General features: G+C 42.5%; 3 protein-coding genes and 3 long non-coding RNA genes across 10 annotated transcripts; 2 read left to right on the forward strand and 4 right to left on the reverse strand.

Annotated features, from left to right (window-relative positions):
• Positions 1-24,143: 24,143 nt before the first annotated feature.
• spata2 (spermatogenesis associated 2) lies at positions 24,144-29,668 on the reverse strand. Of its 3 annotated transcripts, none has more exons than XM_061811741.1 (3): positions 29,561-29,668; positions 28,001-28,788; positions 24,144-26,798 (listed from the first exon to the last, which is right to left on the reverse strand). In XM_061811741.1, exons 2-3 carry the CDS (start codon positions 28,349-28,351, stop codon positions 25,440-25,442), a joined length of 1,710 nt encoding a protein of 569 aa, XP_061667725.1. In that variant the 5' UTR covers positions 28,352-28,788; positions 29,561-29,668; the 3' UTR covers positions 24,144-25,439. The 3 variants fall into 3 exon arrangements, with proteins under 3 accessions (XP_061667725.1, XP_061667733.1, XP_061667742.1); XM_061811749.1 differs by lacking the exon at positions 29,561-29,668 and adding an exon at positions 29,449-29,551; XM_061811758.1 differs by lacking the exon at positions 29,561-29,668 and adding an exon at positions 29,211-29,339.
• Positions 29,669-30,620: 952 nt separating this feature from the next.
• rnf114 (ring finger protein 114) lies at positions 30,621-38,489 on the forward strand. The gene is made up of 6 exons (XM_061811785.1): positions 30,621-30,871; positions 32,872-33,022; positions 35,883-35,989; positions 36,719-36,833; positions 36,911-37,018; positions 37,161-38,489. Exons 1-6 carry the CDS (start codon positions 30,735-30,737, stop codon positions 37,224-37,226), a joined length of 684 nt encoding a protein of 227 aa, XP_061667769.1. The 5' UTR covers positions 30,621-30,734; the 3' UTR covers positions 37,227-38,489.
• Positions 38,490-39,431: 942 nt separating this feature from the next.
• Positions 39,432-60,155, reverse strand: LOC133494409 (uncharacterized). Of its 3 annotated transcripts, none has more exons than XR_009793297.1 (3): positions 59,792-60,155; positions 59,226-59,337; positions 39,432-39,864 (listed from the first exon to the last, which is right to left on the reverse strand). It is a non-coding gene; the product is annotated as an uncharacterized LOC133494409 (long non-coding RNA). The 3 variants fall into 3 exon arrangements; XR_009793298.1 differs by lacking the exon at positions 39,432-39,864 and adding an exon at positions 43,200-43,793; XR_009793299.1 differs by lacking the exon at positions 39,432-39,864 and adding an exon at positions 57,299-57,789.
• A 19,466-nt stretch (positions 60,156-79,621) lies between these two features.
• Positions 79,622-83,945, reverse strand: LOC133494372 (uncharacterized). Its single transcript, XR_009793273.1, has 3 exons — positions 81,773-83,945; positions 80,721-80,972; positions 79,622-80,105 (listed from the first exon to the last, which is right to left on the reverse strand). It is a non-coding gene; the product is annotated as an uncharacterized LOC133494372 (long non-coding RNA).
• A 138-nt stretch (positions 83,946-84,083) lies between these two features.
• On the reverse strand, positions 84,084-85,477 carry LOC133496064 (uncharacterized). Its single transcript, XR_009793713.1, has 3 exons — positions 85,058-85,477; positions 84,649-84,715; positions 84,084-84,558 (listed from the first exon to the last, which is right to left on the reverse strand). It is a non-coding gene; the product is annotated as an uncharacterized LOC133496064 (long non-coding RNA).
• Positions 85,478-87,353: 1,876 nt separating this feature from the next.
• mafba (MAF bZIP transcription factor Ba) lies at positions 87,354-91,097 on the forward strand. Its single transcript, XM_061811798.1, has one exon. It carries the CDS (start codon positions 87,808-87,810, stop codon positions 89,113-89,115), a length of 1,308 nt encoding a protein of 435 aa, XP_061667782.1. The 5' UTR covers positions 87,354-87,807; the 3' UTR covers positions 89,116-91,097.
• Positions 91,098-142,032: the final 50,935 nt, after the last annotated feature.

The raw sequence follows: 142,032 nt of genomic DNA on the forward strand, positions 1-142,032 counted from the left end.
TATAATTAATTTGATTGGACAATTCTAATAACGTGACACACAACAATAACCTTTACGGTAAAAACAATGAAATGCTGTTAAAGCTCACTATACGATCCACTTTCTTTATTTTCGGATACAATAAATTTCATGAAATTGAAGGCATAGAGAGAGCACTGTGAAAAATTGCTGCAGTGCTGTGAAATGCCAGAAGGAAAAATCTTCTCACATGACTCAGAATATTTTACTTTTTTCAAAACACTGCATGCTCATCCTTGCTTTGACAGTAAAGCCAAAACTAAGAACTCGAATTATCACAAAAATAATCAAATATTTGCTTCTTTTACTTTCATGAACACATGCAGACATTTTTCTCCCCCGTTGCATTTAGATCATCATATTAAAGGACAAAGCAAACGCACACTTTTAATGGCACATATTTGAGTTTTTTTGGGGGGGTTTTGCCCACTTTCATCTGCTAGCCGGTCATTTCAACCAGGACAGGCAACAATCTTAATCACTTAACCCAGCTGCCGCCCAAAACCTAATTTGGTTTCAGATTTTCTGCAACCTGACATACGATGACCTTGAAGTAATCCTACATGGGTGCAATTACTCGACAGCAGGGAAATATTTTGCATTTCTATGACTCAGAGGTGATGCATTATTTGTAACATAATAAGACTGATGTTGACGCCAGAAGTGGTTTGGATTTGTGCATGTACACAAAAATTCAGGGAAATAAAATGAAAATAATGTTTTCCAGTGTATTACTGCACTTCTGCACATGTTTAGTTTTGGTACTTTTCTGCCTTCTGTTTTTGTTACTTGCTGCTGTTGAGTTGAAATGAGGTGCCTGAGGTGATCATTCATGAAAGTCTTATGTTACTGTCAAAATAGGTTTGGGCCACTTTGCATCTAAATCTTGAGAGTCTATTCTCTATATTTTTCCAACTGTGTTGATGACATTTCTGTTAGGATATTATTACATAAATACCGTAATCATTCTTGTAGCTGAGCCACTCTGCTATTTCTGTTCATTTCTAGCCACTTACACTTGAGGACTCTGCACCATTTGCACAATTGTCATTATCTGACAATTATCGCACTCCTGGTCACTTTAAATTGCTTGACGACTCACGTTTGTCATTGTATCATTACATGATCGATAGACTTTCATTGCTCGACAACATGACCATGGGGGTGAATCAGTATGGAAGTAAATTAGTGCCACCAGGATTTGAATTTGAAATGCCACAGAAAACAGGATTCGGATTTAAAATGTAAAGTGATCACATTTTCAATAGTTGCTAGAATTCATTGTCTGAAATTCAACCGGCTACGATCCGCTGTCTGAAATTCAACTGGCTACAATTTGCTGTCTAAAATGCATCGTCTGTGCCACCACGCAGGGTTACTTCAGGTCAGAACTAAACAGCCAGCCAATCCAATTACGCCTTCTTAGTATCCAGTTACGCTTTCTTAGTATGTGACGTCACGTGACTAAGAAAGCATAACTGCGATTGGCTGGGAGTTCGGTTCTGACCTGAAGTAACCCTGCCTGGTGGCACAGATGTTGAATTTTAGACAGCGAATTGTAGCAACTATTGAAAATGTGATCACTTTGCATTTCAAATTCGAATGCTGTTTTCTGTGGCATTTCAAATTCAAATCCTGGTGGCACTAATTTACTTCCATAAATCAGGTTTTGACTTGGATCGTTGTCTGATCACTGGGCAACAACAACAACACACTATTGTTGGCTACCGAAGCTGATACAGCTAAGGAGGCCTACAAGTGGGAAGCTCCACAACCTAAAATTTTAATTGAAGAAGGCTTCTGGACTGAAGGTGAAACATCTTCAACAGATGAAAACATTCCAGTTGCCATGATTCAACCTTTGCAGATTCTAAAGCTTCAATGTGCCTCATAGTACAATATGCATGTTTACTGTTGCTTTAGCCAACCGCTTAAACTTTTAGACCACTTACTTTTACAAGTGTCATGGGTGCATGGGAATCTATCCCAGCTGACTTTGCATGTTTGTGGAATACTGTATTGGCCAGTGTTTAGATACAACTTTGATCTTTTTAAGAAGTGTTGCTTCTTTGTTTTTCATCTACCATTTACCATTTAATGAAGAACAAATATGAGCTTTAACAACCCAAAGTTAAAGTAATTTTCCGAAAAGACATTAGTAAACTAGTATGGTCATAAATAAGAATGATATGCTACATAGCAAAAGATTGTGTTCTAGGCATAAAGGAATCATTCAGTGCCGAGAGATAATCATCAGTGCTTAAGGCAGTGTAGTAAAAAAAAAAAAAAAAGCTAGTAAAAATGCAAATTGATCTCCATTCATTCTTGGAAAATTTTTTTGCTCATTTTTATCAGTCTGTCTGACTCAAATGTTTCACATTTCCTGACCTTCATGATCTTTTTGAGTGAAACTTTGTTTGTTTATCTATAGTTGAGAGTTTTCTTGGCTTAGTTTTGTGCTCATGTTCATGTTTTCTATTTCCTGACTGAAGTCTTCTGTGGAGCAATCCTCAAGTCTCCAATGACTCCAGCGTGCCCTCTGAAATCATCGGTGACGCCACAATGCCAAAGTTTCACCTGTTGATGAATGAGGAAAATGATAGAGAAGGAACCCTGACCCACAGCTGTTCAAATACACTCTTATATTTATAAAGTAAGAAGCAATTGTTTATTTTTTTATAGTGAGGATTTGTCATCCTGTCAGTGTTCCTTTCATTTTTTTTTTCAAAATTTTAGCGACCAACAATCATCTGAGCTTTTCATGTGATGTTCTTGTGACTATTGTGTGATCACTAGCTGGTGAAATTAGGTGATAATATTTTCAATAATGAGAAGTCTCTTCACAGCTCACGCCACTGTATGTTTGCTTTTTTAAATTGTCTACAGATATACACAGTTACCAAAAAAAAAAAAAACTATCATTGGTAGAAACAAATGGACGTATGGACAACAGCAATCAAAATTACAAATAGAAAGCTTGCCTGTGTATTTTCTCATTATACTTCAGTTGCTCATCATTTCTCAGTGTTTACAGCTCGATTAAATCAATTCTATACTGTAGCTTCAAACATTGTTCAAGGAATATGTTAAGGTGGCATGATTTGAGAAGTCCTTTTATACAAATAGTCCATTTGCTGTCTTCGTAATACAGGACTTATCGACCACACCCAAAGATTAAAAATGTTTTTGAACAATTCTTTTGCACCAGGTAAGTTTAAAGACTGAAATAAAATGTTTCACTGAAAAATAGGACATTTGCACTGAGAGACATTTTTCAATGTGGCTGCTTTATGACAGTTAACTATCCAAAGAGATTTGAAAATGGAAGCCTTTATTTTGGAAGACAAAGGATTGGAAGTGTCGGAATGTAAAACTCATTGGGAGTGATGAGGCAGACTTGCATCTCAGTAGTAACTCACAAAGAGCAGCTTTTGTGATATCATATACAACACTGAGCAGTTATAAAGTTTCAAGAGGAAAACTTGAACTTTTTGACCATTGTATTTGCATTTTAAAGAAAATGATAAAATGAGACACAACAGTTACAGCATTAGAAGTTGTCTAGGTCAAGGGAACTTGGCAATAATAGTGGTTCAGTACTTTGCCTTAAATACTTGGCTGCTCTGGCCCCCAAAAGCCTCCAAAAAATGTGGATCGTATTCTGGCTGGTCATTGAGATGCTGTTGTGCTTCCAAGCAGTACTGAGAGATCCTTAAGCAAGACATCTATCTTCCTGTGTACAGCACCCTCACTATGAATTATATTTTTGCTTTTTTTTCCACATTTGCCTTTATGAGCACTCAACATCACCTTCCAAAGCAGATAAATAAGGAATCAAATACAAGAGAAGCATGCAAAGGATGAATAAAGATTAAAATAGAATGGAAAAATTGTAAAAATAGTGGGGAATATAACTACATGATTAGTGGATTAGATAATAAGACCATTGAAACTGATTTTTTGGTGATTTGAAGGTGGAGTGATAGTCCATCATGCGAATACCAGGGGGAGATGGCATTCCAGACGCCAGTGTCAGAGTCGGAATAGTCACAAAACCCCAAGGTCGTCAGGTGGGCAGGTAGCAGCCTGAATTGGATGGATAAGTGGTAAGGTATTAACGGCCCTAAAAGTCAGAAACAGAATTTTGTCGTCAATGTTGTATTTGACAAGGAGCCAATGAAGCTGCTGGAGGACAAGAATGATATATTGAAAGTCCTGGTTACCTGCAACGAACTGGTGACCAGTTCAGGGTGTAGTCCACCTTTCGCACGAAGTTAGCCAGAACTCCCATGAACCTTGAGCTGATAACTGGCTTGGAAAATGCATGTATGTATAGATGCCGTGAGCAGCTGAATTTTTGACCAGTTTGAGTTTATGGATGGATTTAAGTGGGAGACGAAAAAGAAGGGAGTTGCAGTAGTTCATGTGCACAGGTTGTGAGGTGTGAGGATGGGCGTAGGCGATTAATATTCTGAAGATGGCAGTCGGCAGACCGGGTGACGTTATTGATGTGGCCTTGAAAAGATAGTATGGTGTCGAGGATGATGCCCAGAGGGAGTGAAAAACTGTGGCATTGTCAATTGTGATGATAAAGCTGTTAGGTTTTTTTAGGGTGGCTTTGATGCTAATGAGATGAAATTGTGTTTTATTATCGTTTCGTTTGAGAAAATTGGACTGGGAGCCAGGATTTAATTTCCTTCAGGCAATCAAAAAGGGAGGTGAGCAGAAGAACTGTTGATGGTTTCAGGAGAAATAATGGTATGTGTCACCTGTGTAAAAATGGAAACTGATGTTATATTGACAGATGATACTGCTTTTAAAAGGGTGCTAAGAGAGTACTCAGTGGCACACCAGACATGACTGGAGATGAGCAGTATTTGAAAGAGTTGAACTGGATGAACTTGTGTGGTTAGAAAGCTGTGACATGAAAAAGTCACGTTTTTTTTCCTAATAAATACAATTGAGGGTAGTTTGTCAAGGAGGATACTTTACAAGATCATGACAAAAGCTGAACTTTAATCAAAGAGAACCAGAATTGTTCCGAGTCAGCTTCCATGAGGAGGTCTTGGGTATTTTTTTTTTTTTTTTTTTTTTTTTTAACCAGGGCTGTCTCTCAGCTATGGATCAGGCAAAAACTAGATTGAAATTGTTCGTAAAGGTTACTGTGAAACTAGTGAGCATGAACCTGAGATAAAAGTGTTTTTGAAGAATTTTTAAAAGGAATAGCTGATTGGAAATAGGAAGAAATTAGTGACGTCTGCATGAGGTTTCTTTAGTATAGGCAGGGTGAATTCGCCTTCTTTTGTTATTTTATAAAGGTTGTATTCATCATTTAATACTTTCTAACAATTTCATTTGTTTCAGAATAAGTGATATTGTTCGGCAATTATCTGAATTTGTACATTGATATTTTGTTATTTTTAATGTATTTGACATTCATACTTGGATATAGGTTACTAAACAGTTACCCAGTACTTCAGTAATTTTTTTTTCAATTCGTGGTTCATTACTCTTACTCAGGTAATAATTTGTAGGATTACTTGTTTGTTTTACTTTAATCATATTATTCAAAAGTAATAGTATTCTTGCTTGTGGAGAGGGGAATTTGGCCGTCCTTCATCAGCAGAAAGGGGTCCAACATAGAACATATTTTGATTTTTTATAATGTTCTGTCCTACCTTTTTAAATAAAAATGTAAGTTTTTAAAAAGTCTCTACCATGAGTCTTTGATGGTTGCCTGCTGCTTTAAATTTTGCTCATGCACAGGATTATGGGTAATATGCTTTCATAAAGGATGGTCAGGAATCAACTCTGCTAATGAGGGATTAAAGGTCGCATTAAGGTACCTTTATCAAGTAATTTATGAATCAAACAACCTTTCCTCCAAGGACTTCCACGTCATGAAAAGGAAAGTTCTGCAGCTAAAGCAAGAATCCGAAGAGACAAAATGAATCAATGATGAAGTTGACCAGCTGCAAATGTATAAACTACACTCTAATTGCTACCATGAGGTCATCTTGGCCATTTCTAAAGGAGTTTATATTTGGACTCCATAGGATTTGTGACCTCAATGCAACAGAGTCTGCTTCCCAGATTCTCTCATGTCCAAAATTCTGATAGCACTTCATCCTTCCAGATGATCCAAAAGAGATGAAAATCATTATGTTTCGTAGCAGTCCCCCTACTTCCACAAGGTCCCCAGGACAGCCAGATGCATTGTCGGCAAACAGTCCTTTTTATTCTCCGTTCTACTACAGATAGGCAAACCCCCAAAAACATAATCACATCTATCTATCTCTCTCTCGCGGCTCTTGCCAAATTAAGCCCCTCTCCTCGTGTACTGTATGAAACTGATTGGTTTATGACAATTTCACCACCGTTGAGCAAAACTTATCCAAGAGCGCGAGATGCATTTGCACAGTGTCGGAAAGATAAACTGAATGACAGAAGACGAGCGCAAGATGTTTCAGTCCCCTACTGTTTGGAAAAAAGCCTTGAAAGGAGTCAACATCCCTCACAAAGAAATAAAAAATAATGGGCCGACTGTAACATCGGAATAGTACAATAGTCATACCAGAGCTCTGGCAAATAAAATTGCATTACTGAGCATTACTGAGTTTGATATGAAAGATAGTAGAGAGATTCTGTATATTTTGTGGAAATACCAAATGCTGCTGTGAATTTACTATGTATTACACAAAGAGATCACAGCAGGTACATTACTGGGGGCTGCAAACGTTTTACGATCACATCTGAATGTCAGACATCTAATTAATCGTGGCAAATTCTAGAGGTTTTGAAGTTTATTCTCAGTTAAAGATATTTTTAAGGGTAATATGTTAAAAACCACATTTTGACCTTTGATAAACCCTCAAGGTATAAAGTACTTAATGCACCAAATGGTGTGCGAGAAGACAGCCTTCTCCATCACCGTGTTAATAAATACTCCAAGACTTTTAAGTGTAAATGTTCTGCTCATTAAATGAGGAGCCATTTAAATTTAGCTTGCAGGACCGCCTGTGTACAGTTATACTAGGATTTGTGACATCAGCACTCCCTATCTCAGTTAGGGAGTCTGAATCCTACAGGCTTATGCCACTTGGTTTACTTGACAGAGAAAAACATAATTTGAACTCAAAGAACAGTTTAATTAAAACTCCATATCCAAAAAATGCTTAGTTAAGTCAGTGTCAGGCCCTCTGCTACCTCAGTCGGATTTGGCGGTGCACACTTGTTAAAGCTGCATTTGAACCTCTGGATCTGGTTCCGCTTAAGATTCTGTCAGTCAAACAGCTTTGGAAGAAATGAGTGAGTGCAGGGAATATTTGTTCACTGCTTCGTTCTGTTGTGTCTCAGGAGTTAACATGTAAAAAGCTCAGCTATTCAGTATGTTGCTTTACTTGCCATTGGACTTGCCCTTGACTGAGGACCATGATGTCCTATTGAGCCATACAAAAGCTCTGCTATGATTGTGATTATTCTTATGTAGACGAGATGAGGCATGGAGGTACAAACATTTTCAACATCCTGATAAATTGCTCCTTTTTAAAACATGAAAATGGCAACCATGTCTTTGGCAATGTTCATCCCAGCTGATTCCATCACGCCACTTTCTTCAAAATAAAAATAAAAAATCGGAGGGAATCTGATTTTGCTCATGTTAAAATATATAATGACCAAATTGCTAAATTGGCAACATTGAATGTGCTTTTGTAAACAAGCGCCTTTCAGTTCAAAACCAAGTTTTCAGCACAAGTGCACATCAGGTAACCGCAACGGATTAAGTTTACATTTAATTAAATACATTTTGGCATATCCATTCGATTAAACTAATCATGAATATTTAGATTTAAATATTAAAAATATAAACTATTGCTATGACACTTTAGTGGTGAACAGTCTGACATTAACTCATATAAAACTCACTAACTTTGCATTCAGATGATACCATATATATCCCCTGTACTCTGTTAAAGTGTGGTACTGGTACCAATAGTGTAACGTGGGCTTCCCCAAGCAGAGCATAAAAGAATTACCACCTAAGTACTATTTGGTTGTATTTAACTTTCTTCTACAACTACATTTGAATTTGATCTTTAAGAAGTGTTGTTTTTCAGAGGTGTTGGTTTTCAAACCTACTTGTAAGAAGTTTCTGAACTACCGCTCAAATATGTGAAATGCTCACGGTCCAAATGCAAAGGTGATACATTAGTTGCTGGCCTCTCTGTTGCAGAGTGATTAGACTTAAGATGTTCTCATCCAGCCCTGTTTTTAAATCAATTCAGAACATCGCTCATTATATTTATTGCTTGACACATACACGTTATACTGTACATACTCATGTACATTGTCTTGAAGAAATACACATCCAGTGGTTGCTTTGCTTTTTGGGTTGTTGCAGCAAGTTTATTTTATTTTTTTTTTTTTTTGTCACGCTGGCTTTGAAAGACTGACACTCCAGTTGTGTTTCGATGTTTTCTTATATTTTTTCAAAACTTTACTTTCACTTGCTATTACTTGTAAAAAGCATGCCTCCGATTCTTCTATAATTCACACAGGGCTTGTAAAAATAATATGTACACTGAACTCAGTTTTAATTTTTTTAACGGTTCAAAGCACAAATTTGATTTGCTTTGCTGTATACACAGTGATTGGGACATATATTATGAAAATGTGTTTATTGTTGAGTACATTGTGTTTACAGCGTTCTTTTATTGAGAGTTTATCTTGCACCACGCCACTGTGTAAGGTGATGTGTTTATAGTTGGGACATAAACCACTTCTTGCTTGCAAGCCAAAAACCTTTAAGAGGAAGAGTAACACTGACATTTTGATTGAAAGAACAGCACTGGATTCTCAACAAGATCAAGAAAAATGAGTTTTACTGTTCTTGCCATCACAGAGATTGTATGAGTGATGCAAACTTCCATAATCTTCTGTGAAGAATAGCCATTTAAGAGCTATAACTCTCCTCTTTATGCTCCTCTCTTAGGACAATATTTTGGCTGATGTCTGATGTTTATTTGTTAGCATCAGTCTCTCAGACTCAATTCAGCCAAAGTACGCATTTGTTTTCAATCATGAGCTCACATTGTACTCATTATACAAATTTGGAAGCATCCAGACTTTGTGATCTGCGAGCGTTATAACAGCATCTGGCAGCTGCTCAGTGGGGGATTCATTCCTTTGGTGTGGTCTTAAATAAATTTCATCATCTTGCAGATTGTTGTTTTAAGAATTGAAATTAGACTAGACGAGAGTTTTCTCAGGTCTCTTGGTAGATTGACGCCAAGGCGTGATTGTCATATGGAAGTCAAGCGCGTAAACCCTTTCGAGCAGTGATTCCCAATTGTTGTGCCACAGCACTTTAGTGCACAGAGAGAGAAAAACTCTTGTACTGTAAGAAAGCATTCCAATTTCACTTAATTGCTGCGAATGTCTTTATTTTTTAATTTAAAATTATTTAGTTTACTTCATTTATCCATTCAAATGACATTTAGTGACAGAAAGAACAACACGCCGATGTACCATCTGTTGCAATCCGTACAACAGAATAATAGCTTTGCATTCAACTAAATAGGTCACTGATTCACACTGTAAGCGAATTGTGACAAGATTATTTTTGTCAGCATATATATATATATATATATATATATATATATATATATATATATATACATACACATACGTTTTATATCGTGTTTGTTTGGTGGTAGATTTTTCAAGTATGTGCCTTGGCTCGAGAATGTTGAGTACCGTACCATTAGTGACCACACGACTCAAAGCAAACACTGTTAATATTTCTTTCACAAGGGAGTAAATGTCAAATGAGGACCCAAAATAAGTAAGTAAGTAAATAAATAAATGGACGGCTGAATAGCCGATAGTCAATAGCTCTTTAGCCCAAGGAAGATAATAATGACTCTTCCCTATTCCGTGCAGGATTTGAGGGGGGCTACATGGGAAGGTCAGACAAACAGATTCAGATCTAACTGGAATAATGCTGCCAGTAAAATTCTTTCTTCCTCCTGGTTACTTTGTGCAGAGTGACAGAAAAGCAGGCAAGGGCATCTTTCAAGCTGTCATATCATCATGCCTGAAGTCGGGAGGCAATTCTGACTAGGATGCACAGGAGGCGTCAAAAGACTGCTGTTTTACATTTATGGCACACAGAAACACAAGTAATTGGTCAGAAGAGACAAAATACAACATACAGTGATTAAGTATTTTGTGACTTTGATCAAAAGGGTCAAATCTGGCTCAAAATGGGTCCAGTTTTTGGTATGTGTGTTCTAGGCTTGCCTAGCAGATTCAGGTGATGATCTCAAAGTAGCGGGTGGTCGGGTTTCAGGTTACCTAAAATATTTTCTTAATTTGGAACTTTCTGTCGAATTCTAAATGTGAGCTCTAGTGTAATTCAATCAATTTTATCATCAAGTGAGGATAACATAAACGCTAATCACAATGGATGGATGAATTGTGTAAGCACTGAGATCAGGTGAGGATAGTATGACATGGCTGATCTGTCATTATTATGATGTGGAAGTATTTCAGCTGTCAGGCTGCGTAGGCATTACATACAATGTGTGCACGAGGAACGTGACGTAATGTGGCAACACTGCAAGCTCATTAAAAGTGGCATTTGCAAAATGCAACATGATGTTAAAAAAAAATAAAAAACAACAAGAATTGCTTTTTGTGCTGCAGGACCTCGTGGTAACATCTCATTAAACACTGAAAAAGTGGAATGACAGGAAAAGCACAAACTTTGGACAAGTAATAAAACACCTTTCTATCATGCTGGCATCAGTTGTCAAGTTAAACCAAAATTAAGGTTTTTAATCTCTGATTTAAAGAGCAGTCTAGAACTATAAACAAAGATAAATACATTTCTCAGATTTATTAAAACTTTCCATATGGCTTATTATTACATTCCAAAATTTGGCGTCCGTACATTGCTGAATATATGTTCATCGTGTGAGGCCAAATGCTGAACCTGCGTCTTTCTTCACATCCGCATATTTCAACACCTCCGCTCCCCGTCTGTTACAATTATGATACCATATGTCATTTACTCACAACATCCACCTTCCTCCATGATGCCGGACCCCTGCCAACACACACACACACACATGCACACGCCAAAGCTGATGAAGCTGTGCATCTCAAAAATGTAGATTTTAGTCTATTTATTATGATGCCACCATGCTTACTAATATTTGACAGGAAGTATGATGTACAGTATATTCCACTGTAAATCTTATGAGAAATGAAAATGTGTTCACATAAGACATCATGTGAACAGGAAAATCAAATTTGAAGAAGGAGTGTTTTGGTACACACACACACACACACAAATATATATATAATTTTTAAACATTTTTATTTTTTTAAAAATATTTTATAGACCCCACGATTTGTCACTTTAAACTGCTCCCTTTGCACAATTGACACAGTTATCTATGTAGACTTTACATCTTGCACGTCTTATAAGGAATAGTTCCTGTAAACAGAAATGTCTCCTGTTCTTGTTGCTACTGTATGTTGTTCCTAGTTCTTTACTCTGCATGTCGTACGAGGCCAGCACCGACTGCAGGAGAAAAATTCCTTGTGTTTTTGCACACTTGGCCATTAAAGCTGATTTTGATTCTGAGCTCGTGCTGCAAAAAAAAAAGTCAATTTCAAACATATTTGGCTTGTTAATTTTTCATTCTTAACCTTGCTCCATTCGTGTAAGATTATGTTACGTTGTAAGTCAAACAGAAGTGATCTCCTAATGATTATGTGATAGTCATCTAATGCAATGTCCAGCTGTCATCAGATCAGATCCCTCCCATGTAGAGATTTCATTTCCAAAAGTGCGTTTCTGTCACTTTCACAGAGAAAATGTTCCTGGTCCTGATCACTCTACTCAAGTTTCACCATGACATTTATCTGTTTTTCACCGGGAACGGCCATCCCCATAATCCTTTCTTTCCGAGGCCACGCAGGACACTAAATATAAGAAGATTTGACGAAAAAATGCTCACAATAAAAAAAAGAGAAACTTTTAATAATGAGCACACTTATTTGAGAATTACTTATGCCAAATTAAAATCCTCACATCTTACTAAAGATGCACGTGTCCAACAATTTTATGTACAGCTCCATTGAAGGGTTTTTGTTTTCGCCTTTTTTGTTGGTGAACATATTCTTTGAAACTGGAAAATGTAATCCAGTCCAACAGTGTTTATTTAAACTTTATATAACTTCCTTTTATGATATTTGTACAGTATGTTTCCAGATGACACTAATGCACTCTGTTCAGACGAGGACGTCAAGGAAATACCGACACCCTTGGAAAGGAAAGCCGTAATATTCAAGGAATGGTTTGATAGAAATAAGTTGCAACTAAATGAAAACAAAACTTAATTGATGGTGTTTCGTTGGAGAACTGGTGAGTGTGATATTTAATTAAAGTTAAATGGATCTGAACTCAAAAGAGTACATATGACAAGATTATTCAGCTATTATAATAATGAAGCGGGTTACCTTGACATGACTAACCCAATGTTCAGAGTTTTATACAAAAATATGTTTGAGGTGTAGATGAAAACATTTCACATTATTTTTCTGCACATTTTCATCTGTACACTCAAATGTTTTCAGTTCTGGGTGGTCTTCTTCCTTACCCTCCCATTGTGTCCTCTACCTCCAAAATTAGGTTCGAGAGCACATTTAATTATTTTTTTACGTCGCGGTAACACATAATGTCGTGGGTGACATTAACAGAGGTGAAGCAAATTCCCAGGCAACATTTTTATTTGTCTGTTTTCACACTTTGTGACTCAGCTGTAAGGTTGACCGGAGAGGCCGCCTCAAGTTCCAGCTCTCCTCAGCCTTGCCTTTCTCTCTTCGTTCCTCTTTTCTCCCCTCTGCCCCCGATTCTCTTAGTCACTCTGCCTCCGCCTCTGTCACAGCTCATCCTGCCCACTGTCATCAAATGTGTCTGATTCCTAGTGCATTTATGTTAATCAATCAGCCGTTTAAGGGTTTGTGTTGCCCAGTTTCAATGATCTTCATCATCTCCATGTTCCTCCTCACTGCACCTGGCATCATTTCTCCTCACCTCATTTCATTATCAAGTCAGCCAAAACCCAACACTGGCTCAAATAGATTAATTGTGCCGCTCATGTTCACACGCGTTGATCCTCTAATGTTACCGACGTCTTCAGTTCTTTGTCCCGAGAGGAGAACGCTAACATGTAACATGTGCACTCCCCTGTAGCCCTTACATCATTCTGCCATTATATAAACAACAATGAAACATTAACCTGTTGTCTTTGTATCATTTATCATAATCAGCCTAGAATTCATCGAACTAACCAGCTGCTCAGCCTTGTGTCGTGATGTGGAATTAACATGTTCATCTTATGTCACTGTAATTTTCCAAGGTCGTGTTCCCGCTGAGACTTCATGCAACAGCAGCCTGAACACAGCCCACAGTGATTTCATTGTGCCTGATGTGTTCAATGGAAAGAAACTAAGCTTACTAAGTTGTGACATAAATCGTCTTTCTACTCAAACTGTAGTCACACATAAGGTGGCATTCATCCATCCATTTTCTGAGCCGCTTATCCTCACAAGAGTCGTGGGAGTGTTGGAGCCTATTCGAGTTGTCATTGGGCAGGAGGCGGGGTACACCCTGAACTGTTTGCCAGCCAATCACAGGGTTTGAGAGACAAACAACCATTCACACTCACAACCACACCTACAAGCAAACTCGGGTCTCCAATTAATGAATGTTTTTGGGGTGTGAGAGGAAACTTGAGTCCTTGAAGAAAATCCATGCAGGCACAGGGAGAACATGCAAACTCCACACAGGCAAGGCTGGGATTTCAACTCCGGTCCTGAGAACTATGTAACCAATCGTGTCACCATGCCGCCCATAAGGTGGAATGTCTATCCATTCATCCATCTATTTTCTTTGTCGCTTATCTTCACAAGGGTGGCGAGGAGTGCTGGAGGCGATCTCAGCTGTCAATGGGCAGGAGGCGGGGTACACCATGTACTGGTTTCCAGCCAATCACACGACACATCGAGACAAACAGCCGCACTCTCAATCACACCTAGGGGCAATTTCTTCTTCTTGTTTTCCTTTCAGCTTGTCCTGTGGATATTAGTGTCTCAGGTTCCTCCACAAAGGGCCAACATTGCTACACAGTACATTTTGGCTTTTTGGGAAGAGTATATGCAGATGGATGAATCTGACAAATGCAATGTGATTAATATCATGAAAAGAAATCAAACAATCAGCAAATATTCCTCATATCCTAGTCTAAGTCAGATACTTAAACCATGACTGAATGTCACTGGAAGGCTGCATATTGGCTAACGTCAACTAAAAAATTCTGGCACGATGCAAAAAAATGTACAAATAGAAGCATGTTTGCACCGGCTGCAAACAATTTTCTTCATTTGGAACTCGCAGACTCGTGTACATGTTTACCGCATTGACCTTTGTTGCAAACACTGTTGGATTTGTAAGATATTGCCAAAAACAACAGAGAAGTGTCTGTAAGTGTTTTTTATTTGTGTAATATACATATAATAAAATGTGTGAGTGAGCTAAACCGTATTTGGCCTTTTTTTTTTAAATCTAAAATCTTAATCGTTAGCGCCCTAATGCTAATCGTTTAACAAAGTCTATTTTTACTGTTAAATTCTGTACAGAGTTTATCCCACACACTCAGTGCAAACATATGCCATTTCAAGATAGAAGTCCAGTCCTTATAAATGAGAATAAAATGTGTTTTACTATTAAAAAGTCTTCTTCTTTTCCTTTGTGCTTGTCCCGTTAGCAGTCACCAAAGCGTGTCCTAGCTTTCCATGTCAGCTCGTCTGCTGCAGCCTCCTCTCTGACACAAACCAAGTGCCCTCGTGGCTTCCCTCGCGACATCCATCAAACGAAGCGTCGAACGTCATTGGTCATGTGACGCTAGTGTTTTGATACAAGCTCTGATGCAGGGTTTCGAAAAATATTTTCCACACATGAACTATCCAGCCTGTTAGCAATATCTGTTTGCAAAATACCCTGAAAATAAGTCTTTTAAATTTCCTTAATGAGAACATGTGCATCGGTTGCACATGATGAAAATGTGTTAAAATGACAATTTACCTCTCTTCTAAAAATCAGTCATTTTAAAACATTTTCATCATGTGACACTGACGTACAGTAGATGTTCAAATTAAGTAAATTCAATGGACTTTTTTCAGCGTCAAGTGCTCAGTTTTAATTTTGATGTTTGGGATTTGATTAATCTACTTGAATAGCCTTGTGTTGTTTTTTCTTTGTTGTTGTTTTTGTTATTATGGGCATATTTTTGATGATGGGCCATCAAAATCTGCAACTGCGTCCACTAAATCAAAACATTGAAATTATAAATACTGATGCAATAATTTATTAACAATTATGACTGTCGCACAGATATTTTCTTGACAATTTTTTTTTTAAATATGGAAATCCAAACTGGAAGTGAATTTTTATCGGTTGACAGCTTTGCTTTCTCGCTTTTTTTTTTAATCCTACGCTACCACCTTGCCTCACTTGCTTCCTTGCATAAAAATTAAGTTCTTTCAAGCCTTTTTTAATTATTACCAAACACCTCCAAAAAATAACCTGGAAAAACTTTTATTCTTGAATTTGATTTCAAAACTAGTTAGCCTTCAATCAGTTGTTTATATGTAATAATGTGACAAGGCAATGAAACTGGGTTTCAAAGTCACAATGGCCCTTTGAGGAAAATCATACTGTAACCACAATGTGGCCAACAAAAATGAGTTTGACACCCCTGGTCTCTGTTTTTGTTTTTTTTATCCATGACAGTTGAGTTTTGATGAAAATATTACACTTCCCTTGCACTCTGAACTATCCATCCATCCATTGTCTGAGCCGCTTATCCTCACAAAGGTTGCAGGATTGAGTTCTGGAGCCAGTCACAGATGCCAACCGGCAGGAGTTGGGATACACCCTGAAGTGGTTGCCAGCCGATCGCAGGGCACATGGAGACAGACAACAGTTGCATTCACAATCACACCTAAGGGCAATTTAGAGTCTCCAATTAATGCACAATTTTGGGATGTGGGAGGAAACCGGATTGCCCAGGGAAAACCGCTCAGAACTGTTGAAGTGGAAAATTCTTTACACAAACCTCTTAACAAATGCATTGAATTTAGTCTGCTGACTGGAAATGCAAGGCCACATTCTGAACGGTGTTTGATTAAAGACCTAATAAGGATGACTATTACTAAGCTATTAAATGCTTCGCATTCATAATGGTGCCTCTTGAGGACATAACTAATCACATTAAAAAAAAAGACAGAACGAAAGCACCAAACTCAAGTATGACCTGCAGTGCTAGCCACTGCAGGTCATCTATTACAGCAGGACCCATTATTTTAGAAAAAGCTTCTAGATGGTTCTTGATATTAAAAAAAAACAAATAAACAGAAAGGAATGGAAGGAACTGTAAAAATCCCTCTAAAAAAACAGCAAATGTTCTTACAGCAGATTCAAAAGGTTTGTTTTTTAACACAGTTCATACACATCACCACTTGATACAATGATTAATTTACATTTAAGTTTTTGAACTATTCAAATGTACCCTTTGAAAGGAGACCAGCAAAATTATAATAACACTGTGGACGTAAAATCCAGCAGCTTTGAATTCACTCCCAGTGGCCACCAACCGCCAACATTAAATAAGAAATACACAAGGGTGACAGAAGCAAACTAGAGGAAATGGCAATGTTAAATTATAGAGCATGCGTTCAAAAGGTCGAAAGTGAGGGCAACAGGTTCATAAAGATGCAGGAGACTAAATGAATAAAGAATTGAAGATGTCACTGATTCATCTCAAGGTCACAAGGAGCACTCGGCAGTATTGTGTGAGACATGACTTGTGTTGTCGTGATATTTCTTTAGATAGTGCAATGTGTATGGGGAAATGCATTGCCGTGTGTCAACACTGAGCACCACGTTTAATAGCTGGATAGGTTTGTCTTTCTTTCATTGCATTCGTGTGTATACATGATATAGTTTGAAGCAGTCTTAACCTGAAAATGGTAGGTAAGTAATTCAACGCTGTGTTTGCAGTTTTGATATAAAATTAACCCACCCAAGCAAGCAACCGACTCAGTTAAACTATAGAAAGGACCAGAAAACAGACTAAGGTTATGATTCAGGTAAAGTATGGTGGAACGTGCCAAGGATTACAGCCCATAACTGACCTCAGATCTTTTGTGCGTGTGTGTGTGTGCATGTTCATGCATGTGTGCATGTCATATCAGCGGGGACTCTTGTCTCCTCAGAAACTTTAAAAACATACATGAGAAATTCATTAAGGGATCTAAAACTGTTTTAAATTCTTGGCAGTGTTTCCATAGTTCTTTTTAATAAATAAATATTTAAAAGGACAATTTCATTGAAAAAAAACAAGTTGCTGTGCAAAATTTAGTGTGCAGATACGCTGCGCTATCGACTTCATCAAAGTTTCAGAGGTTGGGCAGGGATTACGCAAGGGGGGCTTTTCAAATACGCTCAAATCCATACTTTGAATATGTACAAGGTTTGACTCCTCGCCTCGTCTACAGAGCAACGAATGGTTGGAAGGGGCTCCACTGAGATCTCGCACGTAACATGCCAAAAGTCTTTTTACTAAAAAAATTATTCTAACGTTCAACAAAATGCCTGGAGATATTACTCTCTTCCTAATGACTCCAGAGTTGCCAAAACTTTCAAGGAAACTCTACTTTGTTCCCGTTAGTCACACTGTGCCTTAAAGAGCTGATCAATTTGCTGGAGTGTACTTATTTTGAAGTATCTATCTATCTATCTATCTATCTATCTATCTATCTATCCCTCAGACTTCTTTTGCTTCTTTCATTATTGGGGTGAAGGGCAGGTGTCACTTACCACAGTTGTGAGCAGTCTTTAGTTAATATGGCATGGATGATTTTGGAATGTGGGAGTGAAAAAAAACTCAAATAAGCCTAAGGAGAAGATGGAAAAAAAGCCACACGAGTAGGCCAGAGCGAGGATTCCAAAATGTCCAAACTTCCAAAGTGAAAGCTAGAAATACGAAGCAAGAGTCCATTTGGCTGCCCTGGATACAATCCATGTATTCAAAACTCAATGAAGCTCTTAGGACTTGTCGATAAATGACAGAATTTGTGATTACAACAATGTGGAAGGAAAAAAAATACAAAGTGAAAGACGGAGAAGAGATCAACTAATTTAGTCTGGAATGCATGTAAAAATCACAATTGACTTGATTTTAAAGCCTGCTTTGGATCACCCTTCACTGAAATCCTTCACGGCAAAGCCTGGTTCTGGTGTATTTTGAGCCTGGTTCCACCATTCTGGCCCAAGCTGACAAAGACCAGATTGTGTGAAGGCTCTAAAAAGTATCTTAACACAGGAGTGTCAAATTCACGCCATTCTGACCTTAAGTGGCCAAGAGTGTGTATATTTGTGACTCAAAAAGCTGTTAAGAGGAACAATTCCATTTTCCAAATACAAATAACTACAGTGCAGAAAATATTCCCCTTTATTGATTATTATTTTGTTACAAATGTTGCCAATCAAGAGCAGTCAGCAGCAAGCAGAAACTTTTACCCAAAACAATTGCAATTTCAACAATATTATGAATCACTGAATGTGCACCGTTCAGTTATCCATCCTTTATAAATGTTCACATAAAAATACATGTTGTGGCGGTGCATGAAAATAAAGGTTCCGCCTGACCAACCTCTTTTGAACTTATACAGGAGCTATTTATGTATTTCCATATAAGTGTGGAGCAAAGATGGCACTGCGTTTGTCTTCCATCAGAACCAGTAACTCATTACATGTAAAGGGATTACCAAATGTAGGTGTAATCCATTACATTACTGAGAAAAAAAATCTGTAATAAAATAAAAGTTGCTTTTGAAAGTTTAAATTAAATTAAAAAGTTTAGTTACATTTGAAAAATGCCACAAAAAGCTTTCTCGTTAGGCGATCAGTGAAGTCCACGGAAAGATTTAAGTCACCGGCGAATTTTCACTGGCTCATTCTGTATTTTACCGCTGAGGTTCAATAATCCAGGTACAACAAAATAAAACAGATGTTCCAACGTTTTAACCCCTTAGTTATAGATATTTGAACACAATTAGTACAGCAACACATTAACAGAAAATAACACAATTCTCACGGGCATATTTTTGTCATCCTCTGTGGAAAAAAAAATACTAATATTACTGCAGGTTACTGAGCAGTTGTGGCCGTTTTCTTTGTATATATATATATATATATATATATATATATATATAAATTATACTACCTTCAGGTGGCCAGGGTGTGCACACATGGATGCGCACAATAAATTTAAGCATGAATTCATGATGCACAGTTTAAATCATTTCATTCTATCTCGTGACATCACTATGTTTTTTTTGTTTTTGTTTTTTTTTTTTTAAAGCAAAACACTGTCGAGTGGCATTTTTATTTGCTACAAAAATGTTTTTGGGTGTGGAACGGAGCTGGAACAGATGAATGGTATTTCCAAATATTTCAATTAGACATAATTTCATATCAGGTTTTATGATAGGATCATGGTTGCGGAACCAATTAAAATTGTAAGTCAACGCCTTACTGTATGAGTATTGGTCTTGGTATCACAATGACACTTTGATAGAATATCCAAGCAATGTGCCATAAATTATTACTTTTCACTGCAGCCCTACAGTCGATTTGTCCCCTTTCCGTTGTACACATCAGCCTCCCTCTGGGCTGTATGTCATCACAGTTGTGCCTTGACCAGAGGAGAGGATGATGCAGGGCATTCAGACTGCAACTCACTTAGTGTTACGATCATGGCAGCAGTGCAGCTGATGTCCATCTGATTCTCTCCTTGAACTTGCAGATAGTTAAATACAGCTGCATCCTAACCACAACAAACAATCTTCACTAAGGCCAGTGTTATTTTTTTTATTATTTAATAAATACATAAATAAATAAATGAAAAAAAATAAAAACGTTACTGGTAAATTTTTCTGTCCCACTAAGCATTTGATCCATACTGTACATACCAGCCAATGACGGTATGCCAGTTAAAGGGGGACACACATTGAAAATAACATTGTGTGACATTGAGCCTAAAACAGTGTTTAAAATACTCGTGTTTTTAGTAGAGTTTTTGACACCCACTTTTCTTGCACGTTTACAAAAATATTTTTCTTAAATAGTTCAATCCAAACAAATGTTACATCTAAATATACATCTAAACCCTAATTGTAAAGTTAGGTGTACTATAAATGTTATAAGTATCGAATATGTATGTACATTTTAAAAGTAGAGTAAGCAATTCAAAAAACACTTTTTTATCCTATATATGACAAAACTGTATATGATAATAGAATATGTATTATTAAAATTGACTTTTGAAAAGTCCTCTCTCTCTGCCCCCATTTTTTTTAAATTATTATACTACAAGTCACTGATGATGTCGTGGTACAATCAACTGGCTTCAGTGCAGGCAGTGTGTGTTCTGTTGTGAATGTGAATGTCCATGCCTCTCCCTGTGACTGATTTGGCAACTAGTTCATGGTGTAGTTTGCATTTCGCCCAAAGTTAGCTCGGATGAGCTACAGAAATCCGTGACCCTAGCCAGGATAAGCGGTGCTGGAAATGGATGGAGGGATTATTTCACAACTGAGCACAGCACTTCTCTGTCTTTTTTGTAGAGGTGTGCACTCTCCTACATCAACGGATGACTGTGGCAAGACCGCTGGGGGCAATTCAGAGTTCAGTCTCTTACACTCAAAGGACAATTCGACAGTAGACAGTCAGAGCGAGATTCACACTGCCTACCCCTTGGCCGCAGCACAACTCAGCCACAACCAACCTGATCTAAATGTTTTAGATTGAAGTAAATATTGAGCTAATATTCAAACCGAAAGTATCAAAATATGTAAAAGATACTAAAACTTAAAAGTGATCATTAAATAAGGTTTCTCCAAATGTGTTTGTTATTATTGTCAGGTAGTTATCACAATGTATGTTCAAGTGTCCAGTTCCGGAGATTTTTTTATATTATTTGGCACAAATTTGAATTTGCATCTTAGCTGACCATTTTGTTCCATCAACAACATTTAGATTTAAGATTTAGATATTTAACATTTAGATATGACACTCAATATTTGGATTCAACTAAGTTGATAAATATTTTAATTGTGCAGGAAAGTGATTCAAAACCATTTTTTTTTTAAACACTGAACCCAAATGCAACAAAATGTTGCTGTTATTTTCAGAAACAGAACCAAATAACTAAAAAGCTTCCTGGTAAATTTAGACAAATCCTGAATTCCCCCCTCAACCCTCCTTCCCAAAAATAAATGAATAAATAAATAAAAAGATGACTTGGCAGATATAATGATTCTATTGGACCAAGACAAGGGTTGGGCACTTGACCTAGTTTGTTGCAAATGTGTATTTACCTTTCACGAGAACTCCCAGCATCTAATTTGCTTAGACACAGTGATCTTAAAACAAGCACCTGCATGTTTATCCTGAGCAGCTGCCCATTTCAAAACGAACAGATGAGACCTGCCATATAAATCTCTCTCTGAAGCAGTAAGGAATCATCTATACCAAATGACTGCAATGGGGAATTTTGTCCATTTGTTTATATTTTCCCATTTGACTTTTTATACTGCATTAGCGGATGAGTTTACGTTCACATTTGTTTGAATGCATTGAGTGGCTCTCAAAAAGCCGCCACTAGCGCAGTTGTTGACATCTATAAAACACTTCTGAGCGGAATTGGTAACTACTTAGTTTTGCAGCTCAGTTTGCCTGAGCCAATGTGCGTTGGGCGACATCTGATGGTCTTAAGGAAAATTACAGCTACTCTGATTAATCACCCTAGACTAGACTCATAAAAACAAACAAGATACACTATAACTAACTCTAACAAACAAAGAGACAAGTACCACATTTTTACCCAGGGTTTTATTCCTTAAATTATCTTATAAAATATGATTTACATTTGTTTTAGTCATTTACATATACATTTTCACCGATTAACAATTTTGGCTATTTTCCCTTTCCACCTTCATGTGTGGCCACACATTTATCGAATAAGGTCCATCGCATACACCAAGAGATTGTGTAACAAGGGATAAAAAGGGTGGAGGCTTTCGAGAGCACTGTTTTTTTTTTTTTTTTTTTGGGGGGGGGGAGCTGGAGGGGTCAGGGCCCTTTGGAGAGCACCCCAGGAGTGGGTCAGGAGAATTGCAAATGGGTAATACAGCCAGACTTCAACACCATAGCTTTTGTCTGTCCAAAATCACGAGTTCATCTCCTGCGATGAATGAAAAATAGATTCATTTCCATCTTCAAACCCAGCAGCAGGCCTGAAAACTGTTTAGCCCTTAGTGACCTAAATGATCAGTCTACTGTTCAGATTCGCACCCGATGGTATGCCAGGGCCCTTACTGACACAGAATGACTGGCTATGAAAAGGTTCAACAATTAGAGACAGTTTTATACTTGAGAAAAAATATATTTACTAGATAATCAATGATAAGACAACCAGGGCAGACCACAGGATTTTATCCTTTCATCATTTGTTCTTCATTTGGCATTATCATCACGTTTGCAATACTTCTAAAAGTTACCTCTGCTGCTGGTATGACTCACACTAAGAGTTTAACGACTAAATATATACATGCGCGTGTGGAAATGTATATGATCAATATTTGAAGCACTTTAAAAGGCTTGGTTAGATGGGGGGGAAAAAAAATGATTGCACACCTTAAGGTCACTGGAGACGTCAGAGATAAGTTGCATCTGCTGATGATAATTACAGATTTGTTTGCAAATGAATCTCAAAAGATAGAGGAACATCTCATTTTAGGTTTACAACAAAAACCAAAACATTTGAAAGGCAAAAAAAATAAAAACGAAAATGTGTAAGATCCAACATGTCCTAAAACCAGACTATGGTAAACAAGGACTTGATAAATCCTAACAAACTTAGTTCCAACATCAACAAAGAGCCCTCTCAAGAAACACTTGCAGGCCTTCCCATTGAAATACACAACAGGAAACTACACACAAATGTCAGCTATGAACATAAGGCATTGAGTTAACGGACTTTACAGAATATAATTGCCAAGGCAGGCTGTTAAAATAATTTCAGCTGAATGACGTCAATGACTGAACCACTGAAAAAACACATTTAAAGGTGACAACTAAAATGTATGATGATACAAATGTTCGTTTTTTGGGCTGGGGTGTCAATTGGTTCGACTTGCCTCTGTGTGGTGCACAACTTGGAACAGGGAATGCAAGCGGTCCACAAGCTGTGTATTAGCTCAAACCACTAAACTTACACTTAACTTGCAACGACAAGCGGAAGTACATAACTGTTGTACGACATTTGTGACACTATAACGTGCTGAGATTCCTGCTCACGTTAACAGCATATACATTTTTTTTTAAATCATTTATTCATTTAACCGAAAGTGGACACGGGACATCACACGGGCCAGGGGAACAAATTCAGGCAGGTATACAACATTAGAGGAACTATACTTCACATTAGTGTGGGTGAATGTTGCCATCTCTCAGCAGCTCAGCTAACTACAACCTCCGGACTCCGAAGTTACCACGTGGAGTTTCCTACATAACTACACTAACTCAAATCTCCCTCAAGTAATTTTATTTTCTAGTGTAGATCAGCAGCAATTAAGTGACAGTTAATATGTAGTTAGTGGCCGGTATGTCAGTTATGCATATTTATTTCCAGACTTAAAAAAAAAAAAAATGTCACACTACTAATTTTATAATTAATGTCCCTACATGTGCTGATTCCCTCTGAAGAGTTGTATACAAGAACCATAGTGATCCTAACCTCAAGTCATCACGAACAACAAAGCATGCATTAAACACTCTTAAGTCACATCGGACTAAACATGGTGTCAGTGGTAGTTTGTTCTGGTGAAAAATGTTCTGAGCTGTAACAAACACGGTCATCCATCGAACCCTGGGCTAAAAACGATCATCATACTACTGTTCATCATTCAACAAACCACATGTGCCATTTCGAGCGTCATAGAGCCTCTGCTACAACAATGTTTTACTGGATAACATTTACAGGTTTGCTTGCATGCATAGTTTGGACTGTAACCAGTATTTATGCAAGAAGAATGTTAGGTCAACATGGGGAAACTTGCAGTGTTTTAAATTATTCCTATTGAACCATTTGCTCGGGATATGTGGTCAATACAACAAGTCTAACATTTCAGGGAGTTAAAAGTCTGGAAAGTCACACTGGCTTGAGGTTTGAGGTAGACAGAAAGCATGACAGAACACTTTCACATTATATAATTTGTAAAACAACAAAGTTCATATGCTTGGAGAGAATCTGCATGCATTTGATTTGTGGCCCAGACACTTGTTGTGACTCCACCTGAGACTTGCCAGGGAACCTCTGATCTGGTGAGGGGGGAACTGCAGCATCTTGGGCCACAGAGGTTCTGAGATTTCAAATAGGGGTAGAATGGGTTTGAAACACATGAACAAGCTATGATCTAGGAAGAAGTCAATATCTAACAATGTCAACCTCTCAAGTCAACAGCAGCATTAAAACATCAGCCAGCTGGAAACCTTGGGAGGGATGGGAGGAAGTCATTTACAAGGCATGACTTTATAAATAGAATATGGCATCTGATCATTATCTCAACAAATCCCATTGAGATACAGTACTTCCCAACTATAGCCTGAATGTCTTTTTTTTTTTTTAAATCTACTTAAAGGTCTCACATTGTTTTACAGAAGATTTAAAAAATATATACTATGTTACCATTTTCCAGTGTATCTTTTCTCACTATTTTTCAAGTTTTTTGTAGTATTTCTGTACATACTTGTACGCCTGCAGGCACACGCACATAAACAATATATATATATATATATATATATATATATATATATATATATATAATCTATAATATTAGATTTGTTTTTAATCTTATAAGTAGATATTCTGGACAGGATTTTCAATGAGAAGTAATTCAACTTTGTATGTCCAAGTTCCCTATTAGAGGACAAACGCTGGAGGAACTGGGAAAGCACTACAATATCACGACAAGTCAAGAGCTGGTAGCAAGGCAAAATGTAGCAGTCGTACATTATATCTAAAAGGGAATAACTTAAAGCAGACGATGTGGCCCTACCAACAGTGAGAAAATGTACTACATGGAGTTAAAAATAAAAACACTGTCAGTTTGAGAGCAACTTGTGAAAAGGGGTAGCAGGGATAAAGCAACAGTGCAGTGCGACGCCGTCATTTAAAGGAGGGGGACTGAAAGCCGAGAAGCAAACCCTCAGTCTACCTGGATCATCGGTACACCATGTGCATAATGGTGCCAGATTTGAAGTTGAGCTGATGGTTGGGCACAAACATGTGCTGGGGATTCTTCCGCGTGCACATATCCTTGCCATACAAGCTCATGCACGAGTCGCACGACACCTTGGAGCAGTTCACGCAGGTGTGCGACGCGCCTGGCTTGTTGCAGAATCCGCATCGCGATCCGCCCGTACTCATGCGCTCGCCGCTGCCCCCCTTTGGTGTAGTCAAGGCAACAGACTTGCTTGGAAACAGCTTGGTGGACAACAACTGTTTGTCTGCCATGTGTGGGTGAGGGTGGGAGTGGGTGTGCGAATGGGTCAGGGTGAGGGGGTGCGGGTGCAGATGCGAGTGAGAGTGAGTGTTTGAGTAGACAGAAAGCTTATCCTTGACGGGAACATACCCGTCAATCGGCCGTGTGGATTTCGGGTGGTAGTCCTGGACGCTACAGCACAGGGAGGGCTCGACATCCTGACATGAGGAGCACAGGACCACGTCGCACCTCTGGCAGGATGCCATCGTGGAGCAGCCCAGCCCACAGCCCTGACACTTCACGTTCCCGTGGGATTTGAGCAGCCACCCGTCTCTGGCATCTCGGGGTTCTCTGGACAGTGGGCGTGAGGGCATTTGCCTTCCAATGGTGCCGCCACCCCCGCCCCTCTCCGTGTACAAGTCAATCTCGTCCAAAGAGGAAAGGTGGTAGGAAGTGTAAGCGTCAGCTGGAGGCGGAGACTGCGTAGGGAAGAAATCAGCAACGGGGCTATACAAAGGGGGTGCCGCCACAGAGAAAAGAGATGCTGAGGTGCTGGGCCTGATTATCTCATCCTTCATGTCCTCCTCGGCATCCACAAATAGAGGTTCCTTCCTCAGACTCAATGAGGCTTTCAGGATGGGTTTGCTCACCGCCGCGTGCCAGTGACCCGCCCCATCCGTCACATCCACAGACTTGGATGGTCGGCTACCTCGCCTCAGGTGGTGAGCATGGGGCCTCTCGATATCCATCGGCTGCACAGACAGACGAGCCATATCTGCCCCGAGGCTGTCGCGTCTGCGAAGAGCTTCGGCGCAACCGGCCGCGTCATCTCTGCAGCCCCTGCGCAGTTCTAGAGCCTCCAACTCGGAAGCCGAACCCCGGGCGAGAGCCACTACCTCTCCCAGAAGACGACACTCGGCCTGGGCCAGGAAGAGCTCAAAAGCCAACTGGCGGAGATGACCCGAGCCTCCTGGATGCTCCTGGAAATAAAAGTGCGAGTCGTGGTCGCACGTGTAGCCAATTGTGCGCATTAGAGCTCGAAGCTCGGCCTCAGAAATGGCCGACTTAAGATGGTACACATACGGGCCAGTGAAAGTCTGAAAGAGGTAAACAAAAATGAACATTAATGTTATTATTTGAATTAATTTTAATATTAGTGGATTCACTCTATATTCCACCAGTCCCTGCAATGTGATTACACACAGGTAATCGAAATGACGATGCTCAAACAAAACATGGCTTCCGTGTAGTGTGCCATGTAACGATGTACCTCGTAGCTACGCTATTAAAGGTCTATCGAATGGGATAATCTAGTGTTTGATAGTTGATAGTGTTTATATCTGTTCGAGGTACTTTGCCACTACTAAGGGAATCCTTTAATTTCATGTCCTACGCTTCACAGTACTTTTGCTTGATAAATGGTTGACATACTTGAATATTACTTGAAGGGCCGAGTTATTTGGCATGCAAGTTTTAGTCATCTTTTATTCATTTGTGTTCTACAGCCTATAAAAATGATAATTAAGTGGAGAAAAAGGTTAGGGACTTGCTTCATGTAGTTTATTGGGAAAATATATCACTGTCAGAATCAGCTTTATTGGCCAAGTGTGTAAAAACACAAGGAATTTTTTACCGGCAGTCGGTGCTGCCCTGGTACGCCATTCATATATATATTATACTATGTAAATACTATGTATATACAAAATTTTGTCAACATGACACAGCTTTGGTGGTCAGTTAAGTGGGGGCGGTTCTCATAAAAATGAGCCAGGGCAAAATAGGGTGTCCCCATTCAGAGAACAATTTCAAATTACTATAAGGACCAAGGGGAGAGAAATCTTGAATCAGAATCTTACAAATTACACTTTCCAATAACATCTGTAGATGTGGTGCCCAGCACGGGACACTTTGCCAAACAGACAGACAGACACACACAGACACACACAGACACACACACACACACACAGACACACACACACACACACACCATCGACAACTTTGCGGAACAACTGACCACGGGCTGGGTGTGAGATTCTAACACGGACAAGGTTGTTGGCTAATCCTCATCTGTGAAAAGAAAATTAGTAGAGTATCTCCGCTTTGTGGAATAATTTTAGATTAGGCTCGAGCTGACAGTCGTAGTTAAAGATTTTTGTGGTTTTGAAACCTTGTCTTTTTAAAACCACTGTCCACCGTCAAACTGGTTACTGGTCCATCCCTTTCCTGAAACTAGAAATAGCAATAGTAGTTTTTAAAGAGGCTTAAATCTGACTAGCCAGAGAACCTGAACCAAACTTACCTTGATACATCTAAACTCTTTCTTCCAGGGGAAGAGTAAGAGATTGGTGCATATGGTTTCCAGTGTATGGAACGCTCTCTCCAGGCTCCTGAGGTTGCCTCCTCTTTGGCAGCGGAGCGAACCCTCAACCACTTCATAAAAGCGCACCATGCGGAAACGCTGTCCTGGATCTGGCTGATATGCTCCAAGTAGCGCTGTGGCTGTAGACAATAGGGCCTCGCTGTCCTTGTGCCTCCCATTGTCCCCATCATGAGAGTTTGCCATCCCATATTTTTCCCCTCCATCTTGAAGGCGCCGCTCCAGTGCCCCCACATATCTCCGGAACAGGTCTTCTTTTAACTTTGCATCCATAATATGCAGCAGACTAACAGTCAGCTGTTTTCCTTTTTTGAGAGAGCATCACCCCTGTTGCATAATCTGGACAAGGACGTAACATTGAAGCATCATTTTGGCGCTCCAAAATTCTCCTCTGTGGAGCAGCACACAGTGTTGATAATAGGGGGAGACAAGACTCAGCAGTACATCCTCTACACAAGGGATGGGGCTTTCAATAGTTGTTCCTCAGCTGCACACTCTACGGACATCGCTCTCAGAATTGTGGCTCAAAAGCTGACTTCACATACCCGCCAATGTTGTTTTCGATGAGGTCAGGATGGGATTTTGTTTCACAGTCTGTTTATATAACATTATTGCTCACCCGTCGGAAGCAGCATGTGCAGTGATCCAATGTCACTGGAACTCATCAAGTCAGAGTCCAATGGTGTGATTGTCCTGAGCAAAGTCCAAAGCTGTAATGACAAGGGAACATTTTCGATGACACACAAACACACCCAAGTCTGCAGGAAATGTTGCATTCAGTAATAATATAAAGGAAAATAAAATATATATTCATGAGTACGCTATGCACATGCATCACCCCCCCCCCCCCCCCCAGATGTCTTAGTGGAATGCTAAACTGAACAGACTTGGTCATATAATGGTTGTTGTAGCAAATCCAATTTTCCGGCTTTTTATGTATATATATATATATATATATATATATATATACACACACACACACACATATACACACACGCGCGCGCGCGCGCGCGCACGCACGCACGCACGCAGGCAGGCAGGGGGATATTGGCTAGTTTCATCTGGTCATTGCAGTCCATAAACCCACCGACCATGAACTATCGTCAAATATTGAGGCAAAGCAAAACCGTACGTTAACATTACAACCCTCTGTCATTCCGCATCGCTGCTCCATATCTATTCTGACACCCTGAAAATTGACATTTAACCGGCGTGCATTTAATCATTTCTCCCAAACCCTAAATGACCACGTAGTGTGTGCTAAGGGCCCCCAAATGAGCAAAATGAGTGAACGCCCATTTCACCCTAGCCGCTTAGCTTTAGCTTCCAGTGTAATCGTTACATCTAACCACATTTTTGTTTAAACTCACACAACACTCGAACATCAGTACATGGCAGCACATGTATGACCATGTTCAATTCCGGCTCAGTTAACAATCGCAACGTTCCATCACTAGAAATACCAAAAGAAGCCCATCTTACCTTTGACAAGTGCTAGCCGTAGCTAGCGAAGCCAGTGCTCAGCTGTAGGAAATTCCCATCATCTCAACGCGCATGCGCAACACTCAAGCGTCACATGCTCAGCATTCACGTGGCTATCCGACGTGTCTTCGTGGTGGCCTTGTTGGGAAGGGCAAAATCCCAGAAAAGGGAACGTGTGTACATTGAATTAGAATTTGCTCATTTCACACCATATTATCATGAGATTGTTCTTTTTTGATCAAAGGGAAAACATGTGCTATTAATTTAAAACATTTCTAAAAATAACTTTTACCTTGGAAACACTATTCCCTGTCTCTTTGTTGTATTGCACCATACTCTGTGGCTATGTATGCAACAGTTTACAGCACAATGTGCAGACATATCATATCAGACGATACATATTTTACTTTATTTAAGAGTTTATAATTTCTGGGCTGAGCTGTAGAATGGTGACCCCACAGTTCTGAGGACCCTGGTTCAAATCCCGGTCCTTCGGTGTGGTGTTTGCATGCTCTCCCTCTGCCTAGAGTCCAATGCATTAATTGGAGACTCTAAATTACCCCTCGTGTGATTGTGAGTGCGGCTGTTTGTATGTGCCCTGCAATTGATTGGCAACCAATTCCGGGTGTACCCCACCTCCTGCCCAAGGACAGCTGGGACAGCCACCATAACCCATGTGAGGATAAGCAGGTCAGAAAATAGTTGGATGAATGGATTTTGCTCTGGGTTCAAATCCTGGGCCAACCTGTGTGGAGTTCACGTGTTCACCCTGTGCCTCCGTGGGTTTTCTCCCAGCACTCCAGTTTCCTCCCACATCCCTAAAACATGCATGGTAGGTTAATTGGAGACTCTAAATTGCCCTTACGTGTGATTGTGAGTGTACATGATTCTTTGTGTCAGTGTATAGGAAAAGCCGAAAGGAAAAGAAAAAGAAGTGTGCCCTAGGATTGGGTAGCAACCAGTTCAGGGTGTACCCCGCCTCCAGCCCGAAGATACCAGGGATGGGCTCGAGGGCTCCCGTGACGCTTTTTTTTTAAATCTCGCATGACCCTTTGTGAGGATAAGCGGTTCAGAACATGGTGGATGGATTATTTTGCTCCGCCCCCTCACAAGCGCCCATATGAGGTGATCACGTGGTCAGCGGGAACCCAAGCAACACAGCGAAGAGAAAGAAATGGCGATGCTCGGAGGCTTCAGCTCGGCACAGCACAAGAAAAACGCCTCCGAAACCAACAGCGACGTGTCCGAGTTCCTCTGTCCCGTTTGTCTCGAAATATTCGATAGTCCCGTCACAACACAATGCGGCCACACGTAAGTACTTTGTCCCCATTTGGGAGCGAGGCTCTTTAACGTCGTCTGCCATTAAATAAGCGACGCGTCATTTAATGAAACGATCTGAAAAGAAAAATGTGGTTTAGTCAAGTTATCAGCTTGTTTTGGCCTTGCTTTTGTTTCTGTCTGAAGGCCTTGTTGCACAGTGCTGACGTGTGTAACTGTTTAACATTTTTCTTCTGTCCTCTTTTTCTTTTCCTTTTTTTTTAAACCCCACGCCAATATGTGTCACGGAGTAAACGATGAGGGAAAGAACTAGTGCTGCCATTTCTTCTTTTCATGGGACCAGCGTTAGACGTATATGTCCATTCTTTGTTTGCCGTTTTGGTTATGTAGCAAAATCCCTGCTAGTTTGCCCCACCAGTATCTGTATCAGTTTTGTTTACATCAAACAGGCCTCGCATGGGAGTTGTAGTCTTTTTCTTCACTGTGTAGATTACGTAAACAGCTCAAAAGACTACAAGCGTGTGCCATCTACAGCCGCTACCATTGTTAGTACTGTCGATGACAGTACTGCAGTTGTACTTTGACTCACTTGCCATGAAACAAAAAAGGAAACTATATATATATATATATATATAACGTTTTTTTTTTTTTTATTATTATTTTAAAAGTCGAAACGGACTCATTATGCTCAACGGGTTATACGGGCAGTGCTTTCTTTGGTGTCATTAGAATCAGTCAATCACTATGAAGATTTAGAGGAATAATGACACTCCAGTGCAGTGCTTCTCCATTGTTTTCTGTTATGACCCCCCAGGAAGAGGAAAAAAAAAGTGTGCCCCCCCATCTCCACACCTGCAGCCCCCACAAGTACAACTCTGTATAACATTATTTATAAAGGATAACCTAATCGAATTCTTACAAACATTGAAGAAAGTACAAAAGAGCTGTAGATCAATATTCAATAAATAATAAATTATTAAAATGGTTCTTCAGGGTCCCCCCCCAAGCGCTATAGGGTGTTAGAAGTTGCCAAGCATTTGGGGTGGGGGGCACATCATGTAATTGATTAAAAAAAATTGATTAAATAATACATTTTTAAGAAACTGTACATGATTTTATGGTCTACAACAATTTTCTTTGATTTTAAAAACAAGGAGTTTGGATTATATGTTCTTATTTTCACGATCATATTGTTTTGCTTGTGTCCCTGAAATTGCTGTCTCCCTTGGCATTATGGCGTAAGTGCAAACCCTTTGTTTTTGTGCCTTTTTTTGTCATGATGAAAAATACAAAAAAACCATGACATATTTGTTCAACAGAACAAAGTCACCTTGCATACTGAAACATATTGCTCAGTGAATGTCCACCATGTGCTCATTTAATGCTAGGAAATGTTAAGTTTTTTTCTTTTCATTTATTTATTTTTTTACCTTCGCTCAAATAATGTTTAAAGCAGTCTTTTATCACACTTGAGTGACAATAGTCACATTTTGTAACAACAAAGGTTGGAAAGTCCCCACACTTTGTGGGGAAGAAGATGACCAGATCACCTGACAAGAAAGGAGATACTGCTTGACTCGCTGAATGATCTCCAGTGTGCTGTAAATAATTTGGTTGTATGTTGTTGCTATTTGTTTAATACATAATTGAACTCTCCCCTTGGTCTGATCATTGATTGCCTCCACATGCTTATCAACAAAAGAACCAGAAAAGTTGCAAAATGATTGGCCTCTCACTTTTTGTGTCCAAAATGCATTTTTAACAGCATAATGTTTTGCTCCGTGGAAAATGTGAAATGGACGAGCTAATAATTTATTTTGCTATTTGGTATGGATCCTGAATTGCAAACAGGCACATTTTACAGATATACCATAAATGTTAATTCTGAGAGGGAAGTAGAGAGTCATTCACTACTAAAGTGTGCAGATTTGTGACTTGAGCATTGAGAGATTCCCTCCCTAAAAGATACAATATGTGGAACTGCCAGTTTGTGTTGTCTCTTGAGTCATTTTTTTTTCTTTCCTTCCCCTCAGGTTCTGCCAGAGTTGTTTGCAGAAATGTTTGCGTCCACAGAAGCCCGCATGTGCCGTGTGCCGGGCGGCGCTCGGCCATTGCACGAAAGCTGTGGAGCTCGAGGCCCTGATCCAATCATCTGTGGCTGCGTGTAAAGGGTGTGGAGCTCAGGTACGCGTTGGTTCAATTCTGTTTTTTAAGTTTTAAAATATGCCCTTAATTCTATGCGGTGTAACAATGAAAAAACAACCAAGAAAAAACAAAGTTAGCCCCACAAGTGATCCTTTGAAAGTTTTGAGCGGTCATGAATGACAAGTTTGATTTGGTTCTTTAGTGTTGTTAACCTGGGATCCACATTTTTTTATTGTCGTCTAATTTTGACCCACTTTTATATGAATTAAGATTGGGTTGTCACTATGAAATCTTTTTAGAATTGATTATCCTATAGAATATTACATGGGATAATTTCCCCCCAAAGTATATTTGTTTGCTCATTTATTTTTGCTACTAACCTGCATTTTATTCTGTATTTCATTTTATTCACAAGGAACAGATTTATACCCTACATCTGCGTACATTTGAACTGACTGTATGGTCTAAATGTGGCATGCAGACAGTTAATTAAATGTGAACTGAAGTGAATGAATGGATCATATTGGACTTATTTGGTTTGAGTGCAGCTGAATTGTATTATGTCATATTGTTGAGAGTAAAAAAAAATTTGCATGAATAATTGCATGAAATTTGATTTTGTCTTGCAAAAGTATTTATTTGGTACTGTTCAGTACTTAAGCTATATTTTACCTACTAAAATTATGGTTCAAAGTAAACATTTTTGTATATATTTGTGTATTTGCGCTATTACCCATTACTGTAGGCTAAGGCTATATAGGTAATATCAGGATATGAACAATGGAGACGCTTGGTCATAATGCTTTCATTTCTTTAAAAAAAAATAAAAATAAATTTAAAAAAAAAATTTTTTACACCCTTTCGCACACGCATTACGCCACTTTGCATGTCCACTCCAGCTCTGCTTACTTACATTATGTGATATGTTGAAAACGGACATGTCTTTGTCACAGAGAGCAAGCTATGGTAAACCAGGCTCTCTAGAGAAGCTTCAAGGGGGCACTGAAACAAGTTTAAAGTGTTATGAATAATTTACTCTAGTAACGTAGTGACAGGATGTACTGTATTGAGGCTTCAGTATGCGCTGTAATACAGGACCACTTTTCAAGCACCACTTGCAGAATGCAGACAGGCCACAGTCAACCCTCATTGTGGTATTTGAAAGAGACTCATATCAATTTACACTGAAGATTGTCCATTTAACCACTACACTCGTTGTAGTGATGTTTAAGTTTTACCGCTACCATGAGCTCCGCTTTGAAAGCCGGAACATTTCCAGCTGCGAGTGGGTCAACGCCCAGCACCCACACACAGACACACACAGTTAGGTGTGTCTTGTTTTGATGATGGATCATAGTAGAAGTGCTACTGTGGTGTGGTAGCTCCACTTTGCGGTAATTGCATAGGACTTTTGCCTGTTTCGAAGTGATGATACCACAATGAGTAATCTCTGGCTGAGCATGTTATTCCAATACTGCGTGCCACTGAAGGAAATGTGTATGTTTATAGAACTACCAATACTCACATTAAATATTTAGGAGAACAAAGAGAAATAATATTTATAGGCCAGAAATAAAACCGTGTATAATTAGCTAATAGAAATAACTTTGGTAATTCTAATTGAGCTAAAACGGGAAAACTTCAGTCAGATTTGAAGTCAAGTCCGCTCTTTGTGCACTTTGCCCTCTTAGGGATGAATACATGGAGCTACACATGCAGTAAACAAAGAAAAGAAGAACGTTTGAATTCAACTAGTTTTTCACAGATTAATAAGATAATATGCATCCACATATTATTACCTGTCTGTATATGTTACTGTGGAGTTTGTTTATTAATATTAGCCATTTGAAGGTAAATTCCATCCGTGATCTAATGGTAATTCTAGCTAGCTCGGCACTTGAGTTATCCATTGACTGTTAGCATTAAGATGGTAATTTCCTAAATGATCATGTGTCTTGTCTTTAAATATACAATGTGCGTAATTCTTTTTGTTGGGTGTTTCAATTAACAATAAACTACGCATGTGTGTTACCCAAGCTCACACAAAAACAGTCTGGATGTCATTATCAACCACTTGTATTACAATGATGCTAAAAATACCCTGAAAAGTGATATTCATATAAAGCAAAGATGCTACTGTTCCATTTGGCAAGCTCTTTGTACCTTTAGATTATTTTTCATCACTTTGTAACATTTAAAATGTACGATAATTGGGTGGTTAGAGCGTTAACTTCACAGTTCTGAGGACCGAGGTTGAAATCCTTGCCCCACATGTGTAGCGTTTGTATGTACCTGCGTGGGTTTTCTCCTGGCACTCCCTTTTCCTCCCCTTCCCCCCCCCCCCCCAAAAAAAAAAATGCATTCATTGGTGGCCCCTAGGTGTGATTGTGAGTGTGAATGCTTGTTTGTTTCTATGTGCCCTGCAATTGGTTGGCAGCCAGTTGAGGGTGTGCCCTGCCTCCTGCACTAAAAAAGATGGTATTGGCCCCAACACTCCCACGACCCTTGTGAGGATAGAAAATGGATGGATGGATGCACGTATGAATGCTAACTTTTTTTTTTTTTTTCCCCCAAGCCTAAAATCAAATAATCAACCCAGATTTTTGATCACGTGATCGGATCGGGACATTCCTACCCGTGACAGTTGTAAACTGGAGACCCCCTATAATTATTTTTCCCTGTTGTCCACGACCTAGTATTTGTGATCACTGCTATAGAGGCATTGCCTGAATGTTTTCCAAATTGTACGACTTCAATGCATACATAATACAAATAGATACGTACATACAATGATACATAATGTCCTCACTATTTAATGAGACAAATTTGTGTCGAGTTGGGTATTTTCCTTATGAAGCAATGTCTGGGTTGGTTCTTAATGTGTTTTCTTACTCATCAGGTTGGCCTTTCTCAGATGAGAATCCACACAGGCGCTTGCCCAAAATACCAGGAGTACATTGAGGAAGGCGTTAGGACCACTGCCCAGAGCCAGCCTGCTATCATCAGGTCACAAAATAACAGAACTGTGTCAAATAACAAAATTTTTATTAAGTTGATATATCACTGTTTAATCACAAGCAGGATTAACAAAAGTACGCCGTGACCAAATTAAACTCCATTAGCCAAATTTAAGATTTGACAGAAGGGTGGCAAAAACAAATCCCATTTGGAAATGTTGGCAGTTTGACACAAAGACTTTTTATAGAAACAAAAAAACAGAAGTACAAAAGAATCAAGTAGTTGTATCATATTGCTTCATTTTACTAAGTCTCACTGATGTGTTCTATCTTCCTTGTACCGAAAGATAAAGTAATACAATTTACAGTGTTGCCTCGAGATAAAACTCTTTCCATAACCATGCACAGAACTCACCCATCCATTTTCAATACAGTTTTATCCTCACTAGGGTAGGTATTAGTTCTGCTCCTTTTAGTGCACACGCATTGGCAACCTGTGACCAGGAAAGACATGCAGTAACCATACTGCACAGGAAGAGATCTCAGCTTCTCACTAAGCTGCAGTAATATTAGTCCTTCTTTGCAGAGGATAAAGTCTACATGTGTTGCTTATCCATTTGTGGTCAAATATCTTTTGCCAAAAGGGTCGTAAGACCACAACACTGATGCTATTCATAAGGCCATCAATGGAATTTTGCATTCTGTGTTGGCATTAAGCTAGCAGACCTTGAGACTAACAAGCAGTGTGTGACATAAATAGTGGTTTGTGTCTTTATAGTCCAGTGCCAAATCGTTATACTTTTACCTGCCCCTACTGCAACTGCCAGAACCTTGATCAAGATGGCCTGGTTGAGCACTGCATTACCCAGCATGCCCGCGACGCACGGCAAGTGGTGAGAAGTCATTTTCACACTGCTGCATGACTGCCAATGTATGGCTGAAACACGATTCATTATTCATTTGTGTCTAGGTTTGCCCCATTTGTGCCTCCATGCCATGGGGGGACCCCAACTACAGGAGTACTGACTTCTTCCAGCACCTGAAGATTAGACACACCTTTTCTTATGATACCTTTGTTGTAAGTCCACACTTTCACTGTTAACTCATTTACTGCCACCTCTACTAGTTAACATGGATATTTGGCTTCTATAGTCATCAATGGCAGATCAAGATCACGTCATCTCCAGTGAAATTAAGAGGCTTGATTTTGTTTTGTACAGGATTATTCTACAGATGAGCACACAATGATCCAGGAGGCTCTACAGCGCTCCCTTCTGGACAACTGAAGTGTGAAGAACATTCTCAAGGAGGAAAAGTGAGGGTGGATGGAGATGTGACGTCTTAAGAAGGCAGAAGAGCACGCTTGTGTTGTCATTTATTAGTCATGAAAAGGTGGATGGCTAATGACTTTCACAAGAGATTGTACTCTTGAGTTTAGAAGTTTATTCTGACAAAAATAAACCATGCAACACAGTTGAAGAGCATATTGTCTGATTTAGGTGTGTTGCTGGTGTGATTGTCTCATATCTTCTTCTCCAGTGCAACTTGAATATTTACTTACCAACAGAGCAATTCAGTAGTTATTGAAAACGCGTCAAGCCCCGAACACATCCAAGTTGCAAATCACATTCCCTTTTGTCGTTACTAGGGTAAGGTACTTCCAGTAGAAGGCTAACTTGAAAGCAAACCTGACTTCAAGAGTTAATAAGTTTTGGGAGTTTCACACATATAGGGTTGTTCAGAGGGTAGGGGAAGAGTTGCGTGTGTGTGTACAGAGTTTTTCTTAACATCTTAGTGTGTACAATGTGTGTGTGGTCTGGAAAGGAATAATGTGAGGAATAACAAACACTGTTTTCATTGGCTGTCTCCCTTGTCATTATGCTCGATTGTAGATTTTTGTTGTATTTCCCCAGTTTCTAAAGTCATACTGCTAATGGTTCACTCGACAAACTAATGCAAGTGTGGTGTGCTGCGTCCGCCACATGTATTTTCATATTGAGACTGCGTGTTTTGGCCACTGGAGAGCAGTAGCGTTTCACACCTAACAGCCAATATTTAAATTCCGAGGACAGTTATACTGTGTACTGTACTTAAATGTGCTCTACTGCTGCTCTACAAATGATTTATATTGAATTAGTCTGACTATGACATACATACACGTGCAGTTATTGATAGTCTAGCAGAATAACAATCGCTTTGCTTGTACACTTCTCAAATGTATCTTACTGTTTAGCTTTGTTTTGTCATGTTCACCGTCTTAGTTGCTTGGTTCACACTTTTTCACTTCTGACTGAGGTGGAAAATTTGTAAAAAAGCAGACAAAAACCACTTGTGCTTCCAAAAAGTGGCAGCAGATTGTTCCACAACTACTTCAAATTGTTTTGTCGCCTGATGTCAATACTGTTTGTGTTGAATGGCCATTGTTTTTTTTTTTTTTTTTTGCCATGCACTGTTGTTCTCCAATTACTTGTATTATCAACTAATCTATCAAAAGGTTGTCACTCTGCACACTGCACAATAAACCCAGATGAAGTAGCCGTCCAGCCTTATACGTTTCATGACTTGATGGTCTTTGTTGGCAGTCTGCAGTTAAATCTGTATTAAGTGTGTTTTCAGTTTTTTAATGACCCTTTCAATATACCTCTCACAACACTGTATGTGTTTAACCATCTTGTTTATTTCAATCACCATTTAACTAACGCCACTGCTCTTCTTTTGAATCTATCGGGTTCAAGATACGATTTGATTGACAATACCAGAGGTAATAATTCAACAAATGTTTCTGTTAATGCTTGTTTAGTTTGGAGTGGAGTCGAATTTTACTGGTCATTAGGTTTACTGTCTCTCATTCCTTTTATTGTCATTTAGCTAAATGAGGGCTCTCAGTAGGATGCAAACTCTAAGCTCAATAATGAGCAAATTGCTAAGCATTTTGATCCAGGTCTTGTTTTGGGTGTCACTGGATTGTGCAAAGTGCACGTCATCATAATCCCGTGGCCATTTGGTTTTATCTCATTTTCTCCTAGAATGCTGGGTTTAATCTAAATTCTAATACTTTAAATCATTCAAACTAGATACAGAAATAGGATTTAGTTGACAATTGTGATGTGTGTGTGTGGGGGGGGTAGATAATATGACGATGATATTCGGGTATAGATTGCCCATTTTTGCCTTTTAACGACCAAGAGATGAATATTTTTCTGTGGCTAAATCAGTTTGCGTCTCTCTCAATCCAACAGCATTTCTCTCTATTGAAGGCCGCAAGAGAAAATTGAAGGTGGGCAAGTGAAGGCCTGCTAAGCATTTCCAGAGTTCGAAACTCAAATCATACTTTAGTTATTTCTCAAGTATTACTATGTCACTCATATTCATCTCACTTTGTTCAAATATTATTAAATCCCCAAGTCATAGTTGCAATTTCAGATGAATTGCACATTTTAAATTCTTTAATCACACCGTGATTTCATTTCAAACATATCATGGCACGGCAGAAAGGTAGAATCATACAAATCCAGCCTTCTTTACTCAACAGCGTCACACAAGCCCTAATAGAGCTCAGGGTAGTGTTGTCACACCAACAAATATGTTGCACTGTATTTATTGCATGCAGTTGTGCTAAACATGATGCAACCGAAGCCCTTTGGTGTTTATTGTCTACGGGGAGAGCTAACCCTCTCATCTCTATTCTATTCTGTGCAATTATCTCAGCTAAATGATATTACACTTTCTCACCTAGCTCTGCAGAGCCTCTCACCCGCCAAACTTCTTGATGAAGCCCCCCTTTCTAGTTTTGCTCTCGGCAGATCGAGGGGAAACGTTAACTGTGAAAGAACTAACGAGATACGCCGGCGCTCCTGGGCAGGAAGGAAGTGGAGCCGAAAAACATGGCAGTGAGAAGTCTTTCTTGTCTGTTTGGTGGCGGAGCTAAAAATGGAGAAGGGGGGTAAGGTAGGGAATAGGAAGAAAGATGGGGAAAAAAGGAAGAGAAGTGAACACATTGAATAAAAATTTCATAAAGTTCAGTGTGCACTGTCTTTGATGCAAGCCCAAGCTGCTCTGTGGAGTCTGCAGGCTGCGTAGAGGCAGCAATTAATGCTAAATGTAGCCGGAGGCCTGCCGTGAGAGATGTATTTTTTTTAGGTGTGTCGCATCGTCACGCCGCATCTAGACTCCCAGCACCAACCTTTTGTTGTCACATGCACTTCCTTTTATACTTTTCCTTCTGTGATGATCATACCTGAAATATTCAGGTCTCCTCAGTTGTTTGTTCAGTATAAGTAAACAATCTTTAAATTGTTGATTCCTCACTAGATGACCATACTTTTGCAAGATATTTTTTTCTAATAAAGTAGTGCTGATATGCTACCAAATTTTCCACAAGGTCGAGCAGCGGTCACCTTTTTCAAACTGAGAGCTATTCTTGGGTACTCATTAATGAGAAGGTTATCTTTTTGATACACACTTCTGGATGTAAACAAACATGCTCAAATTACCTTTAATTGTGTTGTTAATTGGTTTTATTACCTGCAGAAAAGCCACCTGCAACGAGACTGCAAAAGGCGAGAGCTGTAGTGAGAACTGTGAGGCGGTAGTGCTAACCACAAGTGTGCTGTACATTCTTACAAAAATAATGAATGTTATTGCTCCAGCTGAGGCAAACTTGTGCTCAAGGGCCACATTTGATTTTTAAAACTGACATAATGAATAGACCAGCATATTGAAAGCTGGAATCCATACATCAAATATGTAAAATATACATTCAATAATAAATCGTAATCTTGTACAGTATTTGTATTATTTAAAGTATCATAATTTGAACACATCAGCAAAATGAAAAATTAACATCATATGAAATTACTAATTTCACAGTTTGAAAATACATTTGAGGTGGCGCAGTGGCTCAGGCGGCACAGTACATACCCAGGAAAGCGTAGTCCTCACAGTTCTGAAGTCCCTGGTTCAATCCCGTACCCACCTGTGTGAATTTTGCATGTTCTCCCTGTGCTTTATGCGCATGCGCATATATTTTGTAAACTTCCAGCCAGTCTGGAACATCCCCATCCATGCTTCAACATGTGCCATTCGACAACTTGTCAAGTGTTCATGTTGGCTATGGACGTCTATGTGTATATCTTTTTATCAACTTTTATTTTAAGGTTAGGTTAGGGTTAGGGTTAGGAAGAAGTTAGGGTAGAAGAAAGGGAAGTATGAGACCGTAGGATTCCCCAGTAAGCGTTTGCTACGTACCCAGAGTTCCATTGTTAGTAACGCATGCGCATTAATCATAAGGAGACTTTTCAGCGCGGGGGAGCGCTCTGACCGTCACACCAGGCACTCCGGTTTCCTCCCACATCCCAAAAACATGCAACATTAATTGGACACTCTAAATTGCCCCAAGTTGTGATTGTTTGTCTCGATGGGCCCTGCGATTGGCTAGCAAACAGTACAGGGTGTACCCCGCCTCCTGCCCATTGACAGGGAGGATAGGCTCCAGTGTGCCCCGCAACCCTTGTGAGGATAAGCGGCTAAGAAAATGGATGGATGGATGGGAATATATTTGAATCTGGATGTCATGGAAGAGTCGTCTGACTTCAGTGTCATGGTGGCATTGCTTCAGTCCCTACGCAGTGACAGTATAATGGGCTTCAGCACTCCAGGACCCTGAACAGTCTTAAAAATATATAAAATCGCTAGATACTCTATATGTCATTTTAATTAACCATTTGTATGGGAAAGTGGTCACATTAGTACAACAAATATTACAGCACAAAAGATAATATAAATATTTGGTAGACCAGATTAACATAACCCTATATGTGGCCCGCAAACCTTACTTTGCCCACCCCTGGTCCATAAAACACAGAGATTTTGACAAGAGGTAGAATCTCTTCAAATGCCAGAAAGTTTTCTCGTTCCTTGTAATTTTGCTGAGCAGGTATCTGCTACGAGGTGTGGGGCCCACGAGGAGCCCTGGGAGTTCGTTCACTGCAAAATTCCTCAAAGTCAGGAGAAACAGGAAGCGCAGGAATCATGCTACTCGGGCGCTGCACACCAAGGCAAGTTGCTCCTTTCAAATGTTTGAACAGAAAGTGCCAGTGGCTTCCCCGACTTCAATACTGGATCTGCACCAACTACTCTTCCGCTTTTTTCAACTCTTAACAGCTTACCCCCTGCCTCAACCACACAAGCACATTTACTGTTTGTTAACCCACAAGCAACCATTCCTAACTTTAATTGAAACTGGCCTGCAACCAAATGTGTCCTTTATCAGTCAACGTGCAACTTGTGCGTTTTGTTTTTGTGGCCTCTCAAATGTTGACTCCTGTCTACAGCATGTCACGCATGGCAAGCACTACGCAGGCTGTTCTTGTTGTCCTGTCATTTAAAAACACCTTTCTAGATAGGGAATCGCAATTTGACTTTTGGAGACTTCTGTGGAGGTGGGGGGGGGGGGGGGTGCTTAAAGAGCTTCCGAAAATCCTAGCCACTGCAGAAATGTTCTCCTGGAAGTGAAAATGAACATCAATGATTCATACAGCTGTCAAGAGAATTGCTAATCATTATATAGCCAGTTATTTATTTATTTGAGATCAGCACTGCCGCTGTACTAATATTTGAAAGTTGAGTCCTCTAGGGTGTAAACAAAAGTGATGGTGTGTAGGGAGGGGGCAGCATCCCGTGTGGGCGTCACAGTGGAATAGCAGGCCAAGTGAGGCGAATGGATGGAAGTTTTAGTCCCCCTCCCTCTTTTAGAGTAACAAGATGTGCTCATATGTGTGTGGAAGTCAGCGAGCCCCACAGCTATTATTCTCCCATTAATTTTTCCATTTGAAATCAAACCTCAGCGGGCCTTCATGTGGGAGTCAGAGGAAGAGGAGAGGACGAGAGTGCTGATAACCTCATCAAGAGGGGGTTGAGCAAATATTGGTTGTAGCAGCCGGAATGTCCAACAGGGGAGGCCATTTCCCTTTAAAATGCAAACTCCTGTTTTTCTAGAAAGTGTCACGTCGCAGTCCAAGTGGTTGGTTTGGTAAATATTCAGGAGCATTCCATAGTATGTTTAGTTGAGCAATTTTAAAAAATATTCAGTCGGTTGAAAAATGTACTAAGAAGACATGATATGCCCAAAACATTACATGACATTGATTTATTTGTGACTACTAGTACAAAAATTATGTTCTTTCATTCAACAAAGCTCCACAAGGATTCAAAACATACCTTTGGTCTATCCAGGGTTGAAGAAATTATCTGTCGTCTGCATGGGGTTGAGCCCTCTACAATACAGTGGAGGAATTCTTCTGAATTTACATTAAATTGGCCTGTTTTATTTATGCTCTTCTCATTCATTTATTCACACTCCAATATGGTTTGCAACCCGAACCACACAATAAACAGACATACATTTTCTGCCTGAGTTGTGCAGATTTCTGCTGATCACGAAACTTCTCAAACCGGCATCACGCCTTTCATGTTTTCATTTGCTTGGAGAAGACCTGTTGACCTCCATTCCTCCACAACCAGTCGACGCACACCCTTTGCACACCACCTCATTGAGTCTCCTTCAATTCCAATCAGCACGCTCCACCCTTTTTCCCCATCTTTCTTTGTGAAAAGCGCCAGCACCTGCTAATCTGTCAATCACATGTTGTCCCGTCGCGGCGCTGACGCGGGTCCGTTACGGTGGGCCCTGCACCTCCAGCAGCTCGCAGCTCAAGAGAGGCTCGATGATTAACCAGGCAGGTAGTGAGCCAAAGTGCTGACAGTGGAAACACGCTGACAGCTGATTTGGAAGACAATGGTTCCGCTCCCTCTATTTAGCTTGTCATGGCAGTCAAAGCATCTTTCATATTAACCTGTGGGGTAATACCGAGAAAGGGGGAAGACGGAGAAGTTCATTTGTAACATTTAAATGTGCAGAATTGTAAAAAAAAAAAAAAAAAAAGAAACATCACATTAACGACAAAGTTGAGGGTACTGCAGATTGCTGTTGTGAGTAGAAGGTGGATAGGGAAATGTTACAGCTTTACGTAATTGTGAACCCAAAAAGGGAAAGCTGTTGGGGAAGGTGAAGGAACCTCAGACCTGGGGCCTTGTCTTTTAGATTAATAATCTAATAATAATAATATACTGTAAATCAAGTCAAGGTACACACTTTACATTGGAAAAATCTAGTGTCGCACCCAATGGCGGTCCTAGGGGTGGACCAGGGAGTGTGAGTACCCCCCCCCCTTCCCGTCCCACCTGCCCTCTGGTGGAGGAGCATTCAATAGTACTCCATTTTACTATGTGTCGCTGTCATAGAAACTGGCGATACAATAACAAAGCTTCTTTATTTGTAGTAGATCGATTATCATTTCTGGACCATTTAAGTTGAAATGGATACTTTCCCCACACCTGATTACCTCTCAGCGGCACATTAATATGTCTTTTTCAGAGATTGGTAATCACTACTCTAACACTTCCCAATTATTAACCGGGGATGCAGCAGGCCATTCATATTAAAAAACGTTTTACCTCCCTCCACTTCCTCTGTTTTTGTGCCTTTACAGGAAGGAATGGACAACGCTGGCACATCTGTCAGTCAAACACTGCCCACTGAATCTAGGACCACCTCAGCTCAATGAGTAACTAACCTGCAGGTACTGAATCAAACTGCTGACAAGCAAGCGGAGGGGAGTGGAGGGCTCCGGAGACGGGGACTGTGTAGGTGGATGTAGAGAAAGCAAAAAAAAGAGGGTGGGGGGGGCGGGATGACAATTGCATCATTTTATGGCCCACCTTGGTGACGTAACCTTTAACTTTGCAAAAGAAAGAGGACTCCCTTTCCTGTCCATCCGGCTTATTTATTTCCCTTCCCTCTCTAAGTGGCACCCTTTGATGGGCTGTCCCACTCCCTCATCTCGTCTCCTTAGACAGATGAGTGCTGTCAGCGCTGCCATCACTGGCCAGCTAAACATTAATGATTCTCCCGCCTGACAAGTGTCGGCCGGACAGAAGGGAGGTGAAAGGGGGATACTCGTGGACAAAACAAGGGATGGAAAGGAGAAGTGACGGCTTTATCTGCTTGACAGACTCTCTTTTGTCTCTCTGAACTTGCAAATATGTATTTGTGGCATCAGCAGATTCTTGGCTCTCTGTGACGGTTTTATTGCCATGTTTTTCCTCCCTTCTTTGGAGACGGACCCCTTTGTATTCCCATTGCCCTTTATCCTTCCTACCAGCATATCTGGCATTCCTTCAAGTATCTGTGCATGTTGCTGTGTGTTTATCAGCATTTGTGGGCTCATGTGCGCTTCCCTTGGACACTTTTTGTGAGTCTTGGAGAAAGCATCCTGGACTTTGATGCTGCTTAAGGCAGCAGTTGATGGGGAGGTGAAGGGGGTCACATGGAAGAATCATCCCAGAGGGATGTCCACTGAGGAGACGTAGCAGAGTCTTTTAATCAGGATTTACAGTATAAGGAGGATTACTGCACAGATTTGTCTGGCATTTAGCAGACCAACAAGTCCAAACAATCCCATTGAGTGTGACAATTTGTTCCCTGGCATGCTCGCAACCTAAAACTCTTATTTCAAACGGTCCATCTATCCCCACTGAAATGAAGAGGAATCTTACTAACGTGTTGCATCCTCTCCCCTAAAAATTTTTTTAAATGTCTTTACTTAGGAAATTTTTCCGCTTCTTTTCCTTTCAGCCTGTCCCATTAGGGGTCGCCACAACGTGTCTTCTTTTTCCATCTCAGCCTAAAGCCTGAAGATGACTGCAATCCAGCTTCGAAATGGGGTGACGTGCTCTAACCACTTCGTTGTGGTCAGAACCCGGGCTGAACCTATTTGTGTTCTTTTTGGAGAGTTCAATCAGAACACCATTACAATAGTCAAGTCTACTTGAGATAAAAGCATGGACGAGATTCTCATGGTCTGCTTGACACATCCAAGATTTCATTCAGGATCTTAATCTTTTTCTTGCAGCTTAGGGGTCGCCACAGCATGTCATCTTTTTCCATCAAAGCCTATCTCCTGCATCTTGCTGTCTAATACCATCTACCCTTATGTCTTCCCTCACATCATCCATCAACCTTCTCTTTGGGCTTCCTCTCACTCTTTTGCCTGGCAGCTCCATCCTCAGCACCCTTCTACCAATATACTCACTCTCTCGCCTCTGAACATGTCCAAACCATCGAAGTCTGCTCTCTCAAACCTTGCCTCCAAAACATCCAACTTTGGCTGTCCCTCTCATGAGCTCATTTCTAATCCTATTCATCCTGCTCACTCTGAGCGAGAACCTCGACATCTTCATTTCTGCCACCTCAAGTTCTGCTTCCCGTTGTCTCTTCAGTACCACCGTCTCTAATCTGTACATCATGGCCGGCCTCACCACTGTTTTATAAACTTTGCTCTTCGTCCGACCAGAGACTCTTCTGTCACATAACACACCAGACACCTACCGCCAGCTGTTCCAACCTGCTTGGACCCGTTTCTTGAGTTCCTTACTACACTCACCACTGCAATGGATTGTTGACCGTAAATATTTGAAGTCATCCACCCTCGCGATCTCTTCTCCCTGGAGATTCACTCTTCCTCCTCCACCCCTCTCATTCACGCACATATTTTCTGTTTTACTCCGGCTAATCTTCACTCTTCTCCTTTCCAGTCCATGTCTCCATCTTTCGAATTGTTCCTCCACCTGCTCCCTGCTTTTACTGGATATCACAATATCATCTGCGAACATCATGGTCCAAGAGGATTCCAGTCTAACCTCATCTGTCAGCCTATCCATTACCACTGCAAACAGGAAGGGACTCAGAGCTGATCCCTGATGCAGTCCCACCTCCATCTTAAATTCTTCTGTCACACCTAAGGCACACCTCAGCATTGTTCTGCTGCCATCATACATGTCCTGTACTATTCCAACATATTTCTCCACCACACCAGACGTATGCATGCAGTACCACAGTTCCTCTCTTGGTACTCTGTCATAAGCTTTCTCTAGATCCACAAAGACACAATGTAGCTCCTTCTGACCTTCTCTGTACTTTTCCACTAGCATCCTCAAGGCAAATATTGCATCGGTAGTACACTTTCTAGGCATGAAACCATACTGTTGCTCGCAGATACTTACTTCTGTCCTGAGTCTAGCCTCCACTACTCTTTCCCATAACTTCATTCTGTGGCTCATCAACTTTATTCCTCTATAATTCCGACAGCTCTGACATCGCCTTTGTTCTTAAAAATGGGAACTGGTACACTTTTCCTCGATTCTTCAGGCATCTTTTCACCCGTATTCTGTTGAATAGTTGGCCAAAAACTCCACAGCCATCTCTCCAAATTGCTTCCATACCTCCACTCTTATGTCATCAGGACCAACTGCCTTTCCATTTTTCATCCTTTTAGTGCCTTCCTAACTTCCCCCTTTCTACCCATTGCCACTTCCTGGTCCTTCACACTTGCCTATTCAACTCTTCCTTCTCTCTCATTTTCTTCATTTATCAACTTCTCAAAGTATTCTTTCCATCTATTTAGCACACTACTGGCACCAGTGAACATGTTTCCATCTCTATCCTTAATCACCCTTACCTGCTGCACATCCTTCCCATTTCTATCCCTCTGTCTGGCCAACCTATAGAGATCCTTTTCTCCCAACCCACTCCATTTATTCGGGCGTGGGACTGACCTACAGATTGCACTGATTTGTGCCCCCATAGGGCTGCTTTTTTTTTTTACTTTGGAAAATATTCCTCTATTATGTTTTACTCTGTGAAAATACATTCATGACATCTTTAAATAGAATTCAACGAGTTTAACTTTTTTTCCACAATTATTGCTTCAGTCCAATGGACTTTGTCCTGCTCCTTCTGTTATGTGCTCCTTGGCCATAGAGCAAAGGTACTTGGTTGTTTTAAATGCATGTGTAATTATTTTTGGTTTCTGTTTAGTTTGACAGTAAACTTCAAACTCCAGTGGCAATAGGCAGCCACATTATTATTTTTTATTGAGGGGGTGGGGGGGGGCAGTTGTATTTTAAATCTGTCAAACTGCTCCTTGCTGTGAAGCAAGTTAAGTTCAGTTCATGGCGCCATTACGGCACTTGTAGTTGGATCACTCCGATCTCAAGGCACCAGTGTAGATTAATTGTTGCAAAATTGTGATACTATGTTTTGTTATTGCTATAGTGGCCCATTTATGGGAATGATATCATACACTGAGTTCTTTGGAACTTCCACACAGATTGAATTTAAATCACAGCTGAATTTCTTGAATATGCAGAGTCACAGCCCAACACCCCAAATGAAAATAAAATTATATGGTCTGCACCTTTATCCAGATCAATCCATCCATTTTCTGAGACACTTATATCCTCATGAGTGTCAGGGGAGTGCGGGAGCCAATCCCAGCTGTCATCGGGGAGGAGGCCGGGTGCACCCTGAACTGGTTGCCACGCAATCACAGGACACATGGAGACAGACAACAGTCGCCCTCACAATCACACCTAGGGGCAATTTAGATTATTCAATGAATGCATGTTTTTCGGATGTCGGAGGAATATGGAGTGCCCGGAGAAAACTCACGCCGGCACAGGGAGAACATATAAACTCCACACAGGCGGGGCTGGGATTTGAATGTCGGCCCTCAGAACTGTGAAGCCAACACTCTACAGCTCTGCCACCGTCCGGCCCTTTATCCTGATGTGCACCCAAATTTGTCTTTTTCATCCCACACCCCATCCTGTCTAAACATGCATGGAAATGTAAAGCCATAAAACTTACTAATTGTAACCTGTCTTTTTTGTGTTCTGTGTACAAGGCTGGTAAGTATAGCAAGTTTCCAGGCTTGAGTTAAATAGGAAATGTCCCGTGAGTGGCTACACAAGAAGCAGTGTTATGGAAATTGTTTACGTACATTGTTTTGATTCATCTCAGTAACAAATGTGCAGTTCATAATTGTAGACACAGGGAGATTTAAAAAAAAAAAAAAAACATGGCTGATTAAATACACAATACTCACCAGAGATGCTTTTTAATAAATATATTCATTTGTGCAGTTCACCATAGACCTATTTTGTTAGACAAAGTCAAAATAATTTAATGAAACAAACGGGGTTTAGGGTGTAACTGTATCTCAATGTTTAGGGCGGCAGAGAAAGTCCATTTATTGGGTCCATTTATTTGAAGAACCTGGGTAATGATGAATCTTGATTCTACTTTGTTGCAACTTCTGGACCCCCCGACTTTCCCAAATGTGCGTCGGGTCCATATCGCTCAGAAGGGTGTTGTCATTCAGACCTGTAAACGTTCTCGCTTGTTCTCTTTTGAAATATTAACTCCCCCAGCTCAAGGGAGTTAATGGCAACTGCTGCATGGACACAGCACAGTTCCGGCTTTTTGGAAGTCTGTCCATTTGAGGGGATTACGTCGCTGCTCCACCATGTAAACTCCCAACTCTACGCGAAGAGCTACTTGTCAAACTTTAAATGCTTGTGTGTCCTCCAGCCAACATTCCGTTACTGTAGAGCTGCAGGCGTCCTGCGGTGAAGCTACCCACTCGCCCAGCTTACTTCTCCCCAGGCAGCCTCCATCCTCTCTGGGTTCCCGGAGCAATGATTAACCCCGGTTCTGATAAAGGTTTTTGCTGACTCTGATTCATCACCAGAGCCTCGCAGCTGCCATGTAAAGGAAGCGTCAACTCTATGTTACTCGTGACAGTGCATACTCACTCCATCAATTACTCAAGGGTGCACACGCGCACCCACACACACACAAGGGGCGGCTGAAATAACAGGAACAAGTGACATTGCCATGCGATCTAGGTTTTATATATAGATACCCAATGCAGTGTGAACAATTGTAGATTGTTCTAAACCACTTGTTGCTACATGACTGTCCACCCTTTCCTCCCTCTTGCCCAAAATTAAGCATCAATCCAATAATTTTATTACAGTAAGACCTGTTTTACAGTTTTTTTTTTTTCCCCCGAGATGGACATAGTGAGATTGAGAGAAATAGAGTGGACAAAGCGAAACGAGGAACCAAGAGAAAGATTGACATCGCTCATCACCTGCTGGTGCTTTACCTTGACAGCAGGGGAAGCCCCGATTTCCTGAAGATGACAAGAAGCACAATGGCTGGGTGTTCTGTCAGCACATCCTTCTCACATGGCCCGGTTAATGATTCTGCAGCCATAACCAAACTGGAGAGAGGGATGAACTGAGGGGGCCACTCGGAGTAAAGGAGGTGGGGCAGCTGGCATTCTTCTACATTTAAGGTGTCATTATTGCCACTTTGGGAATGACAGTGTGTTTTTGTCATTATAATTGCCCTCAATCTGATATCTTCATACTCTCCCTTCTTGTTGGTAAGGCAGAACAAAAACTGTATCATACACGTTTAGAAGTCAATCAAACTATTAATCATAAAGCTAATATGGAACTGTGGCCAAAGCGAATGAGAACTGTGTATTCTCATGTTTAAATTACTCGACTAATATAAATAATTCCCCATTGATATTTTACTTGATACCTGCAAGATTTGTCAGAAAGACACCTTTGAAATCCAAACTACAAATGTTTAAATTTTCCCAAATGAAGCAATACTTCTAGAGTTGAACGCACTTGCACAGCATTCTCTGCCACAACTTTGTGCACTCCTGGAAGGATTGTCCCCGAATTCTCGGCAGCACTGTCACCATGACCACCTTCAGTGGTGTCCATCTCTTTAAAACGGGCCCCTTTGCATGTTCTCAGCTAAGCACTCAGGACAGTGGTAAACCATCACATGGAACCAGGTCGGGTAAATAGGTGGTTGCTTCGGCACGGGGGGGCAGTGATGCAGATGTAAGTTTTCCTGATGCATTTCTCGGCACTTCTTGCACACTAATTGAAGCTAACGCTGGAGGTCCTTTTTGTAGGCATGCTGGTTGATGGTCCTCGCAGTGCACGATAGCATCAAAGAATGCAGTCAACATGATTTGGACTTTGGACTTGGACTGTCTTGCTTTATTCAACCTTGACTGGATTAAACATTTCTGCTGAAGACTCTGGTCTTTGATTTCAAAGAGTCACGATTCATCACCGGTGATGACTCTCCCTAAAGAGCCAGGTGTCACCATCATTCCCTCTTCTCACTGTTGACAACTTGACACTCATATGTAGCTAGAAAGCATGTGTAAATCAATCTGATTGCTGAGGTCACAGTGATATATCTCTGAAGTATTCCAAAGAATGGGAAAAATCAGTTTGGGTTTGTAACATATTTTACTGCTGTAACCTTTCTGACAAACTTTGTATTTGGAACATATAGTAAAACCAAATCAAAGATTCATTAATGTGTTTGTATATCACCCGCTAGAGCAGGGGTGGACAGGACAAACTATTTGACTTGCGAGCCACATTCGGTTCTAATATTTGACAGCGAGGCCCGGCCAGGACCTCAAAGCATAGTATACACACCCAAATAAATGTACAACCCGATGTACTAACAAAGAACATTGAGGACCATGTATTTCAAATATGCGAAATAGCCCTCTTCTAGGTAGTTTGTTTGTCTTGATGAATATGCAAGATGCAGCATTTACACATTATTTGGTACAAAACTGGGAGGAGAAAATGTAAGATTAAAAGAGCACACAGTAAGTTTCAATTGAGGACTTAAAGTTAAAGAAACCGACATTTATTGAAAAAAGATACTTTCAACATTCAAAACATATTACTCAATGAAATGCTCAGTGTCACTCATTTCTGCTCCGCTTGTTTTACGTTCCGCTGTTGTGTGTAAATGGGCACTAAATTAAAAGACACACTTTCAAACATTTTATTCCATAGGCATATTTTTTCATAACACAGTAGAAAAACTCACCAATTTGAATGGGCACAGTGTTGCTGCTCTCCTTTTTTTGCCAGTGCATCAAAGTCTGGCATCAGCTTTGTTGTGGCAATTTTCAGGATAGATCCGAGGTGTTTGTCATTTAACTTGAATCTGTGACGGGCTTTGTTCACACACGCAGGTCGAGCCAAACAACACCAGCATCTTCTGTGACGTTCTCCAGAGGTTTATAAAAATGGCTTTGTTGAGTGAAACGTAAAAGTCATTCAGTTTAAGAGAATTTGAATGCCAGCAAAAAACTTGCCTTGGTACTTGATTCTTGAATTGCAGTTTGTCGGCGAAAAATATTCTGCTGTGTCTGTAATTTAGCCGCCAACCTCTGTCCAGTAGCCACCCGTGCTTGCATTGAGTGTTTGCTCGGATAATTTGCATGCTTTGTTGCAAAGTGATGACTGATATTGTACTCATTGAAAACACCAACAACTTCTGGGCATATGAGACGTTGATTGGACCTCAGTGAAAAAATATTTTGTTGTCCACTCTCTATTAAATACTCGGCAATCACTGTCCACTTTTCATTCCTTTGGTCTGGTCATTTTTACAGAAGGGCTCATTTCACGCCTCTTGCTTTTTTTTTTATTGGACCATATCAACCCTAGTGAGGATAATCAGTACAGAAAATAGATAGATGTATTACTATTGTTAGTGTTGCTATATTAGGGGTTTGGAGAACTGAAAGGAGCAGAAGTGGCTAATGGTTTCGAGTTTCCTCTCTTGAGGCAGCGCACACCAGGAGTTGGTTTGAGTATTAACCCACTGCTGCTTAACAGTATTGCTGAAAGAGGAGGGATCAAAGTTATCATGTCGAGGAAAAAGGGCTTTCACTTGGCCCGTGCAGCTTTACAAGTCCATTCAGAGGAACCACTCAGAGCAGCATTCAAGATACTCCCATACCAACCCACTCACTCCTGATCCTCTCCTTTTCTTAGTCTTCTTCTTCTTCTTCTTTTCCTTTTGGCTTGTCTCATTAGGGGTCGCCACAGCGTGTCATCTTTTGCCATCTTAGCCTATCTTCTGCATCTTCCTCTCTATCCCCAACTACCCTCATGTCTTCCCTCACCACATCCATACACCTTCTCTTTGGTCTTCCTCTCGCCCTTTTCCCTGGCAGCTCCTTCCTCAGCACCCTACCACAATTATACTCACTCTCTCGCCTCTGAACATGTCAAAAGTCTAGTAAAGTCTGTTCTCTCCAATCTTGTCAGCAAAACATTCAACTTTGGCTGTCCCTCTAATGAGCTCATTTCTAATCCTATCCAACCTGGTCACTCCGAGCGAGAACCTCAACATCTTCATTTCTGCTATCTCCAGTTCTGCTTGCCGTTGTTTCTTCAGTGCCACCGTCTCTAATCCGTACATCATGGCCGGCCTCACCACTGTTTTGTAAACTTTGCCCTTCATCCAAGCAGAGACTCTTCTGTCACCTTTCGCCAGCTGTTCCAACCTGCTTGGACCCGTTTCTTCACTTCCTTACCACACTCACCATTGCTCTGGATTGTTGACCCTAAATATTTGAAGTCGTCCACCCTCGCTATCTCTTCTCCCTGTAGCCTCACTTTCCCCCTCCACCTTTCTCATTCAAGCACATATATTCTGTTTTACTTCGGCTAATCTTCATTCCTCTCCTTTCCAGTGCATGTCTCCATCTTTCGAATTGCTCCTCTGCATGATCCTTGCTTTCACTGCATATCACAATATCATCTGCGAACATCATGGTCCAAGGGGATTCCAGTCTAACCTCATCTGTCAGCCTATCCATTACCACTGCAAACAGGAAGGGGCTCAGAGCTGATCCCTGATGCAGTCCCACCTCCACCTTAAATTCCTCTGTCACACCTAAGGCACACCTCACCATTGTTCTGCTGCCATCATACATGTCCTGTACTATTTTAACATACTTCTCTGCCACACCAGACTTACGCATGCAGTACCACAGTTCATCTCTTGGTACTCTGTCATAGGCTTTCTCTAGATCCACAAAGACACAATGTAGTTCCTTCTGACCTTCTCTGTACTTTTCCACTAGCATCCTCAAGGCAAATAATGCATCTGTGGTACGCTTTCTAGCCATGATACCATACTGTTGCTCGCAGATACTTACTTCTGTCCTGATTCTAGCCTCCACTACTCTTTCCCATAACTTCATTGTGTGGCTCATCAACTTTATTCCTCTATAATTCCCACAGCTCTGAACATCCCCTTTGTTCTTAAAAATGGGAACTAGAACACTTTTCCTCCATTCTTCAGGCATCTTTTTGCCTGCTAGTATTCTGTTGAATACATTGGTCAAAAACTCCACAGCCATCTCTCCAAAATGCTTCCATACCTCTACCGGTATGTCATCAGGACCAACTGCCTTTCCATTTTTCATCCTTTGTAGTGCCTTTCTGACTTCCCCCTTAGTAATCATTGCCACTTCCTGGTCCTTCACACTTGCCTATTCAACTCTTCCTTCTCTCTCATTTTCTTCATTCATCAACTCCTCAAAGTATTCTTTCCATCTACTTAGCACACTACTGGCACCAGTCAACACATTTCCATCTCTATCCTTAATCACCCTTACCTGCTGCACATCCTTCCCATCTCTATCCCTCTGTCTGCCCAACCTGTAGAGATCCTTTTCTCCTTCTTTCGTGTCCAACCTGGTGTACATGTCTTCATATGCCTCTTGTTTAGCCTTTGCCACCTCTACCTTTGCCCTACGTCACATCTCGATGTACTCCTTTCGCCTCTCCTCTGTCCTCTCAGTATCCCACTTCTTCTTTGCTAATCTCTTTCCTTGTATGACTCCTTGTATTTTGGGGCTCCACCACCAAGTCTCCTTCTCCCCTTTCCTTCCAAAAGACACACCAAGTACTCTCCTGCCTGTCTCTCTGATTACATTGGCTGTCGTTGTCCAGTCTTCCGGGAGCTTCTGCTGTCCATCGAGAGCCTGTCCTACCTCTTTCCGAAAGCCCGCACAACATTCTTCCTTTCTAAGCTTACACCACATGGTTCTCTGCTCTACTTTTGTCTTCTTAATCTTCCTACCCACCACCAGAGTCATCCTACACACCACCATCCTATCACTACCAAAACTTTACAGTCAGTAATCTTCAGATTACATCGTCTGCACAAAATATAATCCACCTGCGTGGTTTTACCTCCGCTCTTGTAGGTCACTATGTGTTCCTCCCTCTTCTGGAAATAATGCAGCCATCTCCATCCTTTTTGCAAAGTCCACCACCATCTGTCCCTCAAAGTTCCTTTCCTGGATGCCGTACTTACCCATCACTTCTTCATCGCCCCTGTTTCCTTTACCAATATGTCCATTACAATCTGCACCAATCACAACTCTATCGCTGTCTGGGATGCTCAGAACTACTTCATCTAGTTCCTTCCAGAATTTCTCTTTCAACTCTAGGTCACATCCTACCTGTGGGGCATAGCCGCTAACCACATTATACATAACACCCTCAATTTCAAATTTTAGTCTCATCACTCGATCTAATACTCTTTTCACCTCCAAGACATTCTTAGCTAGCTCTGCCTTTAAAATAACCCCTACTTCATTTCTCTTCCCATCTACTTCTAGCCTTACTACCTTTCCACCTGCTCTTTTAGATGCACAGAATATCAACCTTTCTCCTAATCATCATGTCAACCAACTCTTGAGCTTTTCCTGTCATAGTCCCAACATTTAAAGTCCCTACACTCAGTTGTAGGCTCTGTGCATTCCTTTTTTTCTTCTGACGATGGATCCGGTTTCCTCCTCTTCTTCGTCTTCGACGCACAGTAGCTGAATTTCCACCGACGCCCTGCAGGTTAGCAGTGCCGGGGGCGGGCGTTGTTAACCCGGGCCACGACCGATCCGGTATGGGGTTCTTTAGATGAACACTCATATTTGTTTGGCACAGTTTTTACGCCGGATTCCCTTCCTGACACAACCCTCTGCATTTATCCGGGCTTGGGACCGACCTACAGATTGCACTGATTTGTGCCCCCATAGGGCTGCTTTTTTTTTTTTTTTTTTACTTGGGAAAATATTCCTCTATTATGTTTTACTCTGTGAAAATACATTCATGACATCATTAAATAGAATTCAACGAGTTTAACTTTTTTTCCACAATTATTGCTTCAGTCCAATGGACTTTGTCCTGCTCCTTCTGTTATGTGCACCTTGGCCATAAAGCAAAGGTACTTTGTCGTTTGAAATGCATGTGTAATTATTTTTGGTTTCTGTTTAGTTTGACAGTAAACTTCAAACTCCAGTGGCAATAGGCAGCCACATTATTATTTTTTATTGAGGGGGTGGGGGGGGCAGTTGTATTTTAAATCTGTCAAACTGCTCCTTGATGTGAAGCAAGTTAAGTTCAGTTCATGGCGCCATTACGGCACTTGGAGTTGGATCACTCCGATCTCAAGGCACCAGTGTAGATTGATTGTTGCAAAATTGTGAAAAATGTGAAAATTTCCTCCATTTTTCTTTCTTTCATTTTTCTTTCCTCCTTCCATTTCTCTCCTTTTCTTAGTCCCCTTTTTAATTTCACACATCCTCCTCCAACTTCTCTGCCCTCCTTCCTTCACATTCTCACTAATCATCTATTTCCACCTGGGATGAGCCCCTTTCTTCCCCTCCATGCACCCCACCTCCTCCTTTATCTGTCCATCCATCTCCCCATCTGTCACCTGGCGGAGTAATCACATCCACATTTGATAAGGCCAGTTAGGCGGGTCATAAAAAGTTTATGTTCGTGATGCCAGAGCCTCATTTATTATCCGTGCTAATGTAGCAGTATGGAGTGGGACTCCAGGAGGATAAGAGTGCCAGAGGTTAGGAACGAGAGAGAGAGCGAGGCCACCGCATTAAGCGGTCATTATCCGTCTATATGTTCTGTCTCTGGCGCTCGATGCTGCATAAGTTCTCTTTATGCTTTATGGCCTCAGTGAGGCCAGAGCTTTCTGTATTTAAACGTTGCATAGCCGCTAAGAGTTCAAGATGTTCATAGTACAGGACGTTGTTACCATTTTCTAACCACAAAACTATTGGCGTTAGCACTAATGCTTGCTTCTCCACTGTTTACATTTGCGTCCATGCATTGGCTCTCAGTAAGCATTATCTAGTATAGGATGCAATTAGAACAATTGCACCACAAACCTACAATAGTTGCTTGGCTGTTGAGTGATTTATAGCTGTTGGAAGTTGGGATGAGTTTGCTCTTCGAAAACTTTGGCGGGTTTTCATCACATAAGGAACACAAAGCACTTGAAATCCTCGCTTTGTTTTCATTAAGTGTTTTTATACCTTCTTAAAAACCATTCAGGTAACCATTTACAGATAGTTAATTCATTTTAGTGTTTGTTATACCCTTTTTTTCGACACCCATATGATGTCATCTTACTCTGGAAATTTTCCCGAATTTATTTTTCAGGTCAATATTACTCAAAAGTGCCTTTAGTGTCCTCATCAAGAAAATGTCATCAATAAAATGTAGCGCTTGACTAAATCATAGGTCTTATTATAAGTGGCCAAACATTACATCATACACACTAGAACAATCGTTCTAGGTACTGTCATAAGTCTCTTAAAATTCATTTTAATACAAATACACCTCCCCGCCTCCTACATTGGATATATGCAATTTTGCCATGTCGCATACATTGCTCTGCTAACTACAAGGTGTGTCCCAAGATGTTAAATGATGCAAAATAGAAATGTTTTTACATGATCTTATTGTCCACAACAATTATCATTTTAACAATGTATATTCTATACTTGTAGTCATATCGATTAATGCTCAAACTCTCCCCTACTCCTAAAACCCCAAATCAATATTGTCTTTGGCAAGCGAGGATTGAATCGTTTCAATCTCTCATGACTTGTTGTACTCTTCTAAAATAATAGCCCAACAAATGAAAATTTCAATGTGATTATATGAAAAGTATTGTGGGGTCACAGTGTAAGAAATCGGTCAGTGAGTCAATTTTCCCTCCTGAAAAAAAAAAAAAAAAATCAGTTACCAAAATGCTTCTTCAATCAGCTAAAAAAAGCTTTGTTTCATCATCATGATCCGTCGGCGTGGTCAAAGTCTGTTTAAGCAGGTTTTGGTGCCGAAAAATGTACATTGTCTGCTTGCATTTTGCGAAAATAGGGAGCCAAAACTAATAGTGTCAAGAGCTGATTTTTTTTTTTTGTGGTTCAGATTATTTAGTTTTATTTCAAGTTATTATATCCATCCATCCGCTTATCCTCACAAGGGTTGCGGGGAGTGCTGGAGCCTATCCCAGCTGTCAACGAGGAGGAGGTGGGGTACACCCTGAACTAGTTGCCAGCCAATTGCAGGGTACATGGAGACAAACAGTCACACTCACAATCACACATGGGGGCAATTTAGAGTGTCCAATTAATGTTGCATGTTTTGGGGATGTGAGAGGAAACCAGAGTGCCCAAAGAAAGCCTATACAGGCACGGGGGAGAACATGCAAACTCCACACAGGCAGGGCCGGGATTTGAACCCTGGTCCTCAGAACTGTGAGGCCAATGCTTTCCAGCTACGACACGTGCCACCTGTTATTGTATTTTATGCTATTGATTATTGAGCCTATCCCGGTGACATCACTGTGTATTGTGCAAGCCTCGCATGTGACGTCAATTCATACAAGCTCGTTTTTGTTGTTTTTAAGGCTTGTTTGACAACCACTGACATTTTGGTAATCGGTTTGTGGAATGTTTGAGAAAATCTTCAGCATATGACTGGTTGATGTGTTGCTTATTTGTATTGATGTCAAACAATATACTGTACAGGAGTCCATCCTGTGTGCAGTACACACACCAAACAGCTGTAAATATACAACAAATCTGCCACTGTAACACTAAAAGTCAACTGAGGAATAACATTTGCTCAAACACTACACCAATACTGAACAGCTATTAAAATGAAATCCTGAAAAGTATAGTCATTCACTAAATCTTTGCTGGAAGTGTGTGTTGACTGTAACTTGGGCCACTAACAGTGCAAACAGTGAGAACATAAGGGAACCTCAACTGTTAATTTGTACTCCTTCCATGGAATTTTAGAGGACAGTCTGGAGTAAATTATAACAAGAACCTTAAGAGTGAAAAAAAACTGCTCTTCTGTACGTTGCCCAAAGACATGCAACATGATTCCGTGAGGAAATGCTTGCCATGAAGGGAGCATGCAGATGGTGTACAGGCACAAACGAGTGTGTTAGCACAGGGGCGAGGGGGGTTATCCAGAGGCCGAGATAGTGATAGATTGGCTTGGGAGAACCGTGTTGCCGATCCACTCATCAAGATTGATGTCCTGCCAATCTGCTTTAATTGCAATTAAATCGGCCCCTGTGTTAAAAAGCCCAGCCGATAACGTGGCCGAGGATGAGATTATGCTACAATTTCCCTGACGTTTACCTCCAGCTGCACGTCTTCGCCTGCCGCACCTCCTGCAGCTCCCCTGGCCTCCATCAGAGCTTTCCTGGCATGGTCAAAACTGCCCGTGAAGCTTGGACTTTTTCCACAAAGCCTGCAAAGTAGTTTATAAATCAATGCTGTCTAAAGGTTGTAATCACTTTCTGGTTGTTGCCCATACCACAGAATTGATTAGTTGTACATTAGTGCATGTTTAATGCGTAATAATGTATGGTGATGACTGGGAGAGGCAGAGAATAAGTTAAGTCTCTTAATGAGCAATTTAATCGTAACGTTAGGTTATTTGAGAATCTTGTCTATTCAGACATAATGTAATAATCGAGACGGATGTATGAAAAGAAAAACAAATGTTTGTTTTCATTGAACAAATACTAGAGCAACAACACTGCCTGTGAATAAAAGAGAGCAACGCCTGAGTTCAAATCCTCGTTCGCCAGTTCGCACACTTTATTATGTAGCCAATTTTCCACTTAACGGAAATATTTCACAAATTGTATGTCGATCACTGTCCAATCCATCTTCCGGGACTTGCCGCGGGCGTCGCCTACCTCTGTCAGTGTCAAGTTGTTAACCTTGTGTCAACAGTGGCGCAGGGCGTATTTGAACACGCTTGATGGATGGGTCTTGGTGGACTTGTCCCACACAAACATATTATGTGCGTCAGCTGAGAGAGGTGCGGCACAAGCTCTTGTCAAAGACTCCACCCACACTTGTCGGTGCTCGTTTGGACCCCAATGGGTGGAGCTCTGACCCCACTGTCACAGAGGCTGTGAAAAAAAAAAAAAAAAAAAAAAAACAGATTCCCTTGCCGCCCCCACTCCTCCCAAATAAATGCTGAAATTGATCCATGTCCTTCACATCCGTACATTTCCGGTTGAGGGGGTGTTCACTTAAGAAACTGGGCTAATTAACTCCTAGCACATCCCGTGGGAAACATGGCCTAATCAAGCAGAGGACCTGGTTTGCGTTCCTTTGTCACCCTCTTTTCATTTGCTAATCTTTTGAATAGTAATTTTGCTCGACAGGTTGTGTGATGAGGAATTGTTGGTAATGTGATCAAAAGCAAAATGTTGAATCAGCACCTACCACTTTTGCTTCTGTGAAAAATAATGCATTTCATTGATAAAATGGGAATTGTATACACATTCAATGTGGGGGAGGCCCCGTAGCTCAGTAGTTAGAGCACTGCTTTGGTAAACCAGGGGTTGTGGGTTCGTATCCCACTGGGGCCTCCACTCCCTGAGAAGGGTTGCGTCAGGAAGGGCATCCGGCGTAAAAATTGTGCCAAACATATATATGCGTTCATCTGAGATGATACGCTGTGGCGACCCCGAAAGGGGCAAGCCGAAAGGAAAACAACAACAACATTCAATGTACTATCTGAATCCTTCTAATGCACTATTGGTCAAATTTACATATTATTCGTTAAACACGCACATTACAATTAAATTTACACATATGTCGCATGTTGAAACTATTTGTAATATTTGGCCAGTCCTTAACAAGCTGAATAAGATTTTTCTATAATAATAATGGAATTTGGCGGCACAGTGGATCACGTGGTAAGGCGTTAGTCTCAGAGTTCTGAGGTCCCGGGTTCAATCCCGGACCGGCCTGTGTAGAGTTTGGATGTTCTTCCTGTGCCTGTGTGGGTTTCCTCCGGGCACTCCGGTTTCGTCCCACGTCCCCAAAGCATGCAACATCAATTGGACACTCTAAATTGCCCCTAGGTGTGATTGTGAGTCTGGTTATTTGTCTTGATGTGCCCTGCAATTGGCTGGCAACCAGTTCAGGGTGTACCCTGCCTCCTGCCTGTTGACAGCTGGAATAGGCTCCAGCACTCCCCGCAACCCTCGTGAGGATAAGTGGCCAAGAAAAATAGATAGAATAATAGAATAGAATAATGGAATGTATTATTTTATATGGCAATGGTGGAGGACTGGTTATCAAAAGTGCCTCACAGTTCAGCTGAATTAAGACAAGTCAAATTCGGTGGTCAGGGGTTCAAATCTGAGTGAGGATTTAATTTGTGTTGAGTTTGCATGTACTCCCAATGCTTTTTTTTTTCTGTGTATACATGTTAGGTTCAACAAAGAGTTTAAATTGTCCATAGATGTGAATGTGAGTGTGAAAAGTTGCAACCGACTGGGACAAGTTCCGGTTGTACCGCTCGCTTAAAGTCAGCTAGGATCAATTCCAGCCCATCGGCGACCTGCGATAGAAGAGAGATGGATATCATCATCCTTCCATTCATTTTCTAAGCCACTTATCCTCACAAGGGTCACAAGGAGTGCTGGAGCCTATCCCAGCTGTCAACGAAAGAAAGCAAGGTACACCCTGAACTGGTTTCCAGCCAATTGCAGGGCACATCGAGACAGACAACAGTCACACTCACAATCACACCTAAGGGCAATTTGCAAAGTGTCCAATTAATGTTGCATGTTTTTTGGGGGGATGTGGGAGGAAACTGGTGTCCCTGGAGAAAACTCACACAGCCATGAGGAGAACATGCAAACTCCACACAGGTGGGGCTGGGATTTGAACCCTGGTCCCCAGAACTCTGAGGGGGGGGGGGGGGGGGTGGCGGGTGTAAGGTAAGCTAGGAAAAAGAGTGTGGCGGTGCAGTGGTCGTTGTTAGAGAAAGTTCCTTCTACAATTACAAACACGTACAGTTTAGAGGGAACATTGGCTGTCGATCGCGATTGACGCATTGAGCACCCCTGCTCTGCAGCTTCTCCACCATGCTGCCTGGCTATAATAATTTATGTGAAAAAAATACTTTTTTCCATTCAGCTACTTGAAAGGGGCAAACTATCAAAAACAGCTTAGTATATCACTGCAAAGACGAACAACATTAATAGTATTTTTTTCATTGATATCTGTCTGATAAAGTTAATCAAAATGAAGCATTATCAATATTGCAAGGCTGCTGCGGCTGGTGACTTATGTCATTTACATGCAATCATTTGCCGTCATTGTGTTGTTAGTGTTTTTGTTTTTCGTCTTCCAATCCCAATGCAAAAAAAAAAAAAAATGGCACCCTGTGGCTTATCGTTGAAGGCAGAGATGGCATCAGTACATGACTGATCACTCGTCAATAACGAGTTCATGCAGCACCATTAGTCATGAGCGTGGCATTGTGTCACTCCACACAGCTGCTCGCCATCCCTCCCTCCAACTCGGCTACTCATTTTTCTCTTTCTGACCGATTTTCTCCGGTGTTTTTGCACCATCTTGGATGCCCGCAGCTTTTCCGGGGGCTTCCTGTGGCTTGGCGTCACAGTGAACTTCGTAAAGAGGATAAGAATGCCGCGTGTCATGCGTAGGCGGAGGAGTTGTGTTCTTTTTTTTGTCTTTATGGAAGGGTGTTGTCATAATGTGTCGTCCACTCCAGCTCAGAGGGTCAGATTAACAAGGAGCCCAGCTCCCTCTTTGCCGTGGTCGCCTCACAGAGTACAATGACAGCAGCGATCCATCACGTCTGTCTCTAAACAGGGTGGGGGTCAATGGGGGTGGTGGAGGAGATGGGTCTGGCTGATGGAGGGTTGCGGAGAACAGGATGGGGCTGGTTAAATTTTAACCGGCTCTCTTCCTACACACCGAAGATAACATACTGCGATGCAGGGAGATTCTGATGTTTCGTCAACCAAGATCCGTGACCCGCCGCCCACTGGGACCCCCATTCACTCACTCACTGCCCCTCCTTCCATATTGATCACTATGGTGAAACAGCAAACTTTGGGCCGTAGCGTGGGAAGAAAGCAACTCGGAGGTCTTCCACCCATGTGCGTTTACATAAAACAAATGCATCATTCAAAAGTTGAACGTAAAAAACATAATTTTTCTCACGTTAGCTTTGCCGTTGCTCAAGCATGTGCGGCGCGTTACACACTGTGTCGACACCTTCACGAAAGCCATTGCGTTTGGATCAATAGCAATAGCCCAGCCTGTGATTGCAGAAGGGTTAGTCCGGGGCACGTCGTGGTTATGCCATGAAAAATGATGGCTGGCCTTTTGATAGTCATTTAATACACAGTTGCACACTTTGATAGAATTTGGCAAAGCCCTCTCCCCAGTGAATTAACGCGTACTGAAAAATCATATTTCGACACCGGCCCGTTCAATCTTTGGCCCCAGCTCCGGGAAAAACTGCAGTGACAAATGGGATGTGAGCGCACCCTGGGTGGCGGCGAGTCACGTCAGGTGCGGAGCAGCTTGGAGGTGTTAACCCAATGTGTTCCTGTTCACCGGTCCAATCATCTTCATTGATTGAGCCAATGATTGAGAGGGTCCTACCTTTCTTTTACAGTACCAGTGGGAGAAGGTGACGCCTGATCTAAGAAAAAATACAAGCTTGGATTAATTACTCTAAGTTCTCGCACAATATGTTAATGCACTCACTATTAGAGTTTACAAATTGGTTGAAAAGAATAATAAGAAAAAGAAGAGGTAGATGAGTTTTTTTTAAAACTTTCTTTTTCCACCAAGCCCATCAAAAGGGGTCATGTGGCAATATGATTAAATTAGATTTGATGAGATGACTTGGCTGTCCATGCACACTTAATAATGCAGTGATTTCTGCCAATTTGACACGAGGAGAGTGAACGAGTGACAGCAGGCGACGTACGCTTTGACGAGGGGAGTGAAAAAAAGTGGGAGGGAGAAGAATTAAGCACTCCTGGCTAGCAGAAGGAGGAGGTGAAAGGTTTGGCCAAAACGGAGGGGAGCTGGTGAGATGTCCACTCGTACAAAGCTAAGAATGTGTCATGTGTCGGGTCAGGTTTTCTTCGCTGAACCGTTGAGGTGCTTTTGACAGCCGCCACTTTCTCTCCTTCAAGCGTGCACCAAACGACATTAGCAAAATTGTGTTTGTGGCGTTCCCCAGCCCCAAAACTCTAGGGAAAATGGCAGGGTCACGACAAAAAATGGGAGGTGGAGAAGGGAAAACAACCAAGACATGGTTGGAAATTGTCTAAATCAAAACATAAATGTTATAGAATTATTTTGGCGTTTCGAATTAGTCTCAGCAAAGCTCACGTGGTCCAGAATTTGCAAGGATTACCCTCAACCAGAATATATCCACAGCTTTGTTTTTTTTTTTTTTGGGGCAGAGGCTTTTAAATATTTCAGCAGTAGAAATGAACCGAGGCCCCAGGGGGGCAATCCTGCACCCGATTGCCCCGGCCTTGCATTTCCAACACGGTGAATCTCAGTTTGCTTCAGGGAGGCTGCTGGCCTCCAACATTCGGGTCCACATCTCCCTAATCTTCACTAACAAGGACCCAGGGAGTACCTGGACTGGAGCTCCTCTCTAAAGTACAATTACTGTACAAGCGAAAGGGCAGATTTTGTGTTGGTACACGTGTGTGATTTCCCTCTTTTCAGATCATGATCAAACTTTAATGAGTCATTGAATATTAACTGGATTAGTCAAAGCTGAGTGTCAACTCCCATGAGTGTAAGATGGGGGTCGAATCTTTAGGAGCAACGGAGAAAATGGGCTACAGATCTGAAAAGTGTGTGTGTGTGTGTTTTACATAGCAGTTGCATGTAAAAAGTGGTTATAGTCAATTACAATTACAATCAGTCACAATGGAGACGTAACCCCCCCCGAAGGCTCAGCAGAAACTGTATTACAATGGAGCAAATCAAAACAGGATTCAGCTCCAAGATACAGAAGATCCATTGGATTTGTGAACCCAAACCTCACTTGAGACATTTGGTAATTAATCACAGCAAAACGTAAACAGAACTCCTTGTCTGGTCCTTCATGAAGGCCTAGAGCATCGCCAGGGCCCTGCAGCAGGACCGGGGTGCCTCCCCTGACTGACTGACCCCCCGCTAGGCCTCCTCTTTGTGACGGTGCTTCTCGCTACTGATTAATGGACGTCGTCTTGTGATCAGAAGGCTCGGACATGGCCGAGGTCCTGGTCTAGCGGACTGAGACAGATTAGGTCTTGGTGCTTGACCCTTATGGAGAGACCTCTGGGGTGGGGTAGCCCGGGGGCCTGGTGATAATGGTGCCCCTCTCACATGTTTTGCAAGAAAACATGTTTATGGCTACTTAGAGGAAATTGATTTGATTGTGCCAGAAACGCATACGTGAACACCCTTGCCGTTTTTATTGGCGATTTGTCTTTTAAGTCACAGTGGAAAAATTTATCCCCACGTTGGGTGTTAGGAGAGTGGGCGCATGGCGGTGTTTGTGTGTGTTCAGAAGAGTAAATATGAATAATGTGTGTGCATGCCCAGCACAGGTCATTCATGATGAGCAATGGACTGAAGGTGCACTTTAACTTGTTGTCAATCATGAACTATTAACACAGAATGACTCAAAAGGCATAATGGAGGGACTGGCAGGAATAAAGCATTCATCCTCCGAATTGCTATGAACAGAAAGGCCCTGGGCCTTTCTGAGGCCATCTGACTATGGAATGACAAATGTTTCAACATGAGCTTCAATCACCACAATTAAATGAAAGGAAATAAAAGGAAATAAAAAGAGCACATCATCGACTCGGGGGATTTTACTTTTGAATTTCAAAATACCGTGGTGTTTTTGGAAACAAGTTTAATTTGCACCAGGTTCATGTTCTTCATGTAAAAAAACACATTATCTCAAATCCTCTACTCCCATTAAATGAATAGAAATGTTGTTAATCTGATCCAGCCTCCTGGTCCACAAAGATTTATTTTTTTTTCCACTAAGGAAAAATATTGCTCTATAATATTGAACTTTATAAAAATACCGAGTAATAAAATAATTAAATTGAGGATAAATCAGGTGGCACGATGGATCAGCTGGTTGTCCACACAGTTCTGAGGACCTGGGTTGGATCCCTGCCCCGCCTGTGTGGAGTTTGCATGTTCTCCCCGTGCCTGCGTGGATTTTCTCCGGGCACTCTGGTTTCCTCCCACATCTCAAAAACATGCAGCATTAATTGGACACTCTAAATTGTCCCAAGGTGTGATTGCTAGTGTGGCTGTTTGTCTCTATGTGCCCCACTTTTGGTTGGCAACTAGTTTGGGGTGTGGGATAGGCTCAACCACTTCCCACGGCCCTCGTGAGGATAAGCGGCTCAGAAAATGGATGGATGGATAGAGTATAAATCATGGAAAAGGCTGACACTCTGTGGCAAGACAAAGAATAAGAGAATCCAAAGGATGAAACAGTTTGCGATTCATCCATGAGTGTGCTGCATCTTCTGGTGTGCCAGCCTTGACCACTATTTCATTAAAATGTGCATGGGTGGTGAGATCAGTGGCATTTTGTGTGTGTTTTTTAAATAAACAAAAAATGCTTTATTGTTCTTAATTTTGATAAAATTGAACTGGGACTTTGCAACAATAGGTGCTCTCCAACTGGCTGGGTTCACGGTGTGTACCTCGCTTTTCACCCAAAGTCAGCTCAATCGTGACCCTTGCAAGGATACGCTGTACAGAAAATGGATAAAGTTGTGCAGCAGGTTATGACTCCGTGAAGTCAAGTTAGTGTGATCTTGTCTTCAAAGCACTTGTTTATTGTGCATGTAATGTTTTGCTTTGTAAATGTCCCGACTTTTTTCCACCCTCATCATATGGAGTTATTCAATATTTGACAGCTACTTTTGTTCAATCACTGAATCCCTAACTGGTGGCAACAACTTGTTTTAGTTTCATCTTGCGTCCACTTCACTTTTATCATGTTGAAATTGGAGTAAAGATAAATGACTGTGGGAGGACAGGATGATTCCGAATGTTTGATCACATGACGCATCACAGGCAGCTGGGATCAACGGTGGCCTTACGAAGACCCGGCGGAAACAACAGTGATTGGGTTATGCAAATAGCCGAATTACGTATTGATTTGTAATTCGTTTACTTTGCTGCACACGTTCACAACTGTCGTGGTGACACTCGCAGCCGCCTCGCAGTCCCCCTGAATTAAGACAAATCAAATTCATCCACCCATCTTTTCTCCCGCTGCTCATCCATCAGCCTCATTGCATCACTGCTGACAAAACTGGTGTGTGTGTGTGTGTGTGTGTGTGTGCGCGTGTGTAGGTGCATGTGTGTGTGTGTGTGTGTGTGTGTGTGTGTGTGTACAAACTTGACCTAGCAACCTCCACCTATCTCAGAGCATGGCGCAGATTTAAGAGCAAATCAAGTCACACATGAAAATGATAGACACCGAAGGACGGAGCGATGAACACGCCCGCAAAGGTTATCGCTAGAGTCTTTTTGAGTTAACGTCTGCATCTTTATTATGAATCTATTTAGTCGCCATTTATTTCAAGGTAATATTGATTCGACTCTTCCTGCTGGTAAAAAGGTTTCATTGAAGTCTGTGCATGTCTTCATGATGGACTGTGTGCATTCATGTGTGCGTGCGTCAGTGTCCGGATGCCGGGATCTGTTTAAAGCAAGAGTGTATGTTAATGTGAGAGAGAGTGAGAGCAAGAGAGAGAGAGAGAGAGAGAGAGAGAAACAGAGAGAGAGTGAGTGAGAGAGAGAGAGAGAGAGAAACAGAGAAACACAGAGAGAGAGAGAGAGAGAGAGAGAGAGAGAGAGAGTTATTTGGTTGTCCCCAGGGGCCAAGGCTTCTGCTCCTCTCTCTCAGGTAATGGAAGCAATGTGTCCATAATCCCAGTGAATGACTAATAAAAGGAAGTAGCGCCTTGGGCCTGTTCCCTCAGCAATATTATATTAAACTGAGTGCCTGTGTAATACTGTCAACGCACAGTTTCCTCCAATGCACTTCACATGCAACGTATTTATTTATCTTTCTTGCATATCGACGGTGCTTTGTCTATGAGCACAGATTGTTCTCATCAGCGTGAAAGCTGTTTATCAAGTCTCAGATCCGTCGGATCCATACGTCGGTGAATGGCGCATTAATGGAAGCCAAACGCAAGTTGAATACTAATAAGGTATGACACCGTAACCCGCAGCCCTCCACCTGATACCTCGGTGTCTCTTTAAATGCTCTTTAATGGCCGTGTTAGTGTTATACAAGACGCTCATTAGACACTTTAATTGGTTTGGCTGCTGTTGACGGCAGTGTCGATTGGTCCGATGTTAGCGTAGCGGTTTGCGGGGTTGGGCTCGGCCCTGTCAGCGACTAATGTGGTCATAGGGGATGCTACGTCCAGACTGAATGGCTGATTTCGACAGGCGGAGAGTGGGGGTCACACCGTGGCAACATGAGGTCATACTGTCCGAGTGAGGGTCTACGAAAGGGAGGTCACCGTGCGATAAATAGAATTGGAATGGAATTCAGCGATGGTGCCAGTGTGTTAGCATGCTGTCATTTCATCATGTTTCGTGGTGGATTTGCTATTAGCGCCAAGTCCAGGTTTTAAGCGCCACCTAGAATTTCATATTACAGTGGAGTCAACATACTCCCAATCTGGCTGAAATTGCTGATTTTTTTAACTTGAACTTTTCAACCGAATGGCCTTGATATATCTCAACAGCTGGGCTGTTCTTCGCGATCACCTTTCTTTAGTTGGAATTCTTCTCTGTGAGCTAGACCATTTATGCATCCATTTTCTTTACCGCTTATCCTGTTAAGGCCTACAATGCTATCGGAAAATCATATAATTAGATAATCTCCTTATCAAATTGTTGCATAAACAAAATAGCCTTTGCATTTTATTTGTATTATGCACATATATTTTTATCATGTACATATTTCTTTAAAAGCAAATTGAGTTCTGCGATCAAAAGTGCTGGAAAACGCGGACAACCAAATATAAATGCGATTGATTCGTTTATCTTGAGAAGCAATTTGGCAACAACAAAAAAATTTTGTAATATCAATGCAACCCGAACAGATAAATCGCAATTGTTCTACAGATTTTCTGCCAGAGTGAAAAGAACAAGTCCATTTAGCAAGAAACATGAGGTAGACACAGTTGATTTCCTTGAGTGGGCTATAAAACTTTTTTTGTCCCATGGACTTGAATCATGAATAGACATTTTAGAGCATAAAAATGCTGAATATATTAACAATTGACCATTATGCTAAATGTAGTTAGTAGTAATTATTGGGAGCTCTGCACTTGTTATTCTTCAACAAGCCAGTATCATCTTGGAGTAATCATTTTTTCCTTGAAAAAAAAATGCTAAAGGGTTGTCTTTTAATGTCAGGTGCTTTCCCTGCTTGTGGCCTCATTTGCCAGTCCTCGATCTAGCTATCTATTTTCTGAGCTGCTTATCCTCATGAGCATCGCGCGAATGCTGGAGCCAATCCCAGCTGTCATCAGGCAGGAGACTGGGGACACGCTGAAGTGGTTGCCAGCCAATCACAGAGCACATGGAGACAGACAACAGTTGCACTCACAATCACACCTAAGGTTAATTTAGAGTCTCCAATAACGCATGTTTTTAGAATGTGGGAGGAAAACTGGCTTGCCCGGAGAAAACCCACACAGGCACGTGGAGAACATGCAAACTCCACACAGGCAGGGCTGGGATTTGAACCCCGGTCCTCAGAACTGTGAGGCCAATGCTCGACAGCTGCTCCAACATGTCGCTCATTTTTGAGCCCATCACAACATATTTAGCAGAGTTGGTACAACATATTCAGCTGAGTTGGTTTGTATTTCCCGCAATTTTTTTTACACCGTCCCCTTTCTACAACTCTGAACATTTTTTAATCTCTTCTCATCCTACATAGCTGGTGGAAGAATGAAACAATTTTCTTCTTCACACCAATATTACAATTGGTTTGAACTGCTTGCGCATTACAGACACACGCATATGACACTTTCACAACAACACTAAAAAAATGGTTGCCTGTTGCTGTTCGTGGCATTTTGAATATTTGCCCTATTCCCTGCCAGAATGGGTTGAATGCAGAGGAAACATTTTCTAGTTGTGAACATGTGTCAACATGCTTGATCTCCTACTGAAAGAAATCTCGACAACTTTGGAGCGGTCATGTTTATTATATGTCATAAAAGCTGTAGATGTGCTGTGTAGCCCAGTCTTCCCTCTGCCCACTCACTGCACCATCCCAGTCTGGTACTGTAATTTTGATTGATTTGGATCTTGGACATGCACACTTGGCCGGCCCGGACTGTTCTTCAACACAAGTCATGGCTAAATGCTTTAAAAGCATTGATTTGCCTGAATTACAACAGGGCATCAGACCTCTCAATATTCTCTGTAAGAGTGTGAGTTGGTAAATGCTGGGGGTAAAGACAAACCTCACCTCCACATATCATAACACTTGGCTCTCTTCCCGTTTCATACCACTGCTTGCCCAGAGCCCCACATCACACTCCCCACTTCCCCACACCCACCTCATCATCTCCATCCCATCGATTTGCCCCATAAAAGGTGTTTAATTCAATCAAGAGGAAAGAGAGTGCCTGTTTTCTGGGTCCCTGTCGATAGCAGTATAATCAGTTTGAGTGGGGCAAGACCTTCCTCCTGTCTCACTTTCTACCACACACACTCCCAATCTGCTTTTTCCACCAAGCAGTGCCATTCAAGCTCACCACAGAATGTTTGAAAATGGTAAACCCTGATGATTTAGCTAAATATTCTGATATGTAAACTTGTGACTGTGAACAAAAGACTGCGATGCAAGCCTTAAAGGGGAAATCCAGTGCTTTGCATGAACAGTGTATCCAATGGGTCATGTAACATGTACCCTATTTTGATAATGTGATTTTAAATCCTCTCTCATTTAATAGTGTTTTGAGAAGATTTTCACCGACAATTACAAATTTTCAGGGGGACTGCTGTTTTCGCGAGGCCCGGTAGCTCAGTTGTTAGAGCACTGGTTTGGTAAACCAGGGGTTGTGGGTTCGTATCCCACTGGGGCCTCCACTCCCTGAGAAGGGTTGCGTCAGGAAGGGCATCCGGTGTAAAAATTATGCCAAACATATATATGCTAAAAATTATGCCAAACATATATATGCGTTCATCTGAGATGATACGCTGTGGCCACCCCAAAAGGGACAAGCCGAAAGGAAAACAACAACAACACAGCAACACATCCGAATAGTAAACATTCAAATCTGTATGAAAGTGTTCCTCCGTCTTCCCAATCAGCCAATACTGCTATTTCTTCATCAGATGAGGATAAATCCGAGAAATCGGGGCTGGGCATAAATGCTGTCCCATGTAATCGAGCATTTGGTGCGATATCTTACACGTCACATCCACGTACATAAGTCATGTGACTCGCGAAAACGACAGTGCCCCTGAAAATTTGTAACTGTCGATGAGGCCCCGGAGCTCAGTGGATAGAGCACTGGTTTGGTAAATCAGGGGTTGTGGGTTTGTATCCCACTGGGGCCTCCACTTCCTGAAAAGGGTTGCATCAGGAAGGGCAACCGGCGTAAAAATTGTGCCAAATGTATATGTGCGTTCATCTGAGATGATACACTTTTGACCCCGAAAGGGACAAGCTGAAAGAAACTTACTTACATTATGAAGATAAATCGGCGCTGGGCATAAACGGTGTCCCATGTAAACGAGCCTTTGTTGCGACATGGTACATGTCACATCCGCGCATGTAGGTCATGTGACTCGCGAAAATGGCAGCGCCCCTGAAAATTCATAATTGTCGATAAAAAATCTTCTCAAAAAACTGTTAAATGAAAGAGGATTTAACATCACATAAATAAAAGAGGGTACATATTACATGTCCTATTGGATACGCTTTATGCAAAGCCCTGGATTTCGCTTTTAATCATAATTTTAGCATCTCCCATTCTACTCCCGTAAACATATTTCGATGCCTATTGTCTCACTCCACCATTTCAATAGCGAGTTTGCTGTTACATCCATCCATCTACTTGTACCAATCCAAGGTCGAATCAAAGGCCCACCAACTTTAGTAGAGTTCCCTTTCCCCACGCCACTTGGTCCATCTCTTGCGGCGCTTTCTCGCAACGTTGCCAGGACAGACGAGAGACATTGTCCTTCCGCTGTGTCCAGAGTCTCCTCCTTGGGGCAGGTGCCTGAAACACCTCACCAGGAAGTCGTCCAAGAGACATCCTAACCAGATGCCCAAGCCACCTGATCTGGTTCTTTCCTATACAGAAGAGAAAAAAATATGGATTTAAGTATGCTTCATAATAAATTGTGTACCATCCTAAATGGGATTGAAAAATTGTTGGAAACAAGTCTCTATTCCTCACTGAAAACTATAGTTTTATTCTTTATCCCAGCTTCCAGGCTACTCATACAAATGTTTAGGTGCAACAAATCACTAAATTCCCTGAAAGATCAATTATCCACTTCATTTAAAATACATATCTATCAGGGTGCTACTGTGTAGCATGCAGTACTTCTATTCATGCAGCTCGTCGCCGCACTCGAGAGCACAAACGCATGACACTTAACCACCAGACAATAAAGTGAACAAAACAATAAAAGCTCAGATTCATCAAAATCGCAAAAGGCTAGTGCCGCCCAGTAAATTAAACAATATTTCATAATCACTCTGACAATAAGACAAGAGACAGCAATTTGGGCTAAGAGCTCCTTTGTGCACACAAGAACCCGCACGCAGGCGCAATTATCAGAGCGGACATGCTCCAGAGACCCGAGACACTCCTCTCATACCTGCCCAATCAACTGTCCAACAACAGACACCTACCCAGCCTTCATTTATCTTGTCTGGGCGTGTGTGTGTGTGTGTGTGTGTGCCTGAAGCTAATTACAACTACAAACCATCCCACACACATCTCTAACCCAGACATTGTGGCGCTGTCCAGGGACACGGGATGGTGGGTAATTAGCTTTCCATTATTACAACACACACACGCACTAAAAGTGCAAGAGGTGTTGCAGTTCTATACATGCTCAAATAAGTTGCCACCCTGTTCATCCTCATTTAACCTCTTGGGCTGGAGCATGTCTACCAAATATAAGATTTAATTAATTCACTGTTTATTCTTAGTAACCACGTATAAGAACCCTTTCATCTGTACTTGTAATGTATTGTTGCTGATTATCCTTATGAAGTGTTTTATGTTCAAAGGCCAAATGCATACTCACCAAAGAATTTTGCACTCGTCACGTGTAACTCGCAGGGTTTGGAATCATTTTGTCCAGTCACACAATTCTTGTCAAATGATCAGTCTCTCTACAAAACGTCTCTACGCTCCTAGCAATCCAAACTTTGCAAAAGCAATTTTATCTGAGGCCTTATTGTGAGGAAAGAAGGTGCAGGTGGAGCGAAAGTAGAACATCTTCTAATAATGCCAAGTTGGTCCAAACCGTATAACATCTCACCACTGTTCCAGCTGTTGTCTGGGAGCGTATAATCAAGTCAACATCCTCGATCCCCATCCAAGCGCATTGCCCTAAAGCAGTTACAACCCCCCCAACATGGTCATGGGCATTATCATTTTCCAGCGAGCATCCATCTTCGGCCTGCGATTAATTCTCTTCATTTCCAAGCTCAGACCATAAATCCTGGCACACTTAATTAATTTCACAGCCAACGTGGGCTCCCGTAAAGCGGGGATTGTTCTTGCAAAAGCCCATATTAATTATGCTATTTTACAACCATCTCGTTGAAGGCTGTGTTTCATCTTTCATAATTACATTTCCAACAACAACAGGGGCAACAAAAGGAGTCTCATTATGGATTTGGCGGAACGTTCGCGTGCAATAAGTCATGTTAGCGCGGCGCTTACGACGCGGCGCTGAGGTATTGTGACACTGCTCGCACAAGCCCTCGGTGTTTTAGTTAGACCATGATTTGAGCTCAGAGGACAATCGCAACGCGAAGGCATTTGCTGGCCTGCTGGTGTACATTGTGTTGATGAAGTTAGAGGGGATTATTGTCATATTGCCGCTGCGCTGATCATTACTCTTCGTTGCCTGTCCCGACCTCCACTCAGCCCACAACAGATGCAACAGATCACTGGACCTCCACATCTTAATACAGCACAAATTAAAAGGAGTAACTCGACCAAACTGCTGTTTGTAACTTTCGAAATTGGGGTCACAGCTGGTATGTGCCACAGGTCAGGACCCAGTCACGATGGCTGACGATGTCTGTGTTAACCGCCACCTACGCACACTCTTGGGTTTACAACCTTCCGCCCACACACTCCACGTGTCGAAACCCCTCAACACCAATAATGCAGACCTGTCGTAATGATGATGGGATTTATTGACATTGTCACGGCCACCTGGTTTGGTGGTAAATTTGACGCACAATTTTCATATGGGCTTGGTCTGGATGTTGAGACATGAGATCATAATTTTCCTTGACTTCTCTTCAAAAATCTTCAAAATTATGAAAACTACGGACAATTATTTAATATGACGGGGTGATTATGAGGGGCCCCTATATATACATTTGATTGATAGATTTTGCATTCATGTGATTTCCTCAATATAAGCGATTAGCAATATGCATTAGCGCAAGATTAATTTGTTTTCAATTCTTCCTGTGATACAGTCGTAATAGTTAAAGATTCATTCATATGAATGTGTGTTTGCATGACTCAAACTGTGTTTTGAGGATCTGTTATTTCCGTTGTAAATCCGTGGGCCGTATTTTTTCCTGTATTTTTAGGTCAAAAGCGCCACTCAAGTGGCAAAGTCATGTGCTGGAATCTTATGGACTCACAAATCACCAAAGACTATTGGAAGTAAAGAGTGCCTTCATAAGTAGTCTTAACAAAGTTCTTAAAAGTGAATTTTTGATTATTCTGGAAATAATGGCTGCCTTACTGACCTGCCAGTACTCGTGTGTCACCTCTGTTCACTGGTGTCGCACTCCTTTCACTTCCCATTAGTATCTTCACATGGTGGAAAATGGTGAGAACCACGAGTCCTCTGACAGCGACCTTGAACATGCACTCACCCACGTGTTTATGTTGTGTGTGTACGTGTATGTTTTGTCTTTCCGCCACTTGTCTCTTGTCAAGGCCATCGGTGATCAGTGGAGGTTAAAAGTTACAAATCAGCCTTTCTCTTGTGTCATGCCCTCCAACCCAGCTCCCCTTCCTACAACATTCCGCCCCAGCCCGTCCGAACGCTTGCCCAGACGAGGGCCTCTAGGGGCCACGGGGCTCATTCATGTGGTGAACAGCGGCTCCTGTTGAAGGTCCGCTGGGGATCAGCGGCAGCGTATGGCAATTACTCCTCCGCTTTAATTGGCATTATCATTTTAGCAGGCTGACAGAGACGGATCACTTGGCAGGAACGTGTTGGTGTGGAAGCGAGAGGGTCGGGGGGGGCAGATAAAGCGTTTGCTGAGGAAAAACTGTGTTAGTCTAGAGGGCTTGAATTAAGAGAGAGTTGGAAGGGAGAACAAAATGTATCTTCAAATTGAAGATTGAAGAAGTAATGGAATTAATTCAGTACAGGAGCATTAGCTGAGCTACACAATAGACAAAATGATTAAGACAAACTTACCAAATGTTGGATTAAACCCCTCATGCCTTTATTACACTACAATATTTTAGCCCCGTTATTGACCTGATTTGCTATTGCATCTGAATTTTCCGTTTAGGCCTGACATATTTTGTAACTAAGTCTCCTTGTATGACATAAACCATGATCACTAAATATTCATTTAAAAAGTTTATCTTCAGTGGAGTAGTATAACGTATCTATGAAATGCCTGCAAAATAGCACCTTGACGTCGACCAATAGGCTTGTGTCTTGCAATGGCACCTCAACTCCCTTGACTGCCATTGTCAACATTTATTCATGTGCGATTTAGCAAAGAGAATATTTGCGTACAAACGTCAGTGCTAGTACTAGCTAGTTATCTAGCTAGCTACATGCTGTTATGTTTTCTCCAAACTACCGGTGTGAAAGTTAAAAATACCTTAACCTTAAGAATGAGACACAGCAGGATTTTGTGGCAGTACTCTGACATAGTGCTAGTGTGAGAGACCAAATTTATCTTGTAGTCTGATCCACGCATGAATTCATTCTGGATCTTATTAAGACATTTTGGACAAAAGCACCATTGGATGATCATACAGGATGCTTGGATATTTTTGGGTGGGGAAGAATGTGAGAACCCCCGCTGACAGTCTGTTACAACCTCTTTCAGACTGTATCAGTGATCTCTCAGCTGAAGATCAGGGACCTTACGAATGGCAGAAAGTACTGACATGAAGAACCCGTCTCCCATGTCTTCAAATGTCTCAGGAATTTCCCGTTAACTCGCTGCTAATTTAGCTTTGATCATGCCTGAAAGTGAGCATTAAATATGACGCGTGAAATGAAGAGTTGAAGTCATGAAGGTCATCGGTCAGTGCGATTGGTGTTAGTTAGGTCCGTAGATTGTACGAGGAAGCCTTTGCAGCAATCAGGGAAGGGAAGGAGGAGGAAATCAGCAACAGAGATGCTAAAGGTAAAATTTGGCGACTTCTGTCGCTGTTTGAATGATTGATCAATGGTGGTTATCGAAAGGTGCATCAAATCTTAATTCAAATTAAAATTAACAGGGAGCTCAAGAGAATGTAGTTGTTGTGCACCCACCTGTTTTTTTTTTTATTTACAAAGAACGATTCTCACAATTTCAATGTAATTCTTCTTTCTTTCAGCCTGTCCCATTAGGGGTCACCACAGCGTGCCATCTCAGATGAACCCTCATATTTGTTTGGCACAGTTTTTACGCCGGATGCCCTTCCTGACGCAACCCCTCTTGGGGAGTGGGGGCCCTAGTGAGAAACAAACTGTTTTACCAAGCCACTGAGCTATGGGTCCTTCAATGTAATTTTACTATTATGTGAAAATTGAGATTTTTCCATTTTTGAGGAGAGACATTTTCTTCTCGGGTTCAATAAAAATTATTGGCTTTAACCGAGATCCGGAATTGGTGAAAAAAAAAATATCAATTCACTGCGCTTGAATTTTCTTCAATTAGATGAAGGGAGAAAAATCCTCCAGACATGTTGTCACCTCTCATTATCGTCCCATTTTCATCTCTTCTTAATTAGTTACTGCATGAAGGTAATGGTCGGGTCTCGTATCAGTTTTGTCCCTATAGTTTATCGGGGTTATACAACAAAGGTGTGTTCAGAGATTTGTGTTGCGCAAAATCTCTCGGTATATTCAAAGATGTGCATAAAGTAACTATCCTGGTTTTATGCATGTGTGTGCAGGGGAAAGGGCAGAGAATATGGGAGGGTGCATATTAGTGTAACCTCGTGTGAAGCCTAACAAGCAGCACAACTGCGGCGCCATAATTCAGGTCCTGTAAAGCTGTCAGTGGAATTAAGAGGCCCCCATTATAGGTGCCCGTGAGAGTGCCTCAATGCAAAATATCGGTTTCTTCCCTGGGGTCGGCAGCGCCAGATAATTTTAGTTACTTAGTGAATCATCTTCAAGACTCATTTGAGGTTACTGACTACATATAAATTCTCAAACTGGGTTCATTTCATTTGGTGATTTTTGGAGTTCAGCCTTCAATGTTCTCGCGTCACAGCCTCAAATTGTGAAGAGGAGGGGCTAGTGTGGGGAGGAATGATGGATGGAAATATATTACAAAGCTGTCCAAACTGAATTATTGGTTTGTCTGTTGATAATCCTTATTTGTCTCCTGCTGGTATTAAGACAAAATCTGTCAGTTGGGATAAACAATCGAGGGACTGTTGATGGAATATTGGGTGGGGTTCTCAGGTCCCCACCTCCTTTAGGGAAAAGAACATCATTGAAAGGGGAAACCTCTGCTTTCTTTCACAGATGTGAAAAATGAAAACGATAAAGGAGACAGTAATAAAAATAGCAGTATGAGTGGACAGGCCCGAGCAGTCCATTACTCAAATCTGCTTTGGGCGGCGTAGTAAAAATGTGCTGCTCGCTGCAAAAGCATGCATCACCACTAGCCCAAAACAAATGGGCTGTCTCTCGTGTCTTTACCTCCAATTGTTCAAGCATTGCTGGGGAGAGCTGCGGCCTGTCCCGAAAACTCAGGACGAGAAACTGGTTTCGAGGAGACGGGATGAGAAGGACACCATCTTGGCACCGCGAAGTCTCTGAACGGGGCAGTTCAATTCTAAGGGTGTGGAAGCAACTTTAAAACAATCTGTTTTTCTTTAAGTGTTCTATAGTCACTGGGATCATCTCAAGGACACCCATGACCCTCATGAAGATAAGCAATGGAGAAAATTGACAGATGGCTTGATGAAAGGATGTAATCAAGCACAGGGTAAACTCAGCAAAAAAAATAAATATTCTAAATTGTGTATCAAACTGGTAGGCCATTATAATAATCAGTACCAAGAAGCAGCTCTCCGTTTCCAAAAAGTTGAAAGATTTGATTGAAAGTTTTCAAAAAGCCAGAAGGAGTTGAGTGAGTGTCATCTCCCCTCCTACGTCTTTCTGACTTTTAGTCCCTGGGAGGCTGCGATTGAAACATTCTGCGTTGGATATTAATTTAACGTGGCTGCATGTTTTCCGCACTTATCTTGCTTCCCGTGCCTTTTTTTTTTTTTTTTGCCTGGAAAGAGCCATTAGAGCGTGATTGCCCCCCTGTGCCGCTCGAGGCTGCGGCCTTCGCCGACGTCGCAGCAAAGCTTTACAGCTCAACACGGGCCGTATCCTGGTGCGACACAGCTGGGCTTAATGACACAGCTCCGCTCTCAAACAGCACTCCCAACGAAGACGCCTCTGCGCGGTGGCTCCGTTCATTTCCAATGCGGTCATTAGCCGGGACGGGCCCGCTAATGACGAGTAGTTTACAATATGGCGCAGCGGTATAATCGGCCTCCCGTTGTCATGTTATGACAGCGGAAGCTGACATTTTACAGCCTGTAGCTCTTTCCACGTCATCCATCTGAAAGACGGCGCATTGGCGTAGATGAGTAAACATATCTTCCCGAATGATCTATATCAAATATGGCCTGATGAGGAGTACATCAAAATCATTAGCTGGAGGCAAACATGAGGGACGGTGAAATGTGCAGCACTGCTGACAGATGCACAGGAAATAGTGACATAAAAAACATACACTACACTATGTACAACTTTTAAAAAAAGAGCAAAAAGGAAACACATATGAGAAAGTCAATAAGATGAGTGTGAAATTGAATGTGTGCATGAAACGGGAGTAAATGGGAGTGATCCATGAATTTGGAAATGTATAGATTTCATGTAAAAACATTCACTTTTGAGCAATATGGCCACCATCAATCACACATTTGGAAACAAGCGAGCTAATGCCAGCACAGTGTGACCTTGGTGCACACACACACACTAATGTAGACACACACATGCTGTACTTTAACACACGGCGATGCATACACAAACATACTGTACTTCAACACACACAGAAATGCACACACAGGAATATGCTGTACATACTAAACGACAATGAACACGCACACTGTCAATTAAAAATATAAATCTCAAAGTGGAAAAAAAAGCATTTTGGAGAAATGCCCACACAGGGAAATGTCAATTTATTAACGAATAAATTGTTTGTGTAAGTGTGTCTGTGTGTGCTTATGCGTATGTGTAAACATTGAAGAATCTGCCTTTTCTTCATTCAGAGGATGTGCAAACTAGACCGAACTGTCTTTTCTTTACTTGATTTTCCAACGTTCCAAGTTTCTCTTGCTAAATGCGGTCCAGCTTGCACATTCCTGCTAAGGTGGTGGAATCCGATCATGGTGTTCCGTATATACTTCGAATAAGTCATTGCAATGTCTTTCCAACATGTTTCATTGAATGAAACAAGTAAACAATGTATAACGTGTGTGTGTGTGTGTGTATTGTTGTGCATGTGTGTGTGTCAGGAATGTAATGGGGGCATCTTCGCTGCGACTTGCAGCCCAGATGGATGACTTGTATGGGGAGTGTATTTATTTTGCAGGAAGGCGACATCAGGAGATTTGTTATTCCCTGGCATTGGTGAGTTTTTCACACTGCTCCACATCCCTGGAACCATATTTCATCTGTGAACCCCCAATTCCCCAACAGATTTATTTACAGAACCCACCCCCACACCTCCAACACACACAAGCATTGCATACTGTTACAAATGCATAAACTCATGCATACAAAAGGCAGTGTTAAAGCTATGAAAGCAACAAACCTGGAATCAAAGACAATCACATATGACACACTAGAAAGTGTGCACGCTTATATTTATGTATCTATTTTCTGCAAACATTGTGTGAGGAAATGTACCACTATTGAAACACAGTAAGTAAGTAAGTGGATTAAGAAGGAAATGAGCAACCAACTGCGCAGCATTTGCCACGATACTCAAATAATTATTTTTGTTAACATTGTGCAAAATATTCTCTGTAGGCACACACAGATAGTTGTTTTGCAAAGTGTCCAACCTGAAAAGTGTATATAGAAAAGCAGGATAAGGTAAAGAGAGGAGAGGGGAAAGATGTGGAAATGAAATATGAGGACAAATCAAGAGAGAATAGACAAACAATAAGGCAAGTTTGAGTCTCTCTTGTAAGGGGAGGAGGTACAGTGTAGTGAAAGGCCAACCTTAGAAATGAATAACATGCATGGGCTGTGTGTGTGTGTGTGTACCTGCAGTGTGTAGTAGGGCGGCTTTCCCAGATTGCCCAGCCCGTGGTCTCTCCCTATCTGTGTGAGTAATCATGCAGACTGCCAGCGTGCCGCCGTCTTCCAATCTGTAACCGTTTCCATAAAAGCTCATACCAACAAACGCACAGGCGAGAAGATTCATGGGGGAGGAAACGCGGCAGGTGGATGGACGTGGAAGCGGGCTGGGTTCATCCATTCAGGCTTCAAACAGACAACAGCTCGCTTAAATCTTTGCTATGAAAAAAAATGCAAAAATAGAACACACAGCACAGTCATTAACTAAAGGTCCAACTACACATTTAAAAGATGTTCTGTATCAATAAAGATGTTTAGTTTTGGTGAAGAATTATCAGGGAGGCAGACTGGTTTTTGGGTGCCCGGGGCCAGGACCCACTCCAACCCCCCGAACCTCCACCTTTGCACGCCACTGCATCACGGTAATTGATGGATTCAACAATGTTTTTACTGTTGTTTGAGTTGTGCAGTGATGCAAAACGTTTGAGTGTGTCATCCTGCAAAGTGTTTGTAGTATTTTTGTCATCACATCTACTTAAACAATGGAACGTAAATACTGGGAATGCAGATCAGGCAGCGCAGTTGTACACCATTGCAGACTACAACCCCTATAATAACCCCCCCGCCACCACCACCACGTCCCAAGAAAAAATGTAAATATCTTTCTAAAACTGTCCATCAGTCAAAACTAATCTCTTTGTAAAAGGTTGATTTGTAAAATGTATTTACTTGTCTGTAATAGTAACTGTGGCTTTTCCACTGCGTTTAAGACGTATAAACAAGGGTTTCATGATAGTTTTTTTCTTTTTATGTAAACGCAACAACAATCAAAAAAAACATTGCAATTGCTCCCTTATTTGTATTGATGAATTGTATTGAAGAGTTTGTAGGCTGAAAGTAGATCCAAGTCCATTTGTGAGTGGGCTAAAAACGGCTCATGTATCTGCAGATGTTAAATTGTTGTAGACGCCGGTCTGAGGCTCCGTTTCAGGAAACAATCAGTCGGTAAATAAAACTACCTTTGCATTACATGATGTAAGTGAAGACGAGAGCCGCTCCTGCGGCTTTAGAGTAGGCCGGGTGTGGTCCGGCGGTCAGGGAAATGGCCGGATGACCCAAGCTGTGCTGAGTCATGTCCCAGGTGAGGGATAGAACTGCCTCCGCCGGGCTCCGGGACGTGCACTTAACCTGCAGTAATTACTGGAAACAACACTGAGAACATGACCAACATGGAACTGGTGAAAGGGGGCTGGAAGATTTCAAATTACTTGCAGCCTCTTGAGGATGCCTGCCAGGGTTTTAATGTGGATTGGAAAGTTGGTTATCAACATGCTTCAGATTCATTAGGCATTAGCAGCAATCAGTTGGAGGCACGATGACCAGAGCAAATGAAGATGCAAACGCTTAGCATTGATTGGGTTGGCGGGCAGTGGGAGGAGTGAGCGTAAAAACAGAAATTAGAAAATGGAGTATGAGAGATGGTTTGAAGGGGCGTGTAAAGAGGGGGAAAAGAGAGGGGCACCAGGGTAGAACTCTACGAATAAGAACCAAGTGGCTGCTAAAAATCATTAATCTTGTGTCAGCCAACGGCGGCGACACAAAAGAGCTCTCGGAGCAGCCGGGGGAGCGACTCACTGACCCGGACCCAATTGGCTGAGAAAGGCCCACCGGGCTTTAATAGACTTTTGCTGATCCGACACTTGTTTGCTGGAAGCCACAAAGAGGCGATTCCAGGGGCTGACAGGAGCCTGCGGGCCTGGGGGCTCCCCTCCTGCTCCGTGATAAATGACCCAGGGTGGGCAGGGCCAGGGCCGCAGGAGAGGGGTGAGAGAGTCCAGAGGCCTGGAGGCGACCCGTGCGGCCAGGCAGGGCCCACGTGCAGCAGGAGGGGAGCCACGAAGAAAATGGCGACGATATTCCAGAAAAGAATACTGGACCCACTGGTAAAAACGGAAGTCCTCTGCCACTTTCCGTATTTTAGCTTGGAGGAGATGAAAATGATTTATTTAATTTAGTGTCTACTCTATGTCTAACCTGGCATTTTTTTTTTCATGTAAACCATACTTGAATGGTGGAGTCACTGACGGTGTAGTGGTACACACGCCTCCCTCTGATATGGGCAGCGTGGCATCGATTCCCGCTCAGTAATGGTGTCAATATCTGCCCTATGACTGACTGGTGACCAGTTCAGGGTGTAGTCTGCCTTTCGCCCGAATCTAGCTGGGATAGGTTCCAGCTTTCCTGCAACCCTTGTGAGGATAAGCAGCTTGGATACGACATGACATATTTGAATGTTGGAACAATTCTCAGTGTTACCCAAAATCTTAGCTTTAGCTAACTCAGCTTAATTTGGTTAAATTAACAACTTAAAAACATTTAAGAATGAAACAACAAGGAACACAGTTTGTCAATTGGTGGTGTGAAAGTGTGGCTCAGAGTGTGAGGAACTAATGCAATGTCCAAACATAAAAAAGGTGAAGTGAAAATCTTGTACATATTTTCACATTGCAGGGAAGAGTGTTGCCAAATTTGATTGGTTTCAAAATACATAAAACGAGGTTTCAAAATACTGAATAATCAAGTCACTATCTCCACTCTCAAATCCCATGGGCAGGTCCACTCAATGCCCCGCTGAAAATTGGATACTATGTGATCAAATAATTTTTTCAATGTGTATACCTGTGCACATGCTTATATATTTTAACCACTAAAATAGGCCCAGTATACAGTGGATGGAATACATCGCACCAGGATGGCAGACGTTAGCGACCAGCGAGCTCGTGAGCTAACTACGACGCTGGGCAGCTCAAGTTCTGAGGCCGGGCAGCCAACTGGAGGCTGCTTTAGCCCCACTCGAAAAATCTGGAAAAGTAAAAAAACAGTGTATATTGCGACGGTTCTCAGTCTTTAAATCGGTTTCTACCGCATGATTTGCCCATGTGGGCTGGTTGCAGCAAGCGTCCACCTCCACCTCGGTCACGGAGCGCCATGCACAAACTCGTCTAGACTCAGCTTGTGTCTATATGGACAAAGTTTATGCACTTCGGTTGTGTCAGATCCAGACGGGAGCAGAGAAAAACTGACCGTCACATAGTGCAGTCAGCCATTTAAAACCCATTAAAGTCTCCTGTTGATATCATCTTAATCACCTGGTGGGGCAAACAGAGAAGGATGCATACTTTCTGGACAGATTTTTAGCTTGGCAGCACATTAGCCATTACTTTTTTGTTGGGGGGGTGGGTGGGGGGGAGGGAATATCGTAATTGAACATTTAAATCATGACTGGAATGTTCTCTCAGCATAGATGCGGCTTGTGGAGGTGCTATGACTTTTTAAGATTTGCTTTGCTTTCTGTGTTGGGCAGACCCCCTACAATATATATGATTTTGCACGATAAACTACGAGAAAGAAGTCAAACTAGCATGCAAAGTATTGTAATTTACATTAGTAGAACCACGGAAAAAGTGTTAATTTAATTTTCTTTTTTTTTTTAAATGCGCCTCACTGGTTTCAAATCATGTGTGTGACATATTATATGCACACGTTACACACGTTATAGTTAAAGAATGCCAATAAGAGACATCTACTCTCACGAAAGGACACCCCCCCCCCAGCCTTTCTGATTTGTATTGTAAATAGAACAAATTTAAGTGTTGAGAAGCCTAGATCCATGCTCAGCGCGAAAATGCGAGCAATGCAGCGACCTGCCACCAGGGGCACCCAACCATGAGGAATAAACGAAGGACGACAGATGCAAACACTAAACAGCACTGATGGTGCACAATCGTTGAGTTGGGGACAGCGACTAGAGGAAAGGAAAAATGATAAAATGATCACTGTTTAATTGCCTATCCTTCCATACTGTTGCGTTTAAGTGAATTTGCACTGATCTCACCTCTCGTTGCGTGCGCCAATTAAGTCTGATGGGGTGATGGCTTCCCTCGCTGCAGACTGGACTCTCCCTGTTTACACAGACAGCGACTTAATAATGCATGCTTTCACTGAGATAGTCGATCAGTCTGGAGTAAACAAGAATGCCTGGGTAAGTACGCGCTGTAAATGGCCAATTAAGTCGCTGATGCAAAATAATAATACACAAAAACACAGGGCGGGTGTTTAAACTCGGATTTTACGCGGTGAAACTTACATCTGTTGTTGGGGAGAATTAAAATGGGTTGGACGGAGTTAAACATGAAGTGGATCTTTCATATTTTCAACGATGTTAATTGTGCCAAATAGTGCACGTTATTTAATAATACAGGCTGGTGTCATGGTACAGTGATAAAATAATTCAAAAGTTTTACCACATGTCAATTAAATCTCACACGCGTCAAATCAGACTTGTGAGTGAGCGCCGGATCTTCGTCGTCACCGATCGGCCTTTGCAACTCTGCTTCCTCCGGGTGTGGACTCGCGGTGAACGGCCATAAAAATAAGATAAAATAAAATAATTGAGAAGAAAAAAACACTCAAAATGAGGGAAAATGTGATTGGATGAATACTGAAAAGCTCCTTGCATTTAAAACATCCCTCATTCCAGTTGAGTACACAGATCCCTTTAAAAGTTTGGAAAATAATAATAAGAATAACAATGAAAGAAAAAAATGTTGCCCGTACCCACCTGGTCTGCGGTCCATCCCGGGTGCGGCGGGCCTATCCAGTCCAGGTGTGAGGCGCGCGGTCCTAAGTTTGAGATGCGAGCCTCTCGGACGCGAGAAGTCCAATGTGAGCCGCAGCCTCCAGTGCTCGATGCAACATTTTAAGGCGGATTTCATTCGTCTTCATTCCTAAAATCGGTCTCATTAGGGGGGCGAAGAAGCAAGCATCGACACTTTTTTCCCCTCTCCCGCTGCCCACTAGCACAGACATCACTTAATAGATCATTAACCACCGATATGATGCTGACACTAACGCTTTTTCTTTTTCCTTTTTTCCCCCCTCTCTCTCTCATCCGCTTCCAGCCTTGCCTGCACGCGCCTGCAGACGCCGGCCGGGCTCTGGCACGGCGATGGACGGAGCAGGATCGCCGAGCGGGGCCGCCGCCGGCTCGGCCTGGCCCGGGAAAGACGTTCCAGGGATACTCTGCTCTGCGCGGTTCGGTTCGATGGTCTCAGGGCGTTTTGCGAATTGTGACGCAGGCTCGCAGCTGCAGGTGCCAAGAAGAAGAAAATGAGAACGATTTCAATGATCTTGAATTGTATTTTGGATGAGTAAGATGTTATTAGTGGGGTGTCTGCGTATCATTATGTGTTATCAAGCACAAGAAGAACTTAATTAATAGTGTTGGTGTGTATTTCAACATTTTTTTTAGATTTTGAACATTTCTGCAAAAAGCAAAAATTATCACAGATGAATACCTGTAATTTTTAAAGACACTGAATGTGTTTGAATGCATTTCTATCAAGTCTATGGTCGTGGTTATAATAATGAAATGACAATGCATGCATAATTTATAAAAACATTTCCATAAATGATTCTCACAATATCCGATGTCATATTGAATAAAATGCATGTGCACGATTGAATTATTTATCGTCTGGCGTCCGTGGATGCAGTTTAAACGATTTAGACGAAGAAACACGATTGCTAAACTTTCATTTGATCCACAGTAAAAAGAATAAAAACGCTTCTATCGGAATTAGCACAATATCAAAATGCGCAATGCACGTCACAGTCTACGTTTTAAAAACAAATAAATTGGGCTTTTCTTCTTGGATGGTAGCCGAAAATTTTGCTCGCCATCTTTCACTCATTATGAAGACATCAAGCCGATTAACAAATATAATTGACTTGTTTGCGCGCAGTTTTTGTTGCAGGGAGACCCCGCAAAACAGTGTTTTGTGCACACGTAATAAACATTTTCGTTATTGACGCGACGTCAAAACGCGGAAATATCTCACGCGTGAAGTGTTACAATTGCAATAAACGCGATGAGATCAATCGGAGACGGAAAGAAATCAAAGTGCGCGACTGTTGCGTGCAGCAAAGCTTGCGCGGGTGCTTGTGTTGCCCACCAAGGGGCAGCCTTGAGCCTATTTGGACTCATAAGGCGCTTGAGCCGGGACTGGACTGGCGTGACGAAGACGCCTCACGTTCAGGACCACAACACTCATTCAAGTACTATAGGTCGACTTCTCGATTAAATCCCCAATTTGAGTACAATGCAGCTGGAAAGAGAGCTCGGTGGACTGCTGAATAAATAGATGTAGCGCAAAAGCAAAGGAATTCACTGTAGTCCAAAGTTTGCGCAGACTTTTCAGTTGCTGTGGAATCCAAAATTGTTGTCTGGTTGCTGTGAACTTGAGCTCGTGTGTCTTTAATAAGAGGTGTTTTTTTTTCTTTGTCTTTGGGAGGGGGGGTCTTATCTTTGGAGCTCAGACGAGATGCGCAAAGGTGTTGCTGCGGTCCCACCTTCTGCTCGGGTCAGCTGACCGTCTCTGCTCGCGGCTCTCCTCCGCCTCCCATTCGCCTTTGTCTATTTCAAGTCGGGCTCCGGCTCCCATTGGAGGCTGGAGCGCCACCGATCCCGCCTATGGGCGCACGTCACCGCGCTCTATAAGCATAAAGCGCAGGCTGGCTCCGAGCGCAGTCTGCTGGATACCAGAGTGGGGCGAAAAAGAGGGAGGGAGAGAGGGAGAGTGGCGTCAAATCTCTGCGGTGCAGAGCTGGAAAAAGCTGCTGCTCAGTGAAAATCAGACGCCATTTATAATCGGCTCACCTGGTTTTCTTTTTTCCTGGAGAAAAAAGGAGGACTTAACCACCAACAAGTTGCAACGAGGACTGGTGCCCGTCTCTGCGAGCATACTTGGTATTTCCTTGCCCTTCTTCTCTTCGTTTTTTCAAAGTTGTTGCGAATGCGCTTCTACTGAAGGGGGACTCCTCTTGCACCAAGGCCGCTTGCTTTCCGTCTACCTCCGGCCTGGTTGTCACTGCCACAGCAAAAGTCTACATGATGCAAAGAGTGAGCAGAGAGCTCTAGTCTGAAAGTTTTTCTTTTCCCCCCCTCCTGCACTTTTTCTTTCGTTTGTTTGTTTTCGTTTGCTCCAAGTGTTTCATGCTACAGCAAGTCAGTGCGCGGCGCTGGATGAACCAAAAGAGCGATTGCATGAAACAAGAAAGGCGAGAAGAGACGCTGCTTCCCAAGTCCGTTTTGGGGACGCTTGCAAGCTCCTTCGCGTACCTGCAAAAGAGTCGCGACGGCAGCATGAGCGCAGAGCTGAGCATGGGCCCGGAGCTACCCAGCAGCCCTCTGGCTCTGGAATACGTCAACGATTTCGACCTGATGAAGTTTGACGTCAAGAAGGAGGGTTTGGCCGGCCTGGAACGAGCAGGAGTGCGTCAGTGCAACCGCCTCCAACCGCAAGGCTCCGTGTCGTCCACGCCGATCAGCACGCCCTGCAGCTCGGTGCCGTCGTCGCCCAGCTTCAGCCCCACCGAGCAAAAGAACCACCTGGAGGAATTGTACTGGCTGCCCAGCGGCGGCTACCACCAGCAGATGGACCCCCAGACCCTCAGCCTGACCCCCGAGGACGCGGTTGAGGCCCTGATCGGAGCCACGACCCACGGCCACCCTCCGCCTCCCCACGTTCAGCAGCAGCTGCAGCAGCAGCAACAACAGCAGCAGCAGCAGCAGCAGCAGCAAGGCGCCTTTGAGGGCTTCAGGGGTCCGCATCACCACCATGGCCACCACGGCCAGCAGCAGCAGCACCACCACCACCATCCGTACGCGGGCGCCATGGGCCACCACGCAGAGGAGCTGTCAGCGCACGCGGCCGCGCACAGCCACCCGCACGGCCAGCACCACCATCACGGCGGCGGCAACCAGGACCCCGAGAGCCCGTCCCCGGTGTCCCCGGAGGCCCACCCGACGCTCCACCACCACCACCGCCATCACCACCACCACCACGCGCACCCGCACGCGCACTCCCACCTGGGCCCGTCGGCGGCGCACCACGGCTCGGCGGGCGGCGGCCTCAGCGTAGAGGAGCGTTTCTCCGACGACCAGCTGGTGTCCATGTCGGTGCGGGAGCTCAACAGACACCTGCGCGGCTTCACCAAGGACGAGGTCATCCGCCTCAAGCAGAAGCGCAGGACCCTGAAGAACCGCGGTTACGCGCAGTCGTGCAGGTTCAAGCGCGTGCAGCAGAAGCACGTGCTGGAAAACGAGAAGACACAGCTGATGAACCAGGTGGAGCAGCTCAAGGCGGAGATCGGACGCCTGGCCAGGGAGAGGGACGCCTACAAACTCAAGTGCGAGAAACTTGCGGGCTCGGGCTCGGTCTCTGGCTCGGGGCCTAGCGGCGGCTTCCGCGAGGCGGGCTCCACCAGTGACAACCCCTCCTCGCCAGAGTTCTTCATGTGAGTCCTTTTTTTTTTTTTTTTTTTTTTTAAATTTCGTCTTTGCCTCCCTGACGACAACAAAAACCAAGAGACAACATCCACCTCGAACATAAATCGACTGATCCAAACCCAGAAGAAATCCTTTCGGACTCCGGGTCGCAAGATCTCCAAGCAACTACTGCTTCATATCATAATGATGTAATCACGTTTCCATCCAAGTGTCGTGGCAGCATTTTTGTCCACTCAAATTCCTCCATGAGAACAGTTTTGAAATTCCCTCCCCCAAGAAAAAAAAACGACAAAAAAAATAACAACAGCAAAAACATAAAACATCGCCGCTGATGAACTTTGGCTCTCCTTGGAGGCAAGACAACTTTTACAACCTTATCTTGCTGTTAAATGGTGGAACAGCAAAGGAGGCCTAGCCTCTGGACTCCTCTCCAAAAAGAAAACAAACACAAAATAAAGAAAAAAAAGAAGAAGCAAGACTCCACCTTATGCAAATGTGTCTGCTAACCCGTCACGGGGGAGGACATTTTATGCAACATCTTATTGATTTATTGCCTGCTTGGTTATTATATTCCAGTATAGAAACGAACAACGACAACAACAAAAAATAAACCTTGCATTAAATATTAATCCTGCATGCTGGACATGTATGGTAATAATTTCTATTTTGTACTTTCATCATCTCGTATATATTATTAAGAGCATGTTGATCTGCGCTTCTGCAATTTTTTTTTTTTTTTTTTTTTGGGCAGGGGGTTCGGGAAATGCATCGGGGACACAACAGCAGGACTGCCTGTGCAGCATCATATGCGTCATATGCTCGCGGCTGGGAGGGTGGTGGTGGGGTAGGGTGGGGTGGGTATTTGAACTTGTAAATATTATGCTACCGCAAAAGTGCACAAGATTGAGGAGGCTGGTTTTCACTTCTTTCTTTCTTTGTGTTGTGTTTCTCATTTATTTTGCTGTTCAAATATCGTTTCTCATTTGCGGGACTGATTGAGAGAGGAGTGCATTTTTGTTTCCATGTTTGTCAGTTGAATTTGGAGAAAGGAAGAGGGAAAAAAAAGGCGTTTTGGCAAGTGCACTTTTGGAAGTTGATTGATGAGTTTCTTTATCTTTTTGCGAGTTTTCATTTTGACTTTTGCACAGAACCCCCCTTCTCCAGGAAGGCAGTATGATGCTTTATTTTTAGGACGCAGATTTAAAAAATTCAAAATTTTCTCATGAACAAACACACTCAGGGTGAAAATTTAAACAGTCAAATAATATTTCAAAATGTCCACGATGTTTGTGCCCTCTCCTCCCAAAATGCGAACGTGTGATTTGGGTCATTATGAACTTTAATCAAATAAATATTCATTTCGACTGACAGCCACCTGCAGCATCATCACCGCGTCAGTAATTGAAAATGATTTTTTTAATTGCTGCATAAATCTCTCGTTAGATGTTTTGATGCAAAGTTTAAAAATTAGTGCTGTTTTCCTGATATATTTTTTTCTGCAGGTCAGTGAAAAAAAGGGGATTTCAGGTGGTGCAAACCCTCAAAATGAAAACACTTGATATGTTACTACGTGTTGATTTTACTCTGTTTTTTTATTATTATTTGATGATTCTGGTTCTGCTGGCCAGATGCATAGTTACGTAAAGTTTTTTATTTTAATGATTTAAATTAACAGATCATATCAAATAAGCATGGTGCTTGCATTTGAAAGTATTGTTGAAAAGTCATGCATTTATCAATCTTTGGTTTTGTTGATTCAACTGTGTTGAAATCGAACTGAAACTGCAGCAGCGGGTTGTTGTTTTGTTTTCAGCATTTCCGTGTACTTTGTCATGATGGGGATCAATTTTCAATCCTGTTTATATGAATAATAGTTAAAAAGTTCCCATTTGAACTGTTCCATTCAGGCTGGTTTCTGTTTTTGTCTTATTTTTGGGGTTGTTTTCGGAAGAAATTGTTTCCTATTTTGCTTATTAAAGTCATTGAAATGGCAATAGTTCCATCTCAGACTTTTTACTGTAGCACGTGCTTTTTTTGCACCTCAACATCATTGATACATTTTAATATAGCATCATAAGGCATTCATAAACTGACGTCAGCATTGGGGCTGACTCACGAGATTGTATTTCATATATTTATTTCATTATTTATTGTATTACACGTCATTATAGACGTGTGTGCGCGCGTGCCCTCTGCTGATTTTTTTTTTAGGACAAAGATCCTCTGCGCTACACGGTAAAAGGAGATCTTGATCTTTCAACGCAGGAATAAATAAAAGCAAAACTAAAAATTTACATTTGAGATATTTGGGCAATCGTGCGTGGCTTTGAATATACTTTGACGTAAAAAAAAAAAATATATATATATATATACATATATATATAAATCTGAAGAGTCCAATCCGATCGCCTGCTGAGATTGTATCAAAGCGATCAGGTGCGTATGTATGTTTTTATTGTTAACGTTGATGTCATTTATAATTGACACTTTTCACGCATTGGCGAGTTTATTTAAAAAATAATATATATATATATATATATATATATATATATATATATATATATTCTCTCATGTAAACTGCACGAAATGCGCACGCCCTCACGTGCAGGTCAGTGGAAGCAGGAAAGTAACAGACGATGGGAATAAGTTTTGATGCGAATTTCTGGTGTCCAAACATTGTCTGGGCCTCGTCTGCACATCGTCAAGGACAAAGGCTCTGAGAAGGGGAGAACGGAGGCTCTAGTTTACATTCTCCCTCTCTGCTGCTGCTGCAGTCTGAGGGCAGCAGAAGTGCAGCTGGGGTCAACCAGTACAAAGTGGTCTCCATTTACACGTATGGCTGAGAGATTAACAGTCAACAAAAAAGGGATTGCTTTGTCTTTTGGATGACTCTGAATAAATATGTTGATAAATAAAATAAATACTCATCATATCATTAAAAATAATAATTAACAGCTTGCTATGTCCTTCTAACATTACACCGGTGATGTGATGCAACTTGTCAAATATTGGATTGCATTATCGATGATTACATCACCATAGACTTTATTTGGATGACACTACCGAGCATAGAAGACAGCACAAACAAAACATTGTAACAATATCCCGAGCAGATGCAGCACCCATTTTTGCTGTTGACCACACATGAAACCGTGTTCCTGAGGCGTCGGCAGAATGTCGTGAACTGGGGAAGAAGACCAACGAGGGACGAAGAAGACAGCACGATTGGGCTCAGCTCAGCGGAAAAGCCAAGGACACGGCGAGAAGGCGGCCTGTAATGATTTTAGTCTCCAATCACACGTTCACGGCCCCCCTGCAGAGATCCTATCTGCATTCAGCCTCCTGATCCTCTTCCTCAGCAGCAGCACCGCTGACGGGGGGCTCACATTCTCCTCGGACCAGCTTTGTAAAAACGTGAGGTCATCTAGTCCTCAAGCGTTAGGCCCGCTTTGAGGGCTGTTTGCTCGTGTCACCCTCTTCGACCTTTGACTTCAAACACCACAATCTCATTTGGATCTTGTCTAATTAGTGACATGTGGCTTGTACGATACACAGTCCACATGTGGTTCGTTGAATTGTTGGTTTGAATTATTTCTGCTTACATTCGCAACCAGGTCTGTAACACGAGGGAGTGCCACTAAACATCGCAGGACTTTTTTTTTCCTGCTTGCAGAAGCAAATAATTTACTGAGAAATTAAAAGACGTTAAATAAGAGTAATATTGCTTTAGAACAATATGTAGCACTCAATGAAATAGTTTTAAGTTCTCAGTGAGAAAAAAATACTCAAGTACTGAGTAACTGGTGGGTAACTGATTTATTATTTTGAACATCAAATAAACCAATGGAAAAAAATGAATGTGGAATTTCAGATACTGTCCTGCAATGTCTCTTTCACTAAAACAATAATAAATTTAACAATATTTAATAATAACCTATTTAATAATTTAAAAAGTACTGCAAGAAATGGTCTTAAATTAAAGTTAAAATACGCAGTTTTAAAAGTGCTAGGATAAGAGACCAGGGCATCGCGTTCACAAATGTGTGGCTGTGAGCAGAAAATTTTCCATGAAATGCTACTGGTTAAACATTTCATTTTTGGGTGGAATGTACAATCAATTCAAAATATGAGAGGTGATCAATTAACCCATCAATTTGGTGAGAAAGGTGACATCCAAGCTCAGGCATGGAGCCCTCCGTGTATTTGACATTGCCGTTTTAGTGCTAATGTTTAGTTTATCTGATGAGAGCTGTCCAATTCCTTCTTAACTTTTATTGCTAACTGGAGTTAAATATTGAAGCCAAGAAAGAGTAATAAGAGTGAAATGCTTTGGCGATTTCCCCAATGTACTGTATACACACACACACACACACACACACACACACACACGCACGCACGCACGCACACACACACACACACATGCAGACACATGCACACACGTATATGTGGCGCTAATTATCTGTGGATTTTCACTTTTTGCAATCTGGCCCTGTCCTTATCACCAGAAAATAATGGGGTTCCACAGTCTCTTTTGCCAAACTTTGCCATGCATTTCCACAAGCCAAAGCAAGTTTGCGCCATCCATTTGCAATTGATTAAAGACTATTCAGTCATGACTCTGTGATTGGCTAGTTTTGTCACACCATGCCAAGTTTTAAAATGATAATCAAATTCAACTTGTGGGATCAGATGGGGGCCAGGAAGGGGTGCTTTTTTTTAAAGATAATTAAAATAATGTGCTACTTTTCAGGTACATATATTATCATGTAATATTAACATATTTGAGAAAAAGCAGTGTTCTTTTTTAAACAACCAACCCCCCCCCCTTTAATTTTCTTTGTTTACATTCGTGAAAGAGCTCCATAGGCTCAGCAGAAAGCAGCCAAAGTGTTCTCTCAGGGAGTTTTTGTAGGCTGAAATGAGAACAGTTTTAAGCAGACACAGATGACAAGCGCATGACAATAAGTGCTGTTGTCAACGTTTATAAGTGGAGTCAATATGGGGTCAGGTGCCTTCTGAGTGCTTCGTACACCGTTGGTTTCTGCCAGGCTTCACATAATTTTGTCACTTTGAAAACATTGTCGGCCATGGAGACACTGCAAGGTCATGTGACTTCCTGGCTCCATTTGGATGCCGAGGTGGAGTCAAACATTGCTAGTAGTGGCATTGGATTGGTGGGACAGAGTCATGTGACAGGATTCTCCCTCGTAAACCAAAACCAAATACATAGCGCGAGCAATAACAGTCCACCTGGAAATTGACACACACACATGGAGAGCACAAAGAAATCACCAAGACTGAGTCTGTTAATTTTTCAAAAGCATGACAAAACGAACAGGAAAAGAGAGGAATATTTGCCCAATTAGTCTTTAACGTGTATTCAAGGTCCATTTCGTAAGCGCTGTCCAATGATGCGGTGTTTTGCGTGTCTCCGCGGATTGGCCATTTGCCATTGATTTTCCTCATCCATCCTTTCTTTCCCTTTCTCTTCCCCAGTGCTTTTCTACAGCTGGGGCCTGTGCATCAGTGGCAGTTCAGATCTGCTTCACTGCAAATGCAAAATGACAAAAAGTCCTTGTTACCACATGGTTTAGATTAAGCAGGTGGACATGGATGTGAAAGGATTTCCAACACAACGCAGCCCACTGAGCTGCCAATTCGCAACTCACCATTTGCTCACTCAACCACACACAATTTGTTCAGGAAAACACTTATTCATGATTTTTGTGAAATGCTAAGATGTTGCCCAAACAGGCAGGAGGTGATCGCGTTGGTCTTCAGCTGATAGCAGGGTAATGTCTGACGGTTAGGGTTCCGCGAGGCTCATTGTGGGGTTGATACCTGAAAAAGGTCTGGAGGACGACTGGCTGTGGTGGACAATAATAGCTGTATGTATCACTGAGTCAGAAAAGTAATTGGGAAAGTCGTAGTAAAGATTGAGTTTTTCAAAGGTTGCAAAGCGACAACTTGCTGAACATGCATGGCAGTTTCCTTGCACTTCTGATGTATTTGTGCAAATTCATTCATCGGTAGCAGGGCTGGACAAAGAACTATTCGAAGAGGCCATGTGACGTTTGACATTTTTGAGATTTGTCCAAGGGTATACACTGAAAGATAAGTACTAAATGAAAACATTTTGGGATTGAACAACTATTAACCTTTCCTACCACATAAATACACACAAAAGTGCCGTAAATATTGGTACCATACGGGATCAAACGCGAAAAGTAGCCACCCATACCCTGAATGAGGATAATCAGACTAGAAAGTGGATGAACAGATGAGGATAAAGATGAATATTCAAAATCATTTGAGTCTCTTTGATGTATATGGAAGCAAAGCAGCTGCCCCAGAATCTTTTGTTTTTGTCCCTCCTTGGTCGTAAGTACGCCGTGGTAGGTGAAGATAGACACATAAGGCCACAGCGGATCAATGGAAGCGACCCGTGCGTGCACCTCTGCATCCGATCCAATTCCGAGTGGGACTGATCCTCATCTGGCTGCTGCAGGGACGAGACCATCAGGAGAAGATAAGAGCAAGATAAAGATGGTCAATGGTCAATGATACACTGAACCCATCCTCCACCTTGACCACAGAAAAGACACTTTCTAGAACTTTAATCCCAAACATGCTTCTGCTGTTAATTGCCTTGTTAAGAACGAGGAATCCACACATCCCTGACATGAATGCAGCATGTGCCGCGTCCATTGTGTGCCAACTTCTGGCCCGCCATCCATCGCTCGGATGGGAGCTAAATAATTGAATTGGATGCATCAATAAATAAAGTGCAGGGAGAAGACGGGAGGGGGAGGTAGAGGGGTCGGCGGTCTTTGCAATCACCAAGCGGCCATGGCACTCTGGCCACATTAGCTGGAGTGGACCGCCGAATTCGAACGGGATGTGCCATCTCGACCCATCAGGACACGACCACTTCCTGTTAGACAAGTGGCGCGTGGTATCAGCCTTTTTTTATACCTTCAGCCAAACAAATAGTTTTACAGTCTAGGAATGGTGAAGTCCAGTTGCCGGTTGTTAGTCATACTTGACATAGCCTGCAATTTTCATTGAAAAACTAGCCAAGGGAAGACTGAGCGGAGAAGTGAATGGGAAGTTGTGGTTTTGAAGCATGTTGAATTTTTATTAGAATCCATTATCAGACTTTGAAAAGCTAAGTAGTTGTCTCAAGAATACCCAGGCTCCTTCTGAGTTTGTAGTTCTGTAGACAACTTTTGAAGATGCAGGGGCTTTCAAGTCAAAACAGTCCATTATCATCGTCGTCATTGGCCTATATATTTGTCAGCCTTTCGGATACAAGTTCCAGAATTCAAAGTTCACCAGTTAAATAAAATTACACAGTCCTCAAATCACAGATCCAAAATGCACACATGCCTACAGCAGTTCTCGATTGATGCTCAGCTTTCTTCTTCTTCTTCTTCTTCTTCACTATTTCAAATCAGCTCCTCTTGTTTTCTCCTTCTGTGAGCCTTCTTTTATACTTTACAACCTGATCTCTATTTAGATTTTCTCGTTTGGAGTTGCCACAACTCTCCCATCTGCCAACATCTGTAAGCGGTTTGGAGGGAAGAGACACGAAGGAAAAACATCAAAAAATATTGAAAAAAATAAGAGCAGCACTGTGCTGTACAACTGGGCTGCGCTGGAATGGAGGCTGTGATCGAGATACAAACTGTTCTGGGATCATAAGGCCACTCAAGAGCCCGGCCAGAACTCCATTGAAAGAAGCTGGCAGTCATGCTTGTTATGTGCATACAGTTTAAGTATCAGTAGAAGACAAGATATCATTTACTTTTCAGACACTCCAATATTCAGCAGGGTGTAGATCGTAAATGTACAAGCCACACTAGACAATTCTTCATACTGTCAGGTGGTGGAGCGGGTGGAGGGTGGGGGTCAATGGTGTTCTTGAGACCCCACAGTTTAAGGTTTACTGGGGATTGACCTTAATCACGTGTCAGGTTTTAGCCAGATTGGACTTGAGCTGCAACACTTTTAAAGAGATTATGTTATTGTAAGAGATTAGAGGAAGTAGATACATTGAAGGGAGCTAATGAGAGGGTTGGGGGGGGTGCTCGCTCCCCTCCCCAGCTGCCGGCTTAATGCATTGCTCACTGTCCTGTTGATAATGCACACTACAATGCCATGCTTGTGTTATTAAAAGGCCTTAGAGTGTTTTGGCCGCGAGCTACACTGCTGACAGTTTACTACATGCAACGTTTCATAGTTGTCCATTTATTTGAGGGCATGTGGCTGGGATTTACTTTGTTGCTAGGCGAGTGAGATGGCGAAGGCGAGAGTCGAGGGGATGTGTGCGCACAGTAGGGTCTCATTAGATAAATAGGGTGATTACGCTGCATTAGGTAGTGGAGAACCAAGGCAACAGCCACAGTGTGGGAGGGGAGAAGAGAAACATGTGTCTGTGATTTGCGGCATAAGCACATACCATTTAATTGAGACAAGCTGTCTCTGTCTCCTGATTGGTGCAGAGCTGTCCTCTGGATGTCTGTTTGGCCCTCGCTGTCCTCAACTCAGAGGGCAGGAAGACAGATGTGGTGTGGAAAGGTGGAAAGTGAGCATGGAAAGGGACTGGGCTAACACTGCCCTTCATGACTTTTCTGGGTCAGACCTTTGCATGAACATTTACAGGGGTGTCAAACTGTTGGTGCGTGTATCTCAGATAGCCTTTATGACTGCGAAACCACACCAATGTTTCATCACCTCATTATAGTATTCCAATGCGGCCGCTCAAATGGGGGCACTCGGGCGCCGCCCCGCTGCTGCTGAATCACCTTGGAAAGGGCAGAAGGTAAATAATGAAATTGAATGTTATCATGAAAATTTTACACATTATGTGTGTATATAATCTCAGATGAGTTGAATAATGTTCTCGTTTATCTCTGGTGGACTCATTCTCGGACTCAACTTCCAGTTTATGATGCATCTACATGCAGTCAGTTTTCGTGTGATACAAAAGATGCTGTCGAGGTAGAGTGTTGGGTTCCACCGTCCTTTTAACGTTCAACAGAGTTAGTCTTAAACCCACCCAATCCTATCAAGTTACTGTAAAAAAAAAAACGGTTTGGTGACATGTGACAATTTGAAATTTTGATATAGATTTTAGCAAGAATCATGGAAGATGACGCTACAGATTTGCTGTGGCGGGCGGGATTTTACCCCCAGGCCTTGAGTTTGAGGCAGCAGAAGTAAAAGATGGAAATGTTTTGATTGGAACTCAAGAAAATAAACTGATTGTGGTGCATTGCTTCATTTTAGATTAAATGAAGCACATTTCCCAGCAAAGATGATCACTTGAGCACTAAATGTGTGACAGGATTCCCTTTGCAAAGGCATAGCCCTGTGTCCTACGTGTACGTGAGGTATTTTTACCCCGGATAAAGTGCTGACCCAGTCTCAGGTAATTGCACCCCTGTTGGGCTTTGGCACAGACATGTCAGTGCAGCGCCGAGTGCACCTTGCACCCCAGCGACAGGTAAACCACACTTATCTCACCGTTTACAAGCAAGTACAGAGCCTAGCTCCAAAATGAGAGCGGGGAAGCAGGGCCTACCTTGCAAAAGCTGACAAAACTCTCTCTTAAACACCCTGTCAACAGTCAAAAAGTGCACAAGAAGCAGAAACAAACTTCTATGATATGCAGTGAGTGAAGGAAAGAGAAAAGACATAAAAGTGCCACACAGTGAGATTATGGTCAAGCGGTGCCTGTATGTAGTGCATTTCCTGGCTATTGGATTCAATCCAGTAATCCCTAAGAGGGTTAGGCATGTTCTAATCACTTCTAACACAATAACGTTGAACGAGCATAAACAAGATACAACTTTCTTGGATTTTCAGGTATTTATACAAAAGGAAAGGGTTGACTGACTTGCCTCAATGTGTTGACAACGCTGAACCGTCTTCGAAGCCAGTATTCATTTATTTATTTTTTGGCTCCAAACAATAAAAACGACGTACAGTAATCGTAGAAATAATTCATCTGAATCAAAATTGAACAGGAAACAAAAGTACGTGAAGGTATTTGCAATCCCCAACTTGGCAAAGGGCCGACAGGTCCCAAAGATATTCAGGTTGAGCTCAGCACGGTTTTCGACCTTCCACTGTACACCTTGTATCCATACATTTTAAATCTTTTAATCCAACACACATTGATATATTGGGAATATTAAACCCCAAAATAGGAACATTACGACAGGGATCTCAAGAGTTAACTGTTCTTATTCCAATTGGTTACTTTATGAATAATTTGCTGTTCAATCAATAGTCCCTGAAGTATTCTAAACTGGATATGACAGAACCTGAAACAAAAGGGGGATTAGCTATAACTTTTCACAGGGCACTGCAATTTAAGTGCAATGTTACTTATGTGACTTTCCTGCATTGTGCCTTTAAAGCTATGGGGACAGATTTATAAATAAGGCTCGGTTTTTGCATGGTGTTCCGCGAGACCAATGAAAGAGTAGAGGCAGCGAACATGTGCTTTTCAGACATCGTGAGCAGCACAGGAAACCTTGAGTCTGTGTTGTCTTTACTTTACCCAGAATCTATGTATCGTCTCTCCCGTTAAATGCATGTTTGATGGAAACTATGCGCTGTGTGTTGCGCGGCAAAGCAGAGGCTGAGGGAAATGGTTGTGGTCAGACCATAGTCCTTGACAGAGGAGAGAGGAGAGCTAAGAAAAGACAGAGAACTAAAAAAAAAAAGGACCAACTGAAATGATGAGCCTACTGTATTGTATATACATTATTTATCCACATATGTACAGGCAGTATCCATAAAGTGTTGGGGGAAAACTAATTACATCTAACTCAATTATGCAATTTAATTTAAAAAACGTATGTCGATAGCTTGGATAGGCTCCAGCACTCCCGTGACCCATGTGAGGATAAAAAGCTCAGTTAACAGATTTCTGGGAGAAAAGTTGTGTTTAGAAATGTCCGTGATTTAAAATGGTAGTTCTACCTCAAAGTATCACCTCGTGAGGTGATCATTTGTCTGAGAAAAATGTCAACACTATATTTACGCTTTTGAACACATAAAAGAACATATAACACTTTTCAGTCTTAAAATTTTGGATTTTTTTTTAACATTCACTCATCTGGTTAATAATATGTCTTTAAATTGTGCACATTTATTATTACGTCAACATGGTATGGTATCATGTTTTCCATATGGTGTCCACATACAATGCAAATATGTATGTGCATTTCTTTATGTTTTTCTCATCTGTTTGTGTACATCAAATATGTGGTTAATTGCAAAATAAAGATATATGCATTTATTCCACATTCTGAGAGGAGACATCCAAAATGAAGAAAAGTCACCAAATGCACCTCAGCTAGAACAGAAAGGTTCCATCTGAGGTTGGCCCTGTTACATGCTGGTGGGAATGTGCCACTGCACGTTAATTCTCCCTTCACGCTTGCGTTGAGGAACACAGAGCCTCTAATTGATGCTAAACAAACTGCTGACCCACACTCAGGATGAAAGTCTGTCCCTGATGCACACACATAGAACACAAGCTAAAGTTTACAATTTGCCCTCAAACTCACTAGAAAGCTAGCAGGCTGCGAACAGATCAACTGTTTTTTTTTTTTTTCAATTGTATTTATTTTTTTCTTTTAGCATTTACGTTTTAGCTGCAGTTCAACTGTCCATACCGACATGAAAAAGGCAGGAGTTTATGGGCAGTGTGATTGGAATTTTGCCATTTAGGAGAGTATTGATGCATGGGTTAGGAGACACGGGAAGGTGAGGGTGAGGGCCTGCGGTGGGCTGGAAGGTAAAATCCTCCTCATCCCCCACGGAGACACAGCCGCTGCGTAAGGAAGTGAGAGGCACAACGATGCCTTTGTGCAGGCCACATCTTCCTCACATAGATCACGTCCGTGCAGCCTGTCGCATGGAGGGCAAGTGCACACACGCCACGGACAGCGAAACAGAGGGAGGGTGGAAAGGAGTGGGCGGGAAGTTAGAACCTGAATCATTTTCCACACGTTCCCCTCTCCACCCCACCCCACCCCCATGCATTTTCTCTCCAGTCCCTCTGTTGGGATCGGAGCCCCTTTGAAGGTGATCCAGAACTGTGTTGCTCTGCCGGCTCGCCCGGCTGTTCCCCTCTGCCACCTCCACTCCCTCCGTATCTGCCCTCGGGGATGTTGGATCGGGATCCCGCTCGAACTAAGTGAGAGCTGCCGTGCCTCAAATCCAGGCCTGGGTTAAACTCCGCTGCAGGCCTCACAGACCGCCCGCTGTGGCGTGGAAATGCGGAGAACAAAGGAAGATGGGCGCATGGTCACGTACGGCGATTAAAGGCAAAGGATCATCTATATCTTCTTCATCCATTTTCTTTTTGTAACCCATTTTTTCCCTCCTTACACCTCCTCCCTCATTCCAGTCCACTTCCCCTCTGCTTTCCCTTCCCCGCTTCCTCTCTCTGTCCCGAGGGCAAACTCATCAAACTGGTTCCTTTGGCACACCAGGAGCACACAAATACACTCAGGGATGCCAACACGACCTCTTTACTCAACGGAGGGCCTTTCCTTTCACTCAGGCCCTCAGACCTGAACACCAAAGACGGCCAATGTCAAACAAACACAGAAAGGAATAAAAAAAAACAGAAAAAGGCAAATAAAGGGAAGAGTGATCCAGGGGGATGTGCATTCCTTTGGCTCGCTCGGCTATGGAGCACAGGAGACGTGTTGCTGGCTGTTGGGTTTACTATCCCCGAGCCACATGGGCTAGCACGCCTTTGCCTGCGCGTCAGTGTGTGTGCGCGTTGCAAACTAAGGCAGAGATTGTGATTTCACTTACATTACTCCTTTTATCACCTATACAGTGTGTGTGTGTTCTAGACCATAATAACCAGAGGAACACACACTTCCAGCTTACTGCTTTCAATTAAAACGAAAGCGCTTCCAGAAGCGCCGGCTCCTCTTGCCAAAATGTACCGCACGTTTACACACAAGCAAATTTACACAAGATGGCAATTTATCTTATGTGACACTGCATAGCATAATTGCAATCACACCATGTATGGAGTCAGAGTGGTTGCATACTGAGGGGTAATGTTGCTTTACTGCCAAATGTTACATTTTGGTCAAATTGGCCAAACAATCTGACAGGAAAGCTCAAGAAACTCCTTCTGTTATATATCTGTATCTATATCTATATTTGCATCATTGTAGAAATGTACTTTAGGATCCATAATGACCCAAATCGACCACTCAGACGTTTCTTTTTTTTTTTTTTTTCAAATTACAGCTCACCCACACATATATATAGATTTATAGTACACCGTATATACAATCAATATATGTATTTTAAACTGATCAAACATCCAACAAAAGTAAAGCTTTGCTGTGTTGAAGAAACTTGTCTTGTCTAAGCAACTTACAGGTTACAACATGCAACGAAATGGATACATACTCACAACCCTCATCGTTTTCAGAGTCAGCAATTGATTAAACTATCACATGGGAGGCCGTGATGTTATATTGCAGCTCATAAGGAATTTAATTCGGTCCTTGGCATTCGGTGGGATGTCAGCGACTGGTAAAACTTGAACAAAGTAGTCCGGAAATGCAAACTGAAGCCAATCGATGTGACGGCTGCATGCTCGTTAGCAACGTCTGCATGTTGGCCTCGCTTCCACTTTTGTTTGTACATGTAGTGTGTCAAAAATACATCATATATATGTCATTTTGAGCAAAGGACCACATCTGGATGTTTGTGATTATTTTCGTGACATTTTATAACAACTTTAACAACATCTTCTAGTCCAAATTAATGGTTTAGAACATATATGTGGTCAAGTTCCAAGTCCTAGTCCTGTTGTACTGCTTATCATCTCTTATGGAATAACTCTTATCCAAAAGAAAATGCCTGGTTGAATCTAATTGTCGTATAATGTGAAACAACCAATTATAAATACTTGGTTAGTTTACTACACTATTATGCCTCACCAGGGTGGTTATTATACCTATATTATTACATAGAAATCACAAGTATCCTTAGTCTGCATTGCACATGCGAGTGTTTTATGTGCAGTCCCTTTCTTCCACTCGAAACCTTCATCTAATCACCTCCGTGTGACTTTTCTGTGTTCCAGCCTCACAACGTCACAAGGGTCAGCGGTGGAGCGTCGGCTGCGAAGACCGACGTTCAGCGTGTGTGGAGGCTATCTATAGCCTGCGTATCCCTGGGGATTTGTGTCTTAGACTCCATATTCATGACACATCACTTTGAGGATTAGAAGGGCATCATCAGATAGGGGGCTTACAGCAGCGGACGCACACGACTACACACACACACACACACACAATAAAGAGAAGCCGTGTGACGTTCTTGTCCTGGTAGACACAGAGTACACGCTTTCTAGGAAGCCGTGTTCTCTTATTTGTGCAGGAAGCGCTTTTTGTCTGTGCAAGCAATGAGATCATAGAGGAAAACCAATCCCTGCTAGTGCATTTGAGATGTTTTTCCAGAGCAGGCAGGATGATTGCTTTGTATCACTGACCCGAATAGTTGAGTGTTAACTTGAGCGGTGATTATTTGCCTACTTAGCCCTTACAGCCTCCAGTATTCATCCCTACCTGCCAGTTTAAACACTTTGTGATGGACCTGCGAGTGTCAATTGTTGAGACACGAACATATCCAAATGTGTGAGGCGGAGGTTTATTAAGGCCACAGGAATGTGATCTGCGAGGGGGATTGGCGCCGACAGCGTGGCTCTGTGCTGTGATTGTTTAGTTTGTGGCTGTGTGCGCATCCACGCATGCATACAGTATGTGTGTTCTTATCTCAACGTGTCCACGGCAGCAGGAGCATCAGAGGAAGTGCAGCCTTTCCTTCCTGTGCCTTTCACACTGTCACAACACACTCTGGCCATGGAAATCACTCTGGCTTCATCCAATTCACAGTGAGACAGTGTGAGCTTGTGAGTTGGTAATACACTGTATGTGTGATATGTGAACATGGCGTTTAATTGACACGACAGGATGCATTAGGCGGGTGCTTGGTGAAAAGAGTTAACCCTGTAGTTTTAGAAGGAAAAGTACATGTTCCGTTGGGCTTGTGACCTTTATCTGGAAGTTGGAGAAGGACACCTCTTTGCGGAATGTTTTGCACCTGCAGCTAGCCACTGGCAGACAGCCACTGCTTCCTGTTTCAGTCTGGGCTGTCCTTAATAACAGCACTGGCCCTCATTCGGTTAGGCCAGGCAAATGTCTTTTATCTATGCAGCGCATTTCAGACACAGGGCAACTCAATGTACTGGACCGTGATTAAAAGAGGTAAAAAAAAAAAAGACAGAGAGATATCAGAAAAAAACAAGGTACTAACCCATGTTCCAAAGAAGTGAGGACATTGTGTACATTACCAATAATAACAGGATACAAGAATTCAACATTTTCAATCGATATTCAATTGTCTGTGGTTTGTCACGTCCCATCGGAGCGGGGGTAGGACCCAAATGCAGGACTCGGAAGATGCAAGGTAGTTCAAGGAGACACGTTTATTATATGCAGAGGTAGGGGATCGAGCAGGCAGTCCGGTGCAGCAGCGGTAGTTGGGACGTCGGGTGAAGAGAGCAGGTGAGCGGGCAGGCAGGAGTCGGTACACAGGAGAACAATCAAAGCAGGCAGAAGTAACGAAGGAGTCAGGCTTACAAGGTTGGTCGGAGAACATGCGAAGGTCAGTACACACAGGTTCGATCAGGGATACCGGAGCACACGAACGGGACATGAAGATCAACGAACTGGCGCCGGCCAGTTGTCATCGCGGTCATATAAATCCACAGCATAATCACACTGCATGAGGCGCAGGTGTGCAGCTTCCAATCAGCGCACCTGCGCGGACACCCGCACAGCTCGTGCTGGAGTGGCAGGATCATGACAGTGGTATGAGATATTTAATGCTCAAACTGATTAATTTATTTATTATTGTATTGTTTTGTATTGTATTGCAAATGGTGGCATGATGGAACAACTGGTTTAAGTGTTGGCCTCACAGTTCTGAGGACCGGGGTTCAAATCCCGGTCCACCCCACCTGTGGGGAGTTTGGATGTTCTCCCCATACCTGCGTGGGTTTTCCTGGACAGCAACGTGAGAAGGCAGCGACGCCATCGCCCCCTCCTGGACAGCAACGTGAGAAGCCGGCGACGCCATCGCCCCCTCCTGGACAGGAACGTGAGAAGGCGGCGACGCCATCGCCCCCTCCTGGACAGGAACGTGAGAAGGCGGCGACGCCATCGCCCCCTCCTGGACAGCAACGTGAGAAGGCGGTGCCAGTACCGCCCCCTCCTGGACAGCAACGTGAGAAGGCGGCGCCAGTACCGTCCCATCCTGGACAGCAACGTGAGAAGGCGGCAACCCCATCGTCATCGCCACCTCCTGGACAACAACGTGAGAAGGCGGCGACCCCATCGCCAACTCCACCTCCTCCTGGACGGGAGCGTGAGGCGGCTGGGGAACTGTCGCCACCTCCTGGACAGGAACGTGAGAAGGCGGAGGCAGCATCACCAACTCCACCTCCACCTCCTCCTGGACGGGAGCGTGAGGCGGCTGGGGAACTGTCGCCACCTCCTGGACAGGAACGTGAGAAGGCAGCGTCAGTGTCACCGTCGCCACCTCCTGGACAGGAAGGTATGGGCGTGCCCGTCGCCGACAGAGCAGGAGGGGAGCGTCCGCGGGCCAGTCGCCACTGCCACTCCAAAGCACGGATGAGAAGCGGCTGTGGAGACGTCGCCACCTCCTGGACAGCAACGTGAGGCGGCATCGGGTCGGTCCCCACTGCCACGTGAGCTTGCAGTGCATCCGTTGAAACAGCAACGTGGGCGTGGCGCGGTGGCGAATCCGTTTCCAGGGCAACGTGAACCTGAGTAGGCGGAGAGTCAGTCGAAACTGACACGTGGGCATGTCTCGGGAGCGGGTCAGTTCCGACTGCCGCGTGAACCCTGCTCGGAACAGCCAAAACTGCGACGTGCACTTGAGGTGGCGAGTCCTTTCCCACTGCAGCGTTCACTTGAGATGGCGAGTCCGTTCCCACTGCGGCGTGCACTTGGCAAGGGGGCGGGTCGGTTTCCACGGCAACATGAACCTGAGCAGGCGGAGAGTCAGTCGAAACTGACACGTGGGCGTGTCTCGAAAGCGGGTCAGTTCCAACTGCCACGTGAGCCTGCGACGTCAGAGTAGCTCGGCTGGTTCGCCAATCCTTGCCGGATCTGGGCCGTGAGAGCCGCCAATTCCATGCTCTGCCTCTCTATCTGCGCCTGCATTTCGCGACAGAACGCCTCGTGGTTTGGCAGCTCCTCCTCCCTCTGGGCTGGAAGCTTCGCCACCAGTTGCGGGTCTGCCGGTCTCACCGTTGCCGGCGAGGAGTGGGAGGACGGTGTCTTCATTGCCGCGCAGCGAGAGACTCCAGGGAGCGCCCGGCCGGGGCGTCTCCTCTGGCCGCCACGCGGAGGTCCCAGGTAGATGGCCAATCGGGTTCCCTCGTACCGAGTGGTATACTTGGATCTACAGGGCGAAGTCGCTCGGGTGCTGGAAACGCGGGGAGGCGGAGCAAACTGACTGGGATGAAAAGCCGGGCAAAGAGATTCAAAATCAAAGTCGTCGGAGTCGTACTCCGGCAGCCGGTCATACAAATCACGGTCCTCCTCATACTCCGAAAAGTCAGAGTCCAGAAGAATATGAGGAGCCGGACGGGTCGTGTTCGGGACGTATTCATACCTCGCTGGCGGAGCGTAAGACACGGAAGCGGAGGACATCAGGGAGCCTACCCGGATTGGACAGGCTTGGTCCTCCGGCAGACGGTCTACCTTGCGTCGGTCCCGGCGACACCGGGTCTTTCCTGCTGGGTCCTGTATTGGCCAGTTCGTTCTGTCAGGTCCCATCAGAAACGAGAGTAGGACCCAAATGCAGGAACTCGGAAGACGCAAGGTAGTTCAAGAAGAGACACGTTTATTGTATGCAGAGGTAGGGGATCGAGCAGGCAGTCCGGTGCAGATGAGCGGACAGGCAAGAGTCGGTACACGGGAGAACAATCAACGCAGGCAGAAGTATCAAAGGAGTCAGGCTTACAAGGTAGGTTCAATCAGGGATACCGGAACACACGAACGGGACATGAAGATCAACGAACTGGTGCTGGCCAGTTGTCTTCGCGGTCATATAAATCCACAGCATAATCATGCTGCATGAGGCACAGGTGTGCACCTTCCAATCAGCGCACCTGCGCGGACACCCGCACAGTTTGTGCTGGAGCGGCAGGATCATGACAGTGGTATGAGATATTTAATGCTCAAACTGATTAATTTATTTATTATTGTATTGTATTGCAAATGGTGGCATGATGGAACAACTGGTTTAAGTGTTGGCCTCACAGTTCTGAGGACCGGGGTTCAAATCCCGGTCAACCCCACCTGTGGGGAGTTTGGATGTTCTCCCCGTACCTGCGTGGGTTTTCTCTGGGCACTCCAGTTTCCTCCTTCATCCTGAAAACATGTATTGATTGGAGACTCTAAATTTCCCATTGGTGTAATTGCTATTGCGAATGAGTATTTGTCTCTGTTTGGCTTGTGATTGGCTGGCAACCGGTTCCTGGTGTACTGCCCGATGATAGCTGGGATAGGCTCCAGCCATCCTGTCACCATTGTGAGGATAAACGGCTCAGAAAATGGATGGGTGGATGGATGTATTGCAATTATGCATCCATGTTTAATTTGATGCTGGCAACGTGCTCCAAAAAGCTGGGATAGTGGCAACACAAGATTGGTAAAGTTGAGGAGTGGAAGAGAGGACTACATACCATTTGCATTTATTTCATGTATTCGGGACTGAAACCATTTAGCGGGTCTGTTCTATGGCTGACTGGGAGTCAGTGTAGAGACTTCATAATTGGAGTAATGTGTTGTGATCTCTTTGTTGTGGTCATAACCCGAGCGACAGCATTCTGAATGAGCTGCAGCTGTTGAGTGCTCTCCCGCGAAAGTCAGAGTCAGTCAGAAGACCATTATAATAGTCAAGTTTACTGGAGACGAAAGCATGGGGGAGCTTGGTACAAGCAAGCCTTAAGCTAGTAGAAGGATGTTTTAATTATTGACCCAATATGGCTGCTGAGGCGTCTGCCATTGTTCAGGGTTGATAATTACCGGTACATGAGGTCAGATTTAAAAGTATTAATAGCGTGGGAGAAAAATATAGATGGATGGTAATCAATACACTGTCACGCTCTCACAACAGCAAGTCATAATGGAGTGTTATGTTTTTGTCAAAGGAGAGGGACATTTTGAGCAGTGACCCGAACAACCCATCTCTGGATAAATACACAGGTCCTTTAAAAAAACAAACAAACATGTGAACGTGACAGGGCATAGGAAAGAATAAACGTCTGTATCTTAAGCAAGTACTATCGATGTTGGATATAAAAAGTTTACACATCCTTGTTCAAATGCCAAGTTTTTGTGCATATAGAAAACAACTAATGTGACCTACTGTATAACCTCTACAATAAAATAAAAAAACAAGGATTTATACCCACTGTTTGCATCTGCACAATTCAAATGTGCAATATACAGTACAGTCTGTAAGATACACACAGACACTCTCTAGACTAGCGCTAGTTGTGCCAAATCATTTGAATTTCAAATTCAAGGCCTGAATTTGACCTTTCAAAATAAACTAGTTAAGGTGTCAGTCTCTCTCTTCATCTGTGATGCTGCTTCTCAACACATCCAGTTTTTGTTACTATGACAACTTCAAATGTATTCTAAGTTCACAAGTTTAGTTGTGATCACATTCCAATGACTGGTGACAACCTGCTAAGAGTCCAGCTACATTGCTAATTCCTTAGCCACAACGTCATTATTTTTTTCATCATTATTATTTTGTTGTTATTGCATCGTGAAATCCTCCCAACACTCTTTGAAATGGGTGTTCGGTACCATTTAGTTTGTCATGTTCGTTAGTCATGGGTCTCATCTGACGTATTCATTTCACTAATTAGGTAGATACAGTATCAAAAAGTGTTGACTCATCAGTTTTATTTATTGGATGAACAAAATTGCAATCATTTTGGTGGAATTTCATCCATGCCTTATTAGCCATGTGGGATCGACTATATTGAAATCTCAACTGTCTGTTTCCTGGTCTCTTTCAACATGACTTTCTGCCTCTAAATGTTATCTGGAATTTAACAAATGATGATAGCGGACACAAACCCATCTGTCCTTTCAAGCAAGCAGCACTTTGCCAGCTCTTAAACTGTCTTCACGCTGTGAAAAATAAAAGCCGGAGATGAAGATGAGAATGACTAAAAAGCATGCGGGGAGGACGATGAGCCAGATATGTTTATCATCGGAGGGAGGCAAATTGCATCGTTGTTTTTTTCACCATTCACATTTGGACATACAGTAAGATGACCATTGCCACCGATATTAATAGCAGCTGTTTCTCCAAACGATTTTGGCAGTTACACAACACTCATATTGGGAGGAACATTGTTGCTTCAAGCGGAAAGGAAGGGCGTGTGAGTGTAAAGTGTAAAATAACACCAAAAACTACACCAAAGGAAGAGGGGAGATGGAGAAAAGAGTGGGAAGAAAGCGGGAGTTGGAGAGGGGGTACCCGGACGGCTGTTCCAAAAACCTGTCAAGGTATTTCCTTGTGCAAACACCGAATTTGCGGGACTTTGGAGCGAGGCGTGCCAACACTCACACATGCTGAGCCTCCAACACACAACAGCTGCAACTTTGATTTAACGCATACTTTGATTGGGTAGGTCTCAGGTTGACTCCCTGATCCCTGTGCAGTCGTGACTGTGGCCGCCGTGCGCAGCTGTGTGCGCGCGCACAAACACACAAGCAGCCACAGCTAAACTTAACGAGCCATTCAGTACAGCACCAGCTCCAATGTCCCCCCCGCTGCACAAACTGGACCCACACAATCACACTTTCCCCCCGCTTGAGTTACGTCTCATCACTCCTATTGTACCGTGCATGTGCTTTCATGCTCACACGTAAATATGCGCACACACCTACGCGCCCACATTATGTACCGCCAGTCTCCCTCTACGCCAGCTGTAGTCCACCCAGAGTGTTTACATAGCCTGGTGAACCGAGATGAAGAAAGAGTCTCGGAGGCACGGACTGGGGTCGTCTGTCTGAAGGGGGCTCTCTTGGGCTCTGAGGAAACGGACCGGAAAAAAAAAAATGAGAACGATGCATGAAAATCAACAAGGTAACCAAAACCTCAGCCGTAAGTGATGAGACAAGAGAGGGAAGACGTCTGTCCCACATAAGATGAGACCAGACATGGGAATTCTCCTTATCTCATTAATTCAACCCTCCAGAAAAAAAAAAAAAAAAAATTAGGTTATGGCAACTGTAACAAAAATATTGCCACTTGACTCCAAGTAAAGCAAAGTTTGGGAGCTCTCAACTGCATTTTACACCATTTTGTGGACATCACTGCAAAACAGCTTAAAATGGCTCTACCAATTGTGTGTGTGCGTGTGTGTGTGTTGTTCTTGTTGTTGTGAAACCTTTTCTAGCTTTGTGGTCATGGAAGGTGTGTCCGTGGTCAACATTGTGCTCCTTGACCATGGACAATGTTAGAACTGTCTGGCCTTTCTGTTCAAAATGAGCAAGTATGAATCTCTAAATATTGATCTGAAACTGCTAATTACTCAAAGGTACTTGTGTGTGTGGGTGTGTGAACATTCATTCATTGATTGATTTGCTTTTGGTCATCCAGCATTTCTTTAAAAGCAGATTGCAGTGTTTTAAATGCTTGGTGTCCTTTCTTCAGTCAATAATTGACAAAAAAAAAAAAATAATAATAATAATGCCAACGTTTGTGTCCTCCATAGATGTCTTTGTTTTTTTTATGCTTTTGTCAACTTAAAAATCTAGCTGTGTCATCAGAAATTAAATTAAAGTTCTATTGTAAGCAACTATGGATTTAAAAACGTCTTGATTTAAAACCTGAACAATTTCTGGGTCATGGTTGTAAGGTAGCGATTGTCTTACAAGCAGTGCAATACATCAAAAAGCTGCCATAGATTGCCAAGCCATAATGAAACCCAATTGCAGAAGCTTGCTCGTCTGATTTAAAACCTTGTTTAATTCCTTTTCTTCACTCGTAGAGAGAACGGAGCAGCTGCCAGGTACCCTGTGTCATTTGTCTCAAGAAAAGACCCTTAGAACTACGTTTCAGCTGTGTCCTTTTCCCTTTGCTTCCTACCACCTGAATATTTGTTTGAAGACAAGAGAGGCGCATGTTTCAGTGTGACTGTTGCTTCATATTTGAAGCAGGTGTGTGTCCCACACAGCGAGCATGTGTGGGAATGTGACGTTGAGGTCTGCATTTGACTAAGAGAGGGGGACTTCTAGCCAAAGAGTCTAGCCACAAAAACCAAACCAACTAACCTCAGTGTCTGGGTGGCAGCTCTCAACCTCACCGCCTAATCAACCAAAGCGTTACACAACCTTGCTGTCCCAAGCCATAACGCGAAGTTCAAGACGGGAAAGATTTTGATTCAACACACGTGTTTACTTTTTGCGTCTTCACTTTCTCGCCCCTTCTTTCTTTTACTCACCGCTTCTGCTTTTGTGGAGAAAGGACAGGTGAGAGATGTCACGACCCTTGACCTTGCATCATCTGCTGGCCTGCTTTGGGTGGCCAACTGGACTGACCTGACCTCAACCCTAACAGTGACCCCTGGGGTCACTGCCAGTTGCTGCTGTTTAGCCAAAATACATGACAGGCCCGGGAAAACAACGTAGTACAGGAGAGCTGCAAAGGCCTTTTGTGACTCCAAAACGAGTCAAATACACAAAATATGCCCTCTAAATTCCTAATTGCATGTTTTTGCAGCACATACCTGCAATTTACACGCTGCCTACCACTTGTTTCAACCTCTGAGGCAACACTCACGCTAACCATAATGAAGCCTGGCTTTAACGAGTTACAACTGGTTAGCATTAGCACAAACTGCAACAGCTACAGCGACACTGTTATTATGACATCATCATCAAGCTAATTCCGACTGAAAACTTTGCCGCTTGCTCAAAGTCAGCTAGCGTCAGTGGCCCTCATGAGAAGAAGCGAATGAAAGGAAGCCCTTTTGAGTGCGGAACACAATTTAACTTTGTTTAGCATAGAACTTGTATGACAAAACACACAAGCATTAAAATTACGACAGGGTTACCTTTACAACGATGTGTCGTAACGCTTGTCGTACTATTGCATGTTACAAGCGTGTGGGAATATTTGACCAAAAATTTGACTGGCAACACGTTCACTTGCAAAATACACTTCTATCCTCAAATACAATAAAAAAACGAGTGAAATTGAAAATCTACGCTATGGATAGGATAGATATGACCGGCCTGTTTGTTGAAGAATAACATTCCACTAATTACAAGTAAAGGTGAGGAAAAAGAAAGAAAGAAAAAGTCATCCAATTACCGACTTCAACTCAACTTTCACGATATTATAGTCAACTACAAAAAAGTCTGCAGTTGCTCAACTTGTCAGGTACGACTGCTACATGGCAAATTGTTATTTCTATGACTTATTTTCATTTGTGCAGACTGACTACTGCACGAGCCTCTCAATGAGATAACTTTTACAAGCGAATATGTGCACAAGCCGACTCATTTGCATAAGTAGGCCATTGGTTCCTAATGGAGACATTTTGTCCTGACGCTAACAAGGTGTCTCGCTGGGGCTCTTGTTCATTGGCGGCTTCCTGTCGCCCGCCGACGCTGACGTTCGGGCAATCAGCGCCGCGTTTGGGCGCTTTTGTTGTGTGATTTACGAGCTCCCGGATTCATTTAAAAGCCATTGTTCTCTTTTGACGGATACCACGGGCCCCCACAGCATTCTCACTTGTGGACCGCACACACAGACTAGTAAAGCCGGCGCACACACACACACAATGCCCATCTATCATAGCTAGATGCAGGAGGAGATCGTTATCCACTTTACAAGATTAACTCAAAGATGACCAATGATGGTCCAGAGGTGAGTTTGAAACAAACGGATGCCAGAAACAGGAAGAGGAGAGACCTTTGCCTTGTAAGAAACAACTTCGTGGTCAATGAAAGAACAAGTCGTACATCCAGACAAAAACTGGACAACGCTTTGCTTTGTTCAATGAAAAACAACATCGAGTAAAGCAAAACGCACAAGATCACGCCACTATACGGGAAACGTACAGCAAGAGATAATTCATTCACAAATGTAGAAAAAAACCCCACATGATCACTACTTTAACATCACGTGACCCTATGTTAAACTCATTTTCTGTTCTGGCAAAAAGAGAAATGAAACCATAGCGGGTGAAGAAAAAGAAAAGCGAAAGGCTCCCGCCTCCACCGCCTGCTTTCTCCCGCCTCCTCTCTGCGCGTTTTGCTAAACGCCCGGCCCGGCGAGGCGTCAGTAAATTCATCAAACCACACCTGCGCTTGATTAAGCGTGTTTAGACTGCAAATGGAAGTCGGTGGAGGAGGTGAAAAGGAGGCGGTGGTAATTTAGAGAGCAGAGGCTTTATGAGAACAATCATCTCCAATAAGGGATGCTCGGGATTCTCAAGACCACCGCACACGCAAACAAGCACACTTGCAATTTCTCTCCACACACGTCTGTCTGCAGCTTGTGTTAATTCTGGGGCTTACATTAGGAACTAAACGGTTTTAAGTCCCATTGCTCATCAATGGACAACTTACTTTAATTTTCAGAGATGAGGAAAAGTTGGCCTCCCACAATGTGGACTGTATTGAGTTACAGCCTCTGCTCCGCCTTTCAATGGGATATTAACTTCTCTCTCTGAGTTCATATTTTCATCTGGGATTGCCTGTGGTCAGACGGAGGCTGGCGGAGAAAGAAAACATAGACCGGGAGGGTCAGGGAGGCTTGGGGAAGATATAATGTTGGGATAGTAAATCATACACACACAATCTGAAAAGCGATATTCACGTTGCATGGGCAACAAAGTTACAGAGCAGTTGCACGTTCACGCCTCCCTCGTCTGCGATGAAGCAGTGATGAGCGTTGCCACATCACTGAAGTGCTGAGGCCTTTTCTGGAGCAAAGGTCATATTCAGAAAATCTGACAAGATGTTTCCATTACTGACACATTCATACGAGGAAAAAAAAATCAGAAGAAGAGGACCTGATTTCGAAATTTAAACAATCTATGAAACAAATACTGTACAAACTTTGATGACTAAAACCTCCGTAACACCTCAACTGAAGGACAGAGTACTACTAATGACCTGTTAAGGTTACTCTAATAAGAAGAAAAAAGTGCTTTGCGTTGTTAAGATGGGTAATAATGACAACATGTGTGTAATAGAGTAATACATCATAAACTGACAGATTTAAATATTAAAAAGTTTTGCTGATAGACTACAAAAAAAATCTCTTGCCGATAACATGCTATAACCTAACAGGTTTCATTAAAAGTCGGTGGTCCAACAATAATGTCAGAACCTAATCAGCATGTCTCGGTGTAAAAAGCTATTGTTGTGTCACTAGATGAAGAAAAAGCTTAAAAAGTTAACCGATCGTTTCTTTCAACGGCAAAAGTCAAGCGCATCAACTGCTAAATTCAGTACAAGGTGGGAGATACAGTATGTTTGCCTTGGCGAAAACGGTGGCTGACGCAAATGCTGTGTGACGCTTTGCACCCGATTCACTCACCGTAAAAGCACAATTACCTTCCACCCTTCGCACAATGGAAACAAAATAGGATGGACGGGTTTTGTTGGTATGCAGCGCACAAAGGTGACGTTGAGGTAAAATTCATTGTTTGGAATGCGCATGCAGTCGGCCTGTGTGATTATGGTCAACATTTTAGTTTTTTGATGTTTTAATCAATACTGTGTAGCGCCGAAGGAAAGGAGTCAGAGGCGGAGTTTCGGACAGAGGAACAAAACTTGTTTTATTGCTCGACATCGAAAGACTACTCGCATAACGGCCGGAACTCTGATAACCTTTCACTCCGGAAGCGCAACAACAATAACAGTCCGTGCGGAACCCTGCACCCCAACTCGAGGTCCCTCAGGTGAATTATGTAAACACCACACAAGCCCCCCCAGAATTCACCCATAGTCAAAATCCTCGTGCCGTGGAGGGATGACGACACGACCCCGGCGGGGGTGCACTCTAGGGCCCAAGGGGGGCGGGGCCGCACTGTTCATTGAGTCACGGGACAAGGGCCCAGGCGGGGTCAAGGGCACCCCGGCAGGCGCAGGGGCACAGGGCAAAGGAGGACGACCCCGGCACGGGGGGAGGGCCAACCCCAAAGGCTGGGCAATGTCCAGGTGCGCGGGTTTGACCCTGTCCATGGAAACAGTCTCGGGTCTGCCGCCAATGTCCACAAGCAGGCTTTTATCCCCGTGCTCCAGGACCCTGAACGGCCCGTCCTATGGGGGGCGCAGGGGTCCACGGTGGGCGTCATGTCGAACAAACACAAAATCCGCAGAGCGCACGTGACGGGGCAGCTGGGGTGCCATGTTGCGACGTGGGAACCGGCGCGAACCCTTTTGCGGCCTCCAGCAGGTAGGACCGTTGCCTGGCTGCGGACCAGGGCGCTGTGGCGTCCGGGATGAATTCACCGGGGACCCGCAGTGGCTGGCCGTAAACGAGTTCGGCGGATGAGGACAACAGGTCCTCCTTGGGGGCGCACCGTCCCGGTTGGGGGCCTTGTCTTTAAGAGCCTCATAGAGCAGGCGCATGATGTGGGCTGCCCGGCGGATGAACCGGTGGTAGAAAGTCACCATCCCCTTTGCCGGAAGGGGGGCGGCACCGTTCTTGTCTATGAGGTGACCGAGGAACTGGATAGAGGGCACCCCGAAAACACACTTCGCCAGGTTGATGATCAGGCCATGCTGCTCGAGTCTTGTGAAGAGGTCGCGAAGGTGCATCAGATGTTCATCCTCCGAGGAGCTGGCGACGAGGATGTCATCCAAATAGACGAACACAAATGGCAAGTCCCTGAGCACAGAATCCATTAAACGCTGGAAAGATTGTGCTGTGTTTTTAAGACCAAACGGCATCCTCAGAAATTTGAACAGTCCAAACGGAGTGATTACAGCTGTCTTGGGAACGTCTGAGGGGTGCACGGGAACCTGGTGATACCCGCGCACCAGGTCGACCTTGGAGAACAGGATTTTGCCCGCCAGGTGGGCTGAGAAGTCCTGAATGTGTGGAACAGGGTAGCAGTCGGGCGTAGTGGCGTCGTTAAGGCGGCAGTAGTCACCACACAGTCGCCACCCGCCACTCGGTTTAGGGACGATGTGTAGCGGCGAGGCCCACGGGCTATCCGAGCGGCGGACGATGCCCAGGCACTCCATGTTGGCAAACTCAGACTTAGGGACTGCTAGCTTCTCGGGGTCAAGCCTTTCGGGCCCTCGTGTGAATCGGGGGGCCCTTGGTCTCAATGTGGTGCTCGACCCCATGTTTAGTCGTGGCAGAGGAGAAAGTGGGCCATGTCAAGCCAGGGAACTCACCAAGGAGGAGTTGGTACTTGGTGCCGTCCGAGAGCGAACTGGAGAGACCGCCATAAGTCGCCTCATTGCGGACGCAGGCGACCGTGGAGAAAGTCAGTGCATCCACCAGACGGTCCCTCTTAACATCCACCAGCAGCCCGTGGGCACAAAAAAAAAAGCAGCGCCGAGGAGAGGGAATGAAACATCGGCAGTGACAAAGTCCCATGTGAAGCACTGACTCCTGAAACACAAGTCCACAGTCCTCATGCCATAAGAGCGGATAGGGGAGCCATTAGCGGACATTAGGGGTGGCCCATGAGTCCCGCCAGCGGCGTCCTCCGCAGTGGCCGTCAGGACGCTCCTCTGGGCGCCGGTGTCGCAAAGGAATTTGCGCCTGGAAATGTTGTCCTTGACGAACAGCAGCCGGCTCTTCGGGCCCACGCTCACGGCCGCTGCGAAGCATGGGCTTTGGCATTTCCCGACACGTCGTAGTTGCAAGGGGCGCGGCACCTCTTCGCTTTCACACCGAAACGGGCATGGAAGTAGCACAAGCCTGTGCCAGCACAGCCGTCGGTGGCGATGGGGCCCCTGCTGGATGCCACCCCCACGCCCGGAGGCGAGTAACTGCGCGTCGCGGCCAGCGTCTCAGGGGAGAAGCGCTGGGTGGCCAGGAAGAAACGGTCGGCCTCCTCGGCCAGGGCCCGGGGGTCAGTGACAGTACTGTTAGCGAGCGCCGTCTGAACATGCGGTGGCATGTGCCTGAGAAACAGTTCCATGAAAATGAAATTGGGCTCCTCCGTGCCCAGCAGGTTTAGCATCATTTCCATGAGTTCGGAAGGTTTGCTGTCCTCCAGTCCATTAATAGCCAACAGACGTCGGGCACGCTCCGGCCGTGAAAGCTCAAAAACCTTTAGAAGGTGAGCCTTGATCCCAGCATACTTATCTCGGGCAGGGGGAGAGGTGATGAAGTTCACTGCTCTGGCCGCCCTTGAGCTCCCGAGTGCAGAGACAACGTTGTAGTAACGCGTGGAATCATCTGAGATCCCGTGGAGGGCGAACTGAGCCTCCGTCTGCGCGAAGCACGCTGCCGCGGACGTCTCCCAAAACTCCGGCAATTTGAGGATGGCGGTTGCCATGTTCGTTTCAGTCTCGAAAACGCCGGGACTGACGTCGGGGTCACCAGTGTAGCGCCGGAGAAAAGGAGTCGGAGGCGGAGTGTCAGACACAGGAACAGAACTTGCTTTATTGTTCGACATCAAAACACTACTCGCATAATGGCGGGAACTCTGTGAACCCTGACTCCGGAAGAGCAACAACAAAAACAGTCCGTGCGGAACCCTGCACCCCAACTCGAGGTCCTGCGGGTGAATTATGTAAACACCACAACTGTAATCAAAATTATTAATCATCTCGGTTTCAATCCCGGACCCGCCTGTGCAGAGTTTGCATGTTCTCCCCGTGCCTGAATGGGTTCTCTTCGGGCACTCCGGTTTCCTCCCACGTTCCAAAAACATGCAACATTAATTGGACACTCTAAATTGCCCGTAGCTGTGATTGTGAGTGCGACTGTTGTCTGTCTCCATGTGCCCTGTGATTGGCTGGCAACCAATTCAGGGTGTACCCTGCCTCCTGCCCGTTGACAGCTGGGATAGGCTCCAGCACTCCCCGTGACCCTTGTGAGGATAAGCGGTGAAGAAAATGGATGGATGGAAGATTATTAATCATTATTCCACATGTTAGGGAAAACATCTGTTTTGTATCGCACTGATTTTCACCAAATTATGTGTGCAGTTCTTAGTGTACAATGAAACTTTAAATCATAACGAATGATGAATGATAAAAGAAATGATAATTTATAGCAAAATTTCAAATTTTCCAAACTATCACCTCCAACGTGTGCTGTGTTTTCTCTTCTCGGTCTGACTTGCTTTATTGTCGGATAGTCCACCTAGTGAGGGAGCATGGTGTGCTCACTTGTTAGGCTGTTTAATGAAGTCTTAATCATGTACTCGCCCCCTGGTGGTTGGCTGACTACTGGTTGAGAAAGTGCTTCAAGTTCATATTCAACAGAGTATATGTTTTAAATTTAAAAATCAAAGAAAATAAAATGATCGAAGCTAATTTAGCTCAAGGGCATATACCTGATGCAGAGTGGCACATAGCAATGCTCATGTGATCTTAAAACTATTTCTCACATTATATCTCATCTTTTGTCTGGCAATTTTTTTTATTGTTCATTTTCCGGCCTTTGTGAGCCCACCGGGAAGTAAACCAGCAACTAACTTACTAATCACTGGCGAGATTGGACATCAGGTGGACGTCATACATTAAAAGTTGCTTCCAAAATAAAGGTCTGATCAGAAAGGATAATTGAGCTGTATAGATAAAAGCTTTGGTATTTTAACCAAGGCCTAGTCTTTCCTTTTACAGGCAAAATAAAACTCATCTCATTGGAATTGGAAATCCACATGCCTTGCTTTAATTTATCCATCCATTTACTCCCCCTATTACAGCAGATTTAAAGGTAGAAAAGCCCGGACAAAACACCAACTGCAGTTACAATGTATTGAAATGATATTAGTGGAAGACAATATAGCGACTCCGGGAGCATTAAGAACGTGTCAGCGTATCCAGAAAACGGCCGGCAAAGATCCCGTAAGCATAGTCCCGCAGGTTTTAAGGTAAGTGGGATGCTGACAGGTTTTTGGAGAGCTTGCGCACTGGCTTGACGGGCCAAGTGTTATGATCAAACCTGAGACAGCCCACCGGTTTGGTTTGTGCTCGTACGGACGGTGAGATGGGAAAGGCAGAGAATCAACTCGTGGATGAGCTGCAGGAAAGCAGCTGTGCTTGTGCGCATCGGCCAGAGACTTTCACTTGCCAGTCACATGTGTGAATACACTCTCTCATATTCATCCGTCCTCACCTTCCTCTCACGTGACAATCGGAGTCAAGTCAGTCTTGTCTGGAGGAACGCATCTTTCTTTGCATCATTTCTTGTTATTTTTTAAAATTCCATTACATACAGTGTCAACCTGGGTAGAATACATGAATGATTTTTGAACTTGAGTGCTATGTGTCTGTGACATTGATAATGTGTTCTTACAAAAAATTGAAAGGAAATAATACAAAACTGAAAGCAATGATTTACATTTTAACCCTTACATGAATTTCATTGTTTCAAACTCTATTGTATTTTACATGATTAGGCCACATTTGGACTCGACTCAGCTCCCAAAATTTTTTTATACTTATAAAAGGAACCACACCAATCAAATGCATCTCTTGGGACAAGACAAAGTAACCAATAAACAACAACGGGGGAACTTCCCAGCATGTGGTGTGGACCACAGAGACTGTGGGTACTTTGCAGGGCAAAAGGGGCGGGGGGGGGGGGGTGTTCAAAAATGTTGTAGCCTCTGACTCTTCACGACATAATTTAGTCGGAATGTATACAAAGAAGAAATTGCTGTAATTAGTGGAACTTTCTTTACGCATAAAAAAGTGTTTTCTATATTATGACATTTGTGAAAATAATATGCAATGTTTTTAACAGCTTTGATGGCAACGTAGCATTTTCATACTTTTGGTACGCTGTCCTTCTCAATTCTGAGAACATGCGCGACTAGAGTACTTGCAAAGGCTCTCCACAAGTACCCAAACTTGTTTTTTGGATGACAGGGCGGAGGATTTCACCAAGCTCAAAATTCTTTTGTGGTTTTTGGGCTGTGGATAATGGGAGAGTGAGCGTTACATTGAATCCATGCTGGATTCTAAACTTCTCTAATGGTGTATGAAGGGCTGAAATAATAAAGAAGAAAAACATGATCAAGCTTTCCTATCCTAATCTTCAACTGAGAGCAATGTCTTGGTTGCTGATTAATATGACAGGCTACCAGTTAGACACGATTTTCTGAAATAACACATTTCCCCAAATATCCTAAATTAACTTTTAGTGTTTTTTTTTTTAATTCTGTTTGTTACCCAGCTTCCATCTGAAATAGTAATGTGGATGAATACGAATCATAGTGTCATCTGTCACTTCCTTCCCTTGTGAATGTTGTCCCCATTTCTTATTTTTTATAATGCAATGAAGTTTCTCCTGCGGGGTGATGATGATGATGATGAAGAAGATGATGATGATTTGAGTCCAATCAATATCAAAGAAAAAAAACATCTTGCATTGTGTTCAAATATAAATGAACAACAAATCTGTGGTAGATTAATTATTCGAATGCATATTTACATGATATATATTTGAATATTTGAAATACTTGACTCCCTTGAATTGTTATGAGCATGGGAAGGCTCCAATGTCAGTTGCTGCTTTGCCTTCTTTTGCCAGCAGCTCTTCATCCAAACAATTTTGATGTAGCAACATGGTAGCGACATATCAACCTGCAAACATGATGGTTTTCCCGCTCAACAACAATTGAATGATGTTCCTCAGACTTTGCGTGGAGGAGAAAGTGTGGAACGGGATGAGAGGGAGAAGTAGGCCACGACTGAATGGTGGCGGTCTTATGTGTTTGACGTCCATTTGCGAACATATGGCTCTCGCCTGATTGGACGGCTCTAAACAAACTCATGGCTAGCCTGCTCCAAACTTTAAGCACGCAAAGTCCAGTCCTAGTCCATTGTCCAACCGGCTTATCCTCACAAGGGTTGCGGGAGTGCTGGAGCATATCCCAGGTAACATTGGATGAAAGGTGGACTACAACCTGAACTAGATACTGTAGTTTCCATTCCACTATTTGACAAAGTTTCTGGATTTATTTTGCTAGATTTTAGCTTGGGGGGAATCACAACAAACAAAACATGCATGTGTCTTGCTTGTAGAAGATGTTACATTGAAAAACAAACCGAGCGAGAAAAAAAACCTCTTGAGAGTTCTTGTACAAATGTGTAAAGACAAACAAACACAAAAAAACCCCACACATGCACGCACATAAGACGCAGGCCTCTACGGGCATGATGTTTACAAATGTTGCTTCCCAGCGGGACGGCGTGCCGGGCTAATAAACAGCCACCCATGGGGATATTTCACAAATACAGATACAGATACAGATACAGTATACAGTCAAATGCACAGTGTGGGAGGGGAAAAAATGAACATCAAAGATTGGAAGAAGGCGATGAGGCCCACATGAGCAAGCAAAATGGTTTGAATGTGACTCATGAAGAGTTTACACAACTCATTTGGAGTGAGAGGGACCCTCTTGGATGAATATTAATTTCCTTCACCAAGTGAATGTTACTTTTTCTGATTTCACTCAGCATTCAGTGTTGCAGGTGAGCGCGACTCAAAGTTCAAATACAACGGATGGACAGATTGATGATGATGAGAAACCAGGTGCATAATTCCCAAGCTTATCAAAACACAACCATCCATGGATTATTGTCACCCAAAACTTTATGATGCTTCTTATACAGGTTATATTGTTTTCTTTACTCCAATGTCAGCTATTGATTCAACCATTGATTAAACTGCAGTGTGAGTTTAGAGTCAGTGGAGAAGTTTACTCTGATTCACATTACAATGATAGTGATGGCGAGCATGTAAGGATGCCTCTGTGTGCAGTGTCAAAAATGGTATAATGGAAGGCACATTTACAGGTACTTAATGGAGCAGCAGGCGACTTTTAAAAGATACTACTTGCGGAGAGTGCCTATGGAGTACAGCAGAGCGCAGCACATTTTCTATGTTGGTGCTGTCGGTGCAAACGGGATTTATGGACGGGTGTGGTACAACAAGGCCCAGAACAAGCGTTCTTGTTGTTTTATTGGAAGTGCTAATACTCGCCCTCCTGTTAAGATAGATCCAGAAACGCATGTAGGTGCACACACATGCGCGCACTTACAAGACCCACAAGAAAGCGCACGCACACACTGACAGATCCCAATTAAATGAACATGTCCACATGTGCACTTTCAGAGATGTGTTAAACCGCGACATGCCTTAAATCAAGGCGGATTTTAATTCACAACTGACTTTTCTTGTGTAGCGGTAATCAAACAACAGTTGTTCTTATGAGAAGCACTAGCATTGTGTGAGTTGCAAGTACAGTATTTGCACCACAGAGGATCTTTAAAGCTTCCTGGTTAAATACTCTAATAGTGAACCTTTTTTAGCCTTTTGGGCCACTGTACCCAGGCTGAAGTGAGCCAAATGAGTAAAAATCCATCCATCCATTTTCTTAGCCGCTTATCCTCATGAGGGTCGCAGGGAGTACTGGAGCCTATCCCAGCTGTCAACGGGGAAGAGCCGGGGTACACCCTGAACTTGTTGTCGGCCAATCGCAGGGCACATCGAGAAAAACAGCTGCACTCACAATCACACCTAGGGGCAATTCAGAGTGTCCAATTAATGTTGCATGTTTTTGGGATGTGGGAGGAAACCAGAGTGCCTGGAGAAAACCCACACAGGCATGGTTAGAACATGCAAACTCCACACAGGCGAGTCTGGGGATGAACCCGGGACCTCAGAATTGTGAGGCCAATGCTTTACCACCTGAGCCACTTTGCCGCCATCGTTAGAGATATTCTGAATAAAATTGCAACTGGTAAAAAGGTCATTTAGACTAATCAGAAAGATTTTGTTGAATCCAGAGAGTCAGACTTGACTTTTAAATTTTGAATCCAATATATTGCTTTGACTTTGTGTGAGAAAGATTTGTTTGCCCCAGACCTGAAATGTGTCACTCATCAGACAACACACATACGTAACAAAAATATTACTCACCATTAAACGAGATAATATTCAACACACACATCTAAAAATTGACATATATATTTATATATTATTCTACAATTATACTAGATTTTTTCTGAAAATTTCCAACTATTCAAAAAAAAATAATAATAATAATCTCGTAAAGTCAAACTCAGCTTTCGAACGTTATATCTGCTTGCCGTTGAGCTGGCACTCCTTTTGCTGCCTCTACACTTGTTTATTTTCTTCATTTGTAATAAATACCTCTTCAAATTGTGCCATTCCTGCCCCCTCCTCCAAAGGAATGGCACTGGTTATAGAAACCAATATTTGAATAAAAACCCAGCCGGCACAAACCATTCAGTTCTTTGCTTTTAATTTGACTGAAGCGCTAAACTGAACAAGTTGTCCCTGTTGTCACTTTCAGCACACTGACACAAATACAAGCTTAGGAGGCAAAAGAGAAGACAGGCAGGCTCCAGAGTGTAATTGAACATGTAGCTGCGCCACCACAGGGAGTTGGCAGGCACGTAGGAGAAGACTTCGCTCCCAGGGAAAAGCCTGGAGGCCAAGCAGGCCATGTGCCAGCTGCTCAACGGGCACACGGCGCCCCCCTTTCCCCTTTTGAGTACCCTTCTGCCTTCAACCATTTTCTTTACTGACACTCTTCACTTCGAATGATGTTTCACATAACACTGTCTTGTTCTGGTAAGATTAAAGCAAATAAAAGCCAAGCTTGTATTGTGCATCTAAAGACATACACCCAGCATATAAACCAGCATGCACAGATCCAGCCGCATCGATGCAAAAGTAAACATGCATAAAATGCACGGACAAGCTTTTCCTGTCAAGCTGCGGCCAGTACGCAAGAAAACGGAGGCTAAATCTAATTTTGGATACGGTAAGCGCAAGTCAAACAGCGTCAGATCTACGCCAAAACACTCCAAGAATTTGAGAGCTCATGACTGCGTCTTTGAGAGCGGATGTGCAACAACAAACTACACAGATCTTTGTTTTGTCTGCCTGTATCTTAAGATGTGAAAAGAGCTACATGTATATTTGTGAGGTTTTGTGCAACCCGCGTGAATCCCATGTGTGGTGCGAGCATGTGTTATGCTAACACCCGTCTGGTATTGACACATCCCTCCCCTTGTACAGTGCGCTCTTTCACTGCCTCGCTTTGAAGAGGCTTACCTAAACAAGGCTGGATGGAAAAGACCCAACTTAACCTGACTCTGACCACACCAGAGGGAAAGAGGATGGTGACGTTTCTGCTTGTCTTCAATATAAATATTGACCAGCAGAGAGAGGAATAGAAGCACGGCACATGATGAAATGACATTGTGACACATGGACCCCTCAACCGCAAAAGAAAATATGAACTCCAACTTCTGTCACCTGAAGCGGCCCTCCTTCCTTCTCGTTGCACTTTCATTTCAGCTTCTGTCCTGTGAGGCTACATAATGAAGCTCAGACTGTAATTGGGCCAGCTGTGTTATTTTAGTGCTGGAGCACAAAGTAATCACTGAGGTTGTACCTGTCTCAGAACAGGCTGTGTACCTACAGCATGTGGGACAGAGTAACAAAAATGCATACAAAATTTTTTTGTTCATTACACCTGCACTTCTGAGAAAGACTTAAAAACTCTAACCAGGAAAACAGACCATGTAACATTGGAACCATGTGGTTATTTAACAGAACTTAAAATATATACTTAACAGGAGGGTAATGATTCATTAGGGCACTGACTCACCGTTAGAATCCAAAATTGGTATTTGTGTAGACAGAAAGAAATGACAGAATCGTTACCCCTTATTCTATTCCCAAATAAAGATGTCGTAGGTTAACAAATAAAAAATCCAATTTGATGATTTGAAAACTATCTATTGAACTATCAAGAGAGCACACTAGTGCCGTTTGGCTGTAGCTTCTCCATCCAGAAAAGTTTCCCTTATTAGTTTAAAATGGCTTACTTTAACCAGGATCCCTTGCTGTACTGTGGCCAAAGGAAAAAAACGGATTGGTTTTGTGCCCGCCTTTGCTGCTATTTGTGGATTTAAGGTGACAGTGACTTGACGCTAGATGGGACCAGTTGACTCCTTTCTAGCCAGCTGGCGAGTTAACCGGCTAGATCTCTTCATGTGCCACGCTGCATTGGTCCTTGCACAACTTTCTCCCGTTCATTCTGCCACTACCCAAGTCTGTCATGAATGTCCCTCATGAAGTTCTTCGACCTCAGCGATGATCGTCAGAGTGATGGGACTACTTCTACTAATACTTAAATCTGTGAGTCATTATTAATTGCAGGAACTAACTACTGCACAATTGCGCGCATGCGTAGAAACTGCGTAAGTCAAAAAGGTGTCAACATAGGACAAAAGATAAAAAGTAGTAAAGTATTTTGTATGTTTTGTCGTAAATGTCGCTGGCAGCAGTTGAATCTCAAGTCAGAAAAAAAAAGTACAGTCGACCTCCATATACTTGTGATTTGGCACACGGAGAGGCAACTATTCACAGATTTTTATTCTTTTCCCCTATACTATAGTTTTTTTTGTCTTTTTTTTGTGGGGAAACAACACTTATTTACAGTTAACAGTTGTCTTATTCAACATTTTTTTTGGTCAATGTTCAATTTCCCAATGATCAGTTATAAGGCCAATAATCCACAAATTTCAGCTATTCGTGGTCATGCCCGGTCCCAATACTTGCAAATGGCTTGGGTCCACTATAGTAGCCTATGATAGATTAAGATTTGGTCTGATTCAAGTCTGAAAATTCCGATTCAATGATTTCACATTTCTTATTACTGTGGAAATGAAGAAAATGTAAACTGTGCTGGGAAAGTCTAATCAAACATATCTGGAAGTGCTCGCTGTGGTCTCCCTTTGGAGTCACACTTTCACACCACACTTTTCCAGTTTGCATTTTGGGCCTCAAAAACACTGTTGTCGTGTACACAAAAGGCCCAAAAAAGCACAACCTTCTTCAATCAAATTTAAATCCTGGGTTTAAGAACAAATCTCCATAACCAGCCAATTTGCAAGTAGTGTAGTTTCAACACCAGCAAGTGGCAGGGAACAGAAGCAAGTTGAGCAGCTCTGTCTGTCTCTTGCCATCATTGTTCTGCATTTAGTTTTAGTTTTATGACAAGCCTGTGAAAACAGTTATCCGCCTGTTATGCAGCCATTTTACATTAGCGTGTGTAAACTGAGGCAGCCAAAGCAGCAGCGATTCCACTGACAAATTGCAAGTTGGCTTTGAGAGACAAAATACAAGTCTAGGCGGTTGCTGGGAGGATAATGATTAAAATGATCGAGCTTTTGCGTCATGCACGCACATGGCCCGCCCTATCCTACTCTGAGCGAGAGCAATAGGAGGAAAATGTACTGAACAGATCTGCATTCAGCATTTGCCAAGCCGCCACAGCGCAGTGTTTGTGAGACTCTATCTGAACATTTGTCTTGCACTCAGATGGGAAGTTGCCCAGCGCTCCAGCAATCTGGAGGGTTGTGAAACACTGCTCCTTTTTGACTTCTGCATCGGCTGCATCCTGTTGACGACGCAACCCAAACAACGTGACTGTGACTCGAGCTGAGTTAACCTCGAAAAAAAGAGGAAAAAAAAGGGGAAAGGCTGGAAGTGCAACTCCTAACATCAGATGGATTCAGCACATCTGAACTGTTACAGAGTTGAAAAGTTACTGTACACGTGCACTTACTCGGATCGTGACTAAGCTAAAATCTGGCTGCTGTGCTCTGGATCAGCACAATGCAACGCTTGTGTTCGGTGACCTCCTCAGAGAGAGAAACGAGAGAAACGAGAGAAACTTTTTAAAAGGTGTTTGCGCTAAGAACTTCATTTAGTAACCTACAACTGGTGCAGAAAAATAATCTGATGATGACATTATGATGCTATGAGTGCATCAAATATATACTTGCATACAATACTTCATTACACAATACAGTAATGAACAAATTCAGCAGTTGGTGTAATGTGCTCCACAAATGGTCAAAGGTGGAAAATTGGAAGTTCTTCTGATTCAGTTGGATAAAACACCTCAATTATCAAGTCTTTGTAAAGTCCAGCAAAAATATTTTTATATGCAATGATTCAGAAGTGTGTGAGTGCTACCATACAAGCCACACTTATTTACAAATGTATTTTTATTTTTCAATTAGTTTATGTATTTATTGATTGATTGATTATTTATTACTGCTTTGTTAATTTATTCAAAGCCTCTTCATGGTGAAAGTAAATGTCACGTCTAAATTTGACACATGACAGAGAAAAGTGATAGGACTTTGAAATTGCAATGGTTAAAAAAGATATTAGCAAGTATATAAAATGCAAAATATCAAGCCATTTTCTCAGCTCTCAAATGCTGTAGGCATGTACGCTGAATAACATGAAACCACGGCCTTCTGAAAAATGGACGCTACTTAGTCTACCATATTTCTCATAAATACACATTCTAAAATATTTGAGCTGCAAAATTATACTCACTCCAAGCCTCCCGTGACTAGAATATACCCCATGCGATTCTATAGAGGTGCAAGCCACCAGTTAGCTTGAATGCTAACAGGATTCTGGGGCCAGGCTCATCCATGGGGTCACCTTCTCGCTCTGGAATTTAAGTAATGACAATGAGCCATACTGCAAATTGTGGCATGCAGGGGAGATACACTTTTGTGATGTAGGCATAGCTTGCTAGCTGGCTAACCAAATGCTGTCATGATGGGAATGGCCTAAGTAATTACAACTACTACTACATGTTACCACGAAAAGTAACTCACAATTGCACCGGATAATCACTGATGCGAATGACGATGCCCAAGTGCATCACAGGGCACCATTTTAGCCCCCCCCCCAAAAAAAAAAGATGTGCACTCCACAATTCAGTACGACATACAGTAGCTCCCTTTATTTTCCTTTTATTTTTTATTTACTGAGAAACAAATCAATTATTTTACTTTACAGGGTCTTTTAACGTATCAATCTTTTTCATAAGAGTGAACAAGACTTTATTCATGGAATAAAAACATTTAATGGGACCACAGTATTTTCTGAAATATGTACTGAAAGATTTCATTAACTCTTCATTTAGGCTCTTCTTTTGCCAACAAAGATTCTACTCCAAATTATGCCCCACGAATTGTCAGGCATATTTCAAGTTGTCATAAAGAATGAGGGTATTTATAGGCAATCTATAACTACAGACGATAAGATCAAGGGGAAGAGATTCCCCGTCACGCAGATATGAAAAGATGGAACTGCTTATGAAACAGATGTGAACAGAGACACAAAGTCTGATCTGAACTGCGTACATCGTCAGCTTGTATGTTATTTTTTTTCCCCCGATTTCAGGAAATGCATTTCAGACCTTATATGATTTACAATCGTTACTTTGATGTTTGGAATTTACAGTCTGCAAAAGTGACTTTGAACCAAATGAAGAGTGGTGATTCTGTATTGTTCAATGTTTTTTTTTTTCGTTTTTTTTTTTTTGTCGGAACTGAGAGAAGGAACACGCAGTTGTCTGCCTCTCTTCATCTTCCTTTTCAAGCCTCCAACTGACCCCTTCCTCATTCCAAACCTGAGTCACTTGAACACCGTCTGTTAACGAATCTTTCACCATCGAAACTTGATGTTGGTGGTATCATAGTTTAGGTGGAAAATTTCGAGATTTCGCTCAGCACTTTTTTGTTGTAACCGGCTCTCACTGGTCAGCCACTGAGAAGACTCAGAACCGGAAAAGGGAAGAAGTGTGAACTCATAAAAATTGCAATGACAAAGCTTATAATGAGCAAAGGAGAGCATTCAAGGCCTGGCCAAATTTTGAGTTGACCCCTAAACAGTGGAAAAAAAACTCAAAAGGTGTTCTTTTATGTTAAACATTTTCTGTTTTCTGCTGGAAAACAAAATATCAATACTCCAGGTCCTACCGGACACTGATTAGCATGCGCAATCCTTTCCACTTTTCCATCGTGGCAGATTCTAGCAGGAGCGAATGTTGTGAAAATTGCAAACACGCTGTGGTTAATTGAAAATCTCCTCACCCATCATCTTAGGATATTTTTCTACATTTTTGTGCCATTCCCAGCCAGATAGCGTTAGCCAAATAAAAGTTCTGTACAACTTGAAATGTGGCTATTAACATTTTTTTTCTCAAGTTGAAAATGGCTACATAACATAGGAGGCTCTCAAAAATGATGCAAGACAGTTCTACACCACTGAAAACTACAACCACAATCATAAACATAGTATCTACATTATTAGTAGTAGTAGTAGTATTAGTAGTAACAACTTAATCATGTGTATTTGAAAAGGCAGAATTTTTCATACAGCAGTTTTTTTTTTTAAATATATCGTTGACCAGTGCAGCTGACTGTAGGCTAGCAATATTCAGCAATACAGATATTTTTTTTTGCAGAGTCAAAAATGTACCAGGTAAGTGCCAGTGTCATTGCACTTCTTTTCAATTTGCGATTTGTTTCAAAGGAAAGCACTGAAATGATTTTATACAGATACCTCTGATAATTTAAGCCTTAAAACAAACACAACAAGCAATGTAGAATATAAGGAAATGCATGGCTACACCAATCACACAAGTCCACTAGCATTCCAGGTTCCTTTGACCGCAAGAAAGCACAGATGAGGAAGGCCTTTCTTTCGGTTCCTTCATCTAAACAGCAACTTTACAATGCGTGCGTGTTTGTGGGTGTGTGTCATGATAGGGCAGTCTGCGAGGGTCTAATAAGGGTGGGGCTAGTAAATGGTGAGGAGTCCAGTTTTCAAAGGAATTTCCGATAGAGGCTGTCCGCAAGTCAAGTTTTATGTTCATGTGTGAAGGTCTCTGAAAGGCATCACGTGAGACGGTTGCGTTGTGATGTTCCGTGATTCACGGTTGCTTCTCATGGACCGAATGGCGTCGGCCGCGGTCGATGTTGCAAGCTCTCTTCGCGGCCCTGTGAAGATGACGAAGAATGGAAGTAACTCCGGATTCAGCCAGACAGAGCTGGTTGATTCCAGGCTGCGACTCCATAACTGTGTGCAGAAGTCAACTCGAGAAATGTAGACAAGTTGTTTTAGAGACCCTCTAAATGGGCCATAATGACAGGGGCTGGAAGACGAGGAGGCTCCGGGCATCAACGCCTCAGTGGCTCCACATTTTTGGGACGGGGGGCCTTCAGCCCACTTCAGCTGACTTGTGAATACACACATTACATGTGGACTGGTTAAAATGAGCAGGCCTATTAGATACTGCAGCTGAAAAATTAGTAAGAAAAAAGCTTGTAATCATGACTGCAGTCATCTCAGAACTGGCGGATTCTAAGAAATATATCGACAAGGAACAAAATCATTCTTGTTGCTCAATTGAGCTGAGCTTCTGGAATGTATGTATGTACAATGTACAGTTAATTCATCACAGGTGAATTGTGAGATAATATGCTGTAACCCTCACCACTGAAATGATGCCAAAAGGCAGCATTTTTGGGCAAAACACAGTTCTTTCAATGCAGCGTCCATTATGAGGCATGTCTTTGGAGTCTGCTGTGACCTCATCTTTTTGGCCTGCACGGTAATACATCCGTTTCTGGCAAAGAGTGCAGGTTAAATCTTAATATAGTCTTGAGTTTCCATGCTTTTTTCCACGTAATTCCCATGGGAATAGAATCACTTGGACCAGCATTTCAGACCACTTCAGAAAACTGTGAGATCAAAGACAAAGAGGACTGGACTAGTATTTGCAAAAGGTCCAACAGTGAAGTTCCTCTTCGGGCGTCGAGAAAGATCATATTCACCACTGCGATGATGCATTCAATATTGACACTTTGGAGGGATACACTTTATGCTACCTTTAAAATCATTGACTCTAATTCACATATTGATAAAACAATTGAAGTTCTGCACAGATTATGCGTGGTTGTGAGAGATACAGAAATGATTATGGAAACGATCCAATCTAGAGGTCAAGTGACAACGACACACAAACTGTTACTTATGGTCACTTTAGTCCCTAATTTTCTTTTGATGGCCATCATTGCAGATAAATCACATGAAGCATTTTCACATAGTGAATATGGAGAGTGGACTTAGTGTACGAAAACAACCTTTAGCGATAAACTCATTTTAAATGCAGCTGTCGTTTTCTCAATAGTTGTCAGTTCATCTTCTGTCTCATCATTTGGCCTTTTCGCCTTTCAGAAAAACGTCTCCTCTTGTGTTTCATGTTGCCATTTTTTTACTAAGTTGTACAGTGGTTTAATGTGCGGACAAAGATGTTCGATAAAGCAATATATTTAGGGTATTTTCTTTTTTTGTGCACAGAATAAAAAATATATAAAAGTTTTCCTCACAAAAGTGGCAGATCAATTTGAAAAATACTATCAGTATGTGGGCCATCGAGTGTCACTTCATCTTTTCTAGAATGGAGCTGAGCTTGTGCGGCGCTGCGGAAAAGCAAACACTGACACAACAAGCTTAGAGTCACACAAGTCCATGAAATGTTATCGAGGTGAGAGCATAACAAAAGGAGAGTGAAGGATGATGGCACAAGATGAGGAATGCCAAACAGTGGTCTGTTTTTCATCCAAAATCTGATGCCATAAATTAATGTTGCCTTTACGGAGTAAATATGTAAAATAAATAAACAAATAAATAAAAATTGATAAAACGGTGGCGGAATGTGACTGCGTGTTGCTTTTGTGTACCGGCGTATACAGAGAGGGAAGCCAGTCTTGCCGTCTCCACGTTAATCCGTGAGAAATCTGAAGTGGATGTTGAGTGGAGGACTTTCTTGTGTCCAGTTCCTCAATGAAAGCGTATAAAAGCACAGGAAGCAGAGATGATGCAGACAGGAAACGCACACAGACAGTCAGAAAGGGGGGGGGGGGTCGCAAAGTGTGTTTAGAGGAGCCAGACCCCCGTGTGGCAATAACAAAGTCATGGGTCAGCGCCACAACCAATGGGAGGTCAAACAGGATGTTTGTGATCAAGAGGCATTGAGCTGAAGCTCATTAACGCCCATGTTCAGCTATTGGTTTGTTCACTGTTTAGTTACAATTTCAATCTTTTTGCCTGACTAAAGACACAAATTGTCCAGGTAATGTCAGGAACACATAAATCTACAGTTGATGCAGTTCATAAAGGAAAATTGAGCTCTAGAATTTGCTGGTTTTATGACAATAGCAACTGAGGACTTCGGGCTTTTACAGGAGCAGCTTAGCGTGGAAGAACTTACTCAGAATCAAATCTCACAAAATCCAAATGCCTTCCGTAAGGAGAGGGAGCTGTTGGAAGGCAAAAGTGGAAAACAATGACTTCGTGGAAATGTCTTTGTTACATGTCCTAATGCTGTACATAGAAAGTCCTTTTTTTAAATGGATGGAGTGAATAATAAAAGTCAGCAAACCCCAGTTCAAATCGAGGTTTTTATGTCATACCAACAAATGTTGTGACCCTAACATGTGATAATTTCAGTTTCATGGTCCAGTGAAACCAACGTTGCAATTTTTGACAGAATTCCAAGAGCCATGTTTAGCCCAGCACACACAAAAAAAAAAAAAAACCAACTAGCACTGTCGTGCCTTAGTGAAGGTGGAGGGAATTCTGAATCATTTTAAATACTAGACAATGTTAGCACAAAATGTTCGGAAAGGAAACAGCTTTTATTTGGGCTGAATCAGAGGCCCTTGAAATGGTGGCAGGGGTGTCCTGACTCCCATTTAACATGAGTTCAACTGTTAAGTGGTTAATTATGAACATAGCCACATACATAAGTGGGGTCACGAGAAGACAAATTGTGACTTTGATACTAACAACACAAGTAGTGAAATGATAAAAATCTAAAATGTCAGCAAAAGAAGTGGAATTAAAAAGTAGCAAAACACGGCTCCTGTGTCGGGCAGGGCACGGCTGTCCCCGCATTGGCTGCCACTTCGCCGGTCAGCGTGAGGAGGACTGTCCGGAGGCAAAACATGACATCAGCCAGTTGGCAGAGGAGGTGTCAGAGCAGGTGCTGCATGGGAACGAGGGATGGACGCAGGCATAAGGGGAGAGGGTGGAATCGGGGAAGGACAGGGTAGGGGGCCATGGAAGCGGGGGACAGCAGAGCAGAGGGAGGTGCAAGAGGATGGGGCATGGGCCAAGATGAGACTGCTATTTTTAGATCTCCATCACAGGTCACTCTACCAAGACCTGATCACGACCAGAATCATCCCTCTATTTTCCTTCGTCTGCTCATGTGCAAAGTGAAGCCGATATACTGTGCATTTGAAGAACGATATACTATTTTTTTTTAAGAAAAAAGGTATCATTTACATTTTTTTAATGGATGACAACTGTTTGCATTAACACTCATGTGTTATTCTATTTTGTATATTTTCATAAACCTCAACCTGAAGTCCTGTAATATACATTTCTAGATGGGGTTGTCATGGAAATGTAAAAAAAAAAAATTCTTTCACCAGCCATCTGGTGGACATAAGCACTATCCAAAGAAATTCTTCGATGTAGTAAAAATATTTAGAATGAAACTATGCTGGTCCAACACTTCCCAAGTTAGGGTGATGTGCTCATATAATTATCCTACATAAATATGCACATATCGTTATAAAAACAAAATTTTAGACTTCCCTTCGACATGAGGATAAAGTAACAAAATTACGTTTACTGTTTATTGCTGGCCCACTTTGAAGCGTCTAACATGAGGTCATGCTCGGCTAATACTTGATATCTTGATGATTTATGAATGAGAAGAAAACAAATTCCCATTCTAAAGGAGACTGAAAGGAATAAAGGTGAATCTCAGTTTACGTGTGGGCATAAGAAAGTAGCTGGACGTAGTCACATCCATTTTTACAGCTTGAACTAGATCCAGTTTGGAGTGCCCGCAATCAGATCTTTAAAATATGCCATTTTACCAGACAATTATGCCATTTTTGAATCTCTCTCATGATATGTTTTTCTAAAATGTTTCTGGATATGTGTGCATCAGTAACTTGACTTAATTCAGGCCCGCTGCTGCAACAGAATGGCATTGTGTTGTAATGTTTCAGGGCCACGTGTTACAATATAATACTGGCTTTGTCTTCCACTTATCTGGCTGCAGCTCAGCATGCTGAGTACCGTTTCAACAACTTCTATCCAACTCTCGGAACCGAAGGAGAGACAATCTTGCGCTCTGTGTGAAGGCCTGTTGTCAAGCACTCTATATCCACACAATAATCATCTGAGATGGGCGAGCTATGTACAGTTGAGTAAATCTTTACACGTACACATTTAGGCGCCTACAATGAAGCTTGAGTTGCCAAAGTTAAGATCGTCATTCACCAAATGTACTAATACAGAAAAAAACTGAGTAAAAAAATAGTTAATTAAGTAAAAATCAACTGACACCTACTGATGGTCCTTTCTCAATCTTGCGTACTATGTATAAGCAGGCATTACTACATTATGTAGTTGAAAATATGTTAACTAAGAAAATATTCTTAAAACAAAAAAAAAAACAAGCAGTTGTTAAAGAAGAAATGTACAAATAAAAAAAAACACCAATGTGTTCCAAAAAATTTAATTCTGTGCAGATAACCCATTTGGGTTATGGAATTCTACTATGGTCGAATCGAGGTAACTGGACGCTTCTTGTCTGTTAATTTTCTTTTGATGTTTTCTAGAAACGTTCAAAAATTACTTCTGCAATTCTGCTTTTACGATATATAAACCTATACATAAACAATCACAGTGATCACATGACCAGACACTGCTCTATATATATGGTGAGTGCCGAGTGAGGAAATGTCCTTGGATTTTTTTTTTTTTTTTGTATTTTTTCCACCCACACAGACTCGCCCTGTGGAGACCTTCTGTTCTTCAGCCGAGGACACACTAGCACACACACAGCCACAAACTGGAATACGAGGAAAAGAGAATCAAAAAGAAAATCCTTTGTTAATTGGTTCAGAATGCACAGATGGTAAATTCCCTTAAAGTACTGCGACAGTGAAATCAAATGAAATATCACAAATGATTCCAAAAAATGAAAACTAGATGAAAGTAGTTTGTGGCATTCTGTAAGTGTTAACATCTGCAGCTTTTATGCCTTTTCTAACTTGGACTTGATGTTTAATTCGATTTACACTAAGTAAAATGAGGTGGGGGATATGTGTGGGGGGGTTGAATAAGATTAAGGTTTGATTCAATTGTGTACACTGTCACCAGTAAAAACAGTTGGGCCTGTGTGTTTTATGGAGCCGGCAGAAAGCGGAGTGCATATGGATGCCTCACATTATGGCACATAGCACAATAATGTGGTGCGGTAATGGCCGTGAAACCACATGTCACTGCGGATGCGAGAGAGACTCCAGAGATGAGGCGAGGCCCAGAGCCAGACGAGTGCGGCACTTCACCTTCAACCACACTTTATCTTTGTTTTCTCCTGTCTCTTGGCGTCATCTCACGTTGACATTCCTATGATTCATGTTCCTACCTTTTTTGCCCCCCCCCCCCTCACACACACACTCCTCCCCTTAGTGTCCTTTACTTGGAAAGTTTTTGCATCTAAAGAATGTCCCGTACAAACCAAGCCAATACTGTGGTTATTCTTTGAAAGAGTCTATTTTATGCTACTCTATATAATCAAATCATGTTTAAAACATCTTGGAGGCAGAACTTCTGTTTTTGTTCTTGATGTCATTATGCAACAAATCATCTTGACTGTAGGACTCTTGAACGCGCTTTAAACGTTGTCGTCAGTCCCCTTGCGTGAATCGGCCTGAACAGCTTGGCTCACGCTCACTCAGCATCTTTGTTTGATGCTCCTTCCTTGAAGGTATAATGGGGAACACGACCCATCGCAATGTTGAAAAAACACCAATGCATCTGCTATTTATTTCCTTGAGGTCCAAACTTTGTTCAGAATCGCTACACTTTCTGAAAGGGAAAAAAGATTCTTGAAACAGTGCATTTTACACAGTTGTCATCATAGAGCTATTTCTATATTATGATTATAGGTTAGAGCTGGATTGCCATTTAGTGCATGTTTTTTTTTTTTTTCTTACCCCGTGATGATTTAAGTAGTAAAGTACCATATTAATAAACATACACAATCTTAATGTAAGATTCGAGTCTTAATAAAAACTACAGATCTTTTGATGCCAGCTTACTTGATGAAAACAACTTTTTCATCTTTTGTGTGTCTTTCATTGGATAAATGGTAGAAACTAACTTCATGCAGCTATTTTGAGCTGCAAAAGTTAACAGTCAAAATGCTGCAGGAAGTTATTTCAATGACTCAATTACAACCACTTCTAATGCCCAAAAATTGCAAATATTTGTATTTGTATTTACATGCTGCTGCCAAGAAGCTACTGCATAAGCATTTTTTTTTTTTGTTCTGGACATTACAACTGAAGGTTCATATCTACCTTAAACTGTAATTAAAGGCCATGATGCAAAATAAAAAATATGCAGGGCCAGGACCCCGAAAAGCTTGAGAACCACTGGATTATTTCAAGCTTTTAAGGTCAATGCAGATTAGTGAACTTGACTCGTTGAGTAATTGTTTCAAGCCATATTATGTTGTATTCTGCACTGAACTGGCAGACTCCAAAGAAGCTATTGAGTGTAAACTTTGGAAAAATTAATATAGGGAGTTCTCGGGTTAAGACGGTCTTGACCTAAAACATTTCGACTTCACGACGCCCCTGTGTTGGTCGCCATATTGGCCCCAGCACAATTGTGTTTCTGCTTAGCTCATGCATATGGCTTATCTGTGTTTATGCGCTGGGAGTTTATTTGCCCTTTTCACCCACCTTTTTACACATTATGGCCCAAAAAAAGAAACCTGTTTTGTTTATTTTTTTTTAGCAATACTGGTCCAGCTGAAGAAAAGCAATGACTGTGTAAATTAAGCTTTTCATCATAAAAAAAAAAATTAAAATAAAAAAAAAAGGGAGAAAGGGATTAACACCGATGGACATGACGGACATAAAGACAAGGGCTTCAGTCGGATGACCGTGGCGATTATTATTAAGCACAAAGCCCGTATTTTAGTGCATGTGAAGGGTTTCACCCCAATGAGGGATACAGTGATCATGAAGCACCTTTTTTGTGAAGGAAAAAAAAAAACGAAGCAATGTTGCTGAGATGGAAAGATAACTTACGTGATGGATCGAGGATCCGAATCAATTTAGGCTTAATATCAGCCTCGTGTTCATTAAGGGAAAAGGCACGGCGTATTTGCCTAACTTTGGAAGAGCAGAAAGGAGAGGACGCCGAGGAGGAATCTACCGCAAGCAATGGCTACCTGCACTTGCTTACACAGCAAGAGCTGAGCGCAGCCCGACTTCATTCTTCACCATCCCAGCCTCCCTTCCCTAATAGTAAGTGAAGCATCTTATATATTTAACTTTCATGTATTTTAGTTTTTTATACGAAGTACCCATACCCACCCATTTTCCGAGCTACTTATCCTCACGAGGGTCACGGGAATGCTGAAACCAATCCCAGCGGTCATTGTAAATTTTGATTGTACTGTGGGAACGGATCTCCGTCACAGACTGAGGACTCCCTGTACTATTGCACCAAAACATTTATACGCACATATACAGTATACTAAGCCATGTAAAGTGAGTTCTGTGCCTGCGGTCCTTCATTATTGTAGGTGGCTAAAAAATGTATTCAAAAAAAGCAAAAATTGTTCTGTTAAAGGTTGATGTTAGCCAATTAAAGCTGAGTAGTCGTTAGATTTGGTTACAATGTGACCTCCTGTATCTCAAACCTGAGTTTCATTACTAGTCTAGACAAGGCCTTCAGTAGTTCTGACCAACTGTCCTTAAAGAGGCATAAATATACAATGAAGTCAGTCACATGCAAATACATAAGCATGTGTGCCGTCGAGGAAGGGATATTATACACACAATTGCATGCACATGTGCTGTCACAAACTACTTATCTAAAGATCATCTGCAGAGCGAGATATGTTATTAAAGAATCCGTCCTAGACATGATGTCACCAAGTTCACAAAGGATGTCTTTAAACGGGACATACGCTGAGGCTTGTGACGTAGAAGCTGGTCATTATCGAAAGAGTGCTTTCTACACTAAATCTGTATGCGAGACTTTGTTCTAGATAAGGCTCACGGTCTCCTGGCGTCAGCTGATGTTCGTACCAAACTGCTGTAAAAGACTTACGCTCAACAAGTAGCTGCAGTACGAGCCTCCTCATGGTGCTGTTAGGTAATTATGGGTTTTACACGCGTGTGCATGTGTGTGTGTTTTCGTATGTATTTTGGTGTTGAGGAGTGAGTGAGAAAAAAAAAGGTGTAATTTTTTTTACAGTGGATTCCAACTTGATAAACAGAACCAGGTGGCTTTTTTAATGGTGAAACATCGCACACAAACACTCAGACGAAATGGGCTCAAGAGCAAAACAAACAAAAAGCTACTTGAAAAAAATAGATGAAATTATTCATGGGTGATGACTAAGTAGTCTATTTTCTGAACATTGTCCTTGTGACGTTTCCCTCCCTCGATTGCATATATCTGAGTCATTCAAGGGAGAAACGTTACTTGACAACACAGTAGCTATCAGCAGCTTTAGATAAAAGCCACATGAGTGTGACTTGCGTGTCCACTAACAGGACTATGCGAGATACTCCACCGGTGCTGATCCCGAACTTACTGGCAAAAACGTTAAGTTTCAGCCCCCGTACGCTTCAACAGTCGTCATGCACGCAGACTGCTCGACAGCTGACATCTTGACTAAGCCACCCTGACCCTAGATGCCCCAGGCGCCGCCTTGTTTTTGTAGCGTTTAAAAAGACATGAAGAGCAAAGCCGCTCACCAGTGGAACGCAGATTAAAGTGCGCGAGTGTCAGAATGGGAGCTCCGAAGGCTCCACAGAACAGAACAAATGTGCCTGCGTGTGTGCGCGGAAACACTGTCGCTCTCAGTTTTGCCGCAAAACTCTCGGCAGATGCTGCAAGTCCACATGTGTGCGCACACCTTACTGACGTCTGCTTACCTCTGCGCTGGCCTTTCACGCTGAATGGAGACAAATGCGGTGCAGGCCCATACTGAAGGCAATGAAGGGAACCATTTCTCTCTTCCTACAGATCAATGGGCTCCCATTCAATTAGAAAATCTGAAACCATTAGCACCCAGCTAATGACCCCATTCTGGGGAGCTGCAGAGCTCTGGCCTTGGGGTAGGAGGAGAGCCAGAAAAAGCATTCCAAAAGTGGGGTTGTGGGGGTCTTTAACTGCATTCATTAATGGTGCATTACACTTCTTCAGAGTCCTCTTGGCCAGGTAATACACTTTCTGGCTAGCATATTGCAGCAGGGTGTGGAATTCTTTGCCCCTTCAGTCCTTTCTCAGAAAATCAAATTTTCCACTTCCTTGTACTCTCACCTTGCTAACTAGAATGGAATTCAGTTGACTTCCATCAAAACTCAACTTGCAATTCTGCTCTGCATTGCATTGCCTTCAGTTACAATTGTTGCACATGTTTGAATTTTGAATTCACTGGGAAATTAAACAAATGTAAACAAGAGCACACGGACGGAAGCCACAATTCCAAGGTCCGAGACAGATCAGGATCCTTTTTTTTTTTTCAGAACTCATAGTGGTGTTTGATTCACAGTTAGCAGCTGAGCAAAGTGTGTTTTCAGCACACTCGGCAGACAAGCTCACAGTGTCTGAGACCGGAGAGAAAAGATTGATTTTTCACATGTTTCATGTCATTACTGCACTGATTTTGAAATTAGTTACCTTTATTAACAACATTCTCTTTTCAATTATTTTCACTTCAAAAGTACTTTGGTTGAATTTAACCCTGACCCAAGACTTCTATGGAAACAGATCAAGGGAGACCAATGTGTGTCTAACTCAGTGTACCAGGAAATCCTGCACTGGATGTCTACTCATCCCATGCTAACATATATTAGGGAGCTGCTACCAATAAAAGTACGCAGAAAATCTAAACAATAGAGTTCGTCTTTTCTTGCCAACCTTCATAACTTTCACGATTACCTTCACACTGAGAGACATTTCAGACGTCTTTATATATATTTTTGGTGTGGGAGCAAGCCAGGGTACCCAGAAGGAACCCACAGTACTGTATTATACTGCAGATACAGAAGTGGCAAAAAACAAACAAAACATAAATGCGTGAATTGACAAAGATTACATTTGGAATAATGTGTCTCACAATGATGAGAAATATTTTGGATCTGCAATGAAGAAAATTATCATTTGGTTGGGCAATGTCATTCCTCACAAACCTTTAAACTTGGTTAAGGAGTCATTGAGTATCTCAAGCTATGCTTAACAATCCACCATTGCAAATATTGGGTCATCAAGTCTTGACAGCCGCACAGTAATGAAAGAGAACGAGAGCAAGGAATGCATGCACATGAAAAGAGAAGCATCGGCGTGCAACAACGCAGACGGCCAAAAGGGGTGGATACCGGAGCGTTTACAGGTAGGACCCATGCGGCTACAAGTAGAGGTAGGACGCCAGGGTCCAAGTCCATATCCTGTGTCTTGACGCGAGCTGCAGCCCGAGGGAGGAAAAGGCAGCTTTAATGGGGAGGCAGCCTGCCACTGGTAAACACATGCTGGAGCTCAATGAAAACACTGCTTGCAAGGAATTAGGTCATTGTGATAAGCATGAAAGCTGGAAAAGCTTGGAATCATTTTGGCCCAATGAGGAAAGTGTCCCCAGTGAAACGTTTGTTCAGCTTGACAGTTAGTTTACCTCAAAGGCCATGTAGACATCTAAATCAAATACTGCTTTTGTTTATTGGAGGAAAATGTAACATCGATTTTCTATGTAACTCACTTCATACGACCTAATAAAAACAAAAAAAAGATCTTTTGACACTGAGGTCTCTTGTGACTCACTCCTAAATCCAATGCAGAAATCAGGATATTACATTTCACAGCACCATTCGTACCCAGTGAATGAGCCTTGAGAAGGGTCGCATGAGCTAAGCACTTGGCCCGGTTCGCAGGTAGCGAGGTTAATGAGAAAAGCAGCGGCTGTGTCATTACTCCCAAAGAAAGAAAAACATTTGTCACAGCATCGGGTCACTCCGTTGCGAAGATGGAGCCTCGGCTTGATCATTTCTGCAGATTTGCAGCGAGGCTCATCATTAGTAGTCAAGTGTTTGGCAGATGAGACGCAGGTCAAGTCTGGAGAACATCACTCGCTCACTCTGGCTTGTCTCAAAGGCCAGATTCATTTCCTAATGTGCTTGTGTAATTATTGACATTATTATAAAAACATAAAAACATAAAAACACTAGAGGTGGGACTTGATTGAAAAAAAAAAAAACACGGCGAGGCTTTGTAATAAATCAATTTCTATTAATCGCATTTCAGAAAGCAACATTTAAAAAAAAATAGATTTTAGTGGACAACTGTATCAAATGATGGGAATATTGTCAACTCTGTAAATATGCATTTAATTGTGTTAATTACAATATAAACCAGTACAAAACAAAAAAAACTATAGAAAATATCCCTGGCCAAAATTAAAGAGACCTCAAGTTTTATTGTAATTTTAGGACAGTACATGTATTGCTTTTAAATGGTTTCGTCCTGGCAGTTAAAAAAGTCGGATCGTATGTTGGTGCCGATACAGTATATAGCATGTTTTCTAACCGTTGCTCTTCCACCACTGAACGT

The sequence above is a fragment of the Syngnathoides biaculeatus genome, chromosome 2, assembly GCF_019802595.1.
Source record: "Syngnathoides biaculeatus isolate LvHL_M chromosome 2, ASM1980259v1, whole genome shotgun sequence".
In the NCBI taxonomy this organism is placed as follows: domain Eukaryota; kingdom Metazoa; phylum Chordata; class Actinopteri; order Syngnathiformes; family Syngnathidae; genus Syngnathoides; species Syngnathoides biaculeatus.

Bases quoted from the DNA above. Each gene is read 5' to 3' on its own strand.
- spata2 (XM_061811741.1), bottom strand. From the start codon at position 28,351: ATGGATGCAAAGTTAAAAGAAGACCTGTTCCGGAGATATGTGGGGGCA. The intron at 26,799-28,000 runs GTAAGTTTGGTT...TACCTCTTTCAG, and splicing joins AAGAGTTTAGATGTATCAAG to ACTTTCACTGGCCCGTATGT.
- rnf114 (XM_061811785.1), top strand. From the start codon at position 30,735: ATGGCGATGCTCGGAGGCTTCAGCTCGGCACAGCACAAGAAAAACGCC. The intron at 30,872-32,871 runs GTAAGTACTTTG...CCTTCCCCTCAG, and splicing joins ACAACACAATGCGGCCACAC to GTTCTGCCAGAGTTGTTTGC. The intron at 37,019-37,160 runs GTAAGTCCACAC...TGTTTTGTACAG, and splicing joins TTTCTTATGATACCTTTGTT to GATTATTCTACAGATGAGCA.
- mafba (XM_061811798.1), top strand. From the start codon at position 87,808: ATGCTACAGCAAGTCAGTGCGCGGCGCTGGATGAACCAAAAGAGCGAT.